Here is a 144,179-nt window from a genome sequence, read left to right as displayed (position 1 = left end):
TAACAAATGAACTCTCTTCAACTGTGGAGTTTTTCCATCTTTAAGTGTCCCAAATAAGTAAAAAGTTAGCTATATAAAAAGCTATTTCACTGCTAAATGCATATTCTTCATTTATAATGGCTTTATTTTGACATTGCAGGTGTTAAGATCTGCCTAACACAGCAGACATTTCCTTAGTGAGGTGCCAGTAAATTTTAGGTTATATGAGGCCTCCTGTGAAAAGATGTGTGCATGGGCAGCCATCGACTGCCAAATAATCCATCTGCAAGGATCCATTTCCAACACCACAGCCTTCCTTCATGCAGACAATCCATTTTGACTGGGAGAATGATCCTGGACAGCTACTCTGTCTAACAGAAGCATAATCTCTTGTGGCATATAACTTACTATGGTTTTGGATGTGTGGCTTTGGGCTCTTTGAAAAAGTAGGTAGGTTTGCCTCTTTAATGATCTAAAGGCACTGTGTACTTTGTTAAAATATGTTCTGCTGCTCCCTAACCTTGCTAAGGACTTAAATGTCAAGAATACAGAATTCACTAAGACAGTTTACACTTAGAATTGCTCCCCATTATTCTCAGGTGCCCCATTAGACCTCCAATTCCTAGATAGGTGTCCAGGTTCCCACTAAAGGAATGGTTGCTGGTAAGCAGGATAAGCTCAGCTAACTGAGTAGCAAGCACTATAGAGACAAAAGCAAAGCTTAAAGGATCAGATCATACCAGATTAGAAAAAGTAATTTATTTTCAACAGGATTTATTGGTCTGGAACCTCTTCTCAAAGCAGGCTAGGTCAGAAGAGGTTCTGGGAGGAAAATGGTAGTGATGCTAATGGACATACTGTTGAATAGTAGATGAGCCCCTGGACACCTAGCTATCAGCCAACTACTTTAGCAGAGTCATGAAAAAATGACCAAAATAGCAAATTTTTCTCAACAGGTTTAATTCACATTGAAGCAAATGAAAAAAAAAAAAAATGCAGGGTTCTGTAAGTCAAAAAAAAAAAAAAAGTTTGTTTTTTTTTATTCCAAAACTGGAAAGACCAGACATAGGTACCTTAAGCAGCTCCAAAAGAGAGCTCAGGTTTTATGATCAAGGCAAAAAAAAATGTACATACTGCCCAGAAGAGGAATAAATTTCTAATAAATCCAGTACTTCCTTACTTTCTCTGCATTTTGTTTCCACCTAATATAAACTGGTTTAGAGTGGTAAACATACTGCTGAGCTGGTTCCTGCTGATTTGTACCCTAAATTACCAACTACCCCTCCACATTTAGATTGCCTAGCCCAGCACTAGGATGGTAATTCCATTTTCTAGAAGGCCACATAAGGATTAATAGTTGCAGCAGTGCCTGAAGCACAATGCTCATGGTCAGACAAATATTATGACAAGAGCCTAATCCGTGGCATACTGAAGTCACTGGGAATATTTCTACTAATACAAATGGATTGAATTAGGACTTGCAAATTGTTGAGGCAGATATTGCTTTCCAAGTATCATTTCCTTGTTAATTATAATGATGTATATCTCTTTAAAAACAAACAAAACATCTACCTTTGAAAGATAAGTCCTCCTGTTTTAAATTGGTTGACACCATGTGTTCTCCCCATTGGTAGGCATACAAGTAGAACATAAGTTATGAGAGGCCAAACTATTTTTTGTGTGTTTTAGATCTATGTATTTATCTCAAAATTAATATTAGGTAGTTTTGTTCTCTCACTTTATGGGTTACTGCTCCATCCTTTCTGAACTCTCAAAAGCCTGATACCCTGACTACTGATTCATGGCCTAAATGTCACTTTCAGATCTTTCTTATTTCAAAACTTAAACTGCTGATTTAAGTCATGGTCATACAAAACGAAAAACATTATGGTTAGTGATACTTTTTGCAAAAAACTACTGCTTAGCATCCCCTGAGCCACACCAAAAATGAAGAACACCAAAGCATAACTACCTTTAACAACAGATTTCAATATATTTACTCAGAAATTGTGATGTGCCTTACACTGTGAGTTTACAGCAGCAGATTTATGAGAAAGAAGGTGGAGAGGAAGGGAGGACTGTGGGCGTTGATCAGCATGGCATGTTCATGATAATGTAAGAACAGAGTGTAGAGCCGCTGCCTAGCTCACGGTAGACTTGGCCTTTAGTAATAAGGGGTCTTGCTGTGGGGAAAAAGAGAAGTTGCAGCAGTATCCAGTCATTCAATGAGGCTGAAGAACCCAAACAATAGCTGATGATCAAAGAGCAATTTAAATCTATTACCTCTATCCTAATGCTGACTACCTACCCCACTAGACCCTCCCCAAAGGCTTTTCCTCACCCCTTTCTCACTGACAACCTCCCAGCCTCCATCTCCTTAGTGGTGGAAGGAGAGGATGGTGAGAGGCAGCTGGGCAGGTATGACAGGATCAGGTCTGTAAGGTCTGCCTCCTGTCAGTTGGAACCACTCATTTTACTTTAAAAATTCCTTTGAAGGAAAGATGATCTTTTTCTCTTTGTTCTCAGTAAGGGCTGGGCTGTGACGCAGGTGTAATGCTGCTCTGGCACCAACTAAGCTCATGAGCCCTGAAAACATATCCCGAGGGAGAGAGCCCTAGAAAAACAAACGAAATCCTAAAGAGAGAAGGAGGCCCCTAGTTACCTTCAGTTTTAAAGTGTCCTTTACCACTGCAAAGGACCAGCACAAGGCCTTAACAGCCATTTTAGTGCTTAGCTGACCATCTACAACACATGGACAAGACTCCACAGAGAACTTAAAAATCCATTGCTTATTGAGGTGGTCTCTCTGCCAGCTTTATTTGTCTACGAGGGTATCAAGAGTGCTAAAAACAGTCTGAAGGGAGAAAGTGAAACTGAGTTTGAACAGCATATGATGATGTTTGTAAAATCCCAACAGTTTACCCACTACTCCTTCATACCATAGCAATTTCTGCTCCTCTAATTCCCTATATATCAGCCAAATACCATATTTTGGGCAAGGGAAGACTTGGGAAGAATTAGGGTGTGGTACAAAAATACAAGCGAAAGCATAAGACTGATGTATCAGAGTGTATGCAAGGAAGCAGAGCACAGAGTCGCTTTAAGTGAGGGGCCTGATATAATCTCCCAGGGACACTTGCCTGGAGTTACCTACCCCTCCTTGTGTGTGCAGGAACGTTGCTAGAAAATTGTGGTATTCTTGGGCCTGGATTCAACTGCAATGTAACCTGGAGGTGGGAGGAAGGAAAGTTGCACAGTTAGATGGTTGTCACCACCTCTTCTGTGTCTGCTAGGTGATGACAGTGGAGGACTGTCCCCTTAGCCCCATCCTACATAAACCTGTGCTGGCAGGTGCTGATCACCACACCAAGATCACACTACTTTCACTCAAAGCATAATCCATGTTGCTAGAAGGCTGTCAGAACCAGCATTGCTAGAAAACATTTGTCTTGTTTTTTTCCAGGAGAGGACAGACAGGTGTGGAATAGAGTGGAGCCACGGTACACCCCCTGATGCACCCCAGCCAGGTCTCGAGGCCAGGCGATCGGAGGAGCAGGACTGCAGGGGACTGCAGTTAAACAGAAATGGGCTGAAACATGAAACACCCTCTTGCCTCCCTGGTCTAACTTCAGCTCTGGTCTGGAGCAGAAAAGCCTTTGGTATGGGATGCTGCCTACCTAAAATATATCAAAGTCTAGATAAGAGTTCTCTTGCTGATTTTGCCCTGGGTAATGCCCAACAATGCTTTCTTGAAACTCCTTTGAATGTACAGTTTGTTTCCTCTTGTGAGCAAGATCATGAAGACTCAATTAAATGGATTTCTTTTCTGTTCACAGTTTTTTGTCTGTCTCTAGTCCTATTATAGCAAGGTCATAAATACTACTGAAGAAATTACATCAATGTAAAAATATATGTTTGCTTTACTTAAAATTTGGACCAAGAAAAGTCAACAAAATCTTTTTAATGCTAATAGAGAGACAGTTGGACACAAGGCAGAAAAACTTACTGTAGTGCAGTAGTACATGAAAGTGTAATCTGTTTCCTCTGAAATCAATAGGGTTTAAGTGTGCTTAACAGAGTAGGCTCCTTCTAAAGCTTTTGTATATGTTAAGGGAGAATTTGCACCAGCTTCAGTAGTTGAGCTTTATTAGATGAAGTTTAAAGTATGTAAAAGCATAAGTAGAAACAACAGAGTTTGTGGTATGGTACTGGCAGAAGAGTCTAATTGTAATCATGTCCAGAAGCATTTGAACTGAAGGATAACTTTAAAAAAACTGTGGAAAACAATAGCCCATTACAATGGCAAAATGCATCAGCTGAAGAAAGCAGGGCAGACATGGTCAAGGCATTGTGCTTAAAGGATATCCATAAGATACGCAGATACAGTAACAGAGAGTGACATTCTTCATGTTGTATCAGTTTAAAAATCCAGATAGCTCTAGATATAGATGTCAGCTGCTAGGACAACCAGGCTTCATTGCCCATGGACATCAGCACAGCCAGCACCTGTCTGCTCAGCAGGTTGTGTGCCTTGTGGTGAAGGGATAAACATGATCAGTTGTATGCAGCCCCTGCCGCCCCTATGCAGTCCACACTGCACCTCCCACCAGGCTGTGCCAGCACATGTAGTGCAGTCAGGGGAGGCAACTTCTAATTATTTGATGCAGATTGCAGATGGTCACTTCATTAGCAGCGACGCAGATCTGCCCCTTACAAGGTATGGGGTTGCCTTTGTCCCTTTGCAGAGGGGAACAGCTCACTTGTTCTGATCTTTTAATGCCTCTCCCAGAGTCTGATCTGGGGAGGTGTTGAGCAATGTCCCTTACATTAAAGAAGTAGAAAAGGCCAAATTAATAGGCCTTTGGGGTAGAGGCTTGAAAAGGAAATTAGAGAATAGACTTTCTGCATCTTAAAATATTAGGGACAGAGTGTATTAAATTGCTCCTAAATGGTGACAAAGGAGATCTGTTTCACTGTCTGTTTTATTAATTGTTTTAACTAAAGGATGTGCCTCTCTTGTGAGTTGACTGTTAATTCCAAAAGTACAAATATTGTTGATGTATTATAATTAGGCTACTATGCTATTTTTTAACAAAATAATAATCAAATTGTGTATGTTGTAATTCCAACGTTTATTTACTTGTTAAAACCAGGCCTTTTATTGAGAGTGGTTTTAAGCATTCTTTCACCAGTCAAGTCAACATTACTGTCTTTTTAAAACAGCTGTAAATCTCTTTGATTGGGACTTGAGGCTGGAATCATTCGTGCTGTGTTAAACTAAACTGTCTTATCTCCTTGAGTGCTATGCAGCCTCTAGCATGTCCAGAGCTGCATCTGCCCATGGCCTAGGGAGGCCAATATTTGAAAGCTATTAATAAAGACATTTGGGGAGGAGACAGAGACACGCCTTTAACCCTCAGTGCAATGCATTTGAAGTGATGACAGAGTAGGAGAGACATACTTCTTCGTTTTCAAGGATAGGGGTTGTTTCTTTTAAATAGGGACAATCAGTGCCCTGCAAATAACCCATTATTTTCAAAAGAATGCAGACTGATGAACATCTGCAGCACAGGACCAAAGGCTAACCCAGATAAAGGTTTCAATCCAAATATGGGGAAGAAAAAAATGGAGACAAAGTTGGTCCCCATCAGCACCACAGCAGGGAGACCTGTGGCACTGGCAGCTCCTCCTGCACTTATAGTCCGAAAATTGCTCAACTCCAGGCAGAGCAGAGGCCATCCCAAGGACCTCAAGAGTCCTGGAAGTTTAAATGGGGCTGAGTCAAGTAGGGAAATCATAAAGCACCTTTACATGGGGCTAGGACTTCCCTTACATGGGAGAGGCTTGCCTTTCCACTCAGGCAGAATCTGCTCTTTTGATGTAGAGGTGTCTCAAAGAGAGTTTCTAACTGGTCTAATCTATCTTAGTATTAGCCAGGAACAGCAACACTACTGTAACGTGGAACATATAGTTCCCCCAGAGGCATCAAATTACAAAAGATAGGTCAAACACCTGGCTTGTTCTTCTGTTTTTCCCCATCTTAGTGAGCACAATGAGGAGCAAGGCCTTGGTTAAAAGCCAAACTTTTGAGACAGGCAGTATTAATAGTCTCCAGGCTGCTGGGGACAGGTGGCAGGAACTTTGCAGCTATCCAGAAGTTGGAATCTAAATCAGTGTATGGACAAAGTTGAAAAGCAGCACACAGCCAGAGATATCACCTCCATTGTGAACACCTGTCCAGAAGGTAGCTTAGTTCCTTTCAGAGTGACAAGTTCAGAGGAAACCAGAGCTATGACCCCTCTCTAACTTCAGCTTCCACAGAGATGAGTTTTACAAAGAGCAGCATATGGGGCTTTGTCATGACAAAGCTACATAAAATCAGGGTCGGCGCAAGGAAGAGAAGCTGGAAGATCACTCCAGAAAGCTTTTCAGCTCAAGGTTTTCCTCTGAATCAGCTGTGCCGGGGACACTGCATTTTGTTACTGAAGCTGTTGCTGGCGTGTCCCGAGTTGTACGCTCTTGTCCTAACACTCCCTACCCCTACATTTCTGCTTTCAGAAACTGGTGGTTTCTCACAACTGACCAAATTGAATTTCATTTCTCTTAGAGGTCATGTTCAGACATGTCTGCTGTACTTTCTTCCAGGCTGGGCCACTCATATTTGACATCAGACAGTCAGGAAGGATCATACGCATGGCTAGGGGAAAGGCAGAGAAGTTATCACGTCAGAAGGCAGGGTATGCCTTTACAGTTGTCATTGTTTATTATAGTAGAAGAGGGAAATGTTCTCCTTTCTTTGAAACCAAGATTTGGCTTCAGCTTTGCGTCCTGTTGTGGCCTCCACTGCAGCAGTAAAAACTCAATGGTCTCAATTCTCCCCACCGACACAACTGTCTCTTTGATCTCCACAATACCTACCAAAGAAAAAAGAAAATCCAAGTCCTACCTCTTACAAAAGTCCCTCAAGCAGCACAGCACTGGTGAGGTGTACAAAAGGCCAGCCTTGCCCTTGAGAGGAGCAGCACCTATCTCAAAAGAAAGGTTCAAGAATGGACTGTAAGTTCTTTCAGAGACAAATGTGACAGGCTTCTCACAGAGACATACTGTACAGTTGGTATTTGATGTCCATTTAAATCAGGAATTTCTCTGAGTTCTTGGACTATATACCTCCGTGATAAGGATAAAACACATGATAAAGTCACATAAAACCCACAGTATCTATTTCAGCATGTCAAATTGTTACTGTGCAAAAAGCTCAAAATGATGTGATCTGCTTCTTTAATGCCAAGTCTGGAAAGTCCCAGTGAAATCACCACTCCCTGGATAGCACTCCCTGGATAAATGGGCTGGCTCAGCAGGCCTTCAGGTTCTGCCCTCACTCAAAATGTCGGAAGGGTTATATCATAGTTCAATTTCCTAGCCTCCAAACTTGCCTTTAGCTTTTTCTCCCAGAACAGTTTCCTTTGTTAATTTTTTTTGCCACCACAGGAATCCCATTACAAAAAAATGAATAATGAATCAATGCCACTGTTATAATAGGTCTAACAATTCACTCAAAACAAACGTGTGATGCTCTCTCACAATTAAATTTGTCATTTTTTTATACAGAATTCTGACATTTGTATAAAAAACCAAACTTTTCTATTTAATCTGAAAAATTATGAAGATAGGAAATTGTAGTTGGGGGAGGAAAGGGCTGTAGGGAGCAGCCTCCACAAAATATGTGTGATCTTCTGACTAACACTTTCTCTTAATTCTAAAATGTCCATCACTGCATTAACTGAGCAGCCTGAAGTCCAGATCACATTTGGTTTCATATCAGAAGTGCTAAAGAGATTAAATACCTTGCAGATTGGATGATATTGCGGGATGTGCCCTATATATAATCAGGGAGAAAGTGGAGCTCAGCTTCCCATTAATTGTGCATTGATTCACTTTAAACAGGCTCTGGGTACAGGCTGAGATGTATTAATAATATTTTATTGTATTTTAACTCACTTCTGCTCTTATTAACTTGTTAATTTGTTTTAATGAATTATTTATTTATTCTCATATGATTTATTAATGTGTCAGATCATACTTTCACCTGTAGTTTTATATTATATCTATGGCTGAGAGGAAATATGAGGGAAAAAAAAAAAAAACAGAAAGAATTTTTGTATAGTAGCTTTGTTCCAGTTGTTCTATGTTTTGTAATTTATTATTACTATTTTGTTGCCTTGCTCTGCACAAGTAAATTAACCAGTGAGTGCCTAAGGACATGTAGCACATGTTCAGGGTTTGTGGCACGGGAGTGGATAAACAAAGATGGTAATAGCAGTTAATAGAACATCACATTCCACAAAAGGTTTTCATTTCTTTGCTTTGCTACAGTTCCAACAAGCAATGCTAACCCTTCATTTAAATGAAGAAAGGTGTTTGTCCCCATGAGATTTAGGCTAGCAGGACATAGGTTGTCTGGTCACAATCTTCCCAATCATTTTGCAGTCAGGTGCAAAGTCATCCATTTTGCAGTTCTCCTACCTTCATCTGTCCTTTAAGATCATCTGCAGTGTTTTCTCTTCAGCATCAAAAATCACAACAGATTTGGGCAGAATTGGCACAAGAAACCTGTGTTAGAAACCATAGCAGCTTAAAAGAGGGTAAGGAAGTTGCTGAAGCAGCAATTATTTCCTTGCAATCAAAATAGATCCTTTCCTCAAACAGAAAGCTTTCAGTGCCAAACATTTGGCAGAACTGAAGGGAAATTTGCAAACATTAGAATTTTTAGCAGCATTACCTTTATAATGAAGAATCTGCAGTTGCTATTATGCTCAGATCTGAATATTTTAATCAGTGCTATTCTTGTGACACTTGGACTTTGCTTATCTTATATCCTTTACCCTTTAACTGCTTTTTTTTCTCACTCCAAAATCAAAGTGACTGTGCATCTGCTTGGAGCAACACAAATCTTGAACCTAAATACATTGTCTTTCAAGCCAATGCAAGCAAGCATGTTCCTTCATGGTCACATGTGATGACTCATCTAGGATCAAAGATTCATCAAATTGAAGGCAAAAAAAAGTGTATTTGTATTCCCCATTTTATCTTGAACCTAAAGATATCAAGAAACAAACAAAAAAACCCACTTAACTAACTACCTTCACATTTAATCACCTTCTGTATTCAAAATCTGAACTTAAGCTGCTGTATGAATTTGTGTGGCTTCAACTTCCAGCCAACAGTACTAGTTCAGGAGCCCTTTAATAGCCAATATTTTTTCCCTCCTACTTGTACACCACAGCACAACTATTTCTGTGACTCTCTTCACTACTGTTTTCAGTTGTTACAACCTCCTCTTTTACCATGTGAACACAAAGTCTGCAGGCAGCACACCAGTGTTGGTCTCATGAAGGCTTTCACAAAAAGAGTATTCCTTCCCACACCTACCTGTGTAGACCTAGAGAGTCCCACAGGAAGTTCACTTTCAGCTCCTTTTCTGAGCACTCTCTGCCTCCCCTGCTTTCCCTATGGACCATCTCCCATGCCCCTCAGGGACAGCTTGTATTCTTGGCACAGAATGCTTTTTCTTTAAATGTGCCCATCCTTGCAAGGCATTTTGATCATTATGTAATTGTTCCCACTACTGTGTATCACTTAGAGTTGTCTGCAAATTTTGCCTGTAGTGATGTTGCAATTCCAGACCACCGAAGAAAATGTTAAAGAATATTGTCTTTAATGTCCCCAAGTTCTCTTTTTCCTGCTGGTCACAAACCACTGATTCATTGTGTTTATACTGTCCTCTTTTGTAACCTCTTTTGTACAGCTTTTTCAGGGTGATTGTGACATGCACTTTGTATTTCCAGTTGTGCACCTTCTCCATGAGCCTTCAGGCTGTGATCCAGGAATCTTCTCTGTCCTTTGCCAAAAATAACATGTCTATAGAAGGTCTAGAAACTGTTCCTTCTGCTATGCACCAACTCCTTCCACCTAAGTGGAACTGATTGATCTGTTGGAGGTATCAAATCTTGGCTATGATCAAGGATTCAAGACCTAGGTTCTTCACAGCAAGCTATATGGTTAGAATCAGCAGAGACGCAGCAAGGTAACTCTTGCGTGTGGCTTTTGGCTGATCTCAGAGAATGGGCAAAGTAAGCCCACATCTGTCGGCTGGAGGCTGTGTAGACATGCCCCTGAGGCACAAACAGCAGAGCTCTTTCATGTGGCCTCCCCTTCCTCTCCAGACAGCCAAGCAGAAATCCAGAATTTATGCACATGAGCAGATAGGGGAAAAAAATAAGCAGAGAAGTGTCTGGCAGCTCTTTAACTGTAGCAAAGGTCTATCTAGAAGCATTTTTCTGTAGGGAGGGAAGAGGGCAGGGACGGCAAGGAGGAATGTCCTGACTCCAGCTAAGATGCGGGAGCTGCAGCATTCCAGGCAGCATAGGCAGAGATGAGTCAGAGATAGCACTGCATCTCAGGAACCCTATCACCAGGGCTTTGCCTAATGCATCTACACCTCACAGCCCTGGGCAGCAGCCAACTGCCTGGCTGAGGCAGCTGGAAGGCTGCTTCCTCCTTCCTCTACCCTTATTAAAGCCAATGAGGAATTCTTTGTGCTGTTTTTTAAGCAGACCAAAAGAAAAAACACAGTTGGATGACATTTACCTACTCTTGGCTAAATTTCAGGCAAAAGTTTATGCATTCAAAGAAATATAGATAGCAATCTTGATTTTTTTGTTTGTTGTTTGGATTGCAAAAGTATCAGGAAGCAAAGGTGCCCTGAAACTAATTTCTATTGTGTTCTCCAGACAGCTGGCTCAGTAACGTAAATCCTATTAATAGAAGACCTCAGACACTGCCTTTTGAGCAGTGGTGAGTTTTGAAGAACATGAACAGTGTTTGTCTGTGGCTCTATAATTTCCCTATTGAATAAACAATCTTCTTTCCTCTGCTTCTTCCAAGTGTGACTGCTTCATCAGCACTTCCCTGGCTGTGTGTGAAACACGGGCATCCTAAACAATAAACTCTCTGTTTTCCACAGCTGTACTTACACCAGTAAAACTCTTTGTTCCACGCTTAGACTAAAAGCTCCCACTTCTCTCCCCATTCTCCTTGTGTGCATGCCACAGATCCTCAGAGAAAAGCCTGGCTTGTTCAGCTACCATGAGACTTGCTATACTACCCCTTTAATCAATGAGAAGAAAGACAGTAGAATATGTGCCATGGCTGCCATCTTGGAGTGTGCTGCGAAGTCCAGCTTCCAAAACAGAGGCAGGTAGCTGAGGCTGGAAACAGTACGTGATGCTAGTAATGTCATCTACTGCGCACTCAAAAGTGGACTTATCATCTACTGAGAAAAAGTCTTGTTCCCACATTAAGTGTGGCCAATGCAGTGGGAACTCCTGTGTATGTCTCTCTTGGAAAGACTCTGATCGAGAGATGAAAAAAAACCTAACTGAGCTTCTTTTTTCTCCTTCCCTCTGGCCGTCCTTTTCAAGTTCATGGATCTCAGACTTGCTGATGTTAAGGGATCTACTCAGAATGAAGATGCTGTAAGAGAGGAAAGCTGAAATCAGGAATATCAACACTTCAGCTCTTACAAGGGATTTTAATGTGATCATATGCAAAATTCAACACCAAAGTAACTTTCATTTTGTTTTGTTTCTCTACCTGATGTGGGCTCTTACCAAAATCTCCTTTGCGCAATTTGCCCAAAGTATTTCAAAACCTCTGTGAAGAAGGGCCAGAAAGGAAAGAAAATATTACTGCTTAACTTTCCCAAGCAAATTTCCACTAAGATAAAAGTTGTCATGACTTTGGTTTTTAAGGCCTATCGTGAAAGACCCACACACCCTCTCAACTTCCAACACTTCAGTCCATTCACCTTGAAAAGTCACGGGGTTGTGAGCTACACACGGGTTTAACACCTACATTAGTGCTCTGCATCTGTCACTGTGTGTAATTGTACTTCCCTACTGCTGTATGCACAGTGTGGGACCACCATGCAGAGCTATAGCTCTTTCCTTATTAAAGTACTTGAATTTAATCAAGGTTGCAGCAGCTTGAGGATGACACAGGCTACCCACAGAACAGACAGCATCCCAAACTAGATTAACTAACTGAATAAAAAGATAAAGAGGAGAGAAAGGAAGCAGTGTTTTTGTTCCTTTTACTTTGCACTTCTGCATTCCAGCTGCCAGGGCTGAGGGCCAGCACTTGCTTTTGCAGGCAGCCAAAACTGCAGGCTCTGTGTGTGCTTTCTTTCATATTGAAGTTGTTGAGCTCTGCTACTCTGTTGAGCATCGTACTCTGCTACGATGCCAGCACAGGGGAGAACATCCTTTGGGTCTCCCCTCCAGCTGACTCTGCCTCTGGGGAAGGCTGGAAGGCAGAAGTGTGGAGAGGCTGGCAGAGGGGAAGGTTAGCCAGGAGTTCTGCAATCCTGTGGCTGCCATAATACCATGTGCCATAGCCCTCTGATGCCTAAAAGCCTGGTTAGATTTTTCCCATCTGTAAATATTATGTTTGCCACTGTCTAACTAATTTTTCAGTGACACTTGAAGCTTTCATGCTAGGTCATGGATTCTGCAAACAGCTGTGCCTGTCAAAGACTATAATTCCTAACTGGGGGTTACCATGCCCCTACCAGAATGCATTGTCACCTCAATTCTGCCAAGAAAAGGGCACACAAGCCCTTCCGCATTTGCTTCAAGCCAGATAGTTAGCAAAATGGCCTTCCCCAGTTGTGTAAACTTACCTAGCTGCCTTGCCCAGGAGCTCTCACTGAATCACGTCTTCTTGGAGTAGTAACTTCCAGCAACTGGGATAGGAACACCTGCTACCTGTGCTATTGAGTGCAGAAAGAACACACACCTATGCCTTCACTCTGCAGCACCTGCAAGCAGGTACAGACTATCCTTCCATGTGTATTTTGTTTCCTAATAGCATCTTCTACCTTTGCTTCTGTTATGTATCTCCATCCCTTTGTCCTGTGGTCATCTCAGGAGCTCTGTAGCTACAAGAATGGAGATGACTAGATTTTCCATCCACTTCTGCTATTTCTAGTTTTATGGCTGTGGAAAAGGGATGACAAGCCCTTAAAGTGGAAAGTCATAGAAGCCATGCAATCATTTTTTTTCTGATGGTCATAATGTTTTGATGGTCATAATGGACTTGGATGCTGTGATTTTCAGGAACTGGGCAAAATCAAGCCTGATGCTCTGGGGCTGAATCCCCCACTGAAACAAGGAAGTCGTTGGTGGGTGCAGACACAGTTGCCTCCTGCAAGTCAGTTTGGCTGAAAGCTCCTAATTGTGTTACTGCAGCATCATGCCTGAGCTTACAGTGCCAGCATATCAGGTACCATGCTTCTCTGTCTCTGCTGAATCAATTTCTTAACATGTGATTATGGGCTGCTTCAAGCTTCACATCTAGAGGCACAAAAGATATCTTGAATTTCTTCTGGCAGCACAATGCTATTTGCTATTGGCTACCTTTGAGTTCCAGATCAATGCAAAAGTTTGTGATAGTACATAAAGCTCAACAAAAGCTAGGCACCTCACAGCAGACACCAAAACAGTTGCTACACTTTGCAGTGTAATTGCAGCCTCCTCGGGCTTAGCACAATGTGGAATGAAATTCTGAGCAAAAAAAGAAGTGTATCCTCAGTTGTACTTCTTCCAGGGTCTGAGGTATTTAATCTGTTGTAAAATACAGTTAACATACCTTTAGGACTCATTGCCTGGAATCCTGTCCCAAGTGAATCATGGCATTCCTTTTTCAACAGCTGGTCAGAAAAGAAGCAAGTAAATTCCCTAGCTGGGGTTGCCCTTGGGTGAAGGGCTCAGGAAGAGGAGGTAAACCCCCTGGACACAAGAGAGCATAGAACTGGAGCCTTCATGTACCTTGGTCTCCTCTGCACTGGACAGGGTAGAGTTTGGGTTTGTATGTCAGCTTGAGCAAAAACCAGGCCTTGCTTTAGGGGCGGCTGTGTGTAATTGCGTAGCGCTGAAACAATCGCTGTAGACACGTATAAGTAAAGCTTCCTAAATGATCTCTGCATAAATGTAAGCTATATAAACACTTTCTTCTTTTTTTCTTTCTTCTTTCTTTCTTTCTTTTTTAATATGAAAGTCTGAGCTATTTGTACCTATCCTCACTTAGCCAGAGCTTACTGAGACAGAAAGCCTGAGGAGTTTTAACCGCTACTGCAAAATACTGCTTCTTGTTAAATTCTATCCTCCACACCCACATCCCCTCGACTCACAGTATTAGGTTCTGCTGCTACCTTGCAGCACAAAGCCATCAGCCTCAAGAAGTGATGATAGCCTATTTCAGGACTGCAGCATTGCTGTGAACAAGGTGCTCAAGTATGATACATTATTCCTCCAAGGCTGAAAATATCACCTCTGCTATGCTCCCAAACTCCAAGCTAGGTGAGGTTAACACCACAGCCCAGGTTTCTCATGTGATAGAACATTATGCTCCTAACCAAAAAATCAAGACTGTTTATATATACAGGACACTGGAGCTTATTACCCTCTGCACTAGGCACAGTTTACACGGTATCTGATGAGGGCAGAACAGATTGTTGCTCAGAATACCATTCCAAAAACCTTTTACACATATGACAGAATTTGGCTAGCTAGCACTAGCTGGTGGAAACCCCACTACAAGTTACCAGATTTTGTAAATTAATAACTATGAGACTAAAGGCTACCAAGTAAACCAGCAAAGGATACTTCGCCAGACATTATATTTATTTCCTTGACAAATGTATGGTTTTAATGTATCTTCTGCAGTCATTCTTGGTGTAAATTTAAAATAGTTCAATATATTTTTTATGATAAATAATCTTTCACAAATTCTGTGACAAAAACCCAAACTGGGCCACTGAAATGAAGCTGCACTACCATGGTCTCCTATAGAACCAAATTACAAAACAAAGGAATGCCTGGCATTGCCTGAGTAATAAAGAATAGATTTACTTTTAACCAGGTTTTTCTGCCCTGTCACATTATTGACCTGTACCATACCCCATGCCATTCAAAGGTTTAAATAAAGGGGTAATTAGGTAGGTCTGTGACAGCAACCACTTCTCTCTGACTCTGTGTTTATAAACTTGTAGGCACCTGAAATATGAGTTTTTTAAGGCTTCATTTGAACTCAAAATTTCCCCCCCCCACAGCCAAGATGAATCTTTCTCTAAGCAGAATGCACTTGCTAGTCCTATCATAGAGCAACACTGCACAAAACTGCTGGGAACAAACTGAAGAGTGCTTTATCCAGTTGCAACTGCCTGGGGTCAATGAAGAAGATATTAGTTTTATTTTTAGCTTGCTTTTATAGCCTGATTGCTTTTTCCATAGATAATCCAGTAGAGGTTCTCTTCTCTGTTGCTTTGGGTTTCTTTTTAATCATCAAGTTGGCCATATTCTTAATTAACAAGTACTTAATAAATCATTGACTGCTTAATGTGAATCAGAAGAAGCAAACACTGACATCCCTTGACTAATTTTTTTCATAGTTTGTTAATAGAAACAACAGGATGTTCATCACCGAAAGATCCCAGAGCCTCTCAAACAATAAAGTATCTGGTCTCATGATACCACTGAGAAGTAGAAGAGTGATGTAAAAAGAGGCTAACAAGCAGGGAACAGAGCAAAGACCAATAAAAGCCCTCCTTGCAGTCTCAAAAGAAACTGTTAGCATCAATGTCAAGGCATAGCAAGCTGTTTATCCTTTGATCTTATCTGATGACCATTTTGCAGTCCCTCAATAGTCCCGAGCTTTGTTTTTAGTTCAAAGACTACAGAAAGAAGTAGGGGCTTCAGATGAAAACCAAGAGACAAAATTCCTTGTAGTTTGGCTTCTCATATCAGGTGTTGAATGTGTATTTGCATTTGTGTAAAGTTGGAAAGATCCATGCCATGATATTTTCAGTAACTGTCAGTAAGGGTTCAGAAATCGGGGATCAGGTTTTGAGACATCATGAGATTTGCCTAAAAATGATAAGAATGTTTTTAAAGAAATACTATTTTTTTTTTTCCTTTATTCATACTTGCTGTAAAAAAGTCTTGACATTTGTATGCAACAATGCCTTCAGGAGCTGGGTTTGTAAGATATTTGTCTTACATGTAGTAACACTCATGGAAAAAATTGCTAGAGTTGGTAATGTATTTATTCAATAGCATTGAGTATGCACGGGAAATAATTCTAGCAACTTAAAGGGTTATGCCTTATAGAGCCTGGTGGAAAGCAAACATGAGGTTTCTAGACAGCATTTCAATAACATTGAGTTGTTGGCTTTTGAGCCAAGACAGAGAGTTGGATTCCAAAGACATGTTATTGGCCTTCTCAGGTCTTCTCTAGCTATGGACTTAATGCCTAGAATAAGAAGAGAAGATCAGGATTTACTGATTCTATGGGCAAGCACCCAGATGCTAATGTCTCTGTGTTTTGCTCACACCAAAGTTGGGTGAAGGAGTTACTGAGGCATTGGTGTGATGCAATTGCCCGTGCAGAGTTGGCTGATGCCCTAAAGATGCTGATGAGTCCTGGGCAGCTAGCAGGTCTGGCTAGCAGGAAGGAACCCAGAATGGCAGCTGGGAGCACATGCGATGCCCTCCGCACTTCACATGGCACAAGCCTCCGGTGTTCAGGCAAATGTGTTAAGCCCTGTATTGTCTGCCAGTACCATGTCATACAACCCTCGTTTGGTCCGATGTACTTGGGTGACCTAAATGAGTACAGAATTGGACAATATCAAACCAAGCAGAAAAACATTCCAAGATTTTTTTTCCTAAACAAAATGTTTAAAATCCTTTGTTACAACCGATAATCTTTCTGCCTGTCTCTCCCATCACCCACCTGCCTCCATCTCTACCAAGACTCATTTGGCAAGTCACTCAATCCACATTTTGTTTCCCTAACTAACAGCACTGAGTTATTTGCTTTGCATGACTGACAGTCAAAGCATGGCAAGGAAGGAGAAAATTCCCACTGGGCAATTCTGAATCTTTTTGTAAAAATATTTCATCTGTGCATTTACCTGTCTCTTCAGTGTGTAAAACACATCTCAGTCTCAGTCTTAAAATGTAGTCTTGTCCCACTTTCCTCTTACATGAGACTTTGCAGTTGCAAACTTTTCAGTCCTCAGCCGCTTTTTTACTCTTACAATAAGTGTTTTGATCACAAGCTAGAACACTGGAGCCAGCCGAGAATGTATGCAAATTCAGCCAAGGCCTTTTGCCCAGTTGATTCAATCTTCCCTTTAATCCTCACAATGATCTGCAGTAATGGATAAAAATTCTGAGTAGGAGAAAAAAGGGAAAAAAAAACCACCCAAACCAAACCCTCAGGAAGTAATTTTGATTGCTGTGAGGAAGCACTGGAGGCTCTTGGCCCCAGGGAATTCTCCCCTGTTCATTGAAGGCTTTCAGATACCATGGTGATGGGAGACTATATGAATAACTAGATAGATAAATGGTAAGTGCTTTTGATCTTTGTTAGCCTGTATTTCATTTTGTCAGCTGGAGAAGAGGCTATTCAAATCTGTCGGCTGTAGGAGGTCAGCCAGGAGAGAGAAAATGTCTTCATTACAGCCTTCTGTTCAACCAGGCCTCCCAGCTGACCTCGGCGCCCAGGCTTGTCAGTCAGACGAGGCAGATTTTCCAACTGAGGGAAGACATCGCTGCATCAGATTTATTCCTGATGTAAGAGCTCAGAAGGAGCAGCACGAGGCCAAGGAAGACTTAGCTTGCATTGGGACATCTGCCTGAAAATGGCCATGGGATTCACAGGCACCTTCCTCAGTGGGGATGCCTGTGGCCAACCCAAACACATTTTTCTCTTCTCTGTTTTCAATGACACTAGGGTGAAAGGCTCCTAAGGCAGGGACAAACTGAGAGATTATAGAAGACAGTCTTACTCTGTAGTTAGAAATGCCTAAATATTAATTACATTTCTGCACTGAGTCTTTTCAATCAGCTAGTCTGCTTTCACAGATCTGATATAAATTTCAGGCGACGGAGCTACAGTTCACTTTAGTTTACATTTCAGGCTGAAAGTGAATTTCTCATGTTTAAAGAACATGGTCTGGCTCTGCGGGCGCAGCCCTGCTGAGCTTTGTGGCAATACTCAGGAAGGAAACCAGGACAGGTTATCATGAGGCAGAGCACTATCTAATGGAGAAGGAAGGTCTCAGCTATTCAGGAGGGAGAAGGAGGGCAGATTTTTGTGAGAGGATGCATAAAATTTGAAATAGGAATTCCAATCCCATTATTTGGTAATGAGATTTGTAAACCTCATGTTCACAGGCTGATAAACAATATATGCTTCCTGAATTCCTCTTGCAAGAAGAGCTACTCGCAGCATAGCTGAATTACACAGTAAGTTATCATTTACAAAGAAGAAAAATAGGAAAAGAAGTCAGTGAAATTAATTTATGTTTAAAGGATTTCTCAGTTTTTGGATTGAAGAGCAGGGAAGCAGAGTCTCCTCCAAAACCAAAACCACACTCTTAATGGAGATAGTTTTACTGTGTTAGATCATTTCCAGAAAGCATTTACAAAAATGTTCCCTTAACTCAAGTCAGCCAGGTTTTAATAGTATCAAAGCAAAATATATTCTGCTATTAGCATGAAAGAACATTAACATAAATGGAAAAGAGTAAGGACACTTGAAAAAAAATCACACCTAAGTGGCCTGCTCATTTCACTAGACATCACTGTAGCTGAGAAACTGTGAAGTTTCCATAATAATCGAGTACAGAGAAAAACAAACAACAATGTTATTGATAGGGAAATTACATCCTGTTGCTGAATATAAAACTGTGGCTCCTTAACAGCACTGAAAGTATATATTAATTTGTAAGTGTAAATAAAATTTAAATAAAATCTTCAGTTCGGTCTGGCCACAGAAATCTCTTGATAGCATTTCAGTGCAGGAACCCAGGAAACATGTATTTGGATTCCATATCCTAGACCCCAAGCTAGCAGCATCTGACACCTTTGTGAAAAAGATTTACTCTGCTGTTATGTGGTGATATACTTGTGACAAAAAGCACAGTAACAACTGGTCTGAGACAGTACTGGCTTTGGAGGAGAAGGGTTCCTTTGCAGTTTTTGCTTGCCTTCTTTTAAAAAGAGGTTCCTTAATACTTTGCAGCAATAATCCCAGATATACAGTTTGAAGTTATACTGCTGCAGTGCTTAGGACTATTACAGCAGTACTTTTCTTTGCAATGGGATTGTATTTCTAAAGAGAAGCAAACTGGGTTTTTTGCCGTCTGGGGATCAGTAATGAAACAGCTGTGGAAAATGAGTCTAGCTGAGCAGGACCACAGCAACTGTTACTACACAGCCCCAAAGTTGGCAACTGGGCAACAGTGCTCTGGCTGCAGCAGTGTGGGCTGCCCTGTGGGCTGTCCCACCAGCCCCTGGCTCCTTCAGGGCTAGGGTATGTCTAATGACAGTAACAAAGTTGAAATTCAGTAGCAGTTACCATGAATCTTGGAAAACCCATGAGGAGTCTGGAGCTCATGCACACACAAGCTCACTGGAGCCCCTAAGTTGCTGTGGTCCCAGCGAACCAGGTCCTAGCAGAGGGGTCCCTTCCCCCCATCCCAACAGTGTTGGTAGCAGCAGATTTCATCTTCCTGCCTGTAAAGATGCCTAGGCACTGAATGCCACTCTCCCTATCACCTCCTGCAGCCATAAGCACTCCTGCAAAGTAGGTCTGGAGCACTATCCAGTCAGCACGAGGGTGCTTTACATCCCATGTGTGCTCTGCACAGCAATAAATGATTTCCCCTGGGGCAACTCAATGGAGAAAAACACCCTGAAATTGTGCCTTTAGCCACGCTCCTGACAGGCAGCCCTGGCAGAACTCTCCCTGGATGGCTCGTCCTCAAAATAGTGTTTGGGGGAGAAAGGTTTGAGGGGGGTGGGAATGATTGTGTGGCTGCACAAAGCCCGTTGAACAGTTAATGCTTTAACCTTGCGTATAATTTATACAATAAACAAAGTCACATGTTTCTCTAATAATTTAGATGTAAGCAAATGTTGATTTATTCAGGAAGGCTACTGCCAGCAGCAAAGCCTGCAGCACTGAAATTTGAATTAAACTAGGACAGAAGCAGGCTAGTCTATAATAACATTTGTATAATTTTATTTTTGCCCTTGGCTCAGTTCATTTCCTTCTACAGTAGATGCATGAAATTGGTTCTTCAGCCACCTTTAGCTGATGTTCATTGATATCAGGGGTAGGCAGAGAAGCAAGAGAATGTAACCTTTTTAGACTTTGTGTTTGTAGTCATAAGGCCATGAATTCTTAGGTCATTTATGACAATAATTTTCTTCTCTGCCTTTCCTTCCCACAGCACTCTCTGAACAGCTCTATTTAACCTGGAGAGATGGGGCTTTTCACCCCATTTTTTTCCCTGCATGGAGACTTCTAGAACACAGCCTGTTAAACAGATGCAAATGTTGTCTTGTTTTTATTCTTTTATTCAGGCCTGAGGGCATGAAATTGGAGTTCTCTTACTCTGCTTTTTACATGAAGGAGGGGGACTGTATGACACTTTTTAAGTGGTGGTGAAGAAAAAAATACACTAGTACAGCTACCTGGAGTGGATCCCTTGGCTTCTTTTCTAACTGTCCTTTCGAGCAGGAGAAAATCCACTTGGTAACAGGGAGGATGCAGAGCAAATGCAGGGCAGTGATTCTGTCAGGGCTTTCTGGTGGCAGTGAAAGCCCTACCCGCAAGCCTCAGAGAATCCACAGTGCCAGATACAAAATGCTTTGCTTTTATCCAGGGAACCCACAGTAGATTTCCAAGTGAAGTCAGAGGATCCTGCTCTGCGAATGACCTCACTGTTCCCAGGCTAGGAGGTGCCAGGCACTGAGCTGGACCACGCACTGTCCCACTGTTCAGGGGAAGCGTAGTGCTACCTGGCTGTGAGCTCACAGGCCCTCTCCAGCACTGGGCTAATATGCACTGGAGAGCCTGTTTGAAATGCTTGCAAGGGCATGGTGTTTGCTTTTGCTGAGCCAAGAGGGACACTCAGGTTAAGGGGACTTCATAGTCAAGAAAGTGAAAGCCAAGCAGAGGCTGGAGTGCAGGGCAAGTGAGGGGAGGTAAGAATAGCACTGGCAGAAGAGTGATAATGTGTCTATCTGACAATGTGACAAGGCTCATCTTTTAACTGCAGCCAGGACAAGGAAGGTTGTTGCATGGGAATGACTTGTTTTTTTCCAGATGTAAGCCTGGCCAGGTGTAAAAACGCAAATACCTATCACAAACAGGTTGTCATGCTCTTATGCACAATGCCTGTGTATGCAGTGACTTTGTGGTGATGGTATTTGCTAAAGAGTAACTTCATATTTGCAGTCCTCTAGGTTGCAAAGATTCTTAACGCAAGTCAAAATTAAACCAAGTCCTGCGGGCCAAGGGTAGCCTCTGGGACTCACAACCTGTCACTAGCCATGCATATGTCCATGTCCCCAGCATACACAGACCCTAACACCTCACAGCAACACTTTCAAGTACCAGTCCAATAAAAGTTTGGGCAGAAACAGTTATCTGATGTGCTTCAGTAGAGGGCCATGGCTGACTGCCAGGATGGGAAATGCCAGCCTCAACCTCCTCCCTTGAAAAAATAACATCCTCCTTCTCCTCACCGCACAGTGACCTCAAAAATGATACCAGCCCATGCCCCTCCAAAGGCAATATTGCCTCAGGAGTGTAAAAACTGAAACAGGACAGTTTTCTAGTCCCAAATCCTAACAGCACGTGTCCTATGGCTTGAATCTTACAGCCTTATGAGCCATCTTGCACCAAGTCTCACCTGTAAACTGAGACTCTTGACATATTCCCTTTCCAACAGCTTTCCCTGGCTAAGAGTCACAGTGAAGGGAAGAGACCGACCTCTTCACAACTCCAGTATCCCTTCAGCTCTGCCCATGACAATAGTTGCAGACATTTTTTCAGCCCTCACTCCTCTTCCTCTCCAAGTGCTGGTTACTAAAAGCAAGGGAAGGGCAAACTGGGGGTACTGCTTTGCCAGAACCATGTGGGAAGCTGGTGCAGACTGCAACACCACCAGTCACCCTCTCAGGCTGCTCCTTGGACAGTACAACCATGTGCTGCCCCTGACCTGAGGCAAAGTCATGGATGAGTCCTCAGTTCTTTTATTATTAATTAAAACATCGGAGAAGATCCTCAGCTGGAGTAAATATTCATCGCTTCTGGCCCTTGTCCACTAGTTTCCAAACTAGAAGTACACAGAAGTAGCCACATCTATGCTGTTAACACCAGATCACACTTCGGTGGTCAAATAAATAAATACCACTGCATCCCATTCAGCTCTATTACTGCCACATTAAGAATGGCATGTGTTTTGACATAACCATCTCTTCCCCTTTTTTTTCAAAAAAACACCATAAATGAAGCATTAAAAGCCCCAATCCATCATGGTGACATCAGACCAGTGGACTGTGACTTTTATGACATAAGAGCAATTGATTATATGACTCTTTTATGTGTAGCTTGCTATGCAATGATTGCTTGTCTCTCCATATATTACATCCTAACATCCTGGAATAATCTCAAGAGATAAAAAGGAATCACTGTGAAGCAGTGAAAGTACAGTAGTTACAGAATTGCCGTAAAGCTGTCATAAAAATTGTAGAAACAAAAATGCCTTTAAAGATGGCAATGTTCCATTATGGGTCCCTAGCTAATGGTCTGTAGTTGCCCTATGCATATCTTACTATATTTACTGCTTCTGGATATTTCTGTGTCTTTCTCCCAGAAGCTTATATGGTTACCAAGATATGCAGGGCTGTTACCTTGCATACTGTAAGTCCCTTTATCCCATTATATTACCTCTATTAAGTCAAGTGCTGTTTGTACCAAGCTAAATTCAGGGCTTCTTTTCAAACAGTCAAAAAAACCCAACCACCTGACAAAGAAAGACATGTATAAGTTGTTTGTTGCCATAAAATTGCTGAAAGAAAACAGATACTCTGTAGTGCATATAAAGAAAGGTGCTGTTAAAATTAGATTCAAGGCACAGAATAAGTAGTTCTTTCCTGCTGAGAAGTGACATGGAAAGCTCTGCCCAGAAGACAGAGCTCCAACTGGATTTTATACTATAAAATCACATGTGCCAAAGCCCACTTAACATGCAAGGTACTGTGCTACATAGCTATGCGTTTTCTTCTGCTCTCCAGGTTATCCACACAAGGTTACTACTGTGAGCAATGAGCAAGCCAGTGTTTTTTTCATATACAAATGTGGCTTTTGTTGCTTGATAAGCCCCAACAAGCAGAGTTAAATGCTCTTTTTTTCTCCTCCTTTTTAATCTCTAGGCAATTTTATGTAAGCAAAAAGGTGTAACAGTCACAGGAAAAGCATAAGTCATCCTGAGAAGTTTATGCCTTAGAGTCCTGAACAATGAGCTCAGGCAAATCTCATCCCTGCTGCTGCAGATGTCTGTGCCACCAGCTCTCCACCCATGCTTCCTGTCCCTGCTTCCAAGCGGTGACAGAGAAAATGTGTGCCAGCACTCTCCTTGATCCACCTTCCTGTGCTTCCCTAGGTGATCAGGACAGATGTACACCATTGCACTAGCCTCCACAGGAGCTACAAAAGCATGGACTGATGTCTGTTCTGCTACCTTTGCTCCTGCAAGGGGTGACTTCTGGGCTGGCAGAGCAAGGCTGGTTATCCCATGACTAGTAACTGCAGCAGTTGCTGCTATACATGTGGATCGGTATCTATAGTTCCTTCCCAGGTTGTTTGCCTCACCAGAGCAATCCTACAGCTTCATTAAATACCTTAACATCTTTATAATAGTTTGAGATCTTTACACAGAAAGCACTAGAGAAAACATATATTTGCAATAAAAATGTGACAGGTAGATACTTGTGACAACATTGTCTAATCACCTTCAGAAATGATGCAGGGGGAGAAAAGCAGCAGCTCTCTGGCTGGCTTTCTCCAGTCCCTCTAGCATGTCCACGCACACACATATTGAATGCCTGGGAGCTCCAAACCACAGCTGGACATGCCATTTGCTGCAGGCAGAAAACAGTCTGTTGGCGCTTCATCCAAAATTGCCAACCAGGGGAAGCTGCAGGAGTTCAGCAGCCTAAAAGCCAACCTCTACACATGGTGGCACCTCCGGGAAAACCCTGGTGCTGGGGTGGGATGTGAGATTCTCCAGCCACTCCTAGCCTTGCTTGGTACTCATGTGGAGCAGGGACCTGGGATTGAAATACTCCATGCTCTCTTTCTTGTCCCTCTCAAACAGGCGTATTTTGGCAGGCTGGGAGACAATCTAAGCTATCTAAAGTGATAAATGTTCAGTGGTTATCGCTCTTTCAAACACCTGTGCTATGTTTTATGCGGGGGAGGGGGAAGGAGATATGTGATTGAGACCTTTACAAGTGCCCTTTGCAGACTTCAGGATGATTTCAAGGGCAGTTTGTGGCATAGGATATTGACAACAGAGCCCAGCTTGAATACTCACCCTTAACTCACTCTAATTTATATGCAGACCAAGCAGTAACATTATTGTTCAGCTGGGGGCATATTTAATTGCTGAATGTTCTGCAGATGTCTTGCAGGCTGTATAGATAAAGGCATTTAAGTTGCTGACTTATAACAGCACATCTTTCTTCTTTTAACATAAAAATTCCTACCTTCTTTGATGGATGCACAATTTGTAGGACTGAAATCCTGTGCTAGTCCTTTAGAATATTTTAGCAAACGTTAAACTCCCCAGCACCATGAGAGAGCAGCTAAACCCTGATGCCTTTTCACTGAGAAAAAAAACGACCTTCATTACCGTAAAAGCATTACTTTCCCATTCTATGAAATCGAGAAAGGTCCATTATTGTTTCTCTAAACCCAGCAGTATGACATGTCAGGCTCCAGCCAGATACAGAAATGATTGGAGTTTATTTAGGCACAAACAGTCTGCTCAGTGCTGAGTAAGATGTACACGGAGTCTTGAGTCTTGCCACTCAAGGGCAGTCATGCAAAGCCTTGCTGGTGCCAAGGGTCCTGCACAGTTCCCCTTCATAGTAACACTGGGAGATGGCAAGCTATACAGGATCAGATCCAAGAACTTAAAGCTTTCTGGGGAGAGGGGACAATTGTCTTGTCTCTCTCTAAGCTCATATACTTAAGTACGAAATAATGCATATTGTCTCTTTTTTCATGGTTTTGTGGGGTTTTTTAAAATCCCTTTCTACTTCCATGTATAATCAGATTTAAAACCAGATGTCCCACCTCTTTTTTTCATGACATCTATGATGTGCTTCCTGGCTTGCGCCACTCTAAGACTACTCAGTCTCAGTGACATAGGTGTCTGACAATTTGTCAGGGAGATAGCCATAAGTTAGGCAGAAAACCGGACTCCATTAAAAAAACATAAAAGCTGGGAGGAGGCAACTTGATGTGGCATGGCTCCTGGCAATGAGGAAGCATGAGTGCATACTGAAGCTTAGAAATAGAAAGTGATGTCCTCATAAAAATATGGCTTTAGGCTGGTGTGCCACTAGAAATTCTTCTGTCAGTTTAGAATATTTAGCTCTAAGGGATCTCTACTTTCAAATGGATCTTTTGATGCAAAATAGGCTGCACAGACAGAGATAGTGTTGAAGAAGGGAGAGTCGCATTCGCTCTCAGTCATGCTTGGTAAGCTGAAGATTTTTAGATAGGTTTTTTGATCCCATAGTATTGAGTGGGCAGGTGGGTTACCTGACTGGTGAATTAGGTCTCTGGGCACCTCTAACTGAAAGCCATTACTGATGCCTGGGCAGCTAAATAATACTGAAAGCGTCAACACTGCTGGTTATCAGGGGAACCTCTTTAGCCTAATTTGAAAGCTCAAAGCTCCAGGCAACTGAATTTTTTTCGTTACAGGCTCTTTTGTGTGATGTTCCAATGCAGTATATCCAATCAATGATGCCATATCACGCACAGTACCATCATGTGGATGTTTATTCCCCTCGTGTTTTGTATTTGACTTGTTAAACTGCAAGAAGAGTTCAGGGAACAAACAGAAAAAAGAATAAAATAAAAAGCAAACTCTTCAGCTCCCCTGCTGCAGAAATTTAAAACTAGCGAATACACAAGCCTCAGTGCTCCCAGAGAAATGAAGAAAGAGTGGAAAGTGAAAATATATACATATGTATACACATGAACAAAACATGAGCCATAGTCATGGCAATCTGGGCTCCAATGTGCCAAACAAAAGGGGTTATTCCTCTAAGCAATCCCTGTGCCGTAAAATTTAGGACACAACAAGGCTGGTTTATGATCATACTGTAGATTTCACTATAAAACTATACAATTTCGGTACAGTAAATTCCACTGGTCAATTAAGGCAGGCTGGTTTGGGGGATTTTTAATATTGCATCTTCTAAAAGAGATAATGTTAAGGATAGTGTAAGTGGTGGGAGGGGGACAAGACTGATTATCACAATACTCATTCTTCTTTTATTCTGAAGTTCCTCTCAAACACACCTTTAATAATTCAAGTTCATTTGGGGAAATTACAAAAACTGAGAGGATTCTTTCCACGTTGATTTTTTTAAACAGAAATAATAATGGGCCAGATCTTCAAATTAAATAAATCAGCTCAGACCACTTTATTTACAGTGTGACTGTGTAAATAACATTAACTTGATTTTATTTATTAGGATGTCAAAAAAAAAAAGTAAAAGCAAGATCCATGAACAATGATTCTTTTCCAGAAAGTGCCTGATGCCTCCTAAGGTTTTGGCCCAGAATAGAAGGCACAGCTTATGGAAACTCCATCATTTTATAACACTTTGATTTCATTTGTTATGTGCTACTTCATCCAGTCCACCACTAAAAGGGAGGAAAAACCAACAAAGTAACCAAACAAAAAACACTTTCAGAGCTAAGAATTCAAGATTAAAATATTTTAAATATTTGAAGCACAGATTTCAACTCAACTCAAACCGATGCTTACATTAATCGCAATTCTTCTGTATTTACAAGATTTTGCATGTAAACTTGAGTCTTCTGTTGCCTCTCTGTTCTTCAGTGAGCCATAAACCTGTATTTCTGATGCTGTAGTCCCTGGTCAGTGAGATAACTGTGACACTAGGAGTTTCTCCTTGATATTTCACATGGTCATTCTCAAATGAGAGCTCCCATCTGAATCTTAATATCTGCAACAATGAGGAAAATGGGCAATCAAAAGTGGCAAGCATTTGTCAGGGACAAGCTTCCACGGTGCTCACCAAGCCATTTTCTTGCACTGAAACACTCAGGAGGTTTCCGTGGACAGAATGAACTGAATGGTTTATTTACATTTTGATTACATTTACAATTTAATATATACTTTCAATACTGTTAAAGAGTCATTGAACAGAGCTGTAGTTTTGTCTTGATCATGCTGGTGCTTAGTGACAGCTGATGGTGCTGATAACCTTGTGCTGTCATTGACATGAGCCAGGCATGAGTCCATTCCATCCTGCAGGACTGTATCCTGCTCTCGCCTTCAGCCTGAACATTTACCAGGTAGCTGGATCCTACTATTATTTTTGGCATCCTGAAGAATATAATAATCTTACCACTATTTTCATACTCCTATGGGAGTGTCTGTGGTCATACACTGGCCTCAAGTTCAACTAACGCAGCTGTTCCTTTCACTGCGTTATCTCTCTGCCGCGTGAATCTTCACAGTGAGTTCACCATGATTTTATTGATTCCTGGAAGATGTCATCCGTGCAGCTGTGACAGTGGGGAATGAAGCAGCACTTACACATTCACACTGGATGTATTGATCTCATTTACAAGGGAAACATTATCCAAAACTAAAGGTATTGTAGACTTAGCAAACAAAACACTGATCAAGTCAGCTGTGCATGATCTTTTTCTTTTATCTCTTAAAGGCTTTGACATCAGAGTAACAAATCAAAAAGCACACCAAGAAGTGTTGATCAAATTTATCCAAGATGAGCAAAATTTTCCTTCTCATACTTGCCTGTGTAAGTGTATCCACATGGTTCAGACCTGCTTGTCTATCTTTTATCTGTATTCAGCTGATGTCATTTGTAAGGAGGGGGGAAGGTAAACATAAGGAGGTAACAACTCTTGCTCGGGATACTCAGTTAAAATCTGAAAACAGCACTCTCCACATAAGAAGCATGGCACAAAAGCAAAGAATTACATTATTAGGAAATCAGGTAAGCCACCTACTCTCCCATTCCAGTGAGGTGGAAAGGATTGAGAGGCCTGTCCAGGTCTGCAGGGGATCTGTAGTCCCCAGGAGTCCTGAAAATTGTACCGACACCAGCCAAAATGTGCCTGGGGTGGCATAGCATTGTCTACCTTTTGGATTCCTCTCAAATCTGAAATGAAGCTCAGCAGAACTAAAACTACAGAAAACTGGAGTGTTTAGGCATTCACCCTGCAGACAAGGCACTAAGAAACTGGGGAAAAAGCCGCCTATTCAGGTGGGGACTGTGTTTATTTAAACACTATACCTAAGAGATTGATGAATCTAGTGTTACAAATCCCATGCTCAAATCACAGAATCACAGAATCTTAAGGGTTGGAAGGGACCTTGAGAGATCATCTAGTCCAACCCCCCTGCCAGAGCAGGACCACCTAGAGTGGTGGAGCTCACGATGTAGCAAGTGACAATAGGAGGAATGCTTTCTATACAGTCAAAGGTAATCTGATACAGAATTACCTGCAAAATTCAATATAGCAGTCACAGCAACTATTTTATCTGTGCCTGTTCACCCATGACTGGTTGGGAGGGACATTTTTCCAAAACCTTGTTATCCAGGCATTCTATAAACACCAGTATCACCACTAACAAAAGTTTTCCCTTTTGCTGCTGTTAATTTTCACTTTGGGCTGGGGGAAGGTAATATGCGTTTCTGTCTAGTCTTATGGTAGCAAGTATGCTCAAATGAATGCTCATCCTAACAATAATGTCAGAAATAACTGATTTTTCCAAACAGCAAATTTTAATTGCAGGCTTAATCTAGTGTAATAACACTATGGGGCTTTAGGCCTCAGTTCATCACAGCGTTTAAATATGTGCTTAAGTATCATTGCACATAATGAGGCTTAAGTCTCTGACGAAGTGTTTAGCTACTTCAGTGACTTGATATAGGAACTGAAGAGTAAATGTCCACTGAGTAAATCAGACCACTGATAATACAATTTCAGAAAACAGTGTCTGAATAAAAACTCTTGAGTGTAAAGTTTAACAGTGCAAGGCAATCAGTAGGTTGAAGGGCAAAATAAAACTCTTAAAACCAGTGAACTTGTTGTTATTACCAATAGTCTCCCAAAGGAGAAGCTGATCAACATACTCCCATAAAAAACAGAAACAGTAAAATGTAATCAAATACCATTACACAGCAGAATCCAGAAAGGCAAATTTAGAAAACACCCTTGGAAAAGACTGTCTCCAAATAGCAGTCAGGAAACAGGTCACCTCCCATCACTGGAGATCCCATTGACTTCAGGGATGGCTGTATTTGCAGTCACCCAGAAATACCCGATGGCTGAGCAGGGGGACGTGCACCTGGACCTTGAGAGAGCCTTTGGGCAGGCTGTGATCCAACCCAGCCATTTCAGAGCATGGTATTTACATATCTCCCTGTAATTGTCTCCACAGTCTGCCCTACAGTCTTTCTAATTCTCCCATTTGTCTCTAAAAAAAAGGAAATTATTTTAGGAAACTCAGTGGGAGAAAGGCATCCTGATTAGAACACCAATTATATAGCTCACCATTTAAAAATTAAGACATGCAGATGTAAGAGGTTTGTGCATTGCTTGGACTCTGGCTGATAGAGATATGTATGTGTGTGTGTATATATATATATACACATACAGATTATATGCAAAAGAATTTTCTGTACTATTACCCATGTAAAGGAGTTCCCATCAAACCAGGTAATGTTTAACCCCCTCCCTCCTCACACAGAAAAGTAACATACAACATATTTGTTACAGTACTAAAAGTAATATGAAATTAGAGTATGTTTGTTTTCACATGGTTGTACTTTGGATCTGTGATACGATCCCCACAGTAAAATGAATGTAGAGATCAAAACAGAAATGAGAAGTACAAAGCTGGGGTATTTAAGTCTATAGGATTTCCCATTGCTATTGACTTCAACTTGACAAGGAGTAATGTTGGCATGAAAATCCTTTTTTCTTGAGACATAGACATATTTGAAGTGCATCAAGTAACTTTCTAAAAAATCCAGAAGGATGGTACCCATCTACTTTTAAGTTCCTCACTCCCTGAAGTGCTATGACTGAAAAAGCCAAGCTTTCATTACAAGGAAGTCTGCAGCTTAAATCTTCCAGTTAGTAAAGTTTTGCAATTAAATTAGTTAAGAAGAGAAGATTTCATTTAATAGACAAGGGTGTAAAAAAAGACCTGCAGCTGTACAGCTAAGACTATATAGAGAGAAGATGTTGTATTAAACTTCACTTGAGAAAGAGATTGTGCCTTTGTGAACTTATGACATCATTGCTCTCTGAAAGTTGGCAAGTGTGCAAGTTCTTTTCACAAACATAAAGTTGTCTGCAACAATGTAGGATAGTTAAGATGATTTATTTGGATTTCCTTCAAGCTTTGGACAAGATCCCTTACTAAAAAAAAGAAAAAAATCCTGTAAAAGTTATACAGCAGAAAAGTAGTGTTGTTCTCTGCTGTAAAAAGTGGGCTCAGAGATAGGAACTCCTGACTTCTCATTGTGTTTCCTTTGATCTATATGTCCTGTTCATAACAAGCCAGACACTTATTCCTTCTGTGGCTTTGGAGAAGTCGTATAATCTCTCTACCTCCTTTTTGTATCTTGAGGGATATTGAATGGATTAGTTAATACATGTTTGTAAAGCAGCAGAAAGACTATTGACCCAGTTCTCCCAGGGAAGCGGGGATACTCAGCTTCTTGGGAAGTCATGACCAATAAATTCTAAGGCATGCTATAGAAAATAAATACCAGAAGGAAAATTAACTCAGCCTTGACATAGATTACACCTTGCTTAGTTCAGCTTGTTCCTGAAAAAGGTTGTACACACCAACTCCCCTCCCATAGCTGTCAAAGTAGCCCAGGACTTCCCCAGGGGTGTTTGGCATCCTTCAGGTTTCCGGCTGTAGCTGCTGGTGAGAAAAGAGAGCTCCCAAATGGGATACCGAAACCTGTCTCCGCAAGTATTTACACTAGTGGGCTGGCAGAGGAAAATAAACAGTGAGTGAGTGACACTTGCTGATGATGTTCATTGTCCCATGCAGCTGAAGAGGATTGTGAGAAGCCTGAGAGGAATTAAAAAGCATTGATGTATCCTGAATTTGGGGATGATTGATGATCAAATGAAATTTATCTTGGATAAGTATAAGATAATAAACATTGGCAAGGTTCTCTGTGACCTCAATGATTTTACTGTAAGTTTGTCTTTAATTTGCTGCACAGTCACAACCAGTATGTTTCCATGTCTGCCTGTGTGACAGCAGAGAGGAATAACTGAGAGGACCACTCCTGTGCTAGGCATCTGTCTGGGTGGTTTAGTTGACCATTGAATTTAAAAAAGCAAACTAAGACAGAAAAACTAAGAGAGAAATCAAGAGAGATAATGATAAGTGGCAGGAAATCACCAGGCAAAGGTGAGAGAACATTTTTTCAGTCTTTGTGACCTTTCCTGATCAATTTGGAAACTGTTTTTCTGTGTTGGATGGTGTCTAGAGAGTGAAGGTGGCTGCAGCTGCTGCATTAGCAAAACTCTACATTTTCTGCTGGTGAAAAGAAGGGCAGGACACAGCGGTAAGCCATTTTTGCCAGTGTGAGTGCATCCACAGCAGTCATTTTTCACTTTGGAGTAGCTGTTTTTGTGCACAGGTAGTGTAGTTGCAGAGAGATAAGGCAGTCAACTTCCTTAACACAGTGCCCGGTTCCCTTCTTCACACCACCAACTATGCCAGCTACATCAAGCCACTGACTCTTTGCCAGCACTATTTGCTGTTTTATCTGTCAGGGGAGTGTTCCTAACACAGACGTGGCCTTGGTAGCAACTTGGCTCGTCTGCTGCTGTTTACTTGTGAGATGGCTTTTTTGTGCCACCTTCCTTAAACTTCCTTTGGATTTATATTTGGTGATCATCACGTCCTTTCTTTTCTAGGGGTTACCCTTTACCATGTCCACTCCGCGGTTCAGTTGCTCACAAGAGGATTGAAGATTGGAAGAAATACAACAATAAAACCCAAAGCAGGCTAGCAGGAGGCTGGCTGACAAGGTAGGACTTCTCTCAACATCTGTCTCGTGCTGGTCAGAATGGAGAATGGTTGCCTGGAGGTATATATGGGAGTATCGCCTTTGCATGAACTAGCACAGCAATTTTCTGTGACTGTGGCATGAGAGGGAGAGTTTTGCCAAATGGGCATTTTGCCCTGGCAGACATTTTCAGTCTCTGCCTTAGGAGATGGCTGTGTCTATTTTCACAGGCAGTCAACTAAAATCCTCTTTAAACTTGTTGGTCTCTTCATGTCCCCCTAGCAGCTGTGACAGGACCAGCAGGGCACGGATTAAAGTATCGATGAGCTTCTGGCGAGCCACTGTTTTTGACTGGGAAGTGAACAAATAAAGATTGTGATAAGGCCCGTTGTCTACCACTGTTCAGTGTCTGCAAGTTTCTTGTATGAAACAAGGAACTGAAATGTTACTAAAACATGACAATTGCCATTATAACTGCAGCTGTGATACATACACTACATACGGAACCAAGAATGAAGCACATAGCAGCTTAACGTTTATACACCTTTCCTCCTTTGCATAAACTCATCTATCAAGTACGGCCAATTAGCCCAGCTCCTATAATTCCTTGCAAACTTGGGAAATTATAGTGATGTAAAATCGGTATGAAGTGAAAAACTGCTTTTCAGGAAGTGGCTAAGAGAAAAACATCATTGATTTAAAAGTGGTTTTCTCAAAATTATTCCAAATAGAAAAGTACAGCTGCTTCCCGTGGATCCCCATTTCTTCAAAGACAGAGGCAGGAGCTGCTAACAGTTTTTCAAAGCTTGTGCATAGCATTGAATGCACAGGGTAATTTCTGTCACACATAAATACAACACAAATGTTTAACAAATTTTGGGTTTGGAAAGAGAAAGTTCCAGATAGGTACTGCTTCTTTAGCAGGAAGTTAGCAAGTATCTCTTTCAAATACCCTTTTAAAAAAGTTACATGTGCTCTACAATGAGCCTAGAAAATTAGTCTGGTTCCAAAATCTGCAGATCACTCATTACAATCAGTATTTGTAGGTCTAAAGCCTTGGAAGGGACTGCTTCTGCAAGGTGTATGTAGTACCAGCCCTGTTCAAATTCTGCGATCTGCCCTTTTGTTTATCCAGACCAGCCGCTTGACAATCCCAGACCAATATATGCACTCCCAGACTTTGGGATATTCAAAACACAGGCACAAACCCAGATTTCACAGCCCGAGTTTCTCCTGCAGCTGTACTGTGTATCCGTCTGAAACGTTTCCTCAGTTGAACAGGATGGTTTATCATGTATAAATTCATACTTCAAATAATCATATCAATGTATTACCATAGTATGCTGGTTTTTCACACTTTCTGGAAGAGTGTGTTTAGAAATATGACTATATTTATAGAGTACTATAACATCAGTGTCAATTTTCTCTCTGAAAACTCATGGCACAGTTGAGTAATCCTTCTGAGAATGGTGGGTTTAATGTTAGAAATCGAGCAGGGAAGGCTGTTGGTGTGTTTTGTTATTTAACAACACTAAATACCTCTGTTCATTGTCTCAGTGTATATGTGTGCTTGGGGAATAATTTTTATAGGTAAGAAAGAAGCGAGATGCTGACACACAAAGGATGCTCAAAGAGATATACTAACATAAACTTCTATAGTGCCCTGAAGGTACTTTTGTTGTATTATAGGGCTTCTCACGAGTGGTTTAGGCTCAGCCAATAGGACCATGAAGCAAAACTGAGTGGTTTTGGACTAGACACACTGAGAAAGAGGCAGATTATACTACCTCTAGAAACCATGGATTTTTGTTATAAGATACTGGAATATAAGATAACAAAAAAAAAGTTAATCAAATGCTTTTTTTTTTCTCCTTACTAATTTGTCTTCTCACATACATGCACAGGCATACTTTACCCTCTTTTCCTCAGTGTAGTCTTTAATTAGAATGAGTTGAGCAGTTAAATTGGAACGATCTTATAGCAATTTGTACAATCTCATGAGATATGTTAACAGTTATGCCTTAAATTCTGCACGCTTTATCTGAACAGTTAGACCAACTGAAGTTTCTTCCATGTTCAACCCTGCTGGTATTTCACATGATCCAGCCCAGAAAAGCTTACAGTGACTGTAAGGGTGCATTAGTCCTTTTGCAAATTGTACTGAATAACATACGTGCTTTTCAATGGGAAGAGAGGTTTCAAATGTGCATCGGGGAAATTCAGTCAAACTAAAACATATCACAAGCAGAGGTGAACTCCAATTTCTTCTCTGCCTTCACAAGTGGTACGGAATTGGTCCTTTCTCACCTATTTTGGAGCAAAGACAGATTTTCTGTTCACTAAATGTCTGAAGGCATAAACAAAGCCACTACGGTACTATCCCTCAGAAAGCCTCTGCAATCACCAAGCAAACAGAGGAACTTCTTCTCAGGGGAAGCAATAACTGGAGAAGGAAGAGGGAAGCAGAGAACACCAGAGAAATGCAGAGAATTTCCCATAGTTCATTATAAATGCATATACACATATGAGGCACTGACACCAGGGTTCACATTTTCAATTCTGAATGCTCAAAGGCAGTCTTTTCAGCCCTTATTTTTTAACCTATCCACAAATATTGTAATTCACTGGTGATCTTAGCATCTCCAGCCCCCGTTGATGGCAGAAGGATTTAGGGGTGCTGAAGGCTTGTGAAAAATACCCGTGGAGGAGGCCAAAAAACCTGAAGAGAGACTTTCTGTGAAACTACTCTGTGTTTCCATACAATCTATAAGCTTATCCATATCTTCACAAGGGACCCAGAAACTCCCAGAAGATTTTGGTATACTAAAAATGTATAGTTCTGGAGAAGAACCTAGTTCAATCTGGGAGTTTTCATACCAATGATAAAATTGCATAAATGAGCTTCATGTCCCACCCCAGTGATGCTGTTTTTCGTTTAAACAGCTACCAACAGACTCTAGTCTTACTCTCTGAAGCAGACAACTGAGTCTGAACCTTGAAGTTCAAGGGATTTTAGTACAGTGATGCAGAGACATCATCTCCTCTTACAGAGACTGGCAAGTAGAACTCTCATATCTGGGCAGCTGTCCGCAGAGCTAAGGGACCCACCAGGAAACAAATCACCACTTCTGTTTCTGCATGCATTTGCATTGCATAACATAGAGGCAACCTCGCAATCAGCAGTGTAGTGGTATATGGAAATACTTCTATTCAGCTTCTTTTTTCAATTAAGAGCAAAAGGGTACTAGTGGCATAAGTCTAAGTGGTTCATTAGGACTACACAGAAACAAGGTAGAGGTACTTGTTGCTGTATCAGTTCAGCCACCTTCCTGTAGTTGACTTGTGGCATGATTCCTGTTACTATCATAAATGCAGAAGGGATGCTATTGCTTAGGCTACTTCACTACCTGTTATGTTTCACACTGTTCAATCAATTTGACAGGTAAATAACAAAATCTATTTCTTCAAACACAGGATCAAAATGTTACTGATAATAAAGAAAAAATGCATTCTTTTTAACACTTCTTGGGGAAAATGGATCTGGAGAAATCGTGTTCATAAATTTTCCCTTTCAAATGCAATGTAAAATCCCTTTTTTTCCCTTTAAAAAAATCAAACAAAAACAAAAACCAAACCAACAAACAAACAAAAAACCACTTACAAAATATCTGATGCACGCAACTGTTGCTAGCTTTTCTTTCCACACTTAACTGCTCTTCTTAATATTTCTGAAACAAGATTGCAGCACAGTTAAAGCCTATGGAACAGCAGGGGGGACCTCTCAAAAGAAGGTCAAGCTGACATGAGGGCCTTCCTGAGAAAGTCCTGGTACTAGTCTCCAGACAGGAGTACAGCTAAATCAGAAATAATGCCCTTTAGCAAGTGGACACATATGATCTGCAGCCGTTGGAAAACCTGCCTTTTCAAAAGCTGTGATTTTGCAAACTGTTAACATTGACAATGATATGGCAAAGCTACTATAGTTTTTCAGAGACTAATTACGAACAGGTGATGATTTGAGGAAAAATTTAGAAATCAAATATTGAGCTCATATTGAGCTCATTAAGGTTGTTATTCAGCATCAGTAAAATATTCATAATGCACAAACACAATGTAGCTTTATGTAAACCTGTTTAAAAAAAGATAACTCCAAGTAAAACAGAAGAGAATTTAGTTTAATGTGTTCTTCTTTATATGCAAACTATCTCCTAGCAGTTAATAAAGGTAAACTTTGCTAACTTATATAGATATATGTGACAGCCCTTTTGGGTTGTATTGATCTCTTGCAAACTCTCCCAGTGACAAAAATTCTCTTCTGAATCAGAGTGTACGGCCACATCTGTAGTCAGTTCAGGCCTGAGTTAAGACACAGGCTGAAAGCTGTGAGAAGGGAGAACAGGCAAAGCCAGGGTCTTTCATCTCCTGGGGAAGTACTATGGAAATATTTCATTTACATGTGCAAAGAGATGCAGACAGTACTTCAGTGTAGCAGTTAACATTAGTTTCTTGGAGAATATCTCAATGTTTTCCATGTGTGTATGTTTAGGTTTTTGACCACCATGTAGAAGGAACGACCGGGCTGCAGTCCCATCACCATATGACAGTGGGCAACAATATCTACCCAAAACGGTTTGCAGCTACCCCAGTGGGCATTTGCCCTGTCTCATGAATATGAGAGACTTAAGCCCATCATTTTCTGACTTGGAGGTGAAAGTTTTACCAAATGAGCCTTCTTGAGGTAATAAATACATTTTCTTACCTCTTAAGAAAATACACCTTTTCTTACCTAGTGTTGACATCAGTGGATAAAGTCTTTGCTGCAGGTAAAATATCAGCACTAAGATATTTTTCATGTTTTTAAAGGACGCTACACTGCTATTTTTCTTCGCTTTTCTCTGTAATAGCTACTTTGCAAGCTTGAAATTAAAATTTATTCCTTTACTGATTTTTTTTGTCTGTATTATGCAGGTCGCTAATGAGTGCCAGGCTGCTGGCATTGCTTTATTTATTTATTAGAAAGCACTTGAAACAGTCCCATACAAAGAGCCAGAAACATTTTTGAGGTGACATACTGTAAGACAGAAACAAAGTTAGGGCAAGACACGGGTCTACTGAACTTGTAACTCTTTCCTCTGTTTGGAAAACCGAAAAATTTCTCCACTGCATTTTAACTGACAAATTATGAGGATCTTTAAAATATTAAACTAGTACTCAAAGAGTACCATGTTGCTAAAGCTGTATAACATGAGTAAGGGTTGCAATGACCTTGTTCCACGTGAACCCATCTGGGAAGGCAAAAATGGTTGGGGAAGGGGGGTCCTCTCACGTGCTCCTAGGTTTTTTGAAATGTATAAAAAGAATTGGAGACTATATTAGGTATGTCTTGGGGCATCTAACTGTGTTGTTACTTAAAGTGTTGGTTTTTTTTTTTTTCTTTCCATTCCTGTCAGCCATTCCTGGTTCATTAACAAATTTGTGTTCTTCATATCAGAATGACAAACCATTTGCAAATGGTGTGATTCCTAGGTGAGAAGTCCTACCACATTGTTATGCTTACAGAAACATAGAAGAGGAAGGACAAAAAGAATGTACTGGGTTGCATGTATTTTTAAGCAAGAAAATTAGATGTTCCTTAGGCTGCAGCAGCTGCCTTAGGAGAAAAATGTGATTGTTACATTTTATATTATTTTCTTTAAAACACCAGAAACATATAGCAAAAAGCTAATTGTAGATATTTGCTGGGCACATCTGTTTCCATTGTGGGGCTTTATTGGGCACTTTTGGTCTCTCAGCCTGGTCTTTTTCATAAGAAATGTCAGTAAAGTCTCTGAATTAATGGACTGTGAAGTGCTTAGAAACATACCGTCTCACAAAAGTATACTGCGGGGATGTGACACTAATGGGAGGTGACCCGTGGGTTTATCACAGAGCAGCCCACTCCAACAACAACAAATTAACACAGCTTCTACAGACGGTAGCTTTACATGAAGCAATACAGAGTGGAGTGGGAGGCGAAAAACGTCAGAATAAGGGAAAACTGATCAAGAATAAGATTAGTAAATTATTTGGTTATCCCCGGTTTTGTTTTCTTCGGGAGAAAGGAGGTGTGAACTCCCGGCTGAAGAAAAGGAAACAGGCAAGGCTCCATTTCAATTGGATAATTGGAGAAGGAAAGTTATTAACATTTGTGAGCGATGTCACATGAACCTAAGTAGAAAATTCCTGGATTTGCTTACATGGGCTTGTTTCCTTTTAATTTTGTTGCTTTTTTAAAAAAGGGGGGAAAAAAGAAAAAAAAAAGAAGAAAAATAAAAAATGCAGTGCAACTCCTTCAATCTTTTTGCAATTCTGCATGGTTGAACATTTGAAATGAGTTTGTGTATCACCCCCAGGCATTGATTCAGACTTGATTGGGGCAAAGCAGACTCCATGCGCTTATTTTTATACACGTCATTTGGGAAGTTATATAGCCAAGGGAACAGAAAATGTGTTGCGCCGCTGCCAAATTATCACATATCCCTCGATCAAAACGGGAGGTGATCCTAATCAACAAGTTGTGCGACCTTAGTGCAATGGCAATGTCGGGTCAGCCCGGGAAAATGAAGAGAGAGACCTAAATACAAATAAAAAGAAAGAGAGAAACAGACAGTAAGAAAGAAACAACCAACAATCCTTATAATTATCATCATCTGCTGCTTTTCCCTCTTCTGGCAAAGAAACACTCCATCCATTTGCAGAAATCGCCCGCGGAAACGTTACATCAAAACTAATCACAACGATTAAAATCAGCTTTTCTGTGCAAGAGGAGAGTAAAAAGCAAGTTGGAGGCTGGAATGAGACTGTTTTTTCCACCAAAAAAATACGGAAAAAAATATACACGCGATATATCTATCTATCTGAACGTTTCGAAGGAGATCAATTTTATGCCCGTGTGATCAGTTAATTTAATTTAACTTTTATTTCGGAGATTGATTCAGACTGGAGGTAGAGACATGAGCTAATTGTATCCTGATCCTTGCCTTGAGGGGTTTCAAAGCCCTGGAGCAACTATTCTCTGTATTTTGCTCTGTCTACCTTAGCCAAGCTATTGCATTTCTCTCTGGTGTAGCGAGGAGAGCAGACCGCTGCCGGGAGAGAGAAATATCGGAAGTGTGAGTTGGGGGGGAAAGGGGAGAAAGGGGGAAAAAGAAAGAAAAGAGGAAAAAAAACCCAAACAAGCCAAATCCAAAACAGGAGGGGGGAGGGGGAAGAAAGAAGGGGGAAGGAGACAAAAAAAAAAAAAAAAAAAAAAAAGAGGGGGGAAAAAGAAAAGAAAAAAAAAAAAAAAAAAAGAGGGACACTTTGGCGGCTCCGATGTTCCAGGTAAGGGCTGCTCGGGATTGTTGTTGTTTGCAGCGGAGGGTGCGGAGGGACTCGGGTGCCCGTCGCTTCCACGCATGTGCCGGGCGTTCGCACCCCGCGCGGGGACGCGGCGCGGCCGCCTCGCCCGCCGCGCTCCCCCGCGCAACCCGCGCCCCCGCGCAGCGCCGCGGGGAGGCGGGAGGGAAGGAGAGAGAAAGGGAGGGAAGGAGAGAGGGAGGGAGGGAAAGAAGGAGAGAGGGAGGGGGCCGCGCGGCGGGCGGGGGGTGTTGGGGGGTGCTCCTCCTTTCCCCACCGCCCCTCCGAGGAGGGGACTGAGAGGGTGGCGTGTGTGGCGGCCGTGGGATTCATTTAATTTAAATGTGTATTTTCGCGCGGGGGGGATGCGCGGCTGGCATTGTTCTCCGCCGGCCGGCTGGAGGGGGCCGCCATTGTGTGTGCGTGCGTGTGTATGAGAGAAAGGGAGCGAGCAGGAAGCACCTTTTCCCCCACCGCCACCCCCGGAGCGCACCCGCTCCGGAGCCCCCCGCGGCGCCCTTTGTTGCCGGAGCGGCGAAGGGACGCGCGGCCCCGCGGGGCAGCGGCCGCTGTTCCTGCGCGCAGCTCGTCTGCCCGCTGGGCCCCGCGGCCGCGGGGGCTCAGGCGCCGACACTGTCGGCGGCGGGACGGCGGTTACCCGCCCCCTCCCCCCTCCGGGACCGGCCGCGTTGCCTCGGCCCCCGCTGTCCGACGCCGTCCCGGAAGAGAAGGAGCCGCCTCTGCCGTCTCAAAAGCCGAAAAAAAAACCGGCAAAAAGCCTTTCGCCGCCTGTTTCCAATCAAGGAGATACAAGTTTATTTGAGCATGCCCTGCGGGCACCGAGCGCGCTCGGATTGTTCGGGCAAATTAAAAATGGGCGAAGCGCTTCTCCCTTCTCAGCGGCGGGCTGCCGAGAGCCCTGCGGCTCTTCCCGCCGGCCGGCGGCGCGGGAGGGAGGGGGCAGAATCGCGCGGCGCACCTCAGGCATCGCTCGGTGTGGGGGGACGCGGCACCAGGCGGGTGCGGGCGTTTTGGAGCTGCCGGCTGAAGTTAGTATTCTTGTGCTCTGTCACGAGAGCGGTGCAAATACTGCGCCAGAAACGCAACTTTCCATCTCATTCTTGCCCCGAGCGCCGGGGGTGGTGGTTGCGGGGGCGGCAGAGGGCTGTAGGAGGGCAGGCGCGGCGTGGAAGCTCCGAGCCCATCCGAGGAAGTTGTTGCCTTCCGCACCCGGAGTCCGGGGAAAAAAAGGAAAGCCAGGAAAAACCCAAAAGTGTCGTTTCCGTCGGTGCCGGGTGGGTGCGGCAGCGCCCATGCGAGGATACTGGCCCCGCAGGTCGGAGGCACTTGGCCAAACTTCCCCCTTGCCTGTTCAAAATGACTGCGGTGATTTGGTGTATTAATTACACCCGCAGCCCTACACAAAATGCTGTAGCACACACTAGAGGTCCCTCTCAGAGCTAGCTGTCAGACGTTAGGGTGTTTTCACGTTGGGTTGTTCTGAAAGTGTTGGGGCTTTTTTCCCCCGTGTTTTCACTGTTTGAAGCACATTGACTATTTGCTGCAATAATCGGTGTACATTATTCAAATAAGGATGAAGAAGGGTTTGCGACGGTTTTATTTCTGCTATTGTTGATTCGGCATTGATGGATAAGTTAATACATTCCTCTGCGCTCTAAAAAGTGAATGTGAACGAGATTAATTTCATTCCGTGATTTATGAGTTTTGTTTGAAACATCCTCGGCAGTTTGTTATTGTCGGGACCAACTTCCAAATTTCGTACTTACTTTTCTTATGTGAATGCTGCCATGGAAGTAAATGGTGTGAAACTTGAATAAGGATTCCAGGCTCATGGTCCTTAAGAGTAATATGCAAGCAAACAAAAAGCCAACATTAAGATTATAAAGTATCAATAACGGTGATGGAGGTGACTAAAAATGATTGATCCCCAGCAATCGTCATATCCATACCATGTTGGTTCCCTAACTACTTCCCCTAGTCTTCACATATTACAAGTAGCATTAACACCATTTTACGGATGGAGAAATTGAGAAATAAAAAGAAGGTCACTGACTTGCCTAAAGCCATATAGCAAATAAAAGATAGATCTGGAATCAGCTAGGACAGATTTAGATCTCTTGCTGATTTGCACTACTGTAGCCATTGATTTCAGTGGAATTCTTCTGGATTTAAGTCGGTTTCAGACCTTAGGTGTTGCTTTGTCCCTTAGAAGCACTGCCTGCATCTGAATTCCATTTTGAGCATGATTGAATTTGATGCAAGAATTTAGGGGCAGTATTTGGTGTACGTCTAATTTTTAAAAGATAAATGGCTGGGAAACTTTAGGATTGTGTTGGCTATTTTTTCCCCATTGTAATTTCATCTGCTACATCAGTGTAGTTGCCTATTTCACTTTTGGTAATGAACAATTTCCTCATGTCAAGCACAGCTTTTGTTACTGGTTGCTGAGAAAGTCTTCTTACTGGATGTCTCTGAGTAAAGCCTTCAGTTTTATGTTGGAACAACCTAAGAACAAAATATTTTGCATGAGGAAGACTTCTGTTCACTCTAGACCTCACTCAGAAATGAAAAATTACATGGCCACTGTATTCCCCCTGCACCCCCAGCCCCCCCCAAAAAAGCCATCCTGCACAGAGGAAAGGCTGCTTGTAGAAGACTTACTTACATAGGCTCTTTATTGGATTATGATAAGTTTGTGTACAGAGAAAATGCAATGTGAAAGGAAATATTCACCGATCATAACAAATGTGAGTATGTTATTCAAAGTGGGGTCTCTCACAATTAACAAAATATCAAATCTGCCAGTCACAGTCAGACAGCATTTCACATGAGTCCAGCTGGGAAGGAATGATAGTTTCAGCTTTCTGTATTCCAACTACTTTAGAAACATTTTCAGGGTACCATAAAACAGACACAGATGCACAGATAGTAATTATGGTGCTTTACTCTTCATTTATTAATGAGTGCTGGTATATACAAACTGCCATCACAAAACATAACGTTGCTGCTTTCGTGTAACTAGTCATCAGCTGGATTTAGTTAAGATGCTGACACTTTGGGGAGCTGAGAGTCCCTCAGTATTGCTGATGCCCCTGCAATGGGGGTCTGACCCCACCTCTCAATGTGTGGAACATAGAACATGGAACATAGGACATAGAACATGGGTATAATTAAGACTATTCCCTCCACCCCACCACTTCCCAATATGAGTTTATATGTCTGGAATAGAAAGCATTTAGGTGGGAATTAGCCCCACAGAGTGCATGTGGTTTCTTTAAGACCATGAACAGACCTCCTGGCTGAGCTGAGTTCCAAATGCCAGAGCCTTAGCCCCCATTCTCATGTCCTGAGCAGTAAAAGTACCATGCCTCACTCTCAATAGGTATTCAACTCTTCTGTGGTACCAGAGGAAAAATAATGCTGATCAGAAGCAATTTTTAATGGAGATGCCTGCTGTTACTTATTTTGGATCCTTTTACACTGCTGCAGCAGAGCCAAGTTGGATCTCCTTCCAGGAAACAAATTTAGTTAGTTGTTGTTTTTTTTTCTGACAGAAACATAATTCTTACTTTAAATGGAATCTCCTCTGTTGGTCTGCGTTGCGATTCTGTTTTCTTTTTACTGCCAGGGTAGAATTCATATCTGATATAGTGCCATTGACTTCCGTGTTGTTTCACAAGGAATTAATTTGCCTTTATGTGTTAAAATACAGATTCTGTTGTCTTACTTCCCAGAGAATACTATTTTATTTTTTTCACTTTGAAGGAGAAAAATATAAAATGCACATCTTCGTTTTTATTTTGTGCCCCTTTACTGCTTGTGCAGACAGAGCTACCTCTTCTGTTGTTTCTTCTCTGGTAAATTAAGTTGTACACACATACACACACATTCAGAGAATGTCTATAGGTGTAAGGAGGGAGCAACTACTATCTTCCTGGCTGATAATGCCTTTAAAAACATCTTAATGCATGTGAAAGCCATTAGCACATTCCACATTGATGATGTATGTTGTAGCTTTAATAATCTTGAGTTCTCTAATGTGTATTTTAATCATGCTTTTGATCCAGAAATCAAATAAACAACATCCCAATCCAACTGAACCAAAGCTGATGCTGTTGCATGTTCATTTGTCATAAGCCCATGTTTATGAGATAAATGGCTCACCTGATAACCTTTCCCTGATAGCTGTTCGTCTTGCTGGCTACCCCCACTGGCAATGGAAGTTACGGGTTTGATGTGGTTGGCAGGTTAGCGCAAATGCAGCTTTGCCAGGTAGTTTGTGTGTAGCCAGAGTACAGGAGTGAGGGATACAAGCCTTAGAAGTGCTTGTTGGAGCAAAGGACAACTCATCCTGACAACTTATTTAGTGGCTTTTACTCAACTGATTTTCCTTGCCTAGCACACTCATGAGTAAGGAACAGCCTTTAAAAAGAACCCAAAAGTAATGTTGCACAGCAGAGTTGCCCTAAGACCACAGCAGAATGAGTTCTGTCTCACTCAGGATAATGGCTCTTTCTGCTTCTCAAACAAGACCTTTACAATTGTGGTTGATCCCTCTCAACCAGGTTTTATTACTCAGCTCTGCCTCAAACCCTAGGTTCATCTGTGGGTTGTCCCTTACTTTCACTGGCATAGTTCAGATGATTTGCAGAGTAGCTGATATGCAGGACTGACACTGGTGGTGCGTAGGCTCGGAGGTGTGCACACCATTCCTGACTCTGTGACTGTGGTTGCTTCTATCAAACAGCTGGTGTGGGGACAAAACTGTCTCCTACTGCTGTAGTAGGTTTTGCCAGACCTCATCTGTCATGACTTCTAATTCTCACAGGGAAACCGTGAAGTTACATTGTGATTTGGACAGGCAGATGATGGGAGGTCATCTCAGGCAAGGTATTTCCAGCAGCCATGAGGAACATACAATACTTCTGTGTAAGGCACGGGTGAAACAATCTAGAGAACAGTGTGCAGCTCTGAGCATCCATCTTTCAGAAAGGTGAGCTTTAGCTGGAGCAGCAGCTAGAAGGGTGATGGGGAAATAGGAGTGTCTTGTCTTGCGAAAGGTGGTTAGAAAAGGCTTGAATGTCCATGTTAGCAAAGTGAGGTCTGGAAAGAGAAATGACTATTCCCTATAAATACGCACAAGTAGTGAATCCTAGAGAGAAGTAACTGTCCAAACTAAATCATGATAAACATGAATATAAACTGGCCCTGTTTAGGCAATAGTTTCCAAGAACACTTTCTGATATGTTATCTAGAAGATTCAGAATTGAAAGTGAGACCTTGAATTTGGTCATACTCTGTTTTGGACATGTAGAATATTTACCAAAAAAAAACCCAAAAACTCAAAAAACCACTGCCAGTCCTTTACCTCACTGACCTCACCTGTACAGTTTCAGAAGGCTATGGTTGACTCAAGCTTTTTCATCAACATTGCTGTCAGTGGAGAAAAAGTTTAAAAGAAACAAACCCCATTTTTATATGTATTTAAATATCTGTCAAAAACCAATTTGAGATTCTTTCACAAAACTGAAACTTGACCTTTCTCATGCCTGAAAACCGTTTTGAATTTTTATTAGGCAGAAATTTGAAAAAGACTATCAGCCTTTTTTTTTTTCTTTTAAGTAAGTTGATTTTTTTTTACAGGAAACAAATCCTCAGTCAATGACTGTTTTACAATCTGTGAAAATTCTTTGTGTTTGTTAGGGGGAGGAATTTCTTATTTGCTCTTTAGATAGGAACCTTCATTTCTTCTCAGGTTCAGGTGCAAAACTATTTCTCTTTCTAATTATATATTTTTTTCCAAGTTAGACCTCTAATGCTTACAGCCTCTTTCTGATTTATTTAGTAGCATTCCCCTTATTTTCATTGTACACTACAACAAGGAGAGGATTAACAAACATGAACAAAGACTCCTTTTCTCATCTTCTTACAAACATTAATTTAAAAGCACTAGTTTCATCCTCCAGTCACTCAGCAAACTTTCTGTGCACTAGTTTACTTTTATACCCAGCGTATATATCCTGGTGGGGAAGAACCATCTCTGCTGCTGCAGCAGAGCACTGCAGATATTCAGCAAGTATTTATCCATAGTTTCCCTTACTAGTGTTGCCAGAGGAGCAGAGGGAAGAGAGGAGTGGCAGACGTTGAGATGTATAAATAACTGTTGGAAAACAAAGTATCCAGAGGCTGCTGAAGTAGCTCAAAGTTAAGGCAAAGTGCTCTTAGGAAATGAAAACAGCTTTATTTCCCTGCCCGAAGTGAACTGGCAGTGGCATTAGGTGAAAGAGGTGCTGTGCATATCACGCCTGACAAAGGGAGTACAGGTCCATCAGTGTAATCTCACAGTCATCAAAGGGAGTAGGAAGGAGTGTGCTGGTGGCCCAGACCCAGGGGAAGTAGTGAAAGGGGAGTCTCTAACTATGTCAGTCAGTCTTCCCAAGGTGTGCTGCTTTCTGAATAAGCCAAGACTTACTTAGAGGTTTAGTTAAGATATCCTAAGAGGAGCTGATGGTCCATCCATTCACCACCCAGTCCCTGGTGCTGAATAATTCAGAGGATTGTTATAATTTCTGTAACCAGTTATGTACCCATTATACCAAACACTTTTCTAACCACTGTACACTAAGGACCACTCATGAAAGGCAAACAGACCTTCCTAGCTTGGCAGAAACAGGCAAATTTGACATCATTTATCTACAGCAGCCTGTTCTGCTATAAATGATACAGAAGAAAAGCGGTTAAGTGGGCTTACTGTCTCTATTGAGGCGGCTTTACAGGTGAGACAAGGCAGCTGTACCAGCTGGTGACCATAGGTGAAGGTATGAAGACCATTATAGGAGAAAATAAGAAAAGGGCAGACTAGAGGGCAATTAACACCTTGATTGTCAAGCAGGGTTCACAGATGTGGGGAAGTTAGGGGAAGCCTTGAAGACTGATGAAAATCAGCAAGTGCAGCACCAGTGAAGGAGTTCAAGGAGACTCAAAAGGGAGGGATGGACAGTTAGGGCTCCATTCTGTGTAGACAAACAAAAGGCTAATGGATTTACCCTAGATATCCAAGAGACAATCCTCAATGAGATGCAGGTGGGATCTTACATGGATCTACAGCTTGGCTATAGAGAAAGAGGGAAAGGGAGGTATTTATTAAAAGAAGATTCATTGGAGTTTGAAGGTGGCTGCAGATGTGAGCCAAGGGGAAGAGAACAGGATGGTGCAACCTTCCTTTCCCTCCAGCTTTTCCTTATAGTGGCCTCTGTGGTACAAAGACAGCTTGGGATTCCTGGAGGCAAAACAAAAACATGATTTTTGCTATTAGTAGAAAACTGAATTTCTAAGGCTATTGATGCAATTCTCAGGAAGAGGCTTCCTGAAAAACATGTAGGAGTGTTCCTGTTTTGGGGACATATCAGCTGCAGTTTTTGCTGGGCTTTCTGCATTCAGGCAGGTGAGACTCAGACTCAGTCATGAATAAAAAAAAAGGGAAAGAGGTGGTTCTTTTAGGCCAAAACTTTATCTTTGAAGAAGTATTTTCTTTAGCTCAAAAATCTTCTGTATTTATTACTGGCTATGTACAATCATTCATTTTTTCCTTAATCTTTTTGAACTATTTACATCAATGTCCTGCAACTGAGAGTTCCACAGGTTGTTTAGGGATAAGCTGGAAAGTGATATGGTTACCCTTTTAGAAGCTAATGCCTTTTTAAGTTCTATTAGATGCCCTCTTGTTTTATGAAGGGCATCTGATTTCTCCTCCACACCATTCATTATTTTATATACTTCAATTCTATCATCTTTTACTGTTTTCCTTTCTAAATGAAGTAGTTCTGGTCTTAATCTTTTTTGTTTAGAAATACCCCCACATGTCTCTAATCATTTTTGTTGCCTCTGGCTATCGAGTGTAGCTATCTAGCACTTCCATCATTACATCTCACTAGATCTTTTAAAGCTAGTTCCAAAGTCATTGACGTGAAGGAGACTGAAGGATGGCCTTGTGGTTAAAGTATGTCACCGAGAGTCGGGAGTTCTGCTTCCAGATCTCCTGCCCTACGACCTTGGGCTAGTCCCTCATCTGCAGAGATCCACAGTTTCCCTTTTAGTCCCAGGAAACGGAATGGGGAATTTCCAAGCAAAATATCTCATATTTCTCCATTCCTGGATGGAGATTATTATAGAAGCACAATCATATTAAATGTAGTCATTAGTATTGTTTTTCCACAAGACAGCTGCATGTATGTTGAAATTTGTAGCTTCTCCCTAACTCGTTTTATTGTATGGCACTTGACTGTTTTCTATTTGTTACACTCCTCTGATATTGGGCTTCAAACAAATTCAATTAAGTAATTTCTCTTTGTTATTTTATGGTGAACTTCGTATGGAAAGTATGAGTTACAAATTCTAACCTTTTATGTGTGGTACAGGACCCAGTCCTGGGAGGTGCTGAGTACCCTTCACTCCCACTCACACTCCCCACATGTGGGATCGAGACAGAGGTATTGCTGGCTTGTCTCCAGTCTAAGGGAACTAATTATCCACAACCTGTCAAGACTTTCACAAGGAATGTTAAGTCACCTATCTGGTTCCCTCCTCTGATGTTTTCAGCTAAGCCTGACTGTTACATATTGCTAGCACCTCTCTCCCTCTCCAAAAGCCCGCTTCAGGTCCGTGGCACCTCACTGCCTTGGTGTGTCACTTGGTGCCTCATCATTTCTGGCACGCAGGAGCCTGCAACTCTGCACCTGGGTGTGTGCTGTTGTCATGGCCCCATGCTCCAAGGGATCTCACAAGCAAACACATTCTCAAATGTCATCACTTGCTGCAAAACGGCCATGTCTCAAGCACTAGGACAGGAAATCTTTGAGGTGTTTGAATAATAAACCTACTTTTAAAGAAACATCTCGTGACACAAAAGGTGCTAAAAGCATACACTTCCTTGATAGGATGCTACTCCATCAGAATAACTGAATATTGGTAGCATAAAATTATAAATAACTAAATTGTGGTTTAAATTATACTACTAGCCCCATACTTCATTTTTTTGGCCTTAATATCCCTCTTTAATAAGTAGTCATCTACTGCTCCCATGAATACCCCAGATGGCACCGCCTGCTCCTTGTGATGACTAGCTTAAGCCTCTGCACATGTTCCCACACAAGCCCTGGGAAGTTTGGTGCTCTTCTGATCTCTTTGAAAAGCAATCCTGCAAGACTCTCTCTATAATCCCAGTCATGTCAATAGACCTGTTATGCAATTAAGGATAACACATAAGGATGCTCAGGGGTGTTGGGGCATAAAGAATCTTTGCAGCATTAAAAGAGAAAAAGGGTGGTTTGGCCTTTGGTGGGGCTTGGGAGGGTTTTGTTTCCCTTGTGCCTTATAGCTGACATTTTGTCAGAGCCCTCTGCTCACTAGCATTCCCGTGTCACATGAACGTGCTAAAAGAAAAATTTCCTGTGAGAAATCAGTGGGCTTCATTATGTTTTCAAAGTTTAGAGCTGTGATCTTCTTTGCCCCTCTCTATGGGAGCTGGCCCTGCCACATTCTGATTGCTTATGTGAACATTTGATAAATCTCACTGTTGGACTACATTTGCTCTTTCACCCCAGCAGTTATCACACACATTTCCCTCACACTTTAAAACTATGCCTGCCAAACATTTTCTGATTTAAAGTTAAAAGTCATCTACTACTGAAGTGATTTTTCAGCCCTCATGGGCATGATTTTCTTTCCTTTTTTTTTTTTTCTCTTGCGTAGTTCAGATAGTTTCAAGCTCTTTTAAACTGGCTGCCAAGGGTCAGTTTCAAAATGTAATTTCTTTTTTAAAAAACTTCCTGTGCCCTAAAAATATGTTGGTGCTGTTCTTTTATACATCTCCTTTTAAAGTCGAAGTCAAGTCAACATAATGTTGCCTTACTGCCAAGGCCACAGAGAACTTAATATAAAACAGGAGGTTGCTTCTTCCTCTCCCGTGCAGGTCTCAGCCCTGCACTTAAAGTGGAAAGGGTGCATTTCCCATTGATTTCAGTTAGCCACAGCCAAGTAGGCCCCATACTATGGTGTCAAAGTCGGTGTCACCCTTTCTGAAGTGACCTGTGCTGTGTGCAGTGGCACTCGTGCCTGCTATGCTCCCAAGACATCCAAACTGGGGACGTGCAGCTTCCACCTGGCTGCCACTCCTCCTCACAGGGAAGCAGACTCTTGCCCAGAGTAGAGCTGAGGTGGGACTGGATCAAGAAACCAGATTTAAAAACCTCCCAGGTTCCCAGCTCTAAGTTGGACTTGTGTGGATTTGGTTCCAGTTTTGCAGTCCAGTGATTCAGTGTCATTTATAGACAGCATCTCTATGAAGACTGCTCGTATCTAGAACCTTGCCTGACCCTTTCCTCACTTTTCCCTCTTTTCACCTCCTGTACAGATCATACTCCTTTGAGTGTGTGAGCAAAAGGCAAGATGTCACTTTTTTTCTCTCTGATCCTCTCATTTCCACCCCTCTCGGTGCTCTTGGCATTTTCCTTTAAGTGTGTCTTCCTCTAGGTTCCCAAGCAGTGCAGAGTTTTTTAAACTGATTAAAGCAGTTTGTCCTGCCATGGCAGGGAGATGCTAAAACAAAGCATATGTGTCTCTTGGTTCTAAACCAGGATTTTTCTTATCCTTTTCCCAGTTTCTTATTTAGCAAATGTAGTTAAACAGGATCATGGTGTTAAAAAAGCAAAGCAGCTCCTCCCTTCCTGGCCAGCGCCAGCCTGATAACACATCCAGCTGTTTTCCAAAACTCTGCTAGCACCCTTGAACTTACTGAAGCATGCTCCAGCATCAATTGGTCTGAGAAATCTGAATTTGTAATTTCTCTTCAAAGTGCTTTGGCAGGATCTTTATTTGAAATTGCATTTGCAGCTTGTTTGTGTCACAACTGCATTTCATGCAGTATCTAGAAACACAGAGACTTTGGTCTGGGCCAGTCTTAAAAAAAGAAGCTAATGCAAATACTCCCCACCCCAGTAAAACACAACAAACACAAACCATGATGGAAAGCCTTCTAGGGTGGAGATAGAAATCCAACAGCTAGCTAACATTTAAACTGCACTGCAATTAAAATATAATCCTTTAAATTTCTTGGATTTGGAGGGAGGAGAGTGTTGGAAAGAGGTACAGAGGAGGAAAAGAGTCAGGAGTGAAGCCATTACAATCCTTAGGCTCAACATGGAACTACTTAAGCATACCATAATTGCATCACAGAAGGTATGCATACCCTGAAACCAAAAAGGAAGTAGGAAGGCAAGAAAAAACAAACACAATATGATGAGCTGAACAGGTAACCTTTGGGAAAAGGAAATCTAGCCCTGGCTAACCCAAAAGAAAGGAACATAGACTGGCAAGGAAAAATGAAATTTGGAAAACAGGAGAACTGAGAGGAAATTTCAGGTGCAGACAGACACATTTCTGCAAACAAATGAGAAATACAAGTGATATAATTAGTGGATTTGCCAGATCAGAGTGGCAGTTAAAAATGACAAGGGTATTGCAGGACTAAGTTATATCCTCCTATCAGTCTTTACTAGTTGAAAATACATTCATTCTCATTGTATTTTTTTTAATCACTAAAGATGGGTGCCTGTCAAACATTGAGGTATCAGAAGAGAAAGTGCAGAATTGACATGCTGAATTAACAGACCTTCCAGAGCAGATGGCATCAATCAAGGCCAATAGCTGTTAACAAAATTGTGTGAGTTCTGCTTGAAAATAGACTGGTATTTTTGGTATATTCTGCTATACCAAATAAATGGACCAGGGCATGCATTTTACTTGTTTTTTTACATGTATTTAAAAATCAAGATCACCTCAGCCACATGAAAAAGAAAGAAAGGCTGAAATATAAGTTAGTGAGTTATAAAATCTACACAAGCTTAGTGCTAAGTATGACTGATGCAGTCTCAGAAAAGTAGGGCTTCTTTAAAAAACCTTGAAATATCTCAATGAAGCCATGAATTATGCAGAACATTTTAATATAAATTTTAGAGGAAATTTCAGAATTTATTTCGATTTTCTCATAAGGTACTATTCAGAAAATATATCAGTCATGAGGTGAGATGCAAAATTCTGCCATGGTGTCTGTTTTACAAAAGAAAGCATGTTGCAAGAACGAAGAGTACAAGATTAGCAAGAATGGTCTCTAAAGGTCCCTTCCAACCCTACCATTCTATGATTCTATGAGTACCCACGGATAGACCCCAGTGGTGTTTTTTAAAACTTTGATGAATTATCAGAATAATAAACTGGTACATTAGGAGATAACAACATTGTCAAAGTTGTCTGACCCCTTGTTCTTCCAAGGTGAGACAAGACTGAAAAACTTGGGGAACCAAATTCAGTTATGTGAAGGGGAAGATGACATTCATTTTTCACTTTGATATTACAGACAGTGACAAATGTGAGAATAAATGTTTTGACTTCTCTTCATACTAACGGATTATGAAGAACCTCTTAAAACCCTATTTTACATGTCACATGAGAGCAGAGCAGCACTGGAAGGGGCAGCCTGTAATGCTCAATCACTGAAGGCAGAGTTGCAGAGACTCCAAGCAGCACTGTATCCCAGAGGGCTGTGAGAGAGGGCTTTGTAACACAGCCAGGCTCCTCACCCCACGCTGGGGTGCTACCCAGGGCCAGAGGGGTACAAAGCCTAGATTGCAAGGAGAGAGCCTTTGACCTGAGTGAACTGTCCTGGCCACCTTGTACAAAGTTTAAACACAGAATGGGACACAAAAATGCACAAAACCACAGAGGCATGGAAAGTCACCACCTGGCCATGCAAGAGCTGCTCTGTTTAGAGAGAAGACTGAGAGTATGACAAAAGTAGACAATACAACAAATGAAGTTAAGAAAAGAAATTATATATTTCATTTTACTCTTCCATAAAATTAGGAAGAAGTTTTTGTGTCAGTGTTAGTTTGAGATGAAGAAACTATTGATTTTCTTGGAAGACTCAGCTTTTCCAAATTTTTTTCTGGCTGTAGCATCATTTCTGCCTATTTCCATGTGTATTTCCATACTTTTGCAAACTGAAGCAGCCAGGCAGTGTTTCTATGAAGATCAGAAATTCAATATAAAGCCAGCAAGCCTAAAGCTGAAAAGAAGAAATATATTTTGATACCAAAAGGAAACTCCCTGATGCAGGAGGGACTAAATGACCCTTAAAGGTCCCTTCCAACCCAAACTATTCTACGATTCTGTAACTGGCAGGAAATACCATTCAGCTCAACATGGGCTGTCCCAGGGAGGTTGACCCAGGCTGGTCTTTGGGAGAGAGACAGGAGAGCAGGCTATGCAAAGACTGGACTTGGTGTCCTGCAACAAAGCTGTGATCCATTTTTAAAGAGAGCTGTACTAGACCCTTCATATTCATTCCCTAACTTTTTTTTTTACTGACATTTCTATATCCAAATGTTCCTTTCACTATTCTTGTATATTTTCCTTCCCTTATTCCCACAGTGGTCATGTTCTGCAGCAAAACTACTAGCAAAAAACATTCAGTTCAGTACAGGTTATTTGAAATTTTGTCAGTCCTGGGGTAGGCAAGAAAGAAATGGAGAGATGCTTGAATAAGGAGAAATTCTACAGTTTATGCAAATAAATAGGACATGATTAAAGCACAGAATAAACTTCTTTCATCTCACAGAAAATACAATATTTGTTGGATGTCAGGATTACATGTTTCTTGTGAATTACTAGAGTTCAAAATACTCCTTATTTGTAATTTTGCTGCTAGTAGCTCTTCAGGGTCTGAGTGTCAGCAGAGGAAATTGTAGAAAGGGAAATAATTTAGAGGAGAAACTAAAAGTTTATTATGACAGAAATCACAGTGGAGAAATGGAAGATTAATTTTGTTCCAACATATAGTATATGCTTTAGTCTGCAAGCTAAGAAATAATAATAGAAACCTCTCTGCTTAACCTGATCTACAAATAAAATAAATTTAATTCTTCCACCTTTCCCTGGCAGTAAAGGGTGACAGTATAGGTAAAATGTAGGTGACTTCAAGGTGATATTGCTAATGCTGATTTTTTTGTTGTTGTTATTTAACTAAAAAAAAACAAGAAAAAAAGGTCACATTTTGTCCTTTTTAGTCAATGTCCCCAGTGGATGCTTTTGTTCTTCCTCTTACAGAGGAATTATCTTTTTATTTTATAAGAAACTGCATTTAAAAGCTCAGTATTTGACTTTTGGTTTTGACTAACAGGACTGATAATCTTAGGTGCAAAATGGAATGGCTAACCTTTGAGAGTGCTGAGATGCCAGGCCATACATGGGCCACCGAAAAACAGGAAGCATTCAGGATGTGATGAACTTCCTACAAACATTTTTTTTCAGAGACTCCTAAGGTAACACCTATTGCTATGTATACGTGAGAAGGGAAAGAGAGGAAAGAGAACAGCCAGATCACAGTTTTCTCTTCTGGTCTCATGTCCACATCTTTAAGTATATTCTGAGTATTAATGAATTTGGCATTCGTTTCTGCCAGCCACAAAATAACAATCTGCAAGCTGCCCTGAGCATCTCTTTCTGTGCCAGGGTTTCCATGGAGGTGGTCAGAACCTCACAGGATTAGGCACACTGGACAGAACCTGCTATATTTAGCTATGCATAGGGATTTTCCTTGTTTTCTCACTTATCTATTACATTTGTGGATAAATGTTCTGCTGAAGGCATTAGTTAGTGCTATCAAGAACTTCTTCAGTCTTTAAACTGATCACAGAGCATGGTAAAACTGATTGCTAGATAGAAAGTGCAACTATGCCCTAGTAGGCTGTCAAACAGAACAGCAGGAGTCACTGTCCTAAGGCAAAGAAATGAATACCAGGGTCTGTCCAGAAGTTAAAACCAAGCAAGTGGAGCATTCCCTAGTCACACATGGAGGAAAAAATGGCTGCTTGGTACACCACGCATTTATGAAAGATTATGGCTAGGCAGTTAAACAAACAGAAGTGCTTTTGTGCTCTGAGTGAAGAGAGATGCAAGTTTCCAAGAAACACAGATTTACCTGGAGAAGCAGCCGTGGAAGTTGTGGATGTGTTTCCACTATGTTCAGGAAAACCTCTCGTTTGTTATGAGCAGATGATACCAAAGTTCAATCTAAAGCAATGATTATTTGAATATAATCACCACAAAGCAAGATAATGACAGTAATGATAATGCCTACCACTTCCATTTCATTTTTTATTAGCAGATTTTAAAGTTTATAACAAAATAAGTGTTTAACTTGGGATGCATTATACAGAGAGGGAAACTGCTGCATGGAAGATGGAGTGACCTATCCAAATTCAGCCAGGAGGCATTTGGCTGAGTCAGCAATAGAAATCAGAGTGCCAGCGCAATGGGGAAGGCTTCCTAAAACGACACAGAACCAGGGAGAAGTGGAAACAAAGTCTCTGCACTTCAAAAGTGAGAAGCACCAGCTGCCTTATTAATCATTTCTTTAGAATATTAGTACACACGTTTTGGTGGTTGTTTTTTTCTTTAAAAGATGAGTATGTAATTAATTACTGAGCTGGCTCTGCAGTTCCTCTACAGGATGAAAACAAACACTTAAACAAAACTCTCCTGCCAACCCCACCCAACACCTACTCAGTTACAACAGATGGATGGGTGCCACAGACCAGATGTCAAAATGATACCAAATTTGACACTGCTCAAGAAACTGAAAAGAACCGCTCCCACGGTAACATTATTTAAATGCCAGATTGCACTCATCCCTTTTAGAAGTGGTGTGCGCAGAACACAGACAGTGAAGCCTGTACTTGCTGCCACAATCTCCTGAAATCTTTCCATCTCTTTTAATCATCTTGCCTAAATCTTGTTGTCTTCCAAGAGTGGGAGGTTTTGCTGAAAAAGGATACAGAAATACCTGGCTAGAGCCCAAGAGGGATGGGATGACTGTCTCCTCTCTTTGAAACAGCTTTCGTTGCACCTGCTTTTGTAGTGCCTAACAAATAGGGCCACTCAAGGTGCTCTTTGCTGCCCTTGGACACTGGCCTTGAAGGACAGGTGATCTCTCTTCTGAGAAACTTTCTGTTCCTGAAAGATTAAGAGATTCAGATGTAGTGTGGACAGGGACAATGCCTGTGAAGAAAACATAAAGCTTTCACATTTACATAACGTGGCAGTTTCAGTCGGATGGTTTATATAACGTACCAATTGACTGCTTTAAGCCTGAAGCAGAGTACCCTTCTGAGCAATCCTGAAGGCCTTGTAGATAGATAGCCCACAGTTACTGGGCTTTCCAGGAGATTGGTCACCCTTTGTGTCTGTAGCATGGCATGATGACCTGAGCCAGGTGAGCTCCCTTAAAGCTATGGAGATCCTTTAGCTGGTATGGTAATGTTCAGATTAAAGTGGTGCCTTTGCAAGCCTAAGCCTAATTTTACTTCACCCAGAGTAATAACCTTTATAAACAGAAACTTGTACAGTGGGACAGGTATACTTTCTCCAGAAAGTCCTGCTATAGTCTCAGCAGTCTGGACAGGAACAGTGTACAAAGCACTTGTCAGATAGAAAAGTTGTATCAAAACTGAAGCTTTCATCTGGAATTTTTGAGTTTTGAGGAAATTCCGATGGGGAAGGTTTCTCAGTTAAACTGAGCATACAAATGCCAAAAGTCTCCTGATTCAAGCAACTATGCAGGACAACCTGAACACCTGGAAGCTGTTTGAGAGGTTCTCCACTCAGAACTGCAAGTGATTTTCTTTTTATCCTTATGGGGATTTGGAACCTTAAAAATACCATTTCACAAAGACATACCTGTAACTGTCACACTGTCTTCTTGCTGCAAGAAGTGTTTTGTATACAAGAAAGGAAGTGCAAGGAGATCATGGCTAAAACTGTCTATTAATTTTAATTGCTGAGTGAATACCTTTTTCAGAATAGTTAGCATTTTTGTAGCACTCTGCTCTAGTTGCATGCAGTGAGTGCTTAGCTCTTTCAAAAATGAGATCGGGAGTGATTAGAGTCTGGTGCCTACAACATAAAAAAGAAGCCTTTGGTGCCCACTTTGGTTTGGTTTGAGTGGTTAGTCCACTATCTTAACATAGGAACTTTGTGACGGAGCCAGGGATAGAATCAAAGGATGTCTCTTCAGCTACAGGCAAATCTGTCAGGCTACAGATGTCTATTCAATGAGTCCCATCCATCCTGGGCACTGAATAAGGCAAAGGCCCTGTAGAAAAAAGAGGATGTGATTAGATCATTAAGTACAAACGAAAATGTGGCAGTTGGAGAAAAAGCATAGCCATGCTGACTTTAATCTAACTAGTGGGGAAAAGGTTTTGTTGTAGACATGGCTGTACAGAAGACTCCAGTGTTGGGTGACTTGCATTAATGTCACACCCTTAAGTTTGCTGAGCAAACTTACCATAATTTCTTTTGGTGACCACAAGCTCTCAGCAACATGAGAGAGTTAGGATCTATCGTCAGATCAAAGCTTAATCATGTTCCTGCTGCCTTATCGTGTTCTCTTTGTTTGCAGCATGCATGTGGGATCACACAAGGCAGGCATGACCTGAAATTCCAAGGCACAACGTGTAAAATAATGACTGGTCATTGGCAAAAAAAGTCAGGAATTACACACATTTCCAGCATTCTGTAAGATTTCTGCTTTTTACCACTATGTGGTCTTCAAGAATATCTATAATCTGTTTCAAAATCCCTACAGTATATCTGTGTATCCCTTCATTTCAGAGGTACTCTGGTATTATGTCTATAAGGCACAGGAGTTAGTTCAGGTTAATCATTAACCAACTCCAGAACAATAGCATATAAATGCAATTTCTTTGTTGATATTGTACCTCATTACTGTGTTCCTTTTGTAGCATGATCTCACCTTTTTGGCTTGTATCATGTTAGTGCTGTCTAACACTGTGGAAACGGAAGTGCCAGAGGTTATGAAACATGATTATTGAATTCTGTGTTCTTTAGTAGAGGTTTTTTATGTCACACAGCTTTGTAAGACAAAAGTTCATAATGTGTTGCCATGATGGAAGGCAGTCTCCATGGTATATCCAACATTAAGGAAGTGATGCCTACTTGTAGCTGCACTGCACTTTGGTGGTGATGTTCTCATCATAAAGGTGACTTCTGTAGGTCATCTTCACAGCAGTGCAACTGTAGTAACTGTGATGAGACTCTATCAGTACAATTGTTGGTCAAAATAAAATGAAAACTCTTCCACTAATCAGTTACATTACTGAAAATGTCAAGGGCAGACAAACAATAAAGGAATCCTAGTAACACAGAACTGAAGGGATTTGTCAAGTCTTCTAGAGTTCTGTATTTGGTCATTTTGTACTAGTTGATTAGCAGATTCCTCTAATTTCTTGCAGTAAATATTTTCTTTTTGGCAATTGCATTTGATGGAGAGAGAACAAGGGAAAATAAAGAAGAGCATCGGGCAATGTATATCCATTCTCCAGGTCATGGTGATATAACTTGAAAACTAGAGAAGAGAAAAAAAGGATGGTTTGTTTAAAAACCAGAAGTGGAGCTAGTGGAAGTAGGAGACAGAAGTGAATAAGGAAGTTGTCACAACTGAGGTAGGTGAGAAGTGTGAAATACATGTTTCTAGACTTCTCTGAGTTCCCGGTGGACCCCCCAAGTAAGGGGTCCATCCTGTAGCCTGTCCTCAGAGTCATTAGTAGATGGCAAGGAGAAGGAGCATCTGAGGCCATGGTTTCTGTGTCTGTGAACAATAATTTCCCTTCATTTAAGGGTTTATCTTTTTCACAGTTCTAAGGATGACTGCTCAAATGTTCTTAATCATGTGTATGCTTGCCTGATGGGAGACGTGCAAGAGCATTTGGGGACTGTGTCTTTGGTATGAGGCAAATGGCAATTAACAGAACAAAATCTGCCTCTGGCAAATTAACCTTCTGCAGAATTCTATAAGGTTGTGGGTTTTTTCATTGATTTTTTTTAAGAGACTTTGTTTGCTGAAATGCAAGAAACTGAGTTATAGTTTCAAAATTTGTGTGGGAATGGAGTCTTTCTTCCCTGCACTTAATTTTCAGTCCTTCTTTCCCACTTTGATTTGTCTAGGCATTGGCCTGCATCCTTTTGTGCGTTTTGCCTCTGATGTCTGGCTCATTATGGCAACAGAAATGTCGATGCCAGGCCCAGAAGCAGTACTTAAAAGCCTGCCATTCTCTCTCCTTCAAGCTCAAAGCTAACCCAGTTTGTGGCAAATGAGAGAAATGCAATCATTTGGCACTTTGTCCATGCGTAAGTTTGGAAACATAAGACTTTTCCACTTTTCCAAGTCTTTTTCTATTTGACTAGTCTGTCAGAGAGACCACTGACTCTAGGGTGTGGAGTTTAATGCTTTGAAAGGAAATTACTGGTATACTGCATTCTTGGGTTGCCAAGCCTCTTCCCTCACCTCACCTTGCAATGCATTTCCCAATGACATATCCACGAATGAAGAGTTTCTCGGATTTCAAAGGCAGAAAAAATTATTCTGTTTGGGATGGAGGATGGATGGATAGGGCCATGGGAGAAGAGGAAAACAGAACAGGACTTGAAAACAAATGCAATCTAAAATCTCAAAAACAGAAGTTGAGTGAATACTTCCAAATATGCTCTTGTAAAAAATCCAGACTTTGTTTCTTCATGCTTTGTTTGGAAACATCTTGTGGTCATGAATACTTGAGATTGGTAAGAACTAGGCACTATCGTACACACATACTTGCAAGGACATGTGGCTGGAAGCATGGAGATCCCCCTACACCCAGCCAGGAAGATCAGTACTGGCAGACCACTGCAGCCCTTGATGCCACTTTGAGTAGAACATCACAGTTGTTTTGTGCTATGTGACAAGCTGAGGAGTTGGAACCGCCTGAGAAGCCACTGCTCATTCCCAAAGGAAGAATAGGTGGTGAGAAAGAGGATAGGAGAGAAAGGACAAAGTGATTTGGAGAGAGTGGAGGACAGATGAGGAGAGGAAGCACTGTCCAAGCTGGAAGTGATGTGCAGCACTTCTGTTACCTGTGTGTGATGCACGAGAGGGAAAACCACAGAAAGGAGAGTGTCAAGCCCAGGATATTTATCAGTAAGTTTTACAAACATAAGATTGGGCTGCCAAGAATGGTATCAAAGGAGAAAAGGAGGAAAAGGGGCCTAAGATAAATTTTTCTACCATTTCTTTTAATTGAATTGAACAAGAGAAACTCATAGAATCTAAGGGATGTGAAAAAGGCAAAGGCAAGAAGCCTCAGTGTGTCATGAAATCAGACTTCTTGTTCACTTTCAGCCACCTTTGGGGCAAAGCAATACTATCTGCCAATGGCAACACTTGCATGGCTTCTGCAAGATAGATGCTGCTTGGCACCACTTTAGAGTCCTTATCAATATCCCAGAAGAAATCTTCTCTTACGTCTGCAGACATGGCAAATTTACTTAGGCTTTGCTTGTGACTCCAGCAGGTTGTCTTGAGAGAAAGTTGCTGGAGGATTTGGTCAGAGCTGACCTGATGCTTCAGCAATGCAGAAATTACTGAGGGCAGCGGATTGCCTTGAGGAACAAACCAGCTCTGGCCCCATTTCTATGTCAGCAATGCCAGAGCCCTAGAAGATCCTGATGCTGCCTTCACTAAGGGAGAGTCACCGGTCACTGCTGAGAGGGAGAAGAGTCAGATCCCACCTCGTCAGCTGTGAGATGAAGGAAGTCTGATTCTACAGTACTATTTTTCTGTCTTTGTCACATCTCCCTTTTCTGAGTCAAGTGTGTTTTGGCCCTGCACCCTATACATACTACTGCCTCTTTATTAGGACAGTAGAGCTCAAATTTAGTTGTGTCACTAAGAAGCATTCACCTGTTCTGGGTATAGAGCTCATTAATATGTCTGTACATGTCTGAGATGGATTAGGACTATAGGAATGCTCCCACAGTGACTCTTTCCATCCACTGAGACTGCTGATGGGAAAAAACTGCAGGCGGACAGACCACATGTTCTTCTATTAAATGTTCCTCTCAGCAAAGTATAGGATGAACTGCACGCAGTTTGACAACAGGATGGCTTTAGGGCTGTAAAGGTTTGGATAATTGCCAACAGAATTAGGGAGTACACAGGGATTGTTGGAAGAAAGCACAACCTGAGTGGGAGCAATTTCAGAACTATTTCATGTTATTTTTTAGTCCAACTCCAGCCCCCCACCTTTTCCCATCATTCACTGTTGTTCCAGCTAATTTTCCATGGATAACCTGACTGACATCCTGGTATCAGACCTTCTCAGACACAGCTGTGGCAGTGATTCAAAAGAAGCAAGGCAGGATGATAATGGAGGAAATAGCTACCTGTTTGATCTGGATTTATAGAGTTTTGGGGAGAGGCTGTCTTTATTCAAGAGGAATGCCCATGGTGAAATTGTACTTCTATCTGTTATGACTTTGCAAATTGTCATGTGTCAGACTGGTTATCATGAGTCCAAGATGAACTGTCCCTGATATTGCTGGTTTTGCAAATGTGCTGGGAGATTTTCTAGTTCCCACTCTCTTCTAGAAAATCTTCTTGAATCTGGGCTCCTTATTAACAGGGGAACATTAACATCTCACATACATCATTAGGCCATAACACCAGTTTTAGCTTCCTTGCTATTTACTGAGAATGTCCTTTAAAAATGTAATAGTAAGTTGAATGATGGTTGACTACACAGAGCAAGGGGATTCCTATTTCTTCCATGAAGAAACTAAGCCAAATATGTGATGCAGATTATTCTACCGTAAAGCCTATAGAGCTTGTGCCCAGATTACTAATATTTTCCCCTAAGGTGTATACATTTTGCAGCCAGCACAAACAGCATGGCATGGATCACCACAAGCTCTCAGATGACTGCAAACAGCTCAGACTGAATTCTCCTTTCACCAGTCCATTTGATAAACCTTTCCCTGTTGACAGATTCAAGAGCCAACCCAGACTGTATCAGTCCAGAATATAAGGATGCTCTTCATGGTTGGATGCAAAAAAGGTGCAACCCGTGGTCTTAGATTCAAGGTTTTCTCTTTTCTTAATTTTGGGGTGCTTCTCAAAGTACTTTGCAGTATTAGGTAATAGGTGTTTTGTAGTAATAAGTAATTTCCACATGACAATTATGTCTTCTTCATTATCCAGCCAAACATCTCCAAACTAGTTATGCCAAGACAACACAATTACTGCCCATATCTGCATACTACTCTGTTGACTCAGTGACACTGTAGATACACTTGAGGGAAAAGATCCTCTTTTAGCACTGTGTAAAACTCTTGTGTCATCCAAGCCAGAAGTTTTATTAACTGTTTCTGTTTGTTTCCTTATTTACATTAGTTTATCTTAGGTCCTTTTTTTTTTCTTGTTTGCGATATTTTATTGTGTCTTATAACGTATCCAAAGTTGTAGAACATTTGCGACATTTTTTGGTTGTTTCATGTCTTTTCAACAAAGCAGAAGAAGTTGAGAGGAGTGGCACTTTCTCTGAGTTTAAAGTAAAGGGTAAATCTTTCATAGGCAAGTCCTAGCTTGCCTACTGCCTATTAAAACCGTTGTTTATGCATAGGACTTTGAGAAGCTACTCTAGGGCCAGTATATACCACCTTTCATAAAAAAAACGTGTCATTACTAATATAGGATGTGGAAGATACTTGCCTAATACCAATGTTGCAATAATTATGTTCAAATTTTGCTGAAAAACGTTGTTTGACTTTTCTAAATCTATCAGAGAGTGACAACTTTTCTTACTTTTTCATTTCAAAATTATCCTATTGACCTGCAGAAAAAAAAAGTAAAAACACTCTAAGCTTGCAGGTGTTACTCCCATATCAAAAAAATTCTGAAAAAGTATTAGGTTTAGGTGTATATGTCCTTTTAACAACATACATCCAGCTCTAGATAAAGCCTAAGAGATGAGACAGCCCTTCAGGGAGCATGTGCAAAACCAGAATTCAGCCGTCTGTCCCTCACGTGGGCTTCTGAGAAACACAATGGAGTGGGGTAGTGATATTTGTCCATGGCATTGGTGAAAACCTTCATGAAAGTTCAACGTTTGTGGCCAGAAAGCATGAAGAAGTAAAGACCTGATAGACTTCCCCAACACAGAGGTGGTTGAGTAGCTTCTGTGTGTTACTGGTACTACTGTTGTGAGGTGACACTCTCAGCATGACTTCCCAAAATAGTACCAGGCTTCTTGGACCTCATGGAGCTTAAGAGACAGTGGTACCTCTGCAAGGGCCAAACTTGCCCAGCAGCTGGGCAGCCAAAAAGTGTCTGGGCTTGCACTCTCCATACAACAATATTGTAACCCCAGTAGGTGAAAATGATTATAAAAATCCTAGGTAGACAGGTAGATCATGAGTGACCCACCGTGTGTTTCTGCCATGAAACAGCATCAAAATTGTGTTCCCATAAGATTTCTGATGTGGTCAAAGCCAGGAAGGGAAGTAGGCAGGCTCAAACAGATTTCCTGTCCATAGGTGCTAATTAGTGCTGCTGACCTCAGTGGGACATAAGGATTTTTCTAGTTTATTCTGCAGCGTGTGGGGCTCTCTCTACCTGGCCCTAATTTGCCCAGGCACTAGTGGCCAAACCAGAATTCAGAAGACAAAATCTTGTCCCACGCTGTTTGGGAACTGACAAGCTCATTGCAGTGATGGGTTAACCAACCAAATCTACAACTTCCTTTCAAATACAGTGCGTATCACAAAAGCATTACAAATTAATCCAGATACTTTGATCCCTTTAGCTTCAGAAAGCTCCTGTAATTCTGCCTCTCCACTTTATGTATGACTGAGAAACCTAAGTACCTAAACATCAGTGCTTTCTGATAGAATAAAACTATTTCTTAGAGAATATTACTTTTGTTCTTGCTGAACAAAAGAAAAACTTTAACATTTGGGAACTCCAGTGAAAATAGAAGAATTAAGCTGATGAAATGATATATCTAGAGTTGGGTGCAACAGTACAAATGTAAATGCTGAAAAGGCAGTGAAACAGCAGGAACTTTTGGTAGAAATATCCTGAAAGTCACATCTAGCTAATTTTAGAGGGAAAAAGAAAAGTAGTACGCAATATAGAAAGGATGTATTTTCCTTCACTCTTCTAGCAGTGTGCTAGAAAGACCGAAGGTCAGGTTTTCAGAAGAACACTGTGTTCACTAACTCTAATTTAATTATCTACATAAGCAGCCATGTTTGCAAATGGCTAAGCACCAAGCAGCTCCCATGGAAACCATATCAGGTGCAAGCCTGTTTAAAAGTACAGCTAGCTTAAATGCCTATGCAACAGTTTTTGAAACCACATTCCTTCTAATAATCAGAACAAAGTTACTTATTCTGAGAACTCAAAGAAAAGACGCTATGAATTTCTTGTAGTAGCTCCTTACGATTCTTTGACTATTCTGAACACATTGCCAAAGAAGTGGCAAAAAATGGCTTGCATAGGATTTGGATGATGATTTTTTTTATAAAGAAATCTTGAGAGGAAAAGAAATCAGTAATTAAGAGACTTTTCAAGAAAAAACAAGTAAAGTTACCAGCTCAGTTCTCCTAGTCAAGTTTATCTGGGAAATGCCAGGAGTGTCAATCACTAGTCTTCGGAATAAGAAGTTGATTTTAAAAATCACGGGGATTTCTTCTTCCTAAAATTATAAAACTATGATTCTCCACCTGATTTCCAAGTTTGAACAGAGGAGTCATTTAAGGTTTCAAACTAGTCTTCCAAACACCAATTTTCAACCCCTCCATTCCAGCATATGGAGGAGGAAACTCCAAATCGACTAAGTATCACAAGGCTGTGAGATTTGGCAACCTTCTTATCAAGATGTTACTGTCAAGGCCAAATCTGTAGGAATGACCTTGAAATACAAGCCCTATTATCTCTCACCAACTCTTCAAATTATCCGTCTCCCAAGAAACTTTGCAATTGGAATAGGATGCTGGGATGTTTGGAAAGAGATTAAATTGTTCACAGCTGCCTGGGAATTAACAAACTTCCTCCTCTTTATGGTGGAATGCAGCATATTTCTGAGCCAGGTGGAGGATACCATGTGAGGTTCTTGTAGGACCTAGACTTGGCACAAAGAACAACATTTTCAAGTCTGCACACATATCTGAGTTACCAGGGCTCAATAATAATTTTCTGGCAGATTAGTCCTGCCCTACAGCAGGTTTCTATGATCACTAAAGTCAGAATGAAAGCAACGGGTCTGGATTTCACACTTTCTATCCTTCCACACTGAAGCTTTGATTTTTAAAACCGCTTTTTTTTCCCTTTGACACCAACCAGCAAGAATGAGTCTGCCAATATACAGGTAAACAGCAGAGTAAACCATAGGGACAGGTCTATAACAGGCCGAGTGACTGATGTTTTGCCAAATGACCAGGGTGGCAGAAAGGACACAGACACCAATAAAAAGATTAATTTTACTTTACTTCCTATTTTAAAAACATTACAGAAAATAAGATAAAGCATTCAGTTAAAACAGTAAGCTTATGACACTTATTTCTAAACAGTAAAGAGCATAAGCAAGGTAATACATCTAATCATCACTACAGGAGGATAGTGATAGTGATTAAGAAAGATACATCACCAATTGCCCTATTGATATGTTACCATCATCCAGACCTGCAGTTATTGGGGTGCCCCAGGTGCAGCAAGGGTCTGGAGAGCCTTTCCCAGCATTTGTGAAGTCTTGTGCTGTATGTCCACCCACAGAGGAGGCTACCAAAGAGTCACTACATGGGAGACTAGCTTTATAGTCCAAGCCCAGTGTCATGTTTTGGGCCTATCCAGGGACAAAAGACCACGATCAGATTCAAGTGCCACAGATTTGAGAATTCTTAAAGGGCAAGGAGGGCTTAATTGCTGCTTATAGTCTTGGACAAAACAGACCAGGTTACTCAGCTTGGGAAAGAAAACAGAAAATAATTTAATCCACCACCAATTAAAACATAAAAAACACAAAACAACACAATGATGAGGAGTACAACCAGACCTTTTAGACCACTTTCTCCTCATCTCTTCCCCTCTTCCCGGACTCAAAGCCCTGATCCCAGTGCCTTTTTCTCCCCTCCTGATGAACAGCTCAGGGAGGCAGGTAATGGAGGTTTCAGTCAGTCTGTTCCTGATAGCTTCTGCCATTTGTTTCTCCTCAGGGCAGGTGGGATCTGCACTGGTCCTCCCTGCTCCTCCGCAGGGTACCTCACATACTGGGGAGCCCTGCACGGGCTGCTCATCCCAAAGGCTGCAACTCCTCTCTGCCTCTCATGTGAGTCTGCACTGCGGCCCACAGGCTCTCCAGCACGGCTTCCTCATGTGCCTCCTGACTGTCTGTGTGCACTTACCTGGAGCTGCTGGTGGCTCTCAGTCCTGCCATTGGCCTCCATGGGCTGCAGGGGCACAGCCTACGTTCTCACCACGGGTTGCAGAGGGTTCTCCGGTCCGGCGCTTCTCCTTCCTTTCTCCTTCTCTGACTGAGGTCCGCGTGGTCGCCTCCATCTTGTACCACTCCTGCACCTCCTCCCAAGCACTTCAAATTCTCATCCCTAAATAGTGATCACAGAGGTGCCAGATTGGCCCAGTCGGGCCGGAGGTGGATCTGAACCCAAGAGCCAAGGGACAGTTTGAGAGCTCTTTATAGGGTCTGCACTGAAGCCCTCTCCCCGTTACCAAGCAAAAGCGGCTCCTTGCTAAACCACGACACCCAGCAAGTCAGAATGACTTGCAATTTGTGCAGAAACATCTGGCACATCATCCTCCAAGTTGGATTCTGCCCAAGTCTGGCCAGGACTTAGAGAGCAACTCAAGGGAGTGGATTTGGTCTTTGTGGTCTCCAACTGTCTCAATTCCACTAACCAATCTCTGCTTTTCAACTGGTCAGTATCCACTGATGGCTCCTAAAAAGATGCTACATCAGCAAGTGTAGTTTTGCAAGGTCCGTCTAGAGGCCAACTATTGTCTGAGGCCTGATACCCAGGCCTTGGTGTATCAATGACGCACCCACAACTTGGAGGAAATTATTCAGAATAACTTGATAAAGATAGCTAATGGAGAGATTGTGCACTGCAGATTACAAACGTGACCATGTTTTGTCCAAGAGCTTACAATTTTTTTCTTGCTTATTTTAACAATGCTCATTTAGCCTAAAAATCTGGGTCTTTACTAGCAAATAACTACCTGCTTGTAATTAAATAATTCAGTCCACGAATATGCAAAGTATTGGCTCTGAGGGTTTTTAAGATTCATTTTATTTATTTGATGACACCTTTAGTTCTGTGAAAAGAAACTGAATTTTAGCCTTGATCTTCAAATAAGGAAACTTTGAATACAGCCCAGTTTAATCTTTCATGGATTGAAAATGACAAGGCTATTCAAAGCAAGGTGCAACTCAGGGATGAGCAAAAAAGTTTAGTACTTAAGCATTCTCAACAGTTGTGGATGTGGTTTTATTAAATGCCAAACCTTACCAAAATGCTTACCAGTTTTTAGAAGGTATTTTTCATCTGTTTTAGTATTACATGATACTGAAAATCAAGCGAGGTACATCTAATGCATCCATCCTTTTTCACTAAACTTTTTCTAGTCGTTCTTTATCGTATCTTTGAATCATTTCAGTTCTTCTACTTTTCCAGGCTTTACCTTCTACGACTTAAAATACAGCAAACTGCAAAGAGATCTTTCAAGTCTCTTTTACTTGAAAGCCTCTGGCTTTAAACCTCAAATGCAAGTCCTGACGATATCCTGAAGATTTTCCTCTTTTTTTTACCTGAAATCACATACACTAGCAACATGTATTTCGCATAGAGGACCAATCAAATAAAAATCAGCTTGTATTTGTTTCTTACTTATTAATATTCTGCCACTTTTTTCTTGACATGAAACAAATAACGTTCTGATAAAGGCTGTGACAAGAGCTGGCTGTAAACACACTATACTTTTTTTATCCCTGTACTCTTCTTCAACATAACCTAGGAATTTATTCCCTTCTACTCAAATTCTGCTTTACAAGTTAGTGTAATCAGTAATTCGAATCTTATTTAGGCAGTTTCTATGTTTTTTAATCTCACAGTGTAACTAGAGATGCTTTAGCATCTCATGCATTTAGAAGGTAACGTGGCATTCTATCATTAGGGCCAGAAAACATCATGACTGCATAATGATTTAAAAGAAATCAGGTGCAAAATTTGAACACTTCAGATTTTTAAACATCATGTCAGATTAAATGGAGGAGAATTAAGGGAAAGCACAAAAAAGGAAAGAGTTGTGTTTAATTATGAGTTACTGTTTTAGCAACAGAAAAGTGGGTCTGGGTTACATCCTGAGCAGGGCTCTTAACACTTGTTAACAATATGGTTACACTCTCTGTGGGCTTCATCTGAACTCATAGTTTTAAAGTTGCTTAAATTTGGTTTCTGTAAACCCAGCTGAGATAAATCAGTTGAGAAAATAAAATACAAGTCAACAGGCCCTTGGTTCTGGGGTGTTTGCTACATAAATGCCTGAAAAGCAATTTCCAAATCCACTATGACACAGACATAATAGTGGTGGAAAAGGGGAATAATCAGTTTACTTCAGTCACTACATCAAAACAAAAGTATATTGACAGTGAATTCATGGTATAAAGAGGCATTAAAGCCACTAGCTGACAGTCCAAGGAAGATTCCTTTTCCCAGGCTGTGATGAAGGCCAGCTGTTGCCTGCTTCTCGAGGACCCCCAGCTCTGAGCAAAGCCTAAGTTTTGTGGTGTGTGAAGTGCTTCCTCTGGCTCTGTGCAGGAATCAGCACTTAGCACTCCTCGTGGCAACACAGAAACTTTGAGGATGCAATGGGAATGGAAAAAGCAAACAAGACGCAATCCATATGGTACAGAAATGAGGTGGAAAATGAATTTCTTCAGAGTCTCATTGCATTACATTTTCTTTTGTTAAATTGTAAAGACACAGGGGTTTTTTTCCTTTTTTTTTTTTAAAAAAAAGGAATGTTTAAGGAGCCTTCTCAGATTCTATTGTCATAAAACCAGTCATCCCTCTCTGCATTTCTAGACTTTACCCAGCCCAGTATGACTTCTAGCCTGAAGTTTTGGTTCAAAATAAATTTTTATTGGATGATTACAGCAGAAAACAAGATTTCAAGAACTCCATACCTAATACAGCGTTAATTTATGCTTTATTCCATAGTACTAAAAACACTATATAAAGTGAAAACTTGCACTTACTTACATAGATCAACAACACCTATAAACAAGGCTCTATGGCTTCATGGGGATCTCTCTCTGGAGGTTCCTTTCTTGAGCTACTGGCTTGGTCCTTATAAATTTCTGTCACCTCCATGTAGAATTTATGGACCCAGTTGAGAAGGACTGAAAATGAACTGAAATTGTCAGCCTGGATGGAAAGAGTCCTTTCTCTCTATGGAGGAGAAATGTTATGCCACTGACATGCTGGGTTTCTCAATGTCAGTAGTTCATAGAAATGACCCGATGACTGCTAGAGGAACTGTAACCAGCTACTGCTGTGCCTCACAGGCCAGCCAATTTGTTTCAAGTGCCCCCATCACTGCAGAAGCACAGACAAACATAAACCGCAACACAGCTAAATAAAACATTAATATATCTCCTGGAAACTCACCTCCAGCCCATTTTAAAAGACCCTTAAAACCTTTATGCAGTGCAATGCAATTTATTACCTGCCTCTCTCCAAGCTGTTTAACAACATAGCTCTTCTGTTGTTTTGGAGGCAAAAATGCTCCAGCTGCTTGTTGCTGAAAATAACAATGATTCACTAAGTCTTGACTTTAAATTTGCCAAGTACTAAATGCATGTTTTCTTACAAAGATGATGACTCGAGTTGAGTTTTCTCTGTTTTGTTTTGGAAAAGGAACAATCGGGAAACAAATCATGGCCTCAGCAACAAAATTATTGCTTTTATAAAGACAAAGAAAGGAAGAAAAAAAATACAGTCAAGTGAGCAACAGCAAATACCTGCAGGAAAAAGAACATGAGTGTACTTCAGAAATACACTTTCGAATAGCACCATGGAGCTTCTAGAAGGGGCTAGTTTGATGCTGCCTTTGTGTTTCACAATGTTGTCTGTAGTAGCTGTGCAACTACTGCTAACATTTCATAATATGACAATCTAAGAGGCGAAATCACTTTTGTATTTTAAAATTCATTAAGAACAGCTGCAACTTAACACTGATGGATACATCATTACCTTCCTAAATCAATGTCTCCTTTGTTAAGTTATATAAAGCCACTTCATTGCCACACAGACAGGAGAAGGTAATCTAAAAAAGAAAAACTAAAATAAAAGATAGTCAAAATCTATTATAGCACATTATATGTCAGCATCAGCTGTCCCTAGTATCAAGAGATACCAGAAAATATCATATACACAAATAAAAGAGTAAAATAAAACCAGAAATGGCACTTTGAAGTGACAGTTCTGCAGTGCTAAAAAAAACTTACCTCAAAACTGTGAGTTTTTGGATGGGAGAAGGATTTCTAGGAGATTCTTTTTCCCTAAGTGAATTTGCCTTCTAGTTCTGTAGTGTCAATATAGATTTCTCATACCAATTTCTGCACAGCCTGCCTCCACAGCAAAAATATCTTGTGTTTAGAAAACATATTAATTTGTTTTAAGAACAAGTTAATTGCATTTAAAGTAACAGTAAAAATGTGCATGGAGAAAAAGCTATTTTCCATATTTCCCTATTTTCAGAGTCAGCGTTAGGATTAACCAACAAGCTTGTTTGAAGCACTGGGTTTTGTTTTTTAAATATTTTCTGGATGCCTAGTCTCGATCCTGGGGAGCAGGTGAGTCCAATGGAGTATCTTTGCTTCATGGCTTTTGGGGGATATTCCGGTTCAGTTCCTATTGAAGCTTCATGTTGAAATATCTACCAAGAAACACCAAACCAGGAGGGTTTAGGTAGCTGTTACGTGAAAGAACCACTTTTAGGGGCTACAGGAGAAGTATTCTGTGTTAGTCTGAAGGACCATAAGGCTGTAGAGGGCTTTAATACAACAACTGAATTGTTAAAGAGTTACTCTAATGAACTCTGTGCTTTCCAGGAGCAAGATCGGGGACCAGAGTAGCTTAAAACAGAAGTGGGAAAGGACTGAAACTATGTGGTAACGTGGTTATAAGTATTACCTTTATTGTAAACCAGCTGACTCATGGAGAAGGTTTTTGGGGTTTGTTTTTTAACCTGGCATGCTAATTTTGTGGTATAGGAACTGATCTGCAGGTACACACAAGGAAGGATAATCTGGTCTAGGGTTGCAGCCTTAATGAGGCAGGTGCATGTTAGTGTTCTGTGGATAGTACATCTCTTTTACTGACAGCAGTAATAAAATGTATTCTCTGAGTGTGGACAAGACCTCTATGAGAATCAGCCTCAAAACCCTGAGTCCTCAGGGAGAATGCTGTCTATGCCTGCACAGACCTCTCAACAGGATAAAACTCTGATTACTGATGTAGAGGGTGGAGTGGATGCAAGTTTATGTTATTATGCCAACTTCCATTAGACAACCTTGTGTAACTCAGGTAGTTTTGGAATGCAGTTCAATTGCCTCATCTAACTTGAAAGCCTGAACAATAGGATTTAAACTTCTGGAATATAACTGTCCAGGCTAAATCCTGTCTTCAGGAATGTAGATAGATATATAATTTTAACATATATATGTGATTAACTTGCATACGTATGTATACACATACACACACAGGGGTTACACTTGTGCAGGTGTCTTCACAATTATGGATGCCTGCAGCAGTCTGAACACCTCACTTGCTACTTTCTGAATTCCCCCTGGTTGCTGAAGTGCTTCCAATTGATGTGTGTAATATGGATGCTCCATATATATTTTTCCCCTCCAACCTCACTGCAAGTTTTTCATGTCCTTTATACTTAATATTAGTACACTGGGCTCCATATTCATCTCCAAGTCTGTCAACATAGTTCACCTCCTGTAATCAGGAAATGGTGATTAAATGAGCATCCAAGTACAGAAGCTGTCAACCTGGTGTTCATCTTTTTTAAAGTTAAAAAACACCCAAGTGTTCAATTACCTTTTGCACTCATGTAACTCTGAAAAGCTCTCCTTAAAAAAAAAATGGAAAAAAGTGTCTTCATCTCTTCTATGATCTTAAGGCAGAAACAAGTTGAAAGGTCAATGCCAATCTTGGCATTTATGGGAACCAGAAAGGGAAAAAACCCAACAATCCCCAAAGACAAGGTGTATGCTGTAGGCCCTGCCTGCAGTTCTCTGGCTTCTGGGGTGGTTTGTTAGAGCTCCTGAAAGGACCTTGTCACATTTAGGTTTTAACCTCAGAGAGGTCTTACCTGCCTTTTGCTCTCTGTTTCAGCATCTGGTCCATCTCATTGGAAGGTCTTTGAGACTTTGTTTCAGGATTGGATTGTAGACAGAGTGTGATAGGGAGGAGGGAAAAAAACCAAGAAAAGTTATTTGTATCCTCTTTATGTGCATAGGGGAAAAAATTCTCTAGAATATATATATGTGGCATCAACCTAAGAAGGAACACAAACTACACTCTCGAACTACAGAGTGAACACAACTTTAGTGCCTGCAACAATGTTGACCTTCGCGTAATGACTCCAGGCTTTCAATACAACAGCACCGGGTTTCTTTCAATTATTTTCTGGGAGTGGCAGGCTCTCTTCCTGGAGTGCTTATTTGTTTCGAATTGGCCTAATTTGCTCAACAATTTGCGCATCCCTTCATTTGGGATCCCACGTTTACCCAGACGGCGAGGGCTGGGATTGCCTCGGTCGCCCCGTCCCTATCCGACGGCCTCCGCCTCCGGGGGCACCGGTACCCAGCCCCCACTACGGGTAACCACCGCGGTGGGTCCGTGCGCGGAACAACTGCCGCAAATGTGGTAACTCCGGACAGCAGCTCTGCAATTAAGGCTATAATTTTAGGTGTAGCTAGTAGTCGTAATGAATATTTATCTCAACGTACCAAATAAAAGAAATCTGCCGGTTAAGCGGCACAGGGAGGCTGCTGGGGTAGTTTGGTCTGTGTGGCGCGGGTGCTAGCTGCGGGGAGCCGGTGAGGCACGGCCGCCTCGTCCCCTCCCGTCCCGTCCCGTCCCGGGTGGGATTAGGCTTCCTCGCCCGCGGTGCGCGGCCGCAGGGCTTGTGCCCTCCTGCCCGAGCCCAGCCTGGCGAAGGACCCTTCCCGGGGAAGGAAGGGTAAGGAGTGTGGCGGAAGGCGGCTGCCCGCGGCCCCACTGGGTAACGACGTCCTCGGAGAGGAACCAGGCGCGGGTCCGGCGGAGGGCAGGGCCGAGGCTCCGCGTCCCCCGCCCGCGCTGGGCTGCCCGCGGGCTCCCTTCTGCCAAAGCCCCCGCAGAGCGGTCTCGCTGCGTCCGGCGCCTCCAGACCCCGAGCTCTCCGGCGTGGCTGCGGGAGTCCCCTCGGGTTTGGCCCTAGGAAGAAGCCGGGCTCCCTGGGAGACAGCGGCGACACAGGGGGGGCGAGGGCCCTTCAGTTGCCCTAAAGTCTGCGGTCCCAGCGAGCTAGAGGGCGGCCCGGCGCGCCCACCGAGTCCTCCTTTCTCCCTGTCCGCATCAACCTCGCCGGGTCTCCCTCAAGCGAGCGCCGCAGACTACCAACCGGCTGTTCCCGGGCGTACTGCGAGCCGCACGGATGCAAAACCCTGCGAGCGTCCGTCTCCTTCCGAGGCTCTCCACCAAACTCCGGGCGCCCAGCTAAAGGTGCGAGGCCGGCGGCGGTAAACGCCACGGCGGTCCCGCAGACAGCGATCGCGTTTGGGTTCGCAGGCATCCCGTCGAGGGCTAAGCTGTGGTGCTGCTGATAAGCACAGTACGAGTTCTTTGGGTGTTGTTTGGGTTTTTTTGGCTTTTTTGTTTGGGTTTTTTTCCCATTTTTTTCTATGTTTGCTTTTAAATTACTGCGAAATGAGGACGTGCGAGGGTTGAGGAGGTGCGAGGCAGCGCGAGCTGCTTGGTGGCTGTCCGTCCCTACCGAAAGAACCGCTCCAAACACGGAGCGCTTTTTTCGTGGATGGGTAGGCAGGATGGGCGCCGAGGGTATCGAGGGTATCGCCCCTCCACCCCCGGCGTTTATCTCCGTTGCTCGACGGGACGGACCCGAGGTGAGCGGCGGGCGCGGTAAGTACCGCTCTCTTCCCCGCGGCACCCCCTTAGCGCAGCTCTGCCTCCTCCTCCCCATCCATCCCAACCCCTCCCGCCCCTTCCCCGCCGCCGCCACTGGGAGCGCGGCCCCTTTAAGAGCCCGGCTTTGCCTCCCGGTAGCTGAAGGTCATTAAAACACAAAAGCGCTCCAGCGCTGCGGTCCAATATAGCGCATGCGCCCTGCCCGAGGACTGGCAGGGAGACGGCAATATGGCGAGAATGCCTGGCAGCGGCGGCGGCGGCGGCGAGTGGAGCGGCGGCGGCGGCGGCGGCGGGGGAGGCGGCGGCGGTGGCGGGAACAATGCGGGGGACCGGCCGCCCGGCCGTGGCGTCGCCCCCCGCCCGCACCGCTACTGCAGCGCCGGCGAGGAGGAGGAGGGCGAGGAGGAGGATGAGATCCAGGAGGTGCAGATAACGGGGGACGAGGAGGAGGAGGACGGAGCCGATGGGGGGCTGCTGCTGGACGAGGAGGAGGAGGAGGAGGAGGAGGAAGAGGAGATGGGTCTGGAGTGGGACGGCGAGGAGGAGACGGAGCCGCTGCCGCCTGCCCCGGGCTGTACGCCGGGCGGCGGCAGCGGCGGTGGCAGCAGCGGCGTCGGGGCTGCCCCGGGGGGCGCCGCGACGGCTGCCCCGGGGGGCGGCGGCGGCCCCGGGGGGGCGGCGGACGACGCGGAGCTGGAGGCGGCCCTGCTACTGCAGCGGCCGGAGCGGGCGCGGCTGAGCGAGAACACGCGGCTGGCCACCCGCTATGCCGTGCGCATCTTCCGCGAGTACCTGAGCGAGAAAGCGCAGAGCCCCGACTTCGAGACGATGGACAAGGGAGCGCTCTGCCGCGTCCTACGTTCCTTCTACGCTGAGGCGCGCTCCAAGAGCGGGCAGCTCTACTCCAAGTCCTCCCTCATCAGCATCCGCAGCTCCCTCAACCGCTACCTCAATGAGCCGCCCTACTGCCGCACCCTCGACCTCACGAAGGACCCCGAGCTCCGCGCTGCCAACCTCACCCTGGCCGCTGTCATCCGCAAGCTGGAGGAGCAGGGCGCAGGGCCGGTGGTGCAGAAGCAGGCCATCACCCGCGCTGACCTCCGGAAGCTCTACACCTGCAGTGTCTTCAGCACCCAGAGCCCCTTTGGACTCCTCAACAAGGTCTGGTTTGAGACCTGCATGTACTTCTGCACCCGGGGCCGAGAGAACCAGCGGGAGCTGGAGGAGGACTCCTTTGGGCTGGCCGTGGATGAGGATGGACGCAAGTTCGTCTACTTCAAGGCACTAGGGCCTTACCACAAGTCGCGCTCGTCTTCCTGGAGCAAGAAGCGGGCGGAGAGCAGTGACGAGGAGAACCTGCCCCGCATGTATGAGACTGGCACCGAGTTCTGTCCCTATGCCAGCTTTGTCAAGTACCTGTCCAAGCGCAACCCCCTCTGCAAGGCCTTCTTCCAGCGTCCACGGGACCATTGCAGCGAGGGTGACATCACATGGTACGAGAACAAGGCCATTGGCAAGAACCTTCTGGGTACTCGCATGCAGATGCTCTCCAAGGCAGCCAAGCTCTCCAAGACCTACACCAACCACTGCATTGGTGCTGTCTCCATTGCCACCCTCAACAGCATCGCTGGCATTGGCACCAAGCTGGGAGGGCCACAGTCACCCCACCACCACCCCCCTCCTCACCACCACCACCTCCTCCACCACCCCGCCGGCGGGGGCTGCTACACCCCCGCTGCCCTCAACGGGGGACCACGGCCCCGACCGCCCATTGCCAATCCCTACGTGCTGCCCAAAGACGGTGACGCTGCGCCGGTGAAGGCAGAAGTGGCCGCAGTGGCCCCGGCCAAACGGGCCCTCTACGAGGCAGTGTTCCCAGCAGGGGCCGCGGCTGGTGGCGATGCCTGTGGGCCCTCAGCCTCCCCCAAAAGACTCTGCCGCCGCCCTGCTGAGCCCCTGGATGCCGCCGCGCCCGCTGTGGTGGTGGTCTCAGTGAAACATGACCCCCTGCCTCACCTCCTCCCTGAAGCCAATGGGCACAGAAGCACCACCTCACCCACAGTAGTATCACCTGCTATTGTTTCCCCCACACAGGTAACCGGCAAAAAAAAACCAACCCAAAACAAGGTGGCAGCGCTGCACCTGGTCCCACGTAGCCCCCAGCGCCCCCCTCCTTTCTTCCCCGTCTCCCCCAAGGCTGGGGGATGCACACTGGGATGCACACTGTCAGTGCAGGGCTGGCTCCAAGAGCAGCCAGTGTTCTGGCACCAAACAAGTCTGGATGCAAGTTATCCAGCTTCCTCGCCCCCAATTTTCCTGTCCCCCAGCCACTAGTCTTGTGGCTGCTCACTGTGTGCCTGTGGGTCAGACTCGAGGTGCCCAGGTGCTGCCATGCTCACCCTCAGTGGCTGCACTGATGGCTCAGCCCACTGGGACTTCCCTTTCCCTCCTTTTTCTGTTTTGGTTTTTTTTTTTTTCCCTTCCTTTTTTTCTTTCTACGGGAAATATGAGTTATGGAATTGGGGCCAAAAGAGTAGATAAGGGCATTAGGTATCATTAGTGTGTGTGGTGTTCTTGATGTGCTAATGAAGTATTTGAATAACCTCAAATGCAGGAAACAGCTGGGAGAATACTCAATTACACACTAGTAATGAGGGTGTAATTTTAAACTTCAGAAGTTAACAAGAGGGTTAATATGGCAATTGCATTCATCTTGTATTTGTTTATTTAAAATAGCTCTGTTTCCTGGCAGTGATCCTTTTCCTTTTTTCTTTTCTTTTCTTTTTTTTTAATAAGGCAAATTTGCTTCAGTTGTGTTAGTTACCATAGTGGCAAAATATACAGTAAGAGCACAATTAAACGGGTTTAGGTGCAGCTTAACAGTGGAACGAGCCCAAGTTCATTAGACGTGTTTCGTCGAGGTAAAGAGGTCTTGTCAAAAACGCTGTTGAGCTGTGCCTTAATGCATGCCTCGTGCACCCCCTCTGCTGTGTTCTGGCATGTGCTGGTGCCTGCTCCTTGTCCCCTCCAAAAGTACTTTCCTTCTGGATGTTTGAGCACTGGAGCTGAATTACTTCAATTAAAGGCTCACTGCACCTCTGCAGTTGGCTTGAAGTTTGGAAGTCGTTCTAACTAAATCTGCGAATTGTGTGAGGTTATGTTGTGCCCCGTAAAATGCCGTGTTTTGGGCAAGACCTTTGCTGCTGGCTGCCCCGCGTGATTACAAAACCCCTCTGACATTCTTGTGTCAAGTAGTAACAGGGATCAGAGCTGTCGGCTGGAGAGGGCGAGCACAGGTATATGACATGCTTGAGCTGTTTCCCAAGTGGAAATACCAGTTCTGGACAGACTGACCCTTTCAAAGAGTTTGCCAGCTAATCAACTAGCCTGAAGGCTAATTGGGGAGGAGGGAGGGAGGGAGGGAAAGGGAGGCTTCCAGTGGATGCCTGGATAAGCATCTATGTTCTTTAAAATACCTGTGACCTCTCCTTTCTAGCAAGGTTTTTGTTTTGGACCACTTCAGTGGAGTACTGTAGTTTGATCTCATGCTGTGTGTATCTGGTGTCTCAGAATGGCTTCAAGGCTGGATTATGTACAGAAAATGTTTTTGTTCTAGCTCATTATTTCAGGTATAAGCTAATACTCTTCTCAGCTGTATTTAACCCTAGACTCCTCTTTCCTTCTCTTTTAATGACCTTGAAAGTAGTTTTGAAACTTGAGGTTTATTCAGGTTTTTTTTAGAGCATCAAGGCACGTGAGTACATGAAGGGGAAGAGGGAACCAGCCAGAGCTCTTCTGATCCAGTTAGCAGTTAACAGAATATACGTGCCATTAACCTGTTAAATACAGCGTCTTGGTGCCTTCAATCATCAGGCTGGAGAGCTTGATCTCTACCCCTGCCCTGCAGATCTCTTCACACTTGCATAAAGCTTTGTCGAGGAGAAAGGCAGCTGCTGTACTGTTTGTTGCAGGGCTGTGCTTCCTACACGAAGCATTCAAAGCTGCAATTCTCATTAGTGGAAGGCTATGCGGAGAAATGGAGAAATATCTAAAATAGATGATAGAGTACACAGTCATGTTCTATTTTCTTTATAGCGTATCAAGAAAGAAAATGAGCAATCAGCAAGGATACTAGACTGTGGGGTTTTTTTTCAATAGTTACATAGAAAGCGTTCTTATCCATTCACAATTTAATGATCTGAACAAGCTGCCCAGCCATTTTTGTAGCTGACTCTTGTCTTTGCTACAAAACTCACTAATTCTAAGTCTTTAGGAGAAGGAAAGATGGGGTTTTTTAATTGCCGATTCTTCTCGCATCAGTTTTAATTCACACCTCTCTTCTGGGATGTGACAAAATGAAAAAATACTGTCTGTGGAACAGATTTCCTTGGGAGAATGTTAATGCTAAACTTTTTCTTCCTAGCCTCCTTGCAGAATAGTTACACTAATCGAGGTCCAGGGCATTTCCTGGGGAAATTAATGACTGGCTGGGGTTAATGGCCCAAGGCATTGCCACCAGCCATCCACTCTCCCAGCTAGTCATTAATCCCCAGGAAATGCCCTGGCTCTCGATCGTTATTGCTTAATTATAAACAAAGACTTTCCAGGCCTTGTCACTGAACACATCTCCTCAAGTAATGTGACACTAAATTCCGATGTTGACAAATATTACTGATTCCTTGAAAACATGAAGGTCATACCTTTGTGGGTTTATTGGTCGTCTTTGCAATCATTCTTCCATGGACTGGTGCAATACTTTGGTGAAAAAATGGTGGCATGATGAGTGAGTTTCTTAGTATCTTTATAAGGTGTACATGTGTACTGCTTTTTTTTTTTTTACAGCATTGATACCATGAAGCGATGTATGGGAAAGGTTAAATGAAGGGTCTAAATAGGATGTCATCGATTTGCACTAAACTTCAAGTGTGAGAACATGAGCAACGATGTTAATTTTATGCTTCTCTATTGTGATTGCTTCCATCTTTTGTTTTAACCCTAAGATGGCTTTTCAGTGCTGGTTTTTCAATGTGGTTTTTCAGTGTGTTTTTGTGGTTTTTTTCTTCAGTATGTTTTTTCAGAGTGTTTTTGTGGGATTTTTTTTCAGTGTGTTTTTTCAGTGTTGTTTTTCAAGGCTGTAGGAGCCTCCTCCAGAGCTAGGGGAAGGTACATTAAATGTTCATCTTGATCCAACTGCTGCTTTAGGTTGCTGCACTTATGGAGGATATTTTAAGCATACAGCACTGTGCCATCATGGCATAACTTTCTTTTCAGTCCTTATTTGCTCTGAAGTGTAGCAATTTTCCTGCCATTGACAGCAGTACTTCAAGTTGATGACAGAGGGATGTAATTTGGCTGTTGTTCATCTCTCGTGTTACTGAAAGATGAACAATAGCTAAACTTTAAGCTTTAATGCTACAATGTGGTGGTAGCTGTTGAGATTTATAGATCTGGTACATGCTGAACTTACTACAGTAGTAATACGCACAAATAGTTCTAGAAAAATAGGGTGGCTTCAGCCATGAGTGAGGAGGGTTGCGTGTCAATTGAAAGTGTTTCTGTTACATTGGTTCCCTAACTCAGCTGGGTTTCTTTGGACTTCTTATGAAGAGTTTCATCAGCTATTAAGATACCTACCAAACACTCAGACATTAATACATGACCTATGTACAGTTATCTTGGCTGTTCTGGGGAATACTTAAATCTTTTTTTTCCTCCTACTTTCAATCCAGAGATGTCCTTTTTGTTTTCTTTTGATCTGACACAAGAGCTACACTCTCTTTGAAGGACTTCCTTTGACCAAAACCACAGCTCTAGTTCTGAGTTCAGGCTTTTCAAAAGAAGGCAAAACAGTAGCACATGGTGAATGTGAGTAGGCAGTAGGTACAACTGGGAACAAATAAAAGTAACTAGTAAGTTAGTCTGTCTCTTTTTAGTCTTTGTTTTTGGAGGTGGCTAAGAATCTTTCTGCTTGATCTTATACAAATGTTTATAGCTCTCCCACCAGAATCATCCCTAGATGCTTTCCATAGATTCTCCAAAGAAAAGAGGTATTAAGATGCTAGGCTTTATTTGTATACAGATGATAGATAGGGCAATATCCTTATCTTAAAGTCTTAAAGTACAGTAACTATTAAGACTGATGACTGCTAAATACCTTGTTAGCTCTTGTGACAGTATCCGGTTTCAGAGGTTAGTAGTGGCTACCCTACCGCCTAGTTAGTGCCATCCTCTTTGCTTAAGGGATTGGCCCAGGATTTGGTGTCTTTTGCAAATGAAGCACTAAGGTTAAAATCTTAAAAGTGTCAGGGTTAAAGGAAATTTAACCTACACTTAAAGAAATTGTACCTATGTTACAGCCTAATGTTTGTTTCTTGGTTGTTGTTTTTGTGGGGCTTTTTTAATCGGGAGTATTTTCATCTTTTGCTAAGTTATAGATGTGGAAAAGGATTATCTGTAGAAAGGATGCATTATACCAGATAGCCATCAAATTCTCTGAAATCCTCAGGAAGCAGGGGATAGGGTAGTGGGGATGTCAAATATGGTCCCCAAAGACAGCTTTCTTATCAGTTTCTGTGGCAAAACACACAAGTCCTGGCTATTGCTCTCTTCAGCGTTGTTTGTAACAAAGTGTTTCTAAAGATCACTAATCAGAGATTGGGTTTTTTTTTTTGAAGACAGTAGGATATCCCAGGCTGTGTTCCTTATAACTAATGTGAGGTTTGGTAGGTGTGTGAATGTTTCCCAAGATGAGTGCAAAAAAGCGGGATAGAGATTAGGTTTAGTGATCTCAGTATACAGCTTCGGGGCAGTATGTGCACTGAAAGGAATGAAGGGAACTGGTTTTTCTTCCCTAGGCTGCAGTTGGTCCGCTTTTGACCATTTATCGGGGAGGGAATTGATTCAAGGTGACTCAGTATTTGACAAAAAATCTGAGAAGGATTCAGATGAGTGCGCTCATTTACAGTTGTGGTTGTGGAGTTTAAAGTCTAATACTGTCTTTGTAGGTCTTCTCAGTTGCATGGGTAGTATATATCAGAGACATTACATTTTGTAACTATTTCAGACAGTGATTTCTTCCACTATCACTTTAATTTTAAAAACATTTTTTTACTTTTTTAGAAATTAGATTCCTTTTATTTTGTTGCATCATGTGAGCTAGTCAAAAAACTTTCTCGGTCCAGCCTTCAGTGGTGGTAAGAATGCAAGAGGTTATCTGTCTTGTATAACTGTAATGAAGATCATCTTTTTAGTACAATTAGGAGGAAAAAACCAGCATCATTGAAGTGCTGCTGTATTTTGACACTCTAAATTCTGTAAAATCTGAAATGACCATGTTGGTGCTCTCCTCTGTGCACATCAAAGATAAAATGCACAAACTAAAAGACAGCAGAGAGCTTTTTTTTAAAAAAAAAAACCAAACCAAAAAACTAAGTCTTCTGTGATTATCCTGTAAAGGATTGCCCATTGCCCACTGCTCTTCTTCTAGAGAGCAAGAGATCAGAAACTGCTCAGTCTAATTGGTTAGTCTGTCTGACAGTGAGCTGCCTTATTTCATGTATGGTGTAGAAATAAATGAGTGCTTAAACCCTTTGAAACACACCACTACTGCAAAAGCCATAGGCTGTAATTAAATTGAATGTGGGGTTGTGTTGTCTTGTGCCCTTGGCTATAAACTTGATAACAGACCATGGTACACCCACTATTGTGTTAGAAGCTGGAACCTAATTAGCGACATTGTAGATTTTCAGTCACTTTCGAAGCACTTCTGTTCATCTTTTTCCCTGTGTCCTTTCTTCCTTATTATTTTGCTTTTTCTGTTTTTGAAGCAATAAATGCACCCTCCTTTTCAGAAGGAAATCGTTAGGGGCATGTAGCCAAATATGCATGTGCAAGATAATTTTTTATCATATTTCGGATTCAAGGGACCAGTGTTGGCAACTGCATTTTATCTGATGTAGAAGAGATTTATTAGTGTTGTGATAGTAAAAAAAATACATAATCATGTTTCTAGGGAATGCTTTCTAGTCTCTTCTGGGCGTTTGAGGGTGAAGTAAGGAAGGGATTGGAACTTTTCATAATACCATGATCTAAAAGTAACATTGGAAGACATATGAGTGAATTCTGTTTTGATTGTTTTTTAGGGATTATCCACAAGGCAAAATCGCTCTTCAGGGCTTTCAGAAATTCATGTGTATTTGCACTCAGACAGTCTTAGTTGATCTGAAAACCTTTAAACTTGCTCAATGAGAACCTTTGATGTGTTCTTAAAGCCATTTTTAGTTTGGAAAATAATCAAAGTAGTAGTGCACAGATGCAGTATATACTTTACCAGTAAATTCTTGGTTAATTGATGTGCTTACCTACTGTATCGTTCTGTACTCTTCTGTATCTAGGTCAGATAATTTTGATTAAATTGAAATTGGGTGAAATTTTTAAGCCCCATTCACTTTACCAACGTATGAAAACATTTTTTTCACTGTATGCTTAGGACATGTCTGCTCAATATAACACAGTCCTGTGCATAGATACTTGAGTTAGCACCTCCGTAGGCCTTCTGACTTGCTTCATATAGTAGTCTGAGCGATGTGCTGTACCCGTATGGTTTGCAGTATTTGTGGTGCTTAAGCTGGGTAGTGTAACCTGAGTAATGTGTTATGGTGTAGCTTTTGGCAAGCAGTAATTGCTTCTCTTCAAACAGTGGCACCAACAGCGTGAAACTGATGCTTCTCCTGCAACACTCCCATGATTTTCCATTGGGGAGCAACAGGAGTCCAGGAAGACAAAGCTGGTGGCATCTACAGGGAGGAACAGACTATAAATCCCTTGGTGAAGCTTTTCCAAGGTGAGGGTAGGAGAGCAGGTTTCAGTGTAGCTTTTTTAGTAGTGTGGGTAGCGATAGGGGTTGGTAGTTTGTTTGGTAGGTGCTGTTCAGGTAGCACAGGCTGAGGGCTTGTACTTATTAAAGAAAAAGGGCAGAAATCTCCATATGGGAGGCAAGGTGTGAGGATGAATTTTGGCTTTCCTTCTGTCTTCTTATCCCAAAGATCTTGTGGAGGTGCTGGGGTGATTTCTGAGCTGGGCTTGTCTCTAGCATAGCGCTTCATTCTTTTCTCCTTAAAGTGCCCATGAGCTGGGTCTGACAATGCTGTCTTTTTAAAAATTTTTGTTTGTCTGTTTTTTTGATATGGGGAGTGGGAGGAACAGGGGGCTGGGTACTTGGGACTCTTGTGCTTGATAGCTCTAATAAAGTAGCCACAGCTCTTGGGCTTCCCTGCAAGTTGGTGCCTGTGTACACTGTTCCTATTTTTGCATCTATGTGTCAGACACGTAATGCATAAATGAATGACTTCCCTAAAACACCACTGTATTTTAAGCTTTTTTTTTTTTAAGTGTCTGTTTATTCATGTTTAGAATTAAGGATTGCTGGAGAAATTTCAAGAGTGATTTCTCAACATCCTTCAGCTGTATCCTGGGCCTTTACTCACTACAGATATATATAGCTGTTTCCTTCACTGCTGTTGATTTTTCTCTCTGTTACTAGTAGGCTTCAAAAGTGGCAGGGAGAGGTTGGTCTGAGTTAAGGACAGCATACTGTATCTGATATCATTTGAGTATCATGACTTGGAGTTGTTAAGGTCCAGTGTAGTCACCCTGAGCTCTTACTCTGATACATGGTGATCAGCTACAAAACATTTCACAGGTGAGGTATCTGCAGTGCATTTGAAGAAGCGGCAGCAAAACTCTCAGGTGCAGTAGGAAATCATCAGTGGTTAATTACTGAGTGTCTCCTGGCTTTAATGAGAAGAAGCAGCAGAAGCATGTGGCATGTTTGGCTGATGTAGAGATAGAAATGCAGGGTATGTGGATTTAGCAGGAAAGAGAGGGGCAAGTTTGCTTGCATTGCCCTCTTCACCTCAGTTCTGCTTGGGGTAGGTTAAGACTTTTCTCCTTCTGCCTGAAGCTTGTAGAAGAGGAGGAGCCAGGAAAGTGAAGTGAGCTTAAATGTCTTCCTTCCTTTCTCCTTTCTTACAAGGGCTGGCTGTTACCTGTGATATGCCTGATAAATTCCTTCCCTCATTTGTAAATTGCCATATTCAGAAGTATGCAACTTGTCTGGAGTACTGTAATTAGCCTATGTGATGCCAAATTGAGAGGACCTAAGTGTGAGAATTAGGTTGACAAGTTACAAGGTATAAATGGGAGCACAGGTGCTGTAACAGACAAATCTATGGCTATAATACGAATGGTGTGTGAATATCAGATAAAGACATTCGCTTGAATTGGTTGCCTTTTTGAGGGTTTCAAGGTGTTTATAATAATTTTGACTAACAGTACTCACGTAAAGGATGCTTGTGTGCTCTTCTTCCTCATATCAGATATGACTGCGATACTGGCTGAAGTTATTACAGGAGTTAGCTAGAAAATTATTACAGACCACATTTGTGGTGATCAGGAGCTGATGCTTTGTGGAGACTTATTATCAAGTTTATCAGTCCTATCTTCCATACTGGGTTTAGAAAGCATGTCTTTTTCCTGTCATCATAATAGTAGTTTCTGTAAGCTCTCCCAAGACTGTTACAAGACCAGGTTAACATTTCTACTTCACTCTTTAATGATGCATTTTAGAGAGGAAAGAAATAATAACATGTTCTAAACGTGTGGGTTTTGGCAAATAACCAGAAACAGTTCAGAAATAACTGTTCAGCCCTTTAGAATATTTTACATTGTCTCTTGCCTTTTATTTTGGTAATGCTTAAGTATGTATCTTGCTGATTATATCTCTTTGAAAATAGTTTCTCTATCTCTGAAAATTCACACTAATCCATGACAGGCAAACTCAGGAGTGAAACTGTTCTTGGAGGCAAAAGAGGTAATGCAATGCTCTGTAGTTCATGAAACCACATGAGGAGAACTAACTTCTTTCAATCTGATTGACGTTAGTAGGAATAAGATTTCTTTCCAGCACACTTGAAAATGTATATCCTTTAGCAGGGGTAGCAATGCAAATCCTGCAAATTCTTTTGGCCAAGTACTGTTTGAAAATAAAAAGAGTAGAGTGGGACTAACATGGTTTCAGTGTCAGACTTAAACTGCTTAAAAATTGGCTTTCTGAAGCTACTGGCAATCCAATGAATTATGTGCAACACACTGTTTGGTGTTATTTTTTGGGGTTTTTTGTTTGTTTTTTAAAGCAGAAACAACTTTAATATTCTGGCAGAACCTTGTAGTTGTGCCTTCCTTTTGGGGTATTTGACACATTTCTAAAGTAGCCTTATTTCTGGTTTTATCTCTTTAGAAGTCTTTGCAAGTTACCTTTTTTAAAAAATTATTTTTAAATGCATTTGCCAGCTGGTTTCAAATAAAACGTTGTGAGGCTTTTTGATATCCCTTAAGTAGGGCTGGATACAAATACTTCCACTGTAAATGCTTTTAGAGATAAGCTGTTCCCTTCCTTCACTTTTAGGCGTTGAAAAATATAAGAACTCAACAGCAACAAAAACAGCAACACAAAAGGCAAAGAAAAATCGAGGTTTATTGTAACTAGCAAGTACAAATGTGTCCAAATGGTTATCAAGTTTAAAATGTTCAGTGACTCAAATACTACTGAACAGAGTATTAATTGAAATGCTAATGCATTGGTATGTGAAAGTGGCGCTACACTGCTATGTAAATGGAAAAAGTATCCCCATGGTACGAAGGAGGATAATTCAACACTTTAAAAAAAGCTTCATATGGTAATTCTGTAGGAAATGATTCCTCATGCCTGTGCCAAAGTGGAGTTTTAACCAGTCACTTTTCCTCAGGATGGTATATTCACTTCCAGACTGCTAATAGATATATTCAGGATCATGAATATAATAGTAGACTAGATTTGCAGTATAGGATAATGATATGGTAGTAATTGTAATTGTTGTAGTTACGGCAGACATTTTAAGAAGCTTATGTGTGTTGTTTTAATTCTTGAGAGATACCAAAACATCAGGTCAAATCCATATCTTCCCAGGAAAAGATATAAAAGCTGATAGATCTTTATTTTATTTTATTTTTTGCTAAAAAGGCAAAACACCACCACTCCCTCCACTTCTGTGCTTGGTAACTTAGCTGAATATTCCAACTTATTAAGTCATTTCCATTTCTGTGCAGTGCTGGACTGATTCCACTGGACATGTTTAGCTACAGGGTCATGCTCTTACCACTGTTAGTTGCTGTCAAATGCTCGTGTGATAGTTTTTTGTCATTCTTTGGTGACAGAGACGTAACTACCCAATACCCCAACCTTGACAGCAGCATCCACTTGCTGGGCACATGGAGTGGCCTACTTCTTCATGGGCCCGTCCTCCTTCCTGGGAGTCGGTTCGGGCTCACCACAAACGAACAGTGCCGCTTAAGCAGTGACTGTGCGACCCCAGCCCTGCCTCAGGGATGCTTGGCACTGCTGCTGGCAGCTTGCGGCTCTAGGCTCTTGGGGCCTTCTCAGGCATTCCTTCAGAAAGGGAAATGAATACTGAAAGGAAAAATGGAAATACCATCTTTCCCCCCTCCCCTATTCTTTATAAACCTGAAAAGCTCCAAAACAAGTCCCAATCTGAAAACCTTTTATTCTCTTTTACATTAATAACAGCTATTTCAGACCACTGCTATGTCCTTTACCAGAAGGAACTAGACTTTTGAGAGGGGAAGAGTGCAGAGATAAGCTTACTGACCTATCTGAAGGTCGGGAAGCAGAAATTAAATAACCATGGTAGGAGGATTTTGAAGGAAGAATGTGAGAATTTTGTGAGAAGAAAAAGATCTGGGAAAAAAACCGAAACAGAAAATAAGGAGAGGGTGAGAAAACGTTGCCAATTATCTTGTTGTAGCATGTGAGTTTGGAAACTATATTAATTTCTATATACCAATGTGCTGCTCCTGGATTAGCTTGGTTAATTCAAGACATGGGAGATAATGCTTCTATTTGAAAAGGGGCAAAAGCCAGAGGAGGAAATCAGGATTTTTTTAAAAAATCCCTTTCTCCTAACACTAAATAACAAATGTAGTAGGCACTGAAGCAAGATTTGGTCAAAGTGATAGACACAGAGGATCTTTTTACTTTAAAGTAGAAATGCTAGGGGAAAATATAAAAGGGCAGTAAAGAGGTGGAGGGGAAGTCTTGATTTTCATCAGCTTTCAAGTTGATTAAAAGAAAATGCATATGATGTAAATGAAACAATGTATTCTTGCTTCTTAAAGAAATTGAATTCTAAAGATTCTTTTCCTTAACCTTAAAAAAAAATGTGTTACTTAAACCAGTGGTTTCCTGCAGAGCTTTGTTTCAGAGTAAGTGTTGATTCTTGGGAATATATCCCAAAAGAAATCCACTGTCAGCACTGTGGTAAAATGGCCTATAAGCATTGTGTTTGTTTTTATGCCTAGTGGACAATAAACTCGTTTCCTTAAGCTACTTGAAATACTCCGTATAAACTAAAGTATCCGGATCAATTTCTCGTTCACATCTTACTAAAACTAGTGAAGAAGTTTGGAGAAGCTGTCTTTGATTGAAACACTGTATAAACTAGTAATCTACTCCATTAATATTTAAAACTACTTGGTAAAATCCCTAAGAATCCCAGTGTGTTCCTGCTTTCAAAGTCAGCTTTGTCCCACCTGGATGCTAAACAGAGAGAGCAGTTCCTCTGTGATGGGAGGATGGGTGGGAGGGTTACAGGATCTGGAGGAAAGGAGACAGTTTGACAGTCTCATTTTTCTCATGTTTATCTGACTCATAGTTTCCTCGTGGAATACAAGGATTCTTGAATTATTTCCATGAATTGCTGTCTGCATCCAAAATGGCTTGTGTGTGCTAGTCTATTCTGTATGTTAATGCTGTATTTTATGTTGTAGTCAGTTCATGTTATATATGGCAACTTTAAATGCCTCAGTGGTGTGCTTGATCAATACTTTTTTTTTTCTCTAAGGAAAAAAACATAGGGTCATAGCTTTCAGAAGTGAGGAATTTCTTGGTTTTGGTGGTGGATGGCTAGATGCTAGCTTTCAGCAACCCATTCTTGAGAAGAAATTAGGCTACTATCATACAGTACACCACTTTTTTCATAAATATATTTTAAACTTCTATACAGGCTCTTTTCAGATCCCTCCTTTGTCAAGTTTCTGCCCATGCACCTTACTGATCTAAGATCTCCTACTTATTATTTACTGCATCGGCTTCAATGCTTTATATATGCAGCTATATCAACATACGTGGTTATGCATTTTGTAAAAAACTCATTGAAGAACTGTTTTTCTGATCAGCAATATCTGCTTTTTGGCCATAGTAAGGGGAAGCTATGAAAAGCATTAGTATTGCATCTTGGAGGCACCATCAAATATTCTGATTTTGTTGTGACTCAAAAATTAAACCTTTCTGTTTTACTGTGAAAAAAATGTGTAGAAGTGGCCTCCACAACATAAAGCCTGCCTGGAGCAAGAAGCGTGCTGCCTGTGTGCCAGCAGGATGGTACTATGAGAGTAAGAAGTTGTCCTTTGACAGATAGGAGATGGCAGTGTTGGAGATGGTGTAATGGCTGATGAAAGGCTATAAGGAGGAGATGGGCTATATGGCTGACAAAGATGGTGAGAGACGTTAGTCTGGTTGCACTAGCAATTTTGACCAAAAGAGAGTGGGGGAAGAAAGTCCTCACCTGTAGCAATGGAAACTTGTTTGCTGTTCTTAAAGCAGGGGATTTTGTGACTTACGTGCAAATTAGTGATCTCAGTTGGATGCTAGTGGACAAGCATCCTCAGAGCAGAAGAGGCTAACAGAACTGACACTACTTGTAGCTCCTGTTGGCAGCCTGAGTGGCATGGTGAGTGGAAGAGCTGTCCTCATCCCACAGGTAAGCTCCTGACCATCAGGACGGGCTGGCAGCCACGTGAGGAAACTCTCTGCCGGTGGTGTGTTTGCTGTCTGGACAGTCTGCTGGGCTGTGAATGCAATGATGTCTAAAAGCAGCAGACTTCTGTACCAATTTAAGTGGAAAAACAAGACTAATGGCCAAATTTGTCCTCTGTGTTTTTCACTGATCATGAAAAATGGCACTCCTCCATCCTCCTGGCTTTACCATCTTCCTCATATAACTGCGCTGACTTTTACGGATGGCTTCTTGAATCTAATAATTTTTTAATGAATCAGGTGAGTATATTTTATTTTATCCTGCATGAGCGTCCTTTTGTCACTCATTCTTATTTCTCTCTACTCCATTTCTACTCCAGGCAAAAATTATTTCCAACTGAGAGGGGTTGGATGTCATTCCTGAGCAATTGTAAATGACCCTACAGATTTGCTTGCAAAAAGCAGAATATATTTCCCCTCAGTGCACACCCCATTTTCTCACCTAGAATGCATGCAAGAAAGATAACAGGGGGCCAAACCCAAGGGGATTCTGTCCCTGTGCCTCATCCCCACCTCAGTGGCTGAGACCAGATGCCTGTAAAAGAGAACTGGAATGGGTGAGAAGGTGATGCTTCTCATGCAGACCTTAAGACCTTGCCAAGTCTTACACCTTCTGAGGTGCAAGTGATGTGGCAGGAGGACGTGAATCACTGAAGAGCAGATATTAGCACAATCACTTTGGGTCTCTGGGATGAATGGACCCCTTTGCATTTTCCTTTCAAACTGTTTTGATGGGAATGTTGATTACAGGCAAGGTAAACTTGTTTGTACTTCATTCATTAATAACAAACTAAACTGCCCTGTCTCCCCTCCCCACAGGCAAGGCACTCGAGGAGATGCCAAGCAATTAAAATACTTAAGACAGTAATTACAGTCAAATATACAACAAAAATAAATTCACTGCACATGATTTTTTTTTTATGCTTGGTTTTGTTCTTTGCATTTATTAAACTACAGCTCTTGCCTCATGGTTGAACAAGAATCTCTCATATGGTAATACCAAAGTGTGTGACAAGCTTGTGTTGGTTCAGATGGGCATTTAGTAACCCCTTTGATGGTCTTATTATTGAATTCTTCACATGTCTGAAACTCCTGCGTCTTGCCAGTACACCTCTGAGTCTTAGCACTGAACAGTAGGGAGGTGATACCAGTGCTCTCTTGAAACTTTTCCTTCCTTGCTTTTCTTCCTGGTTTTCTGGTGCTTAGGAGGAGACAATTGAATTAGGATGAGGTGTTCTGTTAATAATCTATAGTTGGCTTAAAATATTTAACTGATGCATTTTAAACTTCAGAAATAAATGTTCACAAACTTGACTTGTGAACCTATTTAGTTAGCTTCCTGCAGTATAAACTTGTGTGTATGCCAGCTCAATGTATTTTTTCTAAGTGAAGTCTTAGTGACTTCAATAATCCAGATCAAGCACACTTTAAAAAGACAGAAACTTAGATGTAATGAGGTCCAGCTGGTGTGCATAAACCTTTCACATTACATAATTAAGTTGGTAAGTAATGTATGGGGAAGAGTTCTTCTTGTTCTTTTATGCTGGAATTTTACAAGGCTATATAAATACTGTAAGTACTTAATGGGGGAAATACAGAATTAAAAGCAAACAGTAGATGATGTGAGGTACAAAACTGTCATAAACTAAATGTGTATTGTCACCCTTTCAATAATTAATATTAAATGACTGAAACTTGACAGTGTTTTGAATGTCACCTATGTTAAAGTAGCTTTCAGAAGAACAATTTCCAATTGATTGGTTTGATTAACATGACTAGTTTAAAGGTAAATCGTTTTATGCTGGATAGTATCAGAGCATGGATTCCTTCTGAGTAATGTTTTGACCGGTCTTTTCATTTGGTAAAGCCTACATTGCTGTGGTATTCAAAGCAGGGTACAGGCTCATGGACTCCTTACCATAACTTAACAACCTATTCTGCTTTTAGCAAACTGTAATTACAGAAACGTAAACTACATCTTCATTTATTTGGATGGTAGGGCATGGGAGAGGAATGTGGGAAGGCATTCTTTGTGCCACTGTCAGTTTAGCTGCCTACCTTGCAGTTGTTTCGTAAACATCCTAGAAAGCTCCTGAAAATACTGAATGTGGAATGTGCCAAAAATGGTTAAAATGCAAGGCTTTGTCCTCTGAAGGACAAGCCTTGGCAAATCTTAGCTTGATGTTACTGCCCTCGGCTGCCTTGATTCTTTGCAGACGGCTTTTGCTCCCTTGCACAGTCAGCAAAAGGTACCGTGTGCCCGTGCTTCAGCTGCTACAGCAGACTTTGGTCAAGGGATTATTATGTTTTGGGTGCTGTCATAGTCACCAGAAATTGAAGTTGTTGCATTTGGTTTGTGAACTGGAACATGGGAGGCACGGACATACGGTCTGTTTTGCCAGCTCTGCTACGGGAGTGGTAGCCCTGGGGAGAGGAGTGGTAAAAAAAGAGCAGCCCTAAATTGCACAGCTGTTTTCTGCATGATGGTGAGCCTGAGCCCTTAGCTATCCTCATTTTAAGGGAATGGTCAGGCAAGTATCATAACATATTTAAAGCTTAGGCTGTTGTTCTAGTGAAGAGGGTAATTTACAATAATTGCTGCTTTTAATAATGAACCAATCTATTTGAGATGTCTCAATGCCCGCTAAACAGTTAAAATGATAACTTCGTTTCAAGAACGCATGCCAATGTAGGGATATTGACCTCAAGCTGTTCAGGGGGGATATTGTGGGGTGATTCCTGTAGCAAAGGCATATTACACTTAGGCTCCTTTCTCCAGAAGGGAAGAACAATTTTGAACTAGAAATAAATTTTCTCATACCCGAGATTTATTCAATGAGAGGTGAAAGGAACATTCAGAACATAAGTGAATAACAAATATCTTTTGGTTTTGTGGGTTTGTGACTTCCCTTAAGTTAGTCAGCAAGTTCCCAGTTGTGACAACCACATGTCCTGTGCTCTGACATCGAAGCCACCACAAAATGCAAGTGAAGAGTACAATCAACTCATAATAAGAGTGACAAATGAGTGACATTAAAAAACCTCAGGATTCTGTCTTTCAGATTTCTGACTTGATTTTTTTGCAAGCTGTCGGTACACCAACAGGGCCTTTAAATTGCAGCCCCTTTCCTCTGTGGGTCCCCACCTTGCCCATTGCTGCAGGGTCCCAGTTATCTAACTTTGTGGGGGAAGAATGTGCTGAAAAACTTTAATGACTCATTCTTAAGGATTTTGCATGCCTTAGTATTTTGTGGAAATGTTTATGTTAATGAGCATTTATTGCTAAATATATGAAAGAAATAGGTTAAAAGTCAAAGCAGTGATGATGAGTGATCTGGTTTTCTGTCTCTGCTCCGGGGCCTGAGATCCTCACCACTCCTAGTGAAGCCAGCACAAGGATCAGCGCCACACTGCTGGGCAACTGGCCTATCTCAGGGTTTCCAGCAGGGGTGAGCTCTGGACATGCAGTCCAGGGCTACTGAAATGTCTTGGATCAAAAAATGAGAATAAGAAGCACTGCTGCTCTGCAGCCTCAGATTGTTTGGTAGGGCTGTGCATCTTAGAATCATAGAATGGTAAGGGTTGGAAGGGACCTTTAGAGATCATCTAATCCAACCCCCCTGCAGAAGCACATTCACCTAGATCAGGTCACATAGGAACATGTCCAGGGAGGTCTCGAAGACCTCCATAAGTCTTGACAGCTTCTTGCTGCGTACAGGGCTTCCAGACCTGCCAAAGCTTTGGCAGCAGTGGTTGAAAGTGCTCATAGGAATGTCTGTAAGCACCCAGCACCTTGTGTGCTGCTTCTGTGTGAGGTGGCCTCAGCCTTGGAACAGCTAATTCCAGTCCTCTGCCAGCCTCTATCCAAATGCTGACCTGAACCAACCCTGCTTGGCTTGAGATCCGGTGGGATAGCAGTGCAGCAGGAATAAGAGGTGCTTTGTTCTCCATCGTAGATACACTGTGATTAAACTTGATAGTCATGAGGCTAGATTTACTGCCATGCTTTGCATTGCACAACAGCGCAAACACCCAGTGAGTGAGCAAATTTGATCCGTGTTTCCTAAGGATTGTGAAATTCTCCTGTATAAATTTGCTGTCTGAATATTAAGCATGATTTATAAAAGGAGACTTTCCTCTTGTACAACAAATGCTCTTAGTCTGCAAGGTAACTTTTTCAGCATGCTAGCTTTAACGTGGTTTTGGCTTATCTTCCCTACTGCACAATTCCTAACTGAAGTTATTTAACTGAAATGCAAGAGAAAATTATTGTTTCTTCAGCATTTTGACCCAACTCTGGCTTATAGGAAACAGAGTAAGGAAGACTCTTCAGAAGCCTGCTGTGGTTCTTTTTTTTGGGGCCATTTCCCCGTTCTGCTGCTGCAAGTAGACTTTTTCTTGCTAATCTGCTGCCTGAAATACTCTTTGTTCAGGAAAGCAAGTCGCTTTCTGTTGTAATCAGGGCTAGCAATTCAGCTGCAGGGTCACTCTTGGTGCTGTAGAGTTCACTGACCACGTTTTGCTTCTGGCAGTCCTAGCTTTGGCCTCTTTACACAGATCAATGCCAGGCTAACCCCATTTATTGCTACTACTGAATCAAAACTCTGCTTCTCCTATTTAATTTAGCTCAAAATAGATATAATGCAAACAAGCATCAGCATGGCAAAAGAGCCAGAAGAAAGAGAGGAAGAAAAAAAATGCACTTGGGGTTATCTTGTTTTTTTTTTAATTGAATATACCAAATGGTGCCAGGCTTCGGATAGGATGAATTACTTCGCACTGTATCATTAGACCCTTTATAAAAATCAATCATTATCATTGATTCTAATTTGCACTTGAGTATTAGAATTTATCTGGTTGTCTTCTGTTCCACTTTTGTGTTTAAAGCCATTTCTAATACAACACGTATTGCCTAAGCTTAGCCATGCATCCAGGTTTCCTCTAGGTTTCTCAGTCTCAGATGAAACTCCTGGTTTGTCTCATTATGTCCCTACAAGGGGAACCTCCATTCTATTGCTAAATGCCTTCCACCAGTTACCGCAGCATCAGCCTCCTTGAAGTTTCTGGATTTGCTTCTGGTCAAGTGAAGTTACTATTGTCAGGACTGTGTTATTCTCAGTGAAGCTGCTGGGTGTCGAGCACTTTGTAAGGCACATTGCTGTGAAATGGACTAAGAGGTTTTGTTAAAGTAAATGTGTGGCAGGTAAGACTCCTGTGGCTATCAGTCTCCATGGCTTCAATGTAACTTTTTGCTCTTGCCTGTGTCACAACTCAATATGAGAAAATATCAGGATACTCAGGGCCTTACTTGAAGTTTAGCTGATGAGACCTTTATGGTGTGGTTGGCGTGCAGCCACCTTTCCCAGCCGGGGCTGGTGTTACAGATTACACTTGCCACACCTCATTCCACACTGCTTTTCAAATATGTGGAATTAGGCACACACATACCCTCACCCGATGTTGTCTTCTGATTGAGGCTCTGTCCGTTGTGCAAGGCAGCACGGGTGGAAATCATAAGGTTTAGTGTTTCTGCTGAAAGCCAAAACAGTCTTGCCATGCATCCTTCCACTCCATCCCTTCTCCTCTGAGAAAAACCTCCCCTAAAACTAATCTTAGATTCTTCAGCTCCAAGGTGGTGTTCATCAGAAATCAAGCACTTGGTTGAATGTGTCTGTAATGGGATGGAAGATGACTGCCATGAGACACATCTATAATTTGGGAATTGTTGCTGAAGTTAATTTCTGCTACCTTCTACTAGATGATCTCCAAAAGACCCCTGAAACCTCTCCTGTTTGTTTCAAATGCACTTCTATTTCTGCCATTACAATTCTTCTGTTCCTGAAGGCAAGATTTTCAAGTATTTGTTCCAGAGGGGAGACCAAAGCCTGTCAACTTAAATGTTTGTTTTGTTGGTTTTTATTCCACTACCCTTCTCCCTTCTCTTACCAATTAAATGCCTCCTCCATCTTCTGCCCTCCTTTTTTCTCGTAAGGCTTTGTTGTTCCAACAGGAGATGCTTCAGTTTCCCACTCCCACCATGTACTTTGCATCTCTGCTGCCTCCTTTTCTTGCCTCTTGCAGGAACAGTAGCATTTCAGCCTCTCTGCTTTCCTCCCGTTCCATGCCAGGGAAGGACCTGGTGGTTTCCCGCACTGCCCTTCTGGGCAGTAGACAAGCATCAAGAAAGGCACAGCTGTAAGGCCTTCCTGATGTTTCCCTCAAATGTACCTGGTTCCAAATAAAAGTCCTTTTCAGATGTTATTTCAAAGACTTTATCTGGAATTGGTGTTTTAAAAAGACTCCAGATGTGTCACTGTGTACAATTGTCCCTTTATCTGCTCCTTTACCTGTCAACTCCTCCTCTTGTGATGGTCTCTTCCACTTTTCAGGTCTCTATTGGTATGTGGTATGTGTTTTGCATGTAATTTTTCATTTTTTAAAGTATTACTTCATCATAGTTGGCGCTTGTGTCTACCTGACAGGTTCTCCTGCTTTTGATACACAAACTGCTCTTTCAAATTTGGGGGTTTTTAAGGTACTTCCAGATTTTGTAGTCTCGATCCTGCTTTAAAAATTCTTTTTCTCTAATGCAGAAGCCAAGTGTAGTTCAGAGCTATCAGTTTGAACCTATAGAGGATGTCTTCCCTTATCAGCATGGTCTTACTAGTTACTACCATTCAAGATACTCAGTGGGTTTGTCATCTCTGGTTTTAGTTGGAGGAAATCTTCCCCTGCTTCCCCACTAATCCAACAAAAGGATTTTGAATGAGAATAGCTTCATAGAAAGTTTACTGCCTCATCAGTAGTTAAATTAGCCAAGTTGAGCCTCTTGGCAAGAGCCACCTTCCCCAAGAGCCCCATTACAGAATAGCCTACCCAAAGAGAAATTTCTTACCTAAATGCTTACCCCGTGGTGGTTGGTCCATCAGTGACAAGTGACAGTGTGTGTCCTGGGTTGTCTCACTTCACTTCTATAGGCTTTAAAAATAAAATGAGTATTTATTTAGCTTTAATTTTCTTGGTGAACCTGCCTTTTGCCTTTTTCATTTTGAGCTGCCTCTCAGGATCATCTAATAATGCGATTCTTCTCTGTTATTGGTTTCTGTGTCCTAACGCAGCTGTATGTACCATTGCTCTATGTTAATGTGTCTTTATTTCTTCCTCTTTTTTTTTTTTTTTTAAATATGTTGTACATTGGAGGCAATAAAAGCCAATAGCTAGAGAAAGTGAGACAGGCATTTCTTGCTGATTGACAGACATAGTCCTTTCTGCTTTTTGGGTCCTTTTGTTATCGAAGCACGGACGCTTTGTACATTAGTAATGATGAGAGAAGCACAAATAGAGACTTGAAGCAGTCCATGCCATCCGAAGAAAAGTATGTTGTATAAGATTTCATCTACTATTCTAAGGTTATGTGCACAGTCTGTTGTGATGTCAGGTCCAGTAAAAAGCCTTTTAGTATGAAATTAAGAGTTTGCTGAGCTAGTTAGCAAAGATCATTCTGTCTACAACTAGATAGTGGAATGCTGCTTCATGAGGCTGGTGAAGCAATGGTGGCTTCTGTTAGCATATAGCACATGGTTATATACAATCAGGGTTAATCCACCTTTGTAAAAAAACCTCCTAAACTTAGCTGCGAAATGGATGTTTTTATCATGTGAGCTACAATAACTAATTGGAGAATTCCCTACAGGTCTGAAAACAATAATAATCAAAATTATATTTCTTAGCCTTGGATCCTAAAGTATCTTTTACACATAATGGAATCAAATGAACCAAATCTAAAATATGCTTTGTTCGTATGCCATATGGTCGTCATCTTGCCAAGCACTCTTCTTGCCTTGCAGAACAGACTCCCGTGTTCTTTCCTCAAATCCTGCCCTTCACACTAACAAAAAAAACCCCTGCCTCTTGACCGCCATAGTCATATACCTACCGTTCCTTTTCTCACTTTGTCCCTAAATACTTTTTCAGCATTTAAGAAGACCTCAACACCAAAGAAGAGGTAAAACCTTCACACACTACTGTATTAAAGGAGCCTTTTGAATTTAACTGGTAGTGGTATTTAGCTTAATTCATTACTTCCTTGCCTTTCTACCAGCCACCAAAAGAGAATGCATACTCCTCTGAGGGATTTAAAATCCAAAGGTGGACAGACTTCAGTATGGGATGTAGAGAAGCTTCTGGGTCATTGATGGTTTTCGGGTCAGATCCTGTGCACCACTTGGAGAGCCCATTTGCAGAGTGCTGGGGAGGGCCCCATTGTTGCATGCTGCCTCGTGTGTGTATTTTTAGTAGGAGGCTCTTTCCTGTCTCCTCAACGGGAGCACCTGTGTTCTGTTATGCCACGCTGCCTATCCTGAGGTGTTAAGTAACCCATGTGCATTTTGAAATAGCTAACGATAATATGATTTTTCTCGTGATAATGTTTGAGCTTTTTCATACTCCTTCTTGTTAAGAAATCTGTAGGCTGATAATTTTAATGGGAGTTACAAGAGGATAGGAGAAATCCCAGGCAGCCGTGGAAATGCCTGGGATCATTGTAGAGCCGAGAGTAAGCGCTCCCTGTTGCAATCCATCTTAACGAGGACTTCCCAAAAGCCTGTAATTTCAGTAAGTTCAGCTTTTACCCTTTCCTTGTGCCGTGCTTCCACTTGGTAGTCTTTGTCTCTCTGGGGGGCTTCCATGGAGTATCATGTTTGAGAGGCAGGGTCATGTCTTTACTGGCTTCAGCCTTGGAGATCTGCCAGGATGGGAGTGGGATAGGTGAGAAAACCCAGCAATGACACAGGGCTCCTAAAAGTCAGTCCTTTTTGGCCATTATATTACATCAATACCAGAGCAAGCGATGTGTAATTTAAGACTACAATTCCACACCATATTCTAATTCTCTACAAGTCTAAACTGTAACTGTCAAATTTGAAGTTCTGTTTACATCTTTGTTAAAAAATTAGATAATTATAAATGCATGGCTTTAAAGCCCTCTCATGCCTGTTTTTCTGCAGTTAGGTTATAGATGAAGCTGTGTATCTGTTTTATTGTCTGGTCTCATAATTACCAAGTGGACGCAGTGTCTTCAAAATTACGATCCTGTCGGAGAATATTTTATTGTTGGTTGCTGCAAGAAACATCTGGAGAGTGCTTAGATCTGGCTCTTGTGTGTTAGAGCATTTCAAAGACACGGTTTTATTGGATCCTTATAATTTTTCCCTTCTTCCTCTTTGTATGGCAGGAAGGGTTGATAAGAGGCTTTCTTGTGTTTTTCTTAAGCCTGGTTAAGGTGATGCTAGATATAAAATCCTTTGTGTTGTTTGCATGTTTAGTCTGAAGTAGATAATGTTCTGTTGACATGTCCAAAAACACATGTTCTCTAGATGGGTCAGTATTATCTCTTTCTGCTCCTAGGCAAATTAATAAACCAAATTTTAAAACTGCAAAGAAAAGCAGGCGGCTGGCTGATTCAAAGGGAGAGGCTATGTTTTTCATCACCACCCTTTCAAAGCCTCTCTGAATCAAAAGAACCATTGGATTGCGAAGGCAAGACCTATGCCACACCAGAAGCTCCCAGTTCAGCAATTTTCCCAGGGTAAAATTATAACTCATGTTTCCTCAGCACAGGCTGTAACTGGCAGCGTTCCTTTTACTTCTAAGGGTGAAATTGCTGGAGGGGGGAACAGACATCTAATGTGCCTCTGGAAGTTTTACAATGGGTGTTAGCCTCCCTTTGTGGAAAAGTAGACATTCTTCTGGAACCTATCCAAGGGCAGGTGCTATTTAAACTGGAGTGTAAATTAACTTCAAATAAGGCAGTGTGGGCTTTTTTTTGTTCAGTTTGTGAGTAGAATCTAAAGCACAAAAAACAATTTCTCAAACTTTGACAGTTCATGACAATCTTCCAGTTATCCCACTGAAGTCTGCATTTTTATGGGTCTTTAAAATCTTCAGATACTGCTTCGATTCAAGATGTTAATCTTTATTCATGTACTACTGATAGGATCTTAACTTACAAACAAAACAGACAGATTTCAGCAATGCTTGTTTTTCGGTGTTACTTCTCACCAGAAGATTGTTGGACAAATTGCAAACAGGGTCCAAGAAGAATGTAACCACTTGGTTTCTTTCCCACTCAAATTTTGACACAATCTTTAAGGATTTGTTTAACTTTGCATTCAAATGTACCAGCATGGTTCTGGCAAACAGCAGTCCTTTCCGTCTAAACCCAGGAGGGAGTGTTTGTTGAGGCTTTTTTTCTTGTCTTTTTCTTATGTAGACTCTTACAAAATAGGCACAGAGTGCTTGCTAGAAGTGGATAAAAGACAGCAATACTTGAGTGAGAAATCTGACTGAAAATTACAGTATGAATATATCTCAACCCATGAGACATCAACCTGGCAAGAGTTGGAAGATGAATTCCAGTGTTCAGAGCTCCCTTATCCCTTCCAATGTCTCTTCCTGATCTGAACCCTGTATTGCATGCATGATGGTGGCTGTTGCACGCCTGTTCTGATTGGTGCAGGGGATGAGCTGGGATATCTTCCATCCCTCACGGAGGTAGCAGGAGCTGTTGGCTTCCCTGTGCTGGGCTATTCCCAGGGACTGGGGAAAGCTGCCATTTCAGGGAGGAGGTATAGACTCTGGATAGAGCCCCCAAGTATGTAGGTGAGTTATCTGCAAAGATGCTGGTAGGCCACACCTCTTGCAGCAGGGATGAAGTGGTCTAAGATATTTGGATCAATGCTACTCAGTGGGATGAACAAAGTCTTGTACAGAGGAGAACTGGTCTGTCATCTCTGTCCTTTGCCAAAAGGTGAAACTCCCTTTGTATGTTTTCTTTCACGTGAAGTATAGGTAAATTCACATTGTCTGTGCTCCCTGAGATTTGATAGAGATGACAGAAGAAAAGCAACCTATTTTCTAGATTTAGAGAAAGTAAATGAAACTGTCCTCGAGGCAGCAGAAGCAAAGGCTTTTCTATCAGCTGTAGTGTTGTGGGCAGGGCTGCCAGGCTGCTAAAGGTTCTTCAGACCTTCTCAGGGTCTGCTCGTATTTCTAATAGTGGAGGGTTTTTTGTGTGTGTGGAAGAAGTATCTACAATGACTGCAGCCTTTCTCTACTGAGACTGAGGGATCTCTTGGCACTAAGTGGCCTGTAATAGTTTCTTCAGTATCTGGGCAGGATCCCCCTTTTGCCTGTGAGAATAAAGAAGGTTGAATGAAGGTCACTGAGGTGCTTCACTATACACCTTGTGAAATGTTTTGAGCTGACGGTGTCTAGTTAGAGGAGGCTCAAGCTGGGGAGCTGTGCTTCCTTTTGGTCAGTACTAAATCAATTTTATTGCTAGTTTAAATAGAAGCTGGTGCAGAACAGACAAGCTCATGGTGGAGCAAGTGGCCTGAAATGCCAGGTATCCAGCCCACTCCTCTCACAGGATGCCATTAGAAAGCAGCACAGCAGGTCTGTTGACCTTTGGTCCGATGTCCTCCTGTGTCAAAACATTGTGTCCTCCAGGCTGGTTAGGGGGTGTTTTTGCCTGCTGCATCCTGGGGTAAACACCCTGTGATTATGCAGTGTCAGGTGGGCAGTGGTGTGCTGTGCAGTAATTGAGAGCAGCTTTCAGATCCGGTTTTGCCTGTAAATTAAATGGCCACTTTAACCAAGCGAGAATCGAATCAGCAGGTCTGAATGCCATAGAAGTTGTCTGCTTCCATTATGAAAGCCAAAGGGGCTAGTGGAAGTGTTGTGTGTGTTTGGAGGCAGTGAATTTGGGCCAAACCTCTGTGTTATATATGGATTTCATTTTGATAGTACAATGAGTTGGACATATGCCAAAGATCCTGCTTGCATTACAGGCTTAAGTCAAGTCCTTTCTCAGCTATATTTACCACTTACTTGACCAAAGCATAGAGGGTGTGTGCAGCAAGAAATGGGGAGGCAGTGCAGAAGAATAGAGCTTTACTTGGAGGGCCTGAATGTAATAAAACGTTTGGGCTCACCTCAGCACTGCATACTCAAACAAGCAAAGAGCTGAGTTAACTGTCCATAAAGGGTACAAATTTATAGAATATCTTGAGGGAGGTATTAAACTTTTGTCTGCAGTTTCAAGGCTTAGGAAAATCTTCAGAGAAGTTTATAAGCACTTGAAGATACACCCTGTCTCTGTATATTTGGCCTTTTCCAGGTTTTGGACTCGCCTTTACTGCTTTACTGGTATATAAGCACAGGTCCTCATTTCTCTTCTGCCCTTAGCCCTAAATTGAAAGAGAGGGTTTTTTTTTTTCTTAAGATCTCAGTGACCAGTTTCTGTCAAAGGTGTGGTTAGAGCTGTTCTGCTGAAGTTAATTGTGCATTGCAGACTTGGCTGAGGAACACTGGGATTCTCAAAGTGTTAAGCTCTTGTCCAAGGGCATTTTAACTGTCTTGTGTCTCCAGGCAGGCAGCTGTCTCCAATCCAGCACAAATGCCTCGCCTCCCTCAGCCCCTTCCCTTGCATTTGGTTCTCTGCACCTGTGGCATTTATTCTAGGTCCTGATGAGCTCTGATGAAATGCCAGCAAGGCTCATCTTAACAAAGGAAATGCAGCCACGACCTCTCCAGCACTTGCAGCACTGAGTGAGGTGTACATGCTCAGCAGCAACAGCATCTTGAGGAGCAGGGGGCGGCTGTGAGCAGCTGACATGCAGGATGTGGAGCAAGGGACCCTCATCTCAAGAGGCCAGATCAACACTCCCCCGTGGGGCCACTGCCTCTGTGTCAAGGAGGATGTAGCAGTTATAAGTGTCCTGTCAGGTAAGTGCTCCAGTCACCACTGCTATAACCACTCTGGTGTGTGACAAGAGGTCCCTTCTTGGCTTTGTAGGTGTGAATCTGTATCTGGGCTATTGCAGGATCCAGAAGAGAGCGTAACATGGTTCCTGGCACCTCCAGTAATGTGTTTCAGCCAAGTTTTTGTTTCATGATGGCCTATACCTTACACTTGGGCCATGATGGACCCCTCTAGGTATCACTATCCCTTCTCTCATGCATCCAGCCTTGTGGCATCCACCTTTCTAAAATGCATTGCTGCATGTATTTCTGCAAATAATAGTGAGTGTTGCAAGCATGATACTTGTGGTGGGAAGAATGAGCAGCTGCTTGGTATACTAGTAGGACTTCTACTGCACTTGGATGCATCAGCCTCTCAGGGAAATCTTCCTGCTTCTCAGGCTCTCCATCGTACTTGACTGTCTTGCGTAGAATAATTTCACCTTCTGTCACATGTAGACAGACATTCAGGACTTAAAATGGGGTTTTCCCTCCAGAGATCTAAAATAATAACCCTGGTACTACCACTGAGTCTCAAGGAACCTGGTATTTTGACTTACTGTGGAACTGAATTGCAGCTGATAGTGGTTTGTGCCTGTTCCTCATGTGGCACTCAAATTTGGTTTGGAGTTTTGCTTTAGAAGCATGATTTGTAGTGTTCAGAGTCAGTAATCCTAAAAAGCTCACAGCTGTGAGGGAAATAGCAGCTGGATTATATTGATGAGAGGGAAAACATGATAGGACAGTCAGCACTTCTTTTTTCTAGGGAAAATGATGCACTGTTCCTTTGTTTTGCAGAGCCAGTGGCACCAGTACAACCCAACCATGTCCTCAGAGAGCTACCAGCCATAAGAACAGGCATGGATGTGCTCACATGTGAAGACTTTTTGTCAAAGGCCTGGGCAGCTTCTTTGTGCTTCTGGTCTCTTCAGAGTGGAGGTGAAGAAAAGGCACCACGATGGCACACATGCCTTAAGAGACCAAAATGCAACTTGTATGCTCCATGTTGTGTACCTGGGCATCTTTGCAGGGCTTTGCAGCCCTTACAGGGCTCTATCTGAGAGGCCAGCACAACCTGGTGTCATCTGTGGATTCAGTGTGCCATGGCCATAGTCAGAATTTGGTATGAAGACATCACCAGCTCATAGAGGTGCTCAAGATGGGATTTTTCTCCTTCCAGCAGGAGACAAGCACCTGGGCTTCTTGGACTTGTAGCTCCGTATCTCAGCCTGCTTCCTCCACCTTCCAGATGGACTGTTTGTATTCTACTGATGTTGTTTATGTTGAATAAATGCTTTCTCCAGCCCCTTTGTTGTGGCGACTGTTTTTGCTGAATTGTAGAAAAGTGAGGGGGTACTTGTTTAAGCATTGTGGTGAGACATGATCAAGATCTTTTTTTTGTTGTTGTTGTTAAATCTTTAATGAAATGTTTGTTTTGAAAAAGTGCATCCTCAAAATGGGGACACTTGCAGGAGCCAAGTTTGAGAGTCATCCTAATGTTCCCAGTTTGGATGAGGGACTTGAACTGAGCTTTTCTGCATCCCTCAAGCATCACTAAGCATCCAGCCTGCTGTTTATTTCTGAGTCGGGTACATAGCTGTCCATGACACCTGAGTGATTTCTGCTTTTCTGAAGGAAAAGGTATTTGTCTCAAACTTCTCAAGTTTTTTTGCTGTTTAGTTTCATTCCCCAAAAAGTGCAATGAATTATGTTCAGAGGAGACTTCTGCTGGAGGTGGCTGATGTGGGTATGCTAACTGCTGTTGTCAGCTGTTCCTGGGCACCAAGCTTTTGTGAGGAGAAACTTGTCTCTCATGGCTTTCTGTTGTGAAAGAAGAAAATTATGACTATAGACAGATTTGATGCTTTAGAATAAACTACTGTATGATTATTGTTGTAAATGTCTAGACTAGATAAGACAAACTTACCCTCACTTCTCCCCAAAACATCCAAGAGTTTGAAATATGTAACTGTGACTTTCTCAGCAGTAAGAATTGCTAAGGCTGTTACAGGGAACATCTGTAGAGTTTAATAATTGTAGAGTTTAATACGTACACTAGAGCTACAGTATATTGAGTATCTATATACCCCTGCTGGAGCTGGGCTGGCTCACAGGGAACATGTTGACTATAGTAAACCTAGCCAGCAATGCCTTGACCTGCAACCTAGGATGATCCCCACAGTCCAGTGAGTCAAGTAGGTGTCTTGTACTTGAATATTGATTCTCCTGTGAATGAGCTCAGGTTGTCGTATAGTGGCATGGTTTTTGTCAAGGTTTCCAACTTAAGGTAACTGGAATGACTTTACTCAGGACCGCAAAGTGTAAATAACTCTTCTGAAACCACTGCTAACCGTTGCAGTCTAATATGAATGAATATTTTGAGTGGGGGAGGAAGCCTCCTGCCTCTTTTACTTTTTTTGTGCACTTAGCAGAACATTGTAATAACTCACATTCTTCAAATATCTCTTATTTCTTTCACTTGCTACCAGAAGATTGGTGTGGTTCCTCTATGGTTGGTCTTTGATAGACCAATTGCATGGGTGCACATATCAGGCCTACAGCTACTGCGTGTTTTCAACACAGAAGTAAAAGTTTATTCTTTAACGATATTCTTGAATGAAGTTGGAGAGAAGGTGATAGAGAAGAAAAGAGCAGGGAGAAGAACAGATCTGAAAGTTCTCCTCCATGATCCTTAATCCTCTTTGGTAGAAAGACTTCTAAATTATAAGGATTTCTGTGAATCCTAGGGAGGAGGGCTTCAGGCAAGGCTGCTTTTGCTTCTGTTGAGCCTATGGGAGGGCTTCCCTAGAGCAGAAAATAAGCAGGTTCAGATACACTCAAAAGACCTGGGTCTAGAAACTGCTTGATGTTTAAAGACTTCTTCAAATAACTGGAGGAAAGGGGAGGAGCCCCAAATCCACTGTAATAGCACAATGTTTTTGTGTTCTCAACCAAAACTGAGGTTTTATGTGACCTAAATGCCTTTAATGGGCCTAGCACATGGATTTTAGCACTTTAGAGCATGTGGTTTCAGTAATAAATGGATTCTGATTGGAAATCACAACTCTTTCTTTTTTCCAACATCTTTAAAAAAATAATCTTTAAGTACCAAGAATGATAAGTATTTTACAGGGTATTTGAAGTATTTTGGTCCACAGGAACTGTTGTAAAACCTGGGATTTCCTGTTCTTATTTAATTTATTGTAGGGTAAATATTTAAATATTTGAGCAGAAAAGGTACCAAGTGAAAAATGGCCTGTTGACAGATGCAGAAGGTCGCCGCCCATCCAGCCTGTGCAGGCGCCAGCTGTGCTTTGTGTCCCACTCGTAGATAAAGTTGGCATAGTTCCTGAGGCTGATGACAACCTCTGCGATCTCTCATGTGGGAACAGCAGTGGCTGAGGTATAAACCCTTCCTGAGTGCAAATCTCACCTGCCTGATGCCAGTCACACCAAGAAAGGCTTCTGAAGAGCTTGTTGATCTTTTTTGTCATCAGCCATTCTAGATAGCTTGCTGGATCTCATTGAGTTTACTTTCTATGACTCCCTTCTCCCCTGCTGTAATTGTTTCTAAGGTTCTATATTTGTAGAAGCTTAATTTGCCAGCAGTGTTCTAACTGCTTTTTCTAACCTTCAGAGAGATTATTTACCCCTGTGTTATCCTTTCCATAGCTGAACCAATACAATGACACAACTAATGCAGTGATTTATCTCTATGTTAAATGCCTGAGTGGTCTTAATAATGTCCCCATTGGATGGGGATCTTTGCTGTGGATGCACTTTTGCCACACAAAAGCAGCTGTTTTTTAAGCACCTAGTTATGAGTCCCATTTCTACTTTAATTTCTCTGGGGCCACTGCAGTAGAAATGCCATCACCTAGTTTCAAAGTGGTCTCCAAAACTCTATGAACTGGTTTTATCCAGGTAAGTGTGCACTGTGAGCTAAACCTGGAGCAAGGTTAGCATTATTCTCTTTAATATCTAAACACTGAGCAGATGGATGTTGTTTCTTGAGGCATAATAAACACAGGTAACTTGAAGGGAGAATGTCAAAAAGGGGGAGGGTGAAGTAAGATAGCAAAGAGTTTTATTAGAAAAGAGGTTTTTTTAGTTTCTTGGGAGTTTTAGTAAGGAAACTGTGTAAATGGCAGTTTGTTTGCATCTCAGTTTTGGAAACTGGTTCCCTTTTCTTATGTGGGTTGTTTGATGGGGGGTTTTTTGCCTTGTAAAATGCCTACAGTCCTTTGACCTGTCTCCCATCCTGGCAATGGTGTTTATACTACACATTCTTCTACCGTTTCATGCAGCCGGTGCTATTGCAGCTGTATTGAATGAGATCCCAGCCTAACTACAATATTAACCCTGCAAATCTGTTCATTTTCTCCCGAGCAGCCCCAGGCAGGGTATACAGGAGAATGTGTCCAATTGAAAAACTATTACTGACTCGGTGGTGCTAAATTGCAACAGGGCTGAGCTTTTCTGCTGGAGAGGACCCAGCAGAGGTGGTGGTATCCATCTCATACAAGTTACAGATTTAGGGGTTTTTTTTCAGTCTTAGCCTTCCTTGTTTAGTTTTTTTTGTTTGTTTTCAAACTGTTTGTTTTTAAGCACTGTTCCCTTCCTTACACCTGCTGCTTTTCTCCTGTTAAACCTCCACCTTGTGCTTTTATTCCCATTGTTTGTATCACTCCTTGCCTTCTTGCTTTCACTTTTCCAGTTGTTTTTAATTTTTTCTTCATTATTTTACTAAACATCATACTGCAGATCAGTAGCATCTTGGGTGGTGGTTGTACCACATAGCATTTAGAGCAGACATTCGTTTTGCATAGCGTGTGTACCTTATTTTGTCTGGACTTGTCTTCATTGCACTGCAGGCACCTCCTCAAGCAATTGTAGTGATTAAGCGTGGTATTTCTGCAGATTTATATTAACTTCTGATTATACAGAAACAAGAAACCCAGCTCTTCTCCCCCACATCTAAACTAGATGTTTTTCTTCTCCCCCTTCATTTTTATCAGTATTTGACTTAAGCTTGCTTTCGCGTATGAAAGAAAATTATTTAAGTACCTTGTGGTTTATGAGATGCCTTTCGTTACATGTTACTTGGATTTATTGTGCAACGTTGGCCTGTAAATCAGTTAGACGTTTACCTGGCTCGTGTTGCCTTTATGGTTTGAGCCTTTTAACAGCATGAAAAATGGAGAAATGATGTTGGCAGCAGTGGACTTTGCTAGTCCCAATACCCTGTCACTCTCTGTCATAGCCACGCTCCATTTCTGCGAGGTTTGGTGCCCAACTCTGTGGAGATGTTTACAAGGAGTCCATTAGCTTTTGCAGCTGAAAGACGTGTGGAAAGAACAAAGAGAGTTTTGTGATGAAGCGTATCTGGCTTCTTGCTGCTTTGCTTACCTTTTAAATGTAAAGCTTAGTAATTTGCAAGGGCTTTTGGTTCTCAGGGCATCCCTATAAGATTCCACCCTGTACATACGGAGCTTTTCCTTCATCCAGTCGAAAGCGGAGTTGTCTCCAAAGTGCTCTCACATGCATTTCTGTTCCAGTGCCCAACTTTGAATGCAGCCTGCCTTACTGGCTCCGGCAAACCACCCTGCCCGGCCCTGACACACCCGCCGCACCGTGCGCGCAGGGCTGTCTCTTCCCTTTCCTGGAGTTACATCCCTTCCTTTGTGACTAAAAGTTGGTTTCATCAGCAAAGCCTTGGCTCCCGCTCCGTGCTCGGAAGCTCGCCTGCCTCGGGAAGCCGCCGAGACCTGCAGCTTATGCGGGGCACGCGGGGCATCTATCGCCATACGTATAACTTTTAAATGGAAAATGTCTTTCTCAAAGGCTGTCGATGTCCAGTGGTCTGCAGTCCATGAGCAGTTGACTAGTCCAGGTGTTTCTGCTTCTGTTTCCGTGCTATGTGAATTGGGAATTCGAGAGAAGAGTGTGCAGGATGGAGGAGTTGAGGGTTTGTATTTCTGTTCTGACTGTACGGCAGTGACGGAGGGCTTGGGAAGGAACAGAAAGTCTGCCTAGGGTTGTCTTTATTAAGAAAAACAGTAATTGTTCTTGGTCTTTCTGTCTGCAGCTCTTTCTGGCAGAGCCTTTATCAGCTCTTAAATACAAGAATGAGCTGTTTTGAGTTTTGGCTTTTTTTTTTATATGGGTTGTCTGTCATGAGCAGTATTCAGGAAGAACTTGTTTTATTGAACATGTTTTCTACTTTGTGGATTTTTATCATGGCATTTTGCCCCACTTTACCTATGTAAAATGTAGCCAGTTAAGTCTCTTAGAGCTGGATTGATTCTAAAAACTGCCAAATATTTGTGCTTTAATAAGATAAAAGTCATAAGCTGACACTAAGAGACAGTGCTATTGACTTGAGACTGTGGGTTTCTGTGAGGTTTTTAAGGAGATCATTAACCCAGGTCTATCTCTTCACAGGACAGTCGGCCCAATATGTCAAGACCTCTGATCACTAGATCCCCTGCATCTCCATTGAACAATCAAGGCATCCCCACTCCAGCACAGCTCACAAAATCCAACGCACCAGTTCACATTGATGTGGGTGGGCACATGTATACCAGCAGCTTGGCCACGCTTACAAAATATCCTGATTCCAGGTAACTTTAAAAAGCTTGTTCTGCATGTCTTTGGCAACTCCTTTCCTTCCATTTCATGCTTGGACGTCCTGGAGCTCTCTCAGAATGATAAAATTAGAGCCTTTTGTTTCAAAATTAAATTAGGTTTCTTTGTTCATAGGTTAGAGGCTGACTTGTATTTCCCTGCTCTACTATGTTTCAGGCAAATGGCACTTCTGCAAATCCCTGGGTGTATGTACTAAAAAGAAGTTCACAGTAAAGAGCACTTAACTTTCTGTCATCTAGAGTTCTGGTTTTATGCCAGGGCACTCGTTCTGTGGTTTATTACATTTAAAAACTGTAGTGATTCTGCATTGAAGTCCAAAGGTGGGGGTGCTGGGATATTTATTTCGTTTCTTTTGGAGCAGTAACTGCTCTCCTATACTATCAACCTGTAATCTTGGATGTGTCACTTGAGGTAAAGGCAAGGTTGAATGCAACAAAATATAGGACAGTGTTAAGAGAATACTTTTTATAGGATCTGAGGACTTTTCAAATAATTAGGCTCTTAACTTTCACATGCCTTCTGAATGAAACATTTGTAACTCTGGTAGCTTACTGGTATTAAGCAGTTAGAAAACTTCTGCATGCGTGAGCAAGTGGTGTATGTAGAGTACATGAAATAAGAATGCAGCTTTGAGAAAACAACAGTGCCTTGAACATAGCATATGTGTATGTGTGTGTGGGGATATTACATGTGGCAATGGCAGATACATACTGTAGTGATATTGTAATTCTAAGAGCTGGTTATCAGTTAGCAGATGTTGATTGTGTCCTCAGTATTAGCCTATACCTTACCTTTCACCTGATCCTGCTCTGGAGTGAAGGCAGTGTTACCTTTGTGGTCTCTCCAGCATTTGAGGGAGGCTGGGGAGTTTTTGAGTTTCTTAATCCCACAGCTCTGACTTGCCTTTCCAAAGGTACGATTTTGTTCTAAACACGAGTTTCACTGGTACTGCTGCTTCTGTGGCATTGTCTACATAGGTTTTAGGTAGGACTGGAGTTTGGCACTAAGAGCTGACAGGGCTAGAGGAAGAGAACAGTAAATAAAGATGTATGAAACAGCTGAGCATACGGCCTTTCTTACAACAGCCTCCTCAAGGAAGGCCAGGCAGAGGTAAGTAATAGAAGCCATCCCAAAGCTCAGGCCTGCCAGGAGAGATGGAAGCAGTCTCTGGAAAACCTCACACTTTTCTTCAAAAAACAAATCTATCCTTTTGGGGAACTTTTTTGGGGGAAGCCTGCTTGTGTTCAGCTGCTAGAGGTTGTGACTATTTAGAGGGGTTTTTTTCAGTAGTTGAAAGAGTAGTGATGATGTTTGAAACTGTTGTGTGCACAGAATGAGAAACTGTTGCTATTAATACATGCAACTTCTGGTTTCATGTCAAATTCACTGGGACAGCATAATACTTTATGTGAAGAAACATTAAAATGTCTTTCATAAATCTGTATGGTGGCAATGGAATTTAAGATTAATGTATTCTGTGTTCAACTGAGCCATTGTAGCTCTTGAAAGTGGAAGTTATGCCTGTAGTATCAAAGCCAGTTTAATAAATTAAACTTTTTAAAGATTTTCAAATATAATTTAAAGAAAACCCAAACTCTGATTTGCAGTCATTCTGTTTCAAGCCATTCTGACATGCATTTGTTTTTCAGTTCTGACAGTGTCTTTTGAACCCCTTGATGAGTGAATTTTTCCAGCGTAGTTGTTAGAACCTGGAATTCCCAGCTGCTTCCAGAGCTTGAGACATTTTTCTTGTTAACATTAGCAGCTTCAAAAGAGCAAGTATTAAATTTGTTTGGATGTCAAGACGATGGCATGAAGCAGTCATGATACAGCCATTTAGGTTTTGTCTGTGAGATTTTTACCTTAATGTTTTTTTCTAATGGGTATGTGTATCTATATGTGTGTGTGTGTGTGTATACATACACACAATAACATGGCTATAAAATGGTGAGTTCTGGATACAAGTTATCCACTAATATTTGGACCATAATATAAATTGTTCCTTGGAGCCTGACTCAGTCAGTCTATATCTGCAGTATGACTTTGTTAGGTAATCCAAGGTTTTGGTCAACATTGCTTTCATGTTTTCTTTTTCTGACAATATCACATGTGTGAATAAGGTCAGAACTAAGCCAGGGTCTCAGGTATCTTTGGCCCAGTTGAAGCCTCCTTAGGCTTATTGTCATATGAAATATTGTCTATGAAAAATAAGGTCTTGATTATCTTGCCAGAAAGAGCACTGCTTCAGGGATGAGTCAAGGCATAGGTTGCAGGTTCCAGCACCTAACAGGTTGAGACATGAAAGTCATTAGGCTCCTGACTCGTATTACATGTAGTCTAAGGGCCAGAAGCCTAAAATGAACCTTTCATCTGTGGGCCAGGTACCAGAGTCATCTTTCTTTGTGAGATTGAAAGGATGATAGCCAAACCAGCCGCTTTGGAGTCACTGTGACTTACTGGTGTGAAAAAGACCTGTCCTGATAGAGTAATCTCTGCCGTGGAGCAAGTGTACTCTTTCTTCTCCTTTTGGGTTCAGCAACGTTTCATCTTGTGCCTTTTTTTTTCTCCTCCCTAGACTACAGTAGAGTAGTCATTGGAAGGAGAACTTTAAAAAAGGGTTCCTTAAATGATGTCAGGTAAAGACTTGTAGCTTGCAGGATTCATATTCCATAATTCTTTTGGTAGATTCCCCAACCTTTTTTGTGCCTTGACATGTAAAATGCCCCCTTAAGGGTATCTGTTCATTCCTCTGAAGAAACCCAGGTTTGACAATAAAAGCATCTTGCTGCTAATGCTGGGCCCCTGCCCCTTCGTATAGAAAGACCATTGAGAGCTTCTCTCAACCCAAGGAATTGGATCCTGTCTGTGTTTTGGCCAAAGGCTGATACAGTGAAGTAATACAAAAGACAAGCAGCTTATCTAATAAACGGTTTGAATTGAGTAATCCCGTAATTTTAAATCCTGAAGCTGAAACAATGCTAAAAAACCCACCTAAATTAATCTAAGAATGCAGTAACATTGAATTTAAATGAGCCTAGTTATGCTCCAGTCCAGGGAGGACCCACTGTTTTCACAGGGGAGGTCCCATACAGTCATTTTATCTCGTCAACAGCCTTCAGGTTCTCCCAAGACACCAGTGAGACCGTACCTCAGATGTGATCTCATGCAGCTGAGTAGTACAATTTGCCAGACTTAGGCTTCAAGAAGAGGCAATTTCAATCAGTATATCTACCAAGAAGACCTAATGTAAGGTCATTCTTCTGAAAGGAACAGTAATTTTCTTTAAATGTCTGAGAAGGGAGCAGACTTCTTTTTGTGCAACACTCTCCACCAAGGCTGTAGACCTTGATGCATTCACCCATAGACAGATTGTTCTTCTTGTTTTTGAGTTGTCGACTGATGGGTATTTGTATGTCTGTGTGACTGGACCAAACAAATTGTTTCTATTCTGTGAGAGGTTTGGGAATTTGTTCTGAACTAGATTATGTCCTTCTCAACAAACTTCAGTTTAAGTTCTCAGATCTACAGGATCATATTTGGCAACACAAAGTTACCATGCACTGAACTTTTTATTATTTTGCTTTCTTCCAAGTCAAGACTTGAAAAACAGATCTGCTTTCCATTGCCTGGAAAGAACCTCAGTCTTTTTTATTCCAGGGAAGATGGATGTAAGGTTGAGGGCCTGATACAGGAGCCTTTTTGCCCTGAGAGCTGAGGCAGGTGCATGCTGTCCCATTGATCCCTATGGTCACCAGAGCGTCTCAGAAAAAAGGGTTGAGGTTTTAGGATTTGCGATTTAGAGGAAGCATAGACCTGTTAGTTCAGATGTTTGAACCTGAGCAGCCTACTCTCCTTCTTTCTGTTCATTATCATCTTGCAGTAGGATCGAAAGCTTTGCTTGGAGTCGGCGTTCCTAACATCTCTCAGCCTTAATGCTGTCTTTATGGTACCTACCATATACCAGGCTAAGCCAACCTCAACTGACTATCAGAACAAAATGGGAAGATATTTAGCTTTGATGATATGAGCATCAGCTGTCTGATATCTCTGATATCAGCAATATCAGCAGTGTTGTCTATCTCATATGTTCAAAGCATCTGGACTTCTAATTATCTCTGTCCAAGTCATCTGGTACAAATATTTGCATAACATCGTGTCACTGAATTGCCACATACTGTATTCTCTCCATAGAATGGGAAAATTACATTAAAAACCTTGCGTGTGTTTCTTAGTAGAACAGTTTGGGGTATCTCTTTGCATTGCTACATCTCCCATCTTGAGTTACTCCCTACATATGAAGATGATGTCTTCTTATATGGTATTTCACAATACTTCCAAATTTCTGCCCTCGGCTGTTTCAGGTTTTCATATGAACCAATCCATTCATGTCTCAGTTTTCTTACCCAATCTTCACTCTCAGCCCTCAGGGAAATTAAATTTCACACACTTGGATCCAGTTAGGACACAGAGATTTTTTTTCTTTTTTCTTTTTTTTTGGTTAGTAAGGGCTTCTTTTGCATCAAGAGCACAAAATGACTTAGGAGAATGCCCAGGCTGTCCTTGGCCTTTTCTGAGAGTTTGCAAGCAACACTTATCCTTCATGGGTTATGTAGGTAGACCTCCAAGGACATGGCATGAGTTAGGCAGGTTAGCAGTGTTTACCTGTTTCAGAGCTCTAGCACTTTCTGTTGTTTGTGGACTGTCCCCGGTTTCAAAGTAAGACGTCAATATGGCTCTTAGTTCCAGCTTCTTTAGGTTGCAACACCATGCTGGAGACTTCTGGTTTGGTAAGAGATCTGTTGTGCTAAGGGTGTTCTGCACTTTGCATAGGGCTCCCTCTGTAAATCCTACATGAGAGAGGCTCTGTCAAAAATTTCCTACTTGCCTTAGACGCTACGTCTCAAATGGCTGCAAGTGATGCTAATTGTTTAAAGAAATAAATCCAAAGCTTTCTAACTAATGACCATTTGGGGATTTCTCTTTTTTTTAATTTAAGGAAATACCGACTGAATGGATAATACTACAACTTAATTTTTACTCTATTTGGATTAATCTTCCTGGAAGATACATCTTCATTTGTGATCTTTCTAGAGTAACATTAGCAACACCTGATGAGGTGATAGTTCTTAAATCACCGTGACACCACAGTAGCTAGATTGCAGTGGTCTTATGCTTTTTTGAGAACATATTGTTTTCCAGTATGAAAAGAGAGATCCTTGAGAGTTTCCAGTATTGCTGCACACTAGCTCTGTTTCCTGTGTTAGCTTGAATGGTCTAGGTTGCAGAATTTTAATGTTTTGTAACATTCCTGGCAGGGGGGATAATAGACAGAAGAAGATGGTAGAGGCACAGTTTAATCTTCATTACCTATCCTGTCTTGCTCATCTATTAATTCACCCTTTCTATTTTGTCACTTGCTTGTTGGATGGTCTTGTATCAAGGGAAAGAAAGGGCCTGGGACAAGGAAATACATTGACTCTCTCACTGACCCATTCAGTGACTCAAGATAAGTGATTGAACTTTGGTTGCTTTCTACTAAGGTTAACAAAAAAGCAATTTGTGAAATACCTTGGGATGATGGTTGAAAGTGTAAAAGATTACTATCTCTTCATGTAAATATTTATAGATGCCAGTAACAGACAGAAACAGTTGATGATGTTGTTATCAGTAACATGTGTTACTAAAAAAAGAAAGATTGATTAATGAGGACCAGACTCAATACAGTTAGACAATGCAGTTGTTTCAGTTGGTGTAACCAGCTATACAGACTTGGGCAAAAAATGGAAATGGAACTGTAAATGATAGTATAGTTTATGCCTATTTCAAGAAATTCAGAGAATTTACACCAGTGATATTGTAAAGAGAAATCTTTTCTTAATGCACATCTGTCAATAAAGAGCTCAGAGGAGTGTTTTCTGGTCCCAGCTCAAGCAATATTAATTGTATCTCTAGGTGTATATATTGAACTTAGGGTATATATTGACCTCATTTGCCTCAATTAATGAACACCACAGGTCAGTCTTTACTGTCACCTCAGTAGAAATGGATATTTTCTGAATCTTAATCCTGTAATATGTCTAACTTGCAAGGTCAGCAAGTCGTTGCTCTTGCTTGTGGCTGGTGACTAAGTAAAAGAAACAGCGTGATCAGATTAGCAGGTTCCCACATCATATGGTCAGTAACTGGTGGTGAGTCATCACTGAAAGGGGCCACTGAGTTCACGTCTTCCTCTTCTGAGTGTCAGTAAAAGTGGGTTTGTATATTACTTATTTGGAGAGTAAGAAGCAGTGGTTTGCACTTGTTCAATGCTTTTGCACTCAAATGTGTAAGGTGATGGCAAAATCAAGGTGGTGGATTGTTAAGAGTATTCTTTGCACATGCACAGACCCAGAAAAAGTAGATGTGCAGGCTTGTTATCCCAGGGGTTCATGCCATGCTTAACTATGGCTGCATGGCTATGACAGCGTGTGTGGAAATACTCAGGGAATAAATGTCTACATTCAGGAGCATTACAAAACTAAAGGCTTTAGCTCCTTATTTCAGAGACTAGTAGTCCTCTGAAGCAACAAAGGTTTTTCCTGAGGTGAAGGATGAAAATCCATCACTATGGCTCATAGGTCTTTTTCCCAGTAGGCTTGAGTGAGATTTTGTCTGGGAGAGAGAAGGTTGTCAATACCTAATTGAAGGATCTGTACTCTGGGAAATCCTTCTATTGCAAAGGCTGCATGATATCAGCTCCATGGATGGAAACTTATCAATGAGAAACAGTTTGTTGTTGTAGCGTTTTCAATTTCTACCCAGTAGTGTGGCTTCATAAACCAGACTGAAGGCACCCCAGCAGTATTTCTCATTGTTAACTGACCAAGAAAATATTTGTGAAGGAAGAAAGGAGTGCTCATTCTATGGATCTTGCTGATCTGATAAGTAAAGGTCTACTAGAAACTTGGGTGGCACTGAAGTGTTCCACTTATGGGTCATTTCAGGTAGGGTCCAGGTTCAAACTGTAGCCTTGAGGTTAAGTGGTTGGGTCTTGCCTTTTGCTGTACTTAGCCTTTGAATTCAGGAACCTCTGTATGTTAGCACTAGGTTTTCACCCAGCTCCCACATAAACTGTTTGTACTTCATTGGTCTTTCGGAAATTATAATGTAGTTGCTAAGCAAATTGGCATCTAGTACATACATAATTGCAGAAGTAAACATTTGGCTTCCAGTTTTACCGTCAACACCCAGCCACCTCTTGGGTGTGTTTGGAGCTTTAGGATATAGATTCCAATTTCTGGCTTACTTCTTTCAGGTAACGATCAACCTTCTGGCGGCATTCCATGTATACAAGTCTGCTTGGCATTTGGGGACATATTTGCAAAGGCTGCAAAGGAAATGGTGAAAACTTGTTGGGACTCAATGGTTATCTGCACTCGTTTTTAGTGCAAATGATGCATTAATGCTGTATAAGACACCAGTTCCTGTTATGTGGATGTTTCCTCTATCTTAATGAGTGTGCAGTTTATTCAAATGTGATAACCATACAACAGTCATCTGGCAAGCTTTATTTCTCTTTTGTAATTTGTTCTCGATCTTTCCTCTTAGTCTGCAGCTCTCAGGATGTTTCTGTTTCTTTGCCCTGCTGTATCTGTCTTCTCTCCCTGTTCTGCTCTGAGCATTGATCCTACTTCTGTCATCTGAATTCTCTCATTGCTTTGTCTTCATTTCTTTTTCATCTACACTTTTCTGTCTCTGTTGAAAGGAGTTGGAGCTCACAAAGGTCCCAAGTTATCTTTACCTGACCAGACCAAGCCACATTGCTTGCTTGCTCCTTTCTCCCTGCACATCCTTGGTTGTCACCTGTTAATGGTGAGCTTTCTTTGAGTAGTTAAGTAGCCAGCATGTTTTATAGATATCTCAGATATTGCTTTCACTGTTAGTGACATCAGTTGGAAGGATGCTCTGAGACTCATTAACATTAATCTCTTTCAAACGGTCTTTGAATCAGTAATCAAATCAATTATTGCCAGTTGTGCTGTATACATTAGCTTGGGTCTGTAGGATCCATACCTAGCACACTGGTCTCTACACCTCGTTTGGACAATTTTCTAGGCACTGTCAAGGCACTCTTGGCCCACTTCAGAGAACCAACGGGCTTCTGCAACTGTTTGAATGTACTTAAGCCAATCATCTAGCTGCTTCTTGTGTCCTGCTTTGTTGAGGCACATCTTATGAAAGCAGTGGGCTCACGGTCACCTTCCCACCCCGTCCTTCTGCTGTGCAGTGCTGTGTGTGTAGACACTTGGGCTAGCTCCGGTGCTTAAAGCAATATAGCACAACGCTCCACCTGGACTCGTTTAGCCTACTTCCAGCTAACTCAGCTGTGCTGCATCTGGTACCCAAGCTCATTACTGAAAATCTGTCTTTTCTATCTCTACACACTGCTGCATTTTGCAGAACAGGCCCTTGGTAAAGGAGAGTAATGCTGGCAATTAGGTTTCTATGAATTAAAAACTTTCTGTTTGTGAAGGATTAAAACAGGTGAAAGGAGAGAGTAATAGAAAGATGCAGGGGCTTGTGCATAAGATGAGTTGGTTAGCAGTGTTAAATTCAAGGGGGTATACTTCAACAGTTCATCAATTTATAAAGGTAAAGATTAATTCTACCTCCTAGACCCCAGTGGGGTTTTCATGTTAAAATGTGGCATGCTTGTCAGTCAAGTGGTAGACATAATTGTTCTTTAAGTGACCTATTAAAATCCCATTCCTTTTAATTAAAAATGGTACCTGTATCTCACGCAGGCGATGTTTGAACGGTAAAATCTCTTTCCATGTGAGGCACATTGCAGGTAGATAGTTGTCACAAGCTGTGTGACACACACGTCTAACAGGAGCGGTGATTGAAGTCCCAGTGCAGCAACATGTGGTTTGCCTTCAGCTCCCACTGACACGGAGGGAGACGGAGGGATAAGCAGCATCTCCCAGGGCCGCACCCAAACCCTTTGCATTCCTTGCCTAAGAAATTGCTCCTAGTTACTTCTTGTGGCATAGAAAGTTATAATGCACAGCATTTGCCATAAGTGTGTCACTTCAGAGCAAAGATGGATTACGTCCTTCCACACCCCAAAAGTCTTCTTTGTGCTGTAATTAAAAAAATAAGTGTTGCAATGTTGAATTGGAAATATTTTTCCACCATACAATGAATTTGTTTTGTTAGGTTGCCTGGATGTAATTGCAACAATGTCAGTGTATTAAACCCTTGTCATGGGGTAATGGTTTCCTGCCGCTATACCAGTGCCAAGGACTGCTTTGCTTCGTGGCTCTATTGCCGTTTGTCTCCAGCAGCAGCAGTAATTTTTTTTGCCTCTGCAGAAATGTCTTTTTTCTCCTTGTTTCGTTGCCTGTATGCATACTATAAATTATAGTTGTGTGCGAATGCTAGCCACAAATCCTAAACAGTAGGAAGCGCTGCCATGCCAGAGAGCTGCTCCGCTGGGAGCTGGTTTTAGGTTTGCCCCAACTTGTCGGCAATCCAAGGGGAAGTAGGCGTTCCAAACCGTAAAGAGAGGTCTGATGGGCCTCTTCTACCCATCTGAAAATTGATCCCTCTTAAACAGTTTAGAGGGCCCTCGGGGTCTTAGAGCTTACATAAAAAATGAAAGCCCTTCCTGTCTTAGAGCAGTGCAAGCAGTCAATACGAAAGAGAAAAATGATCTCTTAAGTGTATCCCATTGAATCCATTATCTTGAGGGCCTGTGCACAGTGCTTCATCAAAACATCGTCATCCTGGTGATACATGGAGGAGAGAGTTAGGTGGTGCTCGGCAGATTTCAGAGAAAATGCTGCAGTGCTGTCAGTGCCACAGGACAGGTTAACTATGCTACGAGCCAGAAAATGAGAGCTGCACAAAAACTGATATGTTCCTCCTTATAGCAAATGTAATTCATATTTTACATGTTTGAAACAAGAAAATTGTTCAGGAAAAGTTTTGAGCATTTGTTTTGTAGGTTCTTGCTTTTTTTCTTTGCATTTAAATGTTAATAAAAGAGGAAAGGAAAATCAGTTTTTGTACCCTCAGAGCCTTCTAGCCTTGTTTTGGGAGGTGGTGAAAGGGTTGGTCTGCTCTATCATGAGCCGAGTTAGTGTTGAATTTTGGGTTCATGTGAGTAAGTGTCAGAACTGTTGGTTTTTAAACACTGAAGTTCTCAAAACCTTTTTTGTTCCTGTACTAATGATTCCTGTATTTTTCTTAGAATAGCATGAAAGGAAGATCTTTGATTTCTGTTGTTCTGAGGTTGCAGTATTTAATTAATGACAGTGGTGTGTTTTACCAGATTATGTGGTTAGGAGCTAATCTTTTGCTGTCAGTACTTCCTTACTGCAAATAAGGATGTTGCTCTTTAGTATATTATATGCAATAAAACAGAAGAAATAGGGTTTGCTTCCAATAATAAGTAGTACCAGTAGTTCAGAACTGCTCTTGAAAAAAATGTGGGTTTGGAAGGCAGTGGAATAAATTGGAGAAGCAGTATTTTTGAATGCAACTGACTTGTCAAACGCTCATCCTTTGGAGTGCCCTCCATTTCCCCTGGTAAAAGGTTTGCTTAAATAAACTGAGCAGTAGGCAGTAGGTGTGTGCCTTTGCACAACAGTGTACACCCAGGTGCTTTATTGGCCAGGGTGATCCTAAAGGCAGAGTGCTGTCAACATTCCTAATTGTTTATTACCCAATAATGCACACCCTCCAGTGTCTTGGGACTACAAAACACTTTTTACCTAGCCTTTCTACATGAATAATGAAGCACTGCAAATATTCACCCAATTATAGTCAGCCTCTCTCTTGACTAAGGGTTGCCAAATGCAATTGGACATACTTCTGACATAGAATTTCAAGCTGTATCTGTGTTGGAAAGGTTTAGTCATAGTTCTTGACTTCTGGGTACAGATTAGATAACACCGTGATGGTAAATTCTCCAGCCTCAAAAGGTATTGTTTAGTCACTTTTGCTGTTAAATTCTAGTTTACTAGTGGTGTGCTTTCAGAGTTTTAGAAAAATGTATTTTTTTAACATTTTGTACTTGGAGCTTGTCACATGAAATTGCTCCTGTTCTGTTTTGAAACAATAAGATGATTTGCTTGTTCTCAGAGTACAGTCGCATCTGACTGAAGTCACCATCAAACGTATGAAAAGCAGACACTTGACGTATACTTTTGAAACATGTAGACTGTATTTATTTTCCTCTTTTAGTTTTACCATTTTTTTTCCCCTTTACTAGCTTCTCCTGTGAATCAGCTGAATGTTAATCTGCCCTCTAGCCTTCCAAATCCTGACAAAGGCGTTGTGCCATACCCCAGCTTGTGGCAGTTTCCAGCCCTGCTGCTGTAACACCGTGGGGAGTGGTGTTGTCTCCAGCATGCTGCTGCAAAGGAGAACCCCTCAATGGTGTCCCCTTCTTGGTGCAAAGCAGATACATAAGTAGGGAAGTGGTGGTAAATGTTATTCTAGAAAGATGTAAGCTGGAAGAACGCTGGCTGGAAGGATGCTTCCCTGCTTGTATTTCCCCTGTGGAAGATGTAATTCACGAGGAAGGGACAGGAGAAAAAACACTGCTTTTCTGTAGCTAAAGTGTATTTGGAGGCTTGACTTTTTATCAGGCATTCTCATTTTCCCAGTTTCTAATATCACTGTTTCATAAAGCTGAGCCTTGGGCCATGCCTTCTTTACCGGCCTTTTCTTGCTTAGCAGCTAACCCCGATAAACTCGTCAGCAGATCTACAATTGCACTTTCCCACTTCTGCTTTGGATTAATGGTGTAGCTCTCCAAAACTGAATGGATGCTACTGTCTGGACTGCAAAGGTCTGGTTCCAGGTGAGCGCTTCATTCCTCACTTGGGAAGCAGAAATAAAAGCCCTAATCAGGTATGTTTCATGTTCCTCTCTTCTAAGGCTCAACAAAAGGAAGGGTGAAAAGGATGCTATTGGATTGTCTGCTGTCCTTACGATGCATAAAGCCTTGGTTTGAAAATAGAAACAGCTGCTATGGCTGCAACTTTCAATTGTGTTTAGCTTTTGTGTGAGTCTCTTTTGTTTCCTGTTAGAATGCTAAGCAGCTAAATCAGTGAGTTCTCCTTCTTTCTTTTTATTAATGAAGTCCTGGAACCATGAGAAACGTGAAGGGCCCTGGGAGTGACAAAGACCATGTAACAGGCTTCTGTATCATGCAAAGAACATTAAGTTGGTAGCGCAGTTCTCAAAGAAGAAAAAAATTAGTCATGTTGTTCTCCAAACCTGTCCCCAAACCCTGTTGTTTGTCCAAACCTGTAGAAGGCCTGCTGGGGCGTACCAAGGCTGTTCCCCATCAGGAGAACTTGCTTGTGGCTCCTCCAGGAGTGTCTCTTCCAAGGGCTCTTTCTGTTGCTATGAGGGACCCCAGGAAGGACTCTGTCCCTTGGCTTTGCATGCCTGAGTATTTTTCTCTGCGGTGTACTTCTGCTGGGAAAGGTGAACAGTGTTGAAAGCTTTATCAGCTGGAAACTGCAGAGGCTGCAGACAGAACAAAATAAATGGAGTGAGGTCTTGGGGAAAAAAAAAAAAGTCAGTGAAATCTAGTCCTGATAAAGGTCAAGTTTGTTGCAGCACGTTGCTGACTAAATGTACATCTGAAATGAGGGCACATCCATCATAGCAGAGAGAGTTTATTTTCCTCATCGCTGTCCTAATATTATTCTGCCGTAGTAACAAAACACTTGGGGCGGTGATGGAACAGGGTGGAGGGGCGGGTAGTGCAGGGAGAGCCTCCGGTAAAGTAGTGTCTCCACATGGCAGCCAGCAGGAATGTGTTCCTGTCGGCTTCCCCGCTTCAGAGGTTGAGGTGAAACCCCTTCTTTGTCTTGTCTAAGTGTCCAGCGGTAACAAATAATAAACCATCAATTTGCTCCCAAAATTAGATGTGAAATTTAATTTTGCCTGTGTTCACAGACTGAGGAGCAAACATACCTTGACTGACTTTGATCCTGCAGAGACATGTGAGCTGCTATCTGCAGTGTTACAGTAGCTGTTTCCATACCCCTCAGTATTGTTTAACAGAGGATTTTCCACGAAGATCAACCAGCCCTTGAAGCACAGTGGAGAAATACCCCTTCCTTTTGACAGTTGTGAAGCTCAAGTCTTAGTCAACACTTGTCACTGATCCCTGCAAAGCCATTGCTAACTGCCTTTGCACTACTGGCAGAAGTGGCAGGCTCCTTCCTTCCTCACAGCAGCATAAGTCCCTGGGGCAAATCTCTGCCAGAGGTTTTTTAACATCAAAGCAGGTAGGTAATGGCTGATGGCAATTAGAGGCAACAAAGATCACTTTGTGCTTGCTCTGCTGCCTCCCACTGAGACTGAAGCTCTGTGTGGGCTGCTGGATGCAGGGATGGAGTGGGGCTTATGGCTGCAGCTGATGAGCAGTAAGGCCTAGGGCAAGGATCTGACAGGGAAAGCTGCAAGCAAATTTTAGTCATGTTGCTGCTTTTCTATGGACCGTATCGCTCCAATGTCAGTGGTAGTATTTCAGAGCCCAATCTGACCTTGGATGCCTTCTCCTTCCTGTGAAAATCCATCATGAAGATGGTGACTGGCAGAAGGTTCTGCCTTCTGCTTCACAGCTGGGCACCTGGGTCTATTTCACCTCCTGTGGTTGTCTTCTTTTTTCGTAGGCATCTGTGGTATACACTGGGGTAAGAAAAGCTGTGCAAAAGTGAGTGCCCAAGGATGGCACCATGGGTTTCCATCATGGGACAACTTGGTTGATGCAAATAAATACAGACTTTCATGCATGTGATGGCTGTCAAAAGAATACAGTTTGATGATCTGGCTCCATAGTCAGAATTGATTAAGACTTTATCTTTCTCCAGATCACTTCCTTTCATTTTGTTAATTGGCTTCTGCCTGCCTTTGAACTCTCAAAAAGTTGTTTTTTTTTTTTTTTTGGAAGGTAATAGAAAATAATCAGAATCTTCCCATAGCCCCAAACAGTTTATTGTAACACAGGTGGCTTTTGGAGAGGTGGGGGGGTGGAGAGCTTTGATGAAACAGTGCAGTTCTTGGTTACCCCAAACCATTTTCAGGCTTGTGCACTTTTTGGTAATGTGGTTCTGTAGATCTCCTGTAAAGATAGTAGAAAACAATTATGTCTGTGACTTGTAGTGGTGCAAGAGAAAAAATCAGAAACCTATCAAAACACCTGGATTTCTGCTAAATCAAAATTTTCTTACATTCAGGTATAGGGCAAAAAGTATTGATGTTAAATGGCTACACAAGTGGAGGTGGTAATACGAGGCTGTTGTAACATGTTTTATTTTCAGCAAGCACAGGAACAGAACTTTTTGAAACTGTTTTCCCTCCCTGAAAATGCCCATATTGGAACTTGCATTATTCTGAAAAAAAAAAGGTAGTTTTTAAAATCAGGATTTTTCTCACTAAATTGTTAGCTCTCTTTCTTCCCTTTGATAAGGCATCATAGCCTTTTGGCATACATAGCTGTGTTAGTGGTTGGTTAGGGTACTTTCAGTACTAGTCATTGGTTAGTGCTACAACTTGATCTATTGGTAAGAGTTGTGCAGTGGTACCAGTGTCTGGGGTCAAGGGCAGATGCAGAAAGACCCTTAGGCAATGACTTTTTTTTTTCTTTTCCCTTTTAATCCAACTTTAGTTCTGTCTCATTAGAGAAATGCTTCAAAATTAAACAGATGAAATTATGAAAATGTACAAACTCATGCAGTAGGCTGCTCCGTGATCAGCGTTTTTCTGCTAGTCTAAAAGCAGTGCTTAGCTTGGTGGGCAGCTTCTTGTTTATTAGCAGCTTGGAATTGCCACAGGGAAATTTTGGCTTGTTGCATTTCCCTGGTTTATAGCAGGAAGATCGCAACAGATGTAAGACCTCTATGCTCACTATTGTAAATCCTCCAGACTGATGGAGTTATGCTTATTTAACTGTTTCTCCACAGATCGTTTCCTGCTTGTTTGCCTGCATTCAGAATTTATTACTTGCTACGTGACAGAGCTGTTTTAATTTTTCGGCTGCATGATCACCCGTGCAGTGGTGCACGAGGCATACATGGGATGAGAGCTAGTCCCCATGTAGGTGGACTAGGCTGCCCTCCCTAGGTGTCTGTGTCTGTCCTTTGGCTGCAGCCTGAGCCTAGAGTCAGCTCACTTCAACACCCGCTAAAATACCTGAGGCTCACTGCCTGCATTTAGGAAATAGGGATCCTAACACGCTTGCAGCATAATAAGATTTCAGGTGGCACTCTTTGTATTTCCTCTGGTGTAGCTGCGTCTTGGGAAGAAGCTAAGGATGGTCAGCACCTCTGTGTGAGGGTAACCTGAATTTGCAGGGTCAAATACCACTGAAATTAAAAATGTCACAAATTCCTACACATTTTGGGAATGCCATAAACTATTTCTCACAATTTCATATCATATAAATTTCTCCCTTTTATTTAATAAAGCCTGATTTTCTACTGAAATTGAGTATCAAGGAAGAATAGCTTGAGACTTTATTCAATGTACAAGTTTTGGTACAATTAGTTTCTGGTCATTTTGTGAGCAAGATACAGTCACCTTAATGCTGGCAGCTGCTGTCTGTGCACAGTTCTTGCCTGGACTCCTGCATCCCTCTGCTGTCCATCCCCCAGGGAGTCCCAGAGATGCCCTTGAGCATCTCTAGTGACACCAGATACCTGTATTTAGGCAGCTGAGTCACCTCCTGGCTGTTGTGTATTAAAGACACCACGAAATAATGTCTAGTTTTGTCATGTGGTATTTTTGAGGATTTCACTGGCTGCAGTTTTAGTCTCTGTTTTCATGTATGTGGATTAATTATTCCTTACGCCACTATTTATGGGACTCTATTGCTTCTGTACCATATCTCGGTTCTGTTCCTTACTTCTCTCTCCACCTCCTCCACAGAAGTACATCTGGCGTACTGTTGGGTTTGGTATGGCTGCAGGCATGATTACACCATGACAGCATCCAATTTAATAAACAATAAAGCCGCTGTTTTGTATATGTAAAGTTTGTCAATGGAAATAATGTTATCTGTGTGGTTTTTATCACCCCCACCACCAGCAGAATTTGCAGGTGTGGCTTTGGCATTACTAACCTATGCATTAGGCATTATTTATTGCTCAGAGCCACTGTCTAAGCTGTTTTACGTGGACTTTCCTGTCTCTTAACTGATTAGCACACAGATTTTGTATGAACTGATTTGGTTAATGGTGTGATTTTCGTAGTTACTGAAATACTTAAACTATTTCAACCTCCAGCATAGAAGCAGTTAAACATGTAAATATATGGGAATGAGTTACACAGGTATAAACACATCTCCCTGTGTAGGCACATTTGTGTGTCCACACTAAGAATCACATCAACGTAATTGTAATGTATATAAGCCTACAGTTAATCAAAACAAGAGCAGCATACAGTCCTGTGTTCCTTATACTAAATGTGGTTCTCATAACACCCACATCTTCATTGCCTCTGTTGTGTATGCTCTCATGCTATCTGAATTGCTTTTGTCAAAGAATTTATAACCTAGGATGTTAGCATGGAAGAACTGTTTTTGTGCTAGGTGGAGGAATCTGTGAGCAGGTGAGCTGAGTTGTAAGGCAGAATACAAATGTTTGAGAGAAGTATAATAAATATGTATTGTGTAGCTGTCCTTACCATTTCACTCATTGCAATTTAAGTTAGCTTTGTAGGAAAACAACATTATTAGGGCAGCCAGGACAGCCTTAGTTTGTAATCTTCATGTGTGTGTAGTAATACCATCTCCAGTGCATGATTGCCTGCTACTGTGCAGAGAGAAATGTGGTGTTTAATTACTTAACAGGTCCTCAGGATCTCCTGTTCCTCCTCAGTTCAGCATGCATCCTTGGGCTGTATTTTCTGCGTATCATTCGAGTGCTGTTCTTAAGAGTCATTCTCATGTACTTTCTTAGCAGCATTCCTTAGTCTAATACCTTCTTGCTTCACTCAAAGTAGCACAAAAAAACAAGGCAGGCATGCTTAGTGGTAGCATTGTGCAGGAAATCTGGCACACACTTGGGAAGAGTTCATTTCTCCAGGGCAGTCCCTGTCTGCCTTACTTCTGTTCCCTTCCAGCAACCCCTTCCTCACCTGTTAGACCTTCTCCTAGAAGTCCTAGGAGCAGTTTGTGAAACTCTTGTAAAGGGAAGGGCCAGCATGTTCTTGTCCTATCTATGGAAACATGTTGTCCTTTCTCTTAGAGGAGGCAGCAGTTAAGAAAATGGCACAAGACAGGATTTCTGGCTGAGCAGTCAGAGTTGTGAAGATCTTGGAAGGCTTGATTTGTTCATGATTTCATTGCAGTGATTGCTGTTTACAGGGGCACAGGCCTTAGACATATGAAGGGTGATGCCAGGTTCCCAAAGTAACATCTTGGTAAAGGGCAGTTAGCAGTATCATAGCACTTCTTACTATATATATATATATATATCTACGTGCTTGACTGGGGTATTTGTTGGTTTTGTATGCAGAACTCATTTTGCTGCTACTTTCCTAAAGGGATTTCATGGAGAATCTGAGTGTTTCCTAATTTCCAGAGATTTGTACGTGGAATTTTGATGCTGAGTCTTCTTGAGGGTACAGAGGAAATACTGAGAGCTAATAGTGGTTTGAATGAAATTCATGAAAGCTAAGAGGCAAACTTGATGTACAAAGGAATACATCAAAGAATTTCCCCCATTCTGAGAAGATATTTTTTGTTGGTTGTTTGTGTTTCTTTCAACATACAGATTTTAGAAAAAGCTACCAGAGCCACTTCCCTTTCAAAGTTCCTTTAACAGTGTTCTCACTTTGTGGAATCTGCATTTACAGGTTTATTGATACTTATTTGAAGACAGGTATTGCTAACTTGTCTTTTTTAAGAAAAATTATTGACAGGCTCATAGGGGGGTGAGTTGGAACTAAAATATTTTTGCTTATTACTTAAACATTATCCCAAGACACAAATTCTACTTTTTCACGTTACTTCCTGCGAAGGGGTTGAGTGTTCTGAGTATATAGATTATCATGGCCTTTGGGATGTTGTTCATCCACCCGTTTAGCTACTTTCTGGCTTTTGGTAGTGAATGATAAACACTCTGGTTCTGCTCCTATCCTCCATTATCTGTACTCACAGCAAACCTGACCATCTTAAACATGATTAAAATAGAATTCAAAAGTTATTAGCTAATTATGACGCAAAGTACTTAATTTGCCATTGCACCCTAATAACTTAAAGGTACTCCTGATAACTTGGTAATAACCATATCATAAGCAAAAGGACACGGTTGCTACTAACTTAATAGGCAGCTTCCCTCAAGATAAAACATAAATAACATACCTCAATGAAATCGGATTCAAGCTTAGTAAAATTATCTTGGCAAGCAAAGAGAATATTTGTTAATTTTTCTGTGAAATATTATCATTGCCAAGAAAACTTGGTTACAAAAAACAGAGATGGGAAAAGTATTTGCATGAATAATTGATTTAACATTTCATTGGTTTAAATGATTTTAGGAAAAGTGGGTTTGATATGCTCTGGAAAACTACAAAGTTTTTAAGGACTTACTTGCAAGATATCAAACACTGTAGGAGGTGTGGGTCTTAATGTCTGCTCATCAGTATGTGAGTGAGCTTGAAAAAAAAAAGCAAGAGGAGATGGCATCGAGAAGCATAAAATACTAGTGGGAATGCAGGTGAGCCTTTGTATGTAGCTGCTCATTCCCTGATGTCCTCACAAATGGCTGAAGCAAAACAGCCCGTTGTGATGGTGGCAGGTATCTGCAGCCTCCTCCCCTCACATGAGCCTCCTTGACTTGGCATGCAGGGTGGGTCAATTGGAGGGCCGGCCGGTCAGAGAGGTGTCTCAGGGCCCTAGAGGAGGGGAGGAACTGTGGTACTGCTCTGCAGATAGTGTTTTGTCAAAAAGAACAGCGTATTCTGGGACTGCAAAGACTTAATGCTTTCTGGAGATGAGTCTGTGTGGTAACAAAATGGCTTGAGGGAGTGCTTGGTATGTGGAGACAAGCAAAACTGTGAGGGTTAGGGATAGATCCAATGTCTTGGGAGATGTCAGCAACTTTAGTGTCTGTCAGATGGAGGAACCTCACTTTGTCAAAACCGATGGGGATTGTTGGGATGACAATCCTAGTATGGGGTGGGGCAACAGCTGAAGAGCAGAGTACAGACCCATCTCAACCACATCTGAAGCCTGTAATGCAACCTAGAGGTTCAGGAGGTTTGGCTGCAATGGTGTTGTAAAATTGTTTTTAAAATACTTACCAGCTCAGCCTTGTGTGGAAAGATGCAGATTTTGGGTTGCAGCCTGTTCCTCCTATTTGTCTATATCTCTTTCGTATACCAGAGGCAGAGTGAGAAGATATATGGTAAACAGAAACTCCCTGGCCCGTCATCCACAGTCTGGGGATAGGGCTCTCCTGGCCTCACCCTTGCTTCTGTCGTGCAATGTGGGAGATGGTTTCCATCTGCCCACATATATAGTTTTCTGGCTGTGAGTCACCGGCTCTTGACATCCCATCCCAAATAATTTATTCCTTTATTTTTTAAAATGTCAGCATTTTTACACGTACTTTTTGGGTATGGGTGGATGATGGTCCTGAGTTTAGAAATGGGGATTTGAATCCTGGGAGAAGGTATGACAGAGCCTATGCTTTGTGGACTAATTCTCTTGGACAATCACACTCCTTGCACCCATGCTAAGGCTGTCAGCCAGGATGTTATGTACATTGGGAGACTTACTATATTAGCTCTATTTTATAGTATCGTTATTACTCATGATGTGAGTCTCCTAGGAAAATTATTCCTGTGTTATCTGATCTAGGTGGTCCTGCTTCAGCAGGGAGATTGGACTAGATGGATTTCTGAAGGTCCTCTCCAACTCCTACCCTTCTGTGATTCTATGAAAATGCAGTTTTTAATTTTTCTTGGAAAACCTTCCTTTTCAGGCAGAGATTAAGGTGTTGCTACTGACTTCTGGGGCCTTAGCCATCTTTTTTTTTTTTTTATTAACCCAAATTTTTCCCACGACCCACATATCCTGTCATATTCAGCTGTCGTTTATTTACACGTCTCATCATCTCTGCACTCATTTGTGACACAGAAAGCTGTAGTTCACTCTCATGTAAGTAACATTCTGCCACATTACTACACAGTGCCATTTATTCTTTTCCAGTTAATGTGTCGATTTGTCCATGTAGGTTAGATCCAGTGATTATTAGTTCATTTTGTGATGTGTCTGATTTGCTTTCATCTCTGCTCCTGGTGCTGCCTCTGATCAGGCAGGTTATAACAAATCCCATGCTTCGTTTTTTATTTCTCTGATGCATTCCCTGATGGTACCACTTCACTCATCGTTTCAGATCCTTCCCATCTGTTCCTTACATGCTTTACTCTGCATTTAAGACTATTCACTACTTCCTGTCTATCTCAATTTCTTCTAAATGTTTTATCAGCCCTCTGAGCTTGTCCTTACCTTTTCTTTGGTTGAAATGATCTCCATGTAAATGATTCAGTTCTTTAATCTTTAGCAAATATTTCCACAAAGGTTTGACATCCTTCTACTCGGTATCTGGGATTTATCTTTTCTTTAAAATGCCATGTAACATTTTCTTTTAAATCTCATAAGAACTGCTATTTTAATACCTCCTCCTGTACCACCTTCTTTCTCCGTCATTTTGATTCCTATATAAATACCTTTTCTATAGAAGCTTTAATGAGATTTTAGTTTTTAATACATTTTTCCCCTGTTACCTTTGCTTTATAATCATTGTCATCATGCCTCTTCTGATAGTGTAGGATCTGTCTGTGCCAAGCAATTCCTGAGACTCACGCATATGAAACTTTAAATTAAGTATAAGGAGGAAGAGATAAGAACAAATTATAATAGCACTGAGAGTAAGAGGTTACAACAGGGTATTTGGTTAAAATATGGTTTTCATAATATATGTTCCTGAAAATTTCAAATGTATTCTGTTATATGATGTTTATGAGCCAACTTTTGTTATGCAGAGTTATAAAGGTTGCTGGGTGTTCAGTCGCTGTGGATCCAAATGATGTGTACTATTCAAAAAACAAAAAAGAAGAGAAGGTTCTTGCTGTTAAAGTGGTCCTTGGAAAAAAGGAATAGAAACCTTGTCATTCTCCACTTGGGTAGGATAGCATTTTCCCCTGCCATGGATACCTCTTCAAATGTACTAGCTTCTAGGGGACAGTACCAAGTTATATAATTTAGACCTATGAGGAAGTAAAATTAAATAGCCATGAGATGAGCATGCCATTAAACAGATCTAATTTATAATGGACTCTTATGCAAATTGCCTTTGAGCACTCAGTAAAAGAAAATGAAAAGAAATTAATAAGGACAATGTGGACTAAAAAGTCACAGAGAAAAAAAAAACAAAGTCAAAGCCTATTCCAGCACACTCTGTGCACCCCCCAGAGTGTTAAATGAGCATTCCCATTGGCCACAGAATTGTAGCGATGTGATGGTAAAACTTGTATTCACTTATCCTTTTAAGGGCCAAACTTCTACTCACTTTGCTTCAGTGGCTCTGACCAGGTAAGATTCCAATGAAAGTACTTTTTCTTTGCCACTTAATTCATTATTGGAGGGAGGGAGTTGCATTTTCATGAGCACTTTGCCCCTTGCCAGGCGCTGAAGTATCTGAGCTCAGTGGAGTCCCAGGCAGTTAGTTACTTGCTCTGCTGTTAGCACGGGATTGTGGCTGCTGGGGCATCACCAGTGCTGGGTCCTCCTGCTGCACGGTTCCTTTTGACGGGTTATTAAAAGAGAATTTTCCTCCTTTTTTGTTGTTCTTCGAAACACACAGAAACCAGGGAAAGCTGATAGTTGAGAGCTGCAGAAGGTAGTTTGTTGCAAAAGATTTTCAGTTAGTTCTGAGTTGGTAGTGTCCTCTGATAAAGATGACAATATGAGAAATAATATACTGAATATATTCAACAACAAGGAATCTGTATTTTCTCAGACTGAAAAAAAAAAGGATTAGTTTGAAAATAGTGCACCATCTTACATGCTTGCAGCTTTTCCATGTTCCTTGTATCCCTTTGGTTACAAAAGAATTTTAACTCTGTCCACTGAAGCCACAATCTGCAGAACTGTGTCATATTTCTTAGTGTTAGGAAAGACATACAGTAGCTGACTTGTTTAATTCATATTGGCATTCTTGTTCCTAATTATTACTGCTTTCCCAAATTCTCAACTGAGACAGAATATACTGAAGGGAATTATTTCTCTTTATGTGTATAATAATAACACATATAAATGTTTATACACTGAGAGAACAAGGTTATAAATGTGCTATGTATATATACAGTTTTGCTGCAGACTGAGTATATTTTTATACTTGACGAACAGGACTTGTCTCGAAAGATTTTGAAAAAATCCGGTAAGCAATGTCATCTTCCTGTGATAGCTTTATGCTCTAGAAATGCTGCTCTAGGAGTGCTGGTCTGTGGGGAGAAGGATCCCTACAGTATTTTATGGAAGCAAAACATTGATCTCTTCCCTAGCCTGCTGTTGTCTCACCACTAAAACCAGGCTTGCGGCTGTACCTGTTTTGTGTCCTTAAATTAAAACCAAGCTGTCTGACAGAATCAGAATTTTCCACTGGTTATATTTTCAACCCTTGAAGCACAGGATTTCTGACAGTGGAATATGATACTCAGAGCCACAGACATTAATTATTACCCATTGGAGGTCGCACTCTCAACCCATGGGACATTAATTTTCCTGATATACAGAAAATTCCAGCCTGTTAGTTTTAATTAAATATTTCAGAAATACATTTTCTTGTAAATGGACTACAGTTTCTTCTCCTTTACCCTTGATATTTGGCTAATTCTGCATATGATTAGCAGCTTCTCTTCCAAGCCTCCTTCAAAGCACTTTCCCATTTGGAAATACAAAGTTATCTATGCCAATTATTGGCCAGCATTGTCAACAAGGAGATGGTGGAAAACATCTTTCAGGTTTTCTTGGGAAGCAAAATTATAATAAACGTGACTTAACAGTCCTTTCTCACGTCAAGGGGTTGATGTCTCTTAAGCATTTGTAATTGCAGGATTGAGACCAAGCTGGAGTAACAGCAGAGCTGCAGGTGACAGAGAGTGTGGTTACTCAAACCCTGTTGTAGAGAAAAGTTGCGAAGTGAGGCACGGGTGTACTCCAGGAGCACAGAGGGACGCTGGAGGGTGAAGGTGTTGGGTCATTCCCCGGATCTTGTCATAGCCCAATCTCCTCTCCTGATGGGTGTAGCAAACTCACCTTAGGAGAAGGACCAGGCCACCAGATTTGGGTCAGGTGTTAGTCTTTCCCCCTGAGACTGTGTGAAGGAAGCTGGAGTCATGTTTTTCCATTTGAAAAGGGAAAAGGCTTTTATATTGTTTACTGAAGCTTCTGTGCTGTGGGTCTACCCTTCCAAAGCTGTTTTAACATGTGAAAGTGCAGCAAAGTGATCCTGAGGGATGATGGGAAGGTGAATTAGGGTTGTGCAATTCCTTGGATTCTTCTGCTGCTGAAAAGCAGTAGTACACTGAAGCAGCACTTTCTCTTAACCCTTCCAGCCCAGACCCAACAGCTTCCAGGTCCCAGGTGGCACTCCTGATGGTTGTGCGCTCTTGTCAGTGTTATGGTTTTGTCAGGAGGCTCCATCCTCTGGTAATATCTTGTTCTTCTCATAAACAATTAGTGAAAAGAAGTAAAAAGGCTTAGAAATATGTAATTATAGCAGTAATTTAGACCTAGAAAAATGCTGCAGAAACTAATTACAATTATACATTTTGGTAATGACTGACTTGGCCAAATATATATGTTTTTTGTGTGAATTCAGTGATAGTGTGCAAGATAACATGCTTGAGTGTAGAGGAAAAATTTCTAAGTGTTGAGTGGACATAAAAATGGACATAAATGTGACCCATCCACCTGTTGCAGACTAAATTTTGGGCAGCTGGGCAGGCAGTAGTAAGTGTTGAAGGTAGAAAGTTTGACTTGTTGTAAGGGATGGTTTTGAGAAAACATAGTTTGAACCTGATCATTCTTCAAAATGTTTTTAATTCCTTATATGTTACAGATTTCATATGACTTGAATTGATTCAGTTATTCCCTACAGAACTGTAAATGGCCAGCTGAGGTTAATGGGGGTTTATTTCTTTCCTTGTCTTTATCTGTCCTAGCTGATGAGAAAGAGCAGATGAGACTTGTATTCTGCTCGCAACTTATTACTGGATGTACTGCTGAGGTTCCTCCTGCGGGCGCAGACCTCATTCATTCCAAACTCCATTTGGGTTCCCAAAGGGAGAATGTAAGGCTGTGGGTGCAACGTGGCATGTAGTCACCTGGACCCCATCCCTCTGCAGTTCCCCATGACTCTGCTGCAAGCTCTGACATCTGCCCTTCTTTGGGAACCACTTCTGTCTTTTCCCTCTTGGACCTTTCCTGGAAATCCTCTTCTGCTGGCTGATGAACGGGGCATCTCTCAACTTTGCATGCTCTTATAGCCAGGAGGACTGACCACCTCTGAGTTTTCGGTGGGGTTTTTTCCTGCTGGTGGTGGGGAACGGTTGTTTCCTCACTTCTTTCAAAATAAAATCAGTGTGCCATGACTCAATGTTTGTTGTGCTCATTCTGTCCTTCTCATGAGAAGACAGACTTGTACCTTACCTATGCAACAAACTGAGCATGATCAAGGAATAAAAGTGCCTGTTGCTCCCCTAGCTCCCTGCTGATATCCAGTGAAACTATTGCATGCTCTGCAGAGTAAAACCTGTGGAGGTTTTCCTGTACTGGTTCCCAAAACAGATTGGTTGTACTGGGACAGAAACTACATAGGAATGAGCATTTTCGTTAAAATATTGAGAACACAGTACCTGCAGAATATGGCAGAATGTAACAGGTTGTGACAAGGTTCTGCAGTCGTATCCCAGATCGTCCATAGTACTTCACACGGGACGCCCTTGTGATGTATCACAAGATATCTATTTCAAGAACATTTTGTTTACAGTTCTGGTGCTGGAAAGAATCAAGCAGCACTTCCACATTGCACATACGGAAAGTATAAACAGGCACCCAAAATCAAACCTACCAGTCACTCCCGATTTCATTGGGAAACCACCAGTGACTCAGGAGGGTTTCACAAATGCCCTGGTGCGGAAACACAACGTATATTTTGTGTTGTTCTGGTGAAGGTTTTGTTCCTAGTTTTGAGCCCCGCCTACTGCTCTAAGGCTGGTTTGTGAGGCACAAGTCCAGAAAATGTGTGTGCACCCAGGGGTTGGTGTTGCAAGAACCGTTGGCAAGCAGAGGCTCTCCAGGTGGCTGGGTGGTTCTGGTGGTCAGTGGGTGGTCTCCAAAAACTGAGACCGTTTCACTGATTATTTTAGAGTGTGTTAATTGACACCTGCCACAAACAGTTGATTTTTTCAGGGAAGTTGTTACATGAAATGTCTTAAACTTTATATCCCGGGCTTCTTATTCCCATGCTGTGCTGCCTCCTCAGCTGTGCCTGGCCAAGGGTTGGTTGGTTGCGATAAATAGCATCAAAAAAACCTGTCTGTGTTTAAAAAACAAAAAGAGCCCAAGCAAACAACTGAAAGAGCTACTTTCCAAGCACAGTTTCCAAACTGAATCAGGTTCACTGTGCAGTGCTCCACAAAGCAGAGTGGAGTCAGTCAAGGGGGTTGTGTCTGGGGAGATGGAGTCTTGTTATGGGATCTGTCAAGAGAGGTGTCCAAAATAATTGAAGGAGTGGCATCTGATGAGATGCTGGTGCCAGGGGCTCCTGCCCTGGCTGCTTCCCCTTCACTTCTCCATCTGTGCTACTTAGAAGTTTCTGAGGCCACGCTGGAAAACACACATCTTAAGTTATGGTTTGAAACCAGCCCTTTTCTTACAAAGCGGAGCTACAGAGCTGCTGCAGTGAAGTTGGCGTGAGGGGCTTGTGCAGCGCCAGGCTGTTTGGGTGGCTGCTGAGCTAAGCTTGGTCTGATTTTGCTCCTCACCTCTTGTTTCCTCTCCAGAATCGGCCGGCTTTTCGATGGCACGGAGCCCATTGTTCTTGACAGTCTCAAGCAGCATTATTTCATCGACAGAGATGGGCAGATGTTCAGATATATCTTGAATTTTTTAAGGACATCAAAACTCCTCATTCCTGATGATTTCAAGGTGAGATTTCCAGGGACTTGGGTGTTTTGCATGTACCTTGGTAGGGCAGGCAGCTGGTGCATAGACAAAACAGAGACCTAGATGAGGTAAGTACAGGGATGGACTCGTATGGTGCGTGATTCCAGGTATGTGGCAAAAGTAAGCATGGGGTTGCTAAAGTGGCACTTGTCAACCTTTCCTAGAGTGTCATCAATGTTAAATTTTTACCTCCTGGCTATAGATTAATGCAGCAACCTTGCCATGTTTGACCTAGAGAAATTAAATATTGTGGGATGCTGATAGAGGCAGAAATGATGTTACAGTCTGGAACTCAGTGTTCATGAGCTCTACTGATTACTTGTCCTCTCATCCACTTTTGTGCTTCCCCTCTGATTGCAGCAGCTTTAGCTTCTACTCCCACGCTGAAATTCAGAGAATGGTGTATTGACAAAATAAACTACACACGTGGTAATATTTGAGCATTAAGTTGTAGAATGTTTTCTCCCCCAGACTCTTGAATGCATACTGCAAGTTTAATTTGGGAGTTCTAAAGAAGTGAGGGATGAATAGTCCCCATTTATCATTTAAGCTTCATTAAAGAGCCTGTATTTTTCTTGGTTTTTTCTTTTATTTTTTTTAATAACAAACTTGTGGTAGTTCACTGTTCTAGATGTTAGCCTACAGAAGCAGAGCTTCAGACTCTGTGTGTTGCTCTGTGTTTCTCCACTGGTAGGTGTGTGGGTGTACACGTAGTGTCAGCAAATTGTCAGCTGCAATCAGAACAGATCTTTATCCTTCCTTAATCAACGTAGCTGCTCTGCCATTTGTTCCCCTTTAGGAAACGTGGCAATTCAGCTTGAGTGGGAGAGGTGTTGCAGAGAGACGTTCACACTGGTGTGCAGTCTTTTATCCCTTGTATCCGAGACAGATTTTCAGGTGTTTGGGGTATAACAGGTGCAAGGTTGAGTTCAAAAGTCATATCGCAGCAACCTTTGAATCAGCTTCTGTAGACACATACTTCTGCCATGTGTGACAAAGGCAGATCTACTTGAATAATGAGGGAGTTTGGAACTACCCGATAAGCGTCACATCCCTCCTTTTGAGGCCTCGTGCTGCTCTCGGCACTTGTCCTGAAGGTAATCATAAATACAGAAGAAAGCCACCTTCCATGAAAAAATAAGAAATCATATATGTAGAGCCTTTTAAATACATAGATATACTGTGGCTCTGCTGAAATTAAAAATGTAACTCCTGGCAAGTTCACTCAACCAGTGTGATGTTCAAAGGGGTGGGAAGACCCAGTTATACTTTAAGGTGGCCTAAAGATTAGTGCTCAAAGTGAACAGTGATCAGTGCTTCTTACAAATTTATAGATAACTTTTTTTTTTTGGTCACACATTAAATGCAAGCAGTATTTAGAGCATGCTTTAGGTGTCCCATTATCGTAAAGCATTCTATCTGTAGCTCAAATTCAGGCCCATATTGACTGTTAGCAGCCTGCCTTTGCCGTCATTCTGTTCCTCTGTCTTCTCTACTTCTCATATATTGCTTTTCTGTGTATAAAGATTTTCCAAACGGTCTTAAACTGAGAACAACAAGTTTGTTTTTGGCTTTTGTTTTTTCATTTATGTAAAAAATGGCAGCAGATAGACTCCAAATCATCAGTTCTAAATTGTTTCTATACTGGCTATACTTAGGAATGCGTTTTCTCTGCTCCAACGTTGGAGACAATGTAGTAAACATTACTGTTGGCAAAATGGGGAGGTATTAAAAAATACTTAATTTTTAAAATGCAGTAATATGTGCAATTCATTATGCAAATATCGGGATCATTTCACACCAAGAACCATTGCAGGCTCCCTCATTTACATTCTCCTACCTGTTACAATGCCTGCTAGTATTGCTGTAAGACGCGACGGATCCTAGTGATGAATTTTCCGAATCCTGATTGAATTCTGTTCCATCTGTTCAATGAAGTCATTATTCTATGACATCACTGTGGGGATAAAATATGGGGAAGAGTGAGGGTTTTGCCTGGATTATGCCTTAGTGGGAGGAAGTTGAGTGAGCACAGCTTCCCCCTCCCCTCAACGAGTGCTACCATAGCCAGTCTGTTTCAGGCAGCTGATGGCTATTTTTCGCTTGCGCTGTTGTTTTATTACACCTTCCTACACAGCAGTTATGAACTATGTCTGAAGGGTTCCAGATCTACAGCAGCATTAGCCTGAATGAGCCATAATAAATTAAGCAATGCATTAGCGAAGCCTCTCCCTTAATTGTGCACAGTAATACATGTGTCTTTCAGGACTACAGTTTGTTATATGAAGAAGCGAAATATTTCCAGCTTCAGCCCATGTTAGGAGAGATGGAAAGGTGGAAACAGGACCGGGAGAGTGGCCGCTTCTCAAAGTCTTGCGAGTGCCTGGTGGTGCGAGTTGCCCCAGACCTTGGAGAAAGGATTACACTGAGCGGCGACAAGTCGTTGATAGAAGAAGTGTTTCCAGAAATCGGTGATGTGATGTGTAATTCCGTCAACGCCGGCTGGAATCACGACTCCACGCATGTCATCCGATTTCCGCTGAATGGATACTGCCACCTCAACTCAGTTCAGGTAAGAAGTCACCTATTCATTTTTTGAAGCCTGATGGCCAGGCGCCAGTGGGTTGATCCTCTTCCCTGTTCAATGGAGTGTTTTGGTGAACAAAATCAGCTGGAAGCTTTGAGCTGGTTGTTTACTACTGTGGATCAGGACTGCTTTCACAACTCAATTCACACGTATCATCATCGAACTACAGTAGTGTTAAAACCCTACTTTAGGGGATACATCTTTGCCTGAATATATAAAAACACTGCAGATTTGGAGATACCTTTTTTGCTTCCAGTCCATTGCCCTGCTTGTTATAAATTGTTTTCTGGCTTGATGAGAGGGCACAAGGACATCTCAAGCCAGAGAGAGAAGCTGCTACATCCCCACAGAGTCTGTTGCGAAGAGAGCTGTCCCTTCACCTGAGAAAGGTGGTAGAGACACTCAGAGTTTGTCAGAGTCCACATGAGCTTTGAAACTAGAAGAAAGCAGGAGCAAAAGCCCTGCTCTCTTTCTGGGTGTAACAAGGGAGAAGCGAGCAGAAGGGGGCAATTAATGTGAGAAAGAGACAACAGGACAATAGCATTGGGCAGTTACTGAATGGAGGGAGAACACAGCTAGCTCCTTCCTCCCAAAATAGAACCCAACATTTCTGGAGGGGAACAGCCTGCAGCCGCAGAAGAAGGCATCTGTTGAGTCCTACCCTTGTAGAGGAGATTTTGCTTCAGCCCCCTCTGCTGTCGTTCAGACTGGGATGTCCTAGGAGGGCTTCAACAAGAGTATCAGGCAAGGAGTGTAATGTGAAGGGAAGTTACCACAAGTGTGGTTAAAAACTAGTACGTTCTTTTTCCAGTGTTACTCAGGTCTTTTGCAATTTATAAAAAATACTTGAATGCTTCTTTAATATAGTTTTTACTTTGGACAAAGAAAGCCTGTTCTGTCTCCCTCCTTGCTGTGGTAAAAAAAAACAAAGGCACCTCTGCAAATAGAGATCCATCCATTTCTGTGGTCTCAGGAAAGACCTTCCTCTTTTACTTTCAGTAGTTTTTCCTATTATTTCCTAATATTATTTTATGGCATGATAGAAGCCTGTTGCCATAGGACAAGAGCTAATGGTCATAAATTAAAAAAGAGTAGATTCAGAATACATATAAGGAAGACATGTTTTTTTGCAATGAAGATAATGAAACAGTGGAAAGGTTGCCCACAGAGGTGATAGATGCCCCATCCCTGGAACCATTCAAAGTCAGGCTGGACAAGGCTGTGAGCAACATGATCTAGTTGAAGATATCTGCTCATTGCAGTAAGGTTGGACTAGATGACCTGTAAAGATCCCTTCCAATCTGAACAATTCTATGATTCCATGTAGCGATATCAAAATTCAGTACCAGTTATGAAATGCATAAGAAAATATCTCAGAGACAAATGCAGGTAATTTCTGGTATCATTATAATAAACTTACAAGTTATAATGTCATCTGTTTTATCCTTTGTTGGTTAAAAACAACCAACCTCACACACCTGTCTCCACCTGGTTAGCATATTCTGCACAGCCAGCACGTTGGAGTGAGAACACTTCTTCACATCTGGAATTGAATACTAGCACTATTGATGCTGTTTGGTTTAGGTATACCTCCTAAATGCTGCAGACTCATGAGCAAGTTCTTACACAGAAGAGACTTGCAAGTGCAGCTTGACATTTTTCCATCTGCCACATCCTGCTGTGCAGGCAGAGCAGCTCTGCACTGCTCTCTCCCCAGGGGAAGTAAGCTGAGCACAGCAGTATACACTGAAGGCCCCTCAGACACTGCCTATGTTCTGACACTTTACAGGGGAGTCTGGATTGACCTACCTAGACTTGTCAAGATATGGTTCACCTGTGTTGTGCTTCAACAGTTGTCTCTTATTAGCCTTTATTGAAATGCTGGAACATCAAGGTTGTTTTGTCAGTGACTAACAAATTTAGAACAGCCTTAGATGTAAGTTAGTAACTGAAAAGGTGCTGGACTTTAGGGAGGGTTATTTAGCCACTTTTCATCTGATAGTTTGCAAAGCAGTTCTGTCCTTTGGCTGTTTGTCACTTACTTTGCATCACAAAAATAAGAATTGCTAGGCATATTTACTGGTGTGAAAAACCTGAGTCAGAGTGGAAAAATGTACACAGGCTTTGAGAGAGATGATGATCCCAAGTTGGTAATGCTGCATCTTGCATTTCTAGGGGATGTCATCATCTCTCAGTCCTAATAACAACACAGGGCAGGACAGGGACTAGCAATAGACCTGGAGAGGGAGGTACAGAACAAATGGTTTGTCCAGGGCTGGGCTAGTTTCCTGTCCAGTTGCATCCACTGTATTTCATATCTCAGGACCCAAGTTCTCCTGATGTATTTTTCAGTGACTTGCACTGAGATGTTTGCAGGGGATTTTGGCTTATACTGTTAGAAGCTAAAGATCGGGGTAAACAAAAATTGCACAGATGTTTTGATGGTTGCTTCCGAGCCTCTTTTCCCACCCACTCCTTCTTGAGATTTGTGTGCTGTGCAATTAGCCATGCTCACGTGGCTTTGGAAAGGCTTTTGCTGACCTGAAGCAATGCATGTAAAGATGTTGCATGTGCTGTTTTAACCATTTTTAAACCACAGCTCACTCCTCCCCCCACCCCAATCCCCTGCAGCCTTCTACTGTTTTGCCTTCCCTTGCTGTCCGAGCACACGTACAAGTCAATTTGCTAATTAATGAAATAGCTGGGAAGGACTCGGTAGGAACCTGCTCCCAGCACAACACCAATGAGGTCCAGTCATGTTCGACAGAGGGTCCCGTGTCCTGTGGGGTGCAGGAGCATCAGCCCCTCTCTTTGGGGCTTGTGGCCATCACAGCTGACCCTGGTGAAGCCCTGAAAAAATATTCTTCACAGGGGAGGCAAAAGAATCCCAGGCAACAGAACAGATAACAGTGATGGTAAAAATAGCAAAGAGAATAAGCAAAGAAAAGAATGCCTCTGCCTTGCAGTTACAGTAAACCAGCATGAATGTGGGTAATTGAAAATAAATAATGGTGGAATAGTGGTGAGTGGAGTGAGACCGTGGTCTTAGAAGCAGCCTGGAGCTGGTACTGGAGCTGAGGTCTTTGCACCATCGTTTGTTGGGTGAGCTGTGTGGGGTGCATCGCCCTGCCACTCTGAGAGTCCTGCCCGACTCTTCTTTTTCCCCTATGAGTTTGGGATATTTTTGCTTTTTGAATTTTTTTTCCATATTTTTTTCCTTTTTGCATTTGTATTTCACTCTGAAACCAACAGTCGAGGATGTGAAAAGGGAAGAAAAGTGAGTAGGTAGAACTTGTCAGTTCCATAATTAAAGTTAAAAGGTCCCAAGTTTTACCACAGGTAACTGTAGCCACAAACCTTCATAATCTTGTGGTTGGTTTTTATGTCTCTAGAAAATATGATGGTAACTTCCCTGAAATTATGACCTCACTGTCTGCTTTGTCACCATTTAGTTGAGGTGTTTGCTCAGCATCCTCCAGTATCAGCTATGCAATCCTGTATCTCCCTTTCTGTACTGTAAATCTGGTGAAGCAGAGAGTGTGGTTTTGTTCCAGGCAGTTTTCTCTGGCTAGAAGAGTACTGGATTTGTTGATAGCACTAAAAAAAAAAAAAAAAAACCCCAACAAAAATCCAAAACCAAGTTTTTCTTCATTTTTCTTCTTATTGTTCAGTGGCCAAGGTCAGTGGAAATCAGTCTGACGGGATGGTGCCAGTTGGCCATTCTGTGTAACTACTTTTGTTTCCCAGCTGGATCTATTTGAAAACAGCAGTTACTGTCATCAGATGCAAATAATCTGTTTATTTTCTTAGACACTGGTGTTTGTTTTCCTCTTTCATTTTTTTTTGCAGGTACTTGAGAGGTTACAGCAAAGAGGATTTGAGATTGTTGGCTCGTGTGGAGGTGGGGTGGACTCTTCCCAATTCAGTGAATACGTACTGAGACGAGAACTCAGAAGGACATCTCGTGCACCCTCCGTCATTCGAATAAAGCAAGAGCCTCTGGACTAAAATGGACACGTTTCTTTATGCAAAACAAACAAACAAAACAAAAAAAAAGAGGAAAAGAGAGAGGAAAAAAAAAGGGGGACGTTTCATGTGCAGTTTGGACTCCAAACAAGTCCTGGAACTAAAATTGAATAAAAGACACATTTATATCAAATATAGAGACCACACCTGAATTCATATGGGAACATTGGAACAATAGTAATAATAATAACCTCAAGGTGTAAAAGAGAACATACACACACGCATATATATAAAGAGTATGTATGTATATGTATGTATGTACATATATATATGTATGTATATGTCAAAGGGTAGGAAATGCAACAACGAAACAGTGATAGATGAGGTTGGTGCTGTAATGGCCATTAAGTGTCCTAGGCCTTACTCAGGCCCACTTAACAGTGTACAAGCCATTACCATTGGGGGATTCATAGATGACTCCTCACCCGTTTCCCATTGCCAAACAGCCATCCACTTCTTCACGTGTACACACCTTGACTCAACTTTATTTGCATATGGAGGTTTATGTCTGTCTTTTTTAGAGGTGGGTGGGCCAGGTGTTCAGGAGACAACCATCCATTGCGTTGGAAAGCTAGTCGACTGAAATTTTAAATGTAGTTTGTACAGAAGTCGCACACTTTTTTGTCTGCCCTCACAGATGTGAAAGATTACTTTTCTTTTGAATGAGTTTTTTTGTTGTTTTTGGTTTTGTTTTGTGGTTTGGTTTTCTTGGTTTTTTTTTTCAAAGGGGGCCAGAATGATTAAATATTTGGTAGAGATGCTCTGGTTTGAACCTGCTGCTTTCCTACAATTTTTTCAAATTTTATAATGTATTAAATACAATAAACTCTGTTTAAAATAACGAGGGTCTGATTTAAGCCAACAGGAGCAGAGAGGTGGTGTTGAGCTCACTGCACTGCAGCGCGTGGAGGCAGCGGGCAGTAAGCAGAGTGAGTGAAAGGCAGCAGAGACCATGGCGGGATCTCTCTGGCGTGCCACATGTCATTAGCCTCCCTGCAGCACTGTCCTATTCAAGCTTTGTCCCGTTTTGGAGAGAGGCTGTCAGTCAGACTTCAAAACAACATCAGCTTGGCCCAGGGAAACCCATGGAAAAATGACGCCTGGCTCTGTAACCTTCAGTGCGGCAGTGGAATAGTTGCATCCTCCCCTCTTGACTGGAGGAGCTGTTAGCTTCAGCTCTTCCAAGCCCTTGCCCCGCTGAATGTTAGTCAGTCTGTTTGGTTTTAATGTTGTTAATTTCCCTCGTTTAAAGCTAGTATTCTTGTGCCTGGGGCGTGAGTTGCTCAGGCCCTCCCTCGCGTTAACGCCATTGTCTGCGTTGCTCCTGGTAGCGGGCGGTAGGTCCACAGCCTGCGTTAGATGTCCTGTGAGTTGTTATCTTGCAGAGTCTCTCTGGAGCCACCTCTTTTGGGGCCAGTGAGATTTTTGCAGAGACACCACATCACGATACTGCTGCACGGACCGTTCACAGGTTGATGCTTTCACCACCTACACGGACCGTTCACAGGTTGATGCTTTCACCACCTAAGATGCACCAGCAACCACCACCTTTCCTCCAAAGTACCTTCTTATGCAATATTCCAGCGTATGACTGTGTATTCATCCTAGTATGGAAGTTTCTCTCGGTGCTGTGGTGCCGGCGTTTCATTCATTTTCGTGACACTTTGCTATTTATTGAAGAAAAGGGAAAAAAAATTGTTAAAAATGTGTAACAAGGTTTTTAATATAGTCTGATAACTCCACAAAAAAGAAAGCTACCATTTTTTCTGGGTTTTTATTAAAAGGTGTCAGAGGGTATACTTAAACAGCTCCCTGGCAGCACATGTCAATGGTTTTGAAATTTCTGAGATGTGACAATGGGTGAGAGAAGGGACCCCAAAAATTAAGGTTCATTAGTGGGTTATTAGATCTTCAATGTGATGCTGATCTGTCACTTCACAGTACTGAAACAGCTGCCTCGTTTAAAGAGCTTGTTTTCAATTAGCAGCAAGTAGTCCTCTTACAAAATAAACAAATACTTGCTTCTACTGCCCGCAATTTGGTTGTTAGTTTGCATAGAGGTTGGGAAGCTAAAACCCCAGGAAATAAATATTTTCAAAGGATCTTCAAACTGCTGGAAGTGGTATGAAATTCGTGATGTCCAAAATGATGCCAGTCCCCTTGGGTTGAAAGTACATGGGTACCAGTGCAAGGGGACATAATGTTTCAGAGACTCTGCTGCAAAAACCCTCTCTGTTCTTCCAGGTGGGGCCTCACTTTCTAGTACCCAGGGATATTGTTTGCACTGTCTGTTAAACCCACAGGTACTCTTAAATCCAGACCTGCCTTGCTAGTCAGTGTGTTCATGTACAGGCATGTGCTCCATCGCAGGCCAGAGCCATGGAAGAGGGGGCTGCAGCTCCTTTCCCTGCTGCTTGGCAAGCAGGTACACCAAGCCTGCGTGGTCAGGAGCATCAGCAAACCCAAAATTACACCACCTCCCCTCACCTCTACCCCCAATGCTGGCAGCACCCAGCCCACCCACAGCCTTTGCACCCGCTGAGTGTGGAGGGCAAGGAGAAGCTTTGCCACTAATGCTCTCCATTGCGCTGCTCCCAAAGCCGGCTCAGCCCTTGATTTTGCTTGCTCAGCGTGTACCCAACCAACTCTGACATCAAGGATACCTTTGTGCTCCTCCCAGATCCCCAGGTGGCCACTCGCTCTCCCACCAAGCCCACGTTTGTTTTTGATGGGGTCAAAAAGCACTCTGAGATCACAATTGTCAATGTGTCTGCAATTACCATATGGTCATGGAGTAAGAGATCATGAATAAAGAAGGTGACAGCTGATGAAAAATGTATGCAGGAGTAAGCTAGATGTAGATTTTTAGAGAGCAAATGAGATTAGTCTTGTTTGCAACTGAGGCTTGTAACCATGTGTTTTTAAAATGTTCTTTAGAAAAACTGATCAACAGACAAATGAGCAATATATCCAGGAAGGAGCGAGTGGGGGGAACCAAGAGAGACCAGATTGTGGTCAGCTCATTTCTGGAGGTTAGTCATTTTGACATGTACAATAGTTTAAATTTATCTAATTTTTTATTAAAAAGGTACGAGTCCATTTAATGGTATCAGTGGTGCTGTGTTT

At 42.0% G+C, this 144,179-nt stretch overlaps 2 protein-coding genes across 2 annotated transcripts; both read left to right on the top strand.

The window, feature by feature from the left end:
• The first annotated feature begins 73,185 nt into the window (after positions 1–73,185).
• On the top strand, positions 73,186–141,769 carry LOC104559127 (BTB/POZ domain-containing protein KCTD1). The gene is made up of 5 exons (XM_061995208.1): positions 73,186–73,391; positions 107,989–108,167; positions 134,278–134,422; positions 136,707–137,012; positions 140,877–141,769. Exons 2-5 carry the CDS (start codon positions 108,004–108,006, stop codon positions 141,033–141,035), a joined length of 774 nt encoding a protein of 257 aa, XP_061851192.1. The 5' UTR covers positions 73,186–73,391; positions 107,989–108,003; the 3' UTR covers positions 141,036–141,769.
• Positions 73,715–102,692, top strand: LOC133625369 (uncharacterized). The gene is made up of 3 exons (XM_061995875.1): positions 73,715–73,808; positions 74,128–75,908; positions 102,343–102,692. The coding sequence occupies exons 1-3, from the start codon at positions 73,715–73,717 to the stop codon at positions 102,394–102,396; spliced, it is 1,929 nt and encodes a 642-aa protein (XP_061851859.1). The 3' UTR covers positions 102,397–102,692.
• Positions 141,770–144,179: the final 2,410 nt, after the last annotated feature.

Source organism: Colius striatus, chromosome 4, assembly GCF_028858725.1.
Source record: "Colius striatus isolate bColStr4 chromosome 4, bColStr4.1.hap1, whole genome shotgun sequence".
Lineage (NCBI taxonomy): Eukaryota > Metazoa > Chordata > Aves > Coliiformes > Coliidae > Colius > Colius striatus.
The sequence above is the reverse complement of the archived record's forward strand: the minus strand, read 5'-3'. Positions and strand labels throughout refer to the sequence as shown.

Bases quoted from the DNA above. Each gene is read 5' to 3' on its own strand.
- LOC104559127 (XM_061995208.1), top strand. From the start codon at position 108,004: ATGTCAAGACCTCTGATCACTAGATCCCCTGCATCTCCATTGAACAAT. The intron at 134,423-136,706 runs GTGAGATTTCCA...TGTGTCTTTCAG, and splicing joins TCATTCCTGATGATTTCAAG to GACTACAGTTTGTTATATGA. The intron at 137,013-140,876 runs GTAAGAAGTCAC...TTTTTTTTGCAG, and splicing joins GCCACCTCAACTCAGTTCAG to GTACTTGAGAGGTTACAGCA.
- LOC133625369 (XM_061995875.1), top strand. From the start codon at position 73,715: ATGGGCGCCGAGGGTATCGAGGGTATCGCCCCTCCACCCCCGGCGTTT. The intron at 73,809-74,127 runs GTAAGTACCGCT...GCGGCGGTGGCG, and splicing joins CGAGGTGAGCGGCGGGCGCG to GGAACAATGCGGGGGACCGG. The intron at 75,909-102,342 runs GTAACCGGCAAA...TTTGTTTTGCAG, and splicing joins CTATTGTTTCCCCCACACAG to AGCCAGTGGCACCAGTACAA.